The sequence below is a fragment of the Vombatus ursinus genome, unplaced genomic scaffold (assembly GCF_900497805.2).
Source record: "Vombatus ursinus unplaced genomic scaffold, bare-nosed wombat genome assembly UNPS02014816.1, whole genome shotgun sequence".
Taxonomy (NCBI): domain Eukaryota; kingdom Metazoa; phylum Chordata; class Mammalia; order Diprotodontia; family Vombatidae; genus Vombatus; species Vombatus ursinus.
In genome coordinates this window covers 23,676,625-23,820,803 of record NW_020954594.1, presented here as the reverse complement: position 1 = coordinate 23,820,803, position 144,179 = coordinate 23,676,625, and the positions used below count along the sequence as shown (strand labels likewise).

The 144,179-nt window shown below is 39.3% G+C and overlaps 1 protein-coding gene and 1 long non-coding RNA gene across 4 annotated transcripts; one reads left to right on the top strand and one right to left on the bottom strand.

The window, feature by feature from the left end:
* Positions 1 to 8,089: 8,089 nt before the first annotated feature.
* Positions 8,090 to 12,158, bottom strand: CXCR4 (C-X-C motif chemokine receptor 4). Its single transcript, XM_027835692.1, has 2 exons — positions 11,971 to 12,158; positions 8,090 to 9,706 (listed from the first exon to the last, which is right to left on the bottom strand). Exons 1-2 carry the CDS (start codon positions 11,998 to 12,000, stop codon positions 8,645 to 8,647), a joined length of 1,092 nt encoding a protein of 363 aa, XP_027691493.1. The 5' UTR covers positions 12,001 to 12,158; the 3' UTR covers positions 8,090 to 8,644.
* A 24,491-nt stretch (positions 12,159 to 36,649) lies between these two features.
* LOC114023008 lies at positions 36,650 to 85,371 on the top strand. Of its 3 annotated transcripts, none has more exons than XR_003566733.1 (5): positions 36,650 to 36,823; positions 75,364 to 75,570; positions 81,312 to 81,439; positions 82,031 to 82,126; positions 85,318 to 85,354. It is a non-coding gene; the product is annotated as an uncharacterized LOC114023008 (long non-coding RNA). The 3 variants fall into 3 exon arrangements; XR_003566734.1 differs by lacking the exon at positions 36,650 to 36,823 and adding an exon at positions 52,637 to 52,701; XR_003566735.1 differs by lacking the exon at positions 82,031 to 82,126 and having other exon boundaries at positions 84,679 to 85,371.
* Positions 85,372 to 144,179: the final 58,808 nt, after the last annotated feature.

Sequence of the window (144,179 nt, the reverse complement as noted above, 5' to 3'; positions counted from 1 at the left end):
CTTCTATTTTGAAAATAGGATCTAAGGTGATAGTATTTTGACACTTAGTGAAATGCACTTTGAGAAATTGTAATAAGAAGTGTGGGAGGTAGGGCAGCTAGGTGATTGAGTGGATAGAGTGCCAGACCTGAAGTAAAAAAAAAAAAACTCATCTTCCTGAGTTCAAATCTGTCCCCAGACACTTAATAGATGTACGACCCTAGGCAAGTCACTTAACATTGTTTGCCTCAGTTTCCTCATCTGTAAAAAGAGGTGGAGAAGGAATCAGCAAACCACTTTAATATCTTTGCCAAGAAAATCCCAAATTTGCACTAGCAAATATTATCCATAAATATATGTGTAGTATATGTCATCTACTACGTATGTATATGAAATGTACATTAAAGTTTATATATCCACGTGTATGCTTTATCAACGCTACTCTATTTCAAGTCCTTTGAAGGCATGTTTTATGTATTCTTGTGTCCTTCCTAGTGACTACATTGTGGATTCAATAAATAGACTTTTTCTTTGACTATATGTTGGATGAATTTGTATTTTCTGCCTGGCACATCATAGGCAAGTCTTTGTTGATTGGTCTAGTGAATTATTTTGTCTATTTTGTGTATCTTACTTGCACTGTGGCTGCCATGGGAAACACAGAAAAATTAGAGGGGATAGCTCCAGCCCAAAGAGCTAAACAATCAGTTAAGAAGTAATACATATAAGCATAAAACAATGAGAAAATAACAAAAAACAACCAGTAAAATAATAATAAATGGTAGTAATAATACCTTATTATAACACTTCAAACTCTTCACAACTTTCATATCTATTATCTAGCATTATTTATAACCTAGTCTTAATTACATGATAGAAAATACAGTTACTATAGGAATTAATGGAAAATAAAGTTGTTATGGGATAAGTAGTCAGAGAGGGCTCTGGAGGAATTAGAACTGGTTGGAAGCGAAATGATGGGCTTAATTCCCTTCTATGAACCTGACAAGATGTTTTCCAGTGGTCCGAAGGGAGAAAAACTGCCTCCTGCCCTTCTCTCTGTATCTTTTGGTCTGGTCCAATTCCCACTGTTATTCAAACTCCTGGTTGTAGCTGTGCTTGAACTGTTGTAAATGGTGGCAGACTGGGAGGGAAGTTTCTCTGCCATTTAGACAAATTTATAACAGACTTCTCTCCATTAAGTGGATAAATTAATGAGACTAGGACTTGGTGTATATTTTAAAAGAAGGTGAAAATAAAAATGAAACAACTGTTCTTGTATTTAGATGGTTTGATTTTTCTTGACTCACAGGTGGGAAGTTAGTTATAGCCCTTACAGATCATCTAGCAAAAACACTATTTGTGGTAATTTGCTGTAACACCTGCCTAGATACTCATAACTTTCCTTTACATTTCTGTGGTTTCTGCCCAGAACTATGTACTCCAATAGTGGAACCAGAGAGCTGACGAGAAGTGACCAGAACTAAAAAAAGTTCTTCAATTCTTTGAAATGTTTACTGTAGACATGAAGAATGTTGCTGTAAGAAAGCACTGGCATTCACCAGATTATAGATGCTGAATAGGCTTGAGAATGGAGGAGTTCAGGCCTTGCTATATTCATGCTTCTTTTGGGAAGAGGAAATTTGTGAACTGAAGCCATGGTTGCATCAATCTGTCAATAAACATTTATTAAATGCTTACTATGTGCCAGGCACTAAACTGCTCGAGATACAAAGAAAGGCAAAAGACAGTCTCTGCCTTCAAGGAGCTCACATTGTAGTGGGAGAAGTCGCTCAATCATGTCAGACTCTCTGTGACCCCATTTGGGATTTTCTTGACAAAAATCCTGTACTGGTTTGCCATTTCCTTCTCCAACTCATTTTACAGATGAGGAAACTGAGGCAAACAGGGTTAAGTGACTTGCCCAGGGTCACATAGTTAGTAAGTGTCTGAAGCTGGGATTTGAACTCAGATCTTCCTGACTCCAGGCCCAGCACTCATGAGTGTGTATACTGAGCTACCTAGCGTCCCTATGGGAGAAGATTAATATATATAAAAAGAAATTTAAAAAGAGGTGGAAATGATTAAGTCAAGGAGTACAGCTCGGTGGGAACTGAAGAGATAGCCACCCTGGACATGCTCCTTAAATGGAGGATGTGGGAGGATCTCCTCCACGTCCACTCTCCACCCTCTCTAATCAGAGGGAGGGAGGGACCCCAGGGGCACAGGGTACTGACTAAGTATGAGTTTCTGGGTGGGGTTGATGTGATCTTGAAGAGGTTCCTAATCTAAACGGTGAATGTATATTCCTTTTGAGTGACGCACAACTGGGACAGAGATGGAAATCTTAATAACAAACGATATATCATCATCATTATTATCATCATTAGCATTATCATCATCATTAGCATTTGAGCCACAGCTTTCCAGCAAGTGGTAGAGAGGGGAGTAGTATTGAGCTATGAATTAAAGTTGTGAATAAATGTATGAAATATTTCATGTGGATGATTCTTTTACAGTTAAAAAACCCCCAGACTGAACCTGAAACAGGGGTTCTAGAGGGGTCTGTGAACTTTAAAGAAACAAAAAACTATTTCAACACTCAACATATATAGAATAACAAAGGAAGCTTGTGCTGTGACTGCCAATATTCTATATATTTTTATTTTATGCATTTAAAAACATTATTCTGAGGAGTCCATAGGTTTCACTAGACTACCAAAGTGAGTCCATGACACAAAAATATTAAGAACCCCTGACTGAAAGGAACCTGGGCCATAGTAGGGTGGAGGTGTTTGCTGCAGTTAGGATAACTTCCTAACAACTTTACCAAACAGAGCAAATTTTCTACTTCTTCTACCTAACTTAGGTGATGAGAATACAATTTCTCATTTCATGGAGCACCCTACAACTTCATTACTACATATGAAATGTCCACCATTTCTACCTTGGACTATAGTAAAACTGCGATAAATCAGAATGTTTAAGAAATAGATGCTTCTTGTGAAGTGAATGTTGTGAGCAGAGAGCCAGGTATAAGAGAAGCAATGAGGTATAAGCTGAGACAGCATTAAATCTGGAGTTAGAAGACCTGGCCTCTCATTACGGCTCTAGTATTTACTACCCAGGTGACCATGGCAAAGTTAGTTAACGTCTCTGACTCTTGATTTTCTCTTTAGTGAAACGAGGACAATAATAACTTGCTCTGCCTATCTTCCCAGGGTTGTTTTCAGGATCAAATGAGATAATGGATGTAAAATGCCTTGCAAACCTTAAAGTGCTCCCTATATAATGCCAACTCTTGATCATATTTTTCCACCACTCAGGTTGAAAATCTTTCTACAATGCCTGAGTTTACTTTCTTGTCTTAGGAATTAATATGTTATGAATGTATGACAATTGAATCTTATAACTTAGGATCTTTTGGGGGTGCAGGGTTCCTTGTTCTGAGCATTGATGATCACTGTAGACAGCTAGAGATGGAGATAGGAAAAGTAGGAAGTTGAAGTGAGTATGCAGGAACTGCAGAACATGAATCATAGAATTATAAGAGCAAATTTGGTTTCCAAAGGAGAGAACACAGAGAGATAAGAGGGACAAGGACAGAATATGCCAACAGTAAAAGACAAGAAGAAGAATAAAGAACCAACAAAGGACATGGAAAGGAAAAGAGGAGACCCAGGAAATAGCAGTGAAATGGAAATGAAGTGGGGGTATAGAGGAGGTCCAGAGACAATAGTCCAATCTGTACACTGCTCTCCCTTTGCTCAATATGTGTATAGTGCCTAGTGTTCTGACTAAACTCTCACATATTTCAATGTGATATATTTTTCCTTTAACATGGGGAGTTCTTAACCTGGGGTCCATTCAAAAATACTTTGATAACTGTATTTCAATATAATTGGTTTCTTTTGTAATTCTGTATATTCTATTTTATGCATTTAAAGAAATGATTCTGATAAGCGGTCCATAGTTTTTCCCAGACTACCCAAGGGGTCCCTGACACAAAAAAAGTTAAGAACCTCTGCCTTAAATACTTTTCCCAATGTCAGGTTATGGAAACTCTCTGGTCTGTCCGAAAGCTTTGGTTTTCAGTCTTAGGATTTCCAGCAGATTTTAATGTTGGAAGCAATGGGACTGACTTTAATTAATTCAGGACAGCTCAAGACATTTTCTGACTGAACAATAACTGGTAGCTAATCATTCCCTTTCTAAAAGAAAACAACAACAATAACAAAAAAAACCCCATTACACACACACAGACATACACAATACAACCAAACAAAAGCCTGAAGAAAATGGGAAGTGATCCAAATTGAGTCATGACTGATGGTGAGGATTAAGTGAGTAAACATCAATGTCTTTAGAGACAGCCTAGGCTTTGTGGAAAACTTTAGAATTTTCAGCTGTTTCAGAATTTTCATAGTGCTTCTAGCATTTCATCTTCTTTTGTTCTTTTTTTCCCCATTTGTTGTTTGTTCACAACATGTTAGTTCACAAGCATTTACTGAGTGTCTACTGTGTGGTGGCTCTGTGTTAGGGCTGTCAAGGGACGTACGAAAAAATGAAGGACAGGGTCCCTGTCCTCAGGGGGTTTATAGTTGGTTGAGGGAGACAGAACACGAACACATGGAAAGACCCGAGCATCCCTAGAAAGTTATGCCTCGGTAAATGCCAAATGCTACAGAGGAAATTGAAGTTATGAATAGTAATAAAATAATAACAGCAACAATAAGGATAGGGCTAGGGGAATAAATTTGTGAGCTCACTAGAACAGAGAAGTCCTGGGTGAGGAAGTTTCCTCCTCCACTATCTTAGAGAATTGTCTGGCATCCTGAGTAGTTAAGAGTCTGGAAAAGTAGGTCGTAATCAGGTTGTGAAACCAGTCAGTCAGAAGACAAGCATTTATTAAGGGCTTACTAAGTGCCAGGCCCTGTGAAGGGCTTTAAATACTAAAAATAGGAGTCTGTATTTGATCCTAGAGGTAATAGACAGTCATGGGAGTTTGTTGAGCAGAGGAGTGACATTGTCAATTCTGTGCTTTAAGGAATATCACTTTTGTTAGCCATTCGGAGGATGGATTGGAGAGGAGAAAGATTTGAGGCCAGGAAACCAATTAGGAAGTTATTACAACCCTCTAGCTTTTATATAGCCACTATATAGACATGGCAATGTTTGGAAGGACAGTGATGAGTTGGAATGATAATAATAATGAAGGTGTGGTGGCTGTAGGAACAAGGAGAGAAATGAGAAACGTAGAGGTGGATATCAAGACTTGCCAAATAATTAAGACATACGGAGTGAAGGAGAGAACATTTTAAGATCCTTTACAACTTACCTCCACCTCCTTTTGATTCTTTGCAAATTCTGTACTGTTCTGTTTCCAACCTAACCCTGACTCTGTGACAGAAACGCATTCCTTTTCTTTCCTCTCCCTTTCTCTATCTCTGAGGCCCAATTCAGATGGCATCTCCTTCATGCAGGAAGTCCTCCCTGATGCCCACAGATAAAAGGCCTCCACTCTCCTCATCTCCAGAATGGTTGGGTCTGCTGTTTGACTTTTGCCTAACCACCAATTTTCTGACATAGTATAACGATTTATGTGTTTCTTATCCCCTATTGACTGTAAACTCCTTGGGTAGACATACTGTTTTTTCCTATCTTGTTATAGCCAAGGCCTTTTCCATAGTAGGCATTTAAGGAACTGTTTGAAATTATTTATCATTTTAATGTTCTTGGTATAAGTAAACTTGGTCACAGTGATTCTTTTGGATATGTTGCAAATTTTTTTAACTAGAACTTTAAAACTTTTGAATCAATATTCATTAATGATTCTGGTCTATAGTTCTTTCTTTGCATTGTCTATTCCTGGTTTAGGTATTAGGACATTTGCCTCATAAAAAGAGTTTTATAGAGCATTTTCCTCAATTTCTGAGACTAATTTATTCATAGGCATATTATTTAAATGCTTCATTGAGTTCACTCATGTTTAACTGGTGTGTAAAAAATTTTCAGCCACTATTAATGTTACCCTAACTCTGTTTCTCCAAAAGTGGAAGTTATTTCATATTCCCTGGGAGAAGGTTGGGATTATTTGCTAGGGCCAAATGAACCCAGCACACAAAGGTGAGGTCCTTGGTAAGGACAATTATCATTTTTTTCTTAGCGTCCCCAGCTCTTTTCACAGTGCCTGACATAAAGCAGGTGCTTAAAGTTTTAGGTGTTCATACTATTTCTTATCTCAGCGCAAAGTTGAAATACTGAGTTACAATATTGTTTTCAGTTTTGTTAACAAGTCATATATGGCAGTGTTCTTGGAAATAGTCTTTTGAACTTGCACTCCTGAAAAAGGAGACTTGTGAAAGGTACACCTGAACTGTTCACGTAGTCACAGAAAAAGGGGGCTGGGACTTCAACATTTTAAAAGAAGTTGATATGTTGTGGAGCAGGCATTTTAATTCATTAGTCTTTTGCAATATAAAAATGTAGAGCATACCCTCTCCCCTCCCAAATCAGTTTATGTAGAGTTCCTGTTGTTAGTACTCACTAGTTAGATGATATATTTATGCCATCTCTAGCAGCAGGCTTAAGATGCAAATATTTAGCTCACATTATACAACTGGAGCTCCATTACTGACCTCCAAGGACCCCATTCATAATGGAATTTAGCTAGACAGGAGGAGAGAAACAATCAGCTACTTCAGTGCATAGCAAATAGGCTATGGATTTCCCTGAATTGTGAGGTTACTAAGACATACCAGGATGTTGGCAGCTTTTATACAGCCACTGTAGAGACATGGCAATGTTTGGAAGGACAGTGATGAGTTGGAATGATAAAGGGGGTCAGGAAGAGACCCAATACTTTTTTCAAAGAAAGACTACACCACCCTTGTCCCAAACTTGAATGAAACACCCATTAAAAGGAGGAGGGTCCCTTTCGATTTGGTTCAGTTGCTTTTTGTTGTGACTCCATAGTGCAGGGAAAAGAATTTGGGGCAGGGGTTTTTAAACAGATAGGAAGGAAAAAAGCATTCCTTTGGAGAACTTCTATTGTCTCAGGCAGAATAAATATTTATAGAAAAGGTTCAAGTGAACCCATTTGTAATCTCTTCCTGAAGAGGTATTTGGGAGATTTAAATGTAAAACTATGCCTAAGTGAATGCTTATCAGATTATTTTTCCCAGGGAAAATCAAGAAACCTAAAGATAAAGTATATATAAAATCTAATTGTATTCTCAAATAAAATTGAATACCACTTTAAATTATCCTAGATTTACACACTATAGTGAGATATACAATGAATTGGATTCCATTCTAATGCTTTCCTTGCAAAGGAGCTATGATTTCCCTTGAACAAATGTGATTTGTTTCACAAAGGAAAGACATTAAATTTTCCCCCCAAAATGGATTATGTCAGAAATAATTATTAATGTTCAAATATTGTCTTAATTATTTCACGGTTCTGAATTTGGAAGGACCTGTCTAGAGCAACCTGCTTCAGCTGTAAAGAGAGGTGATGAGGTGTTTTTTGACTCTTGGAAATCGTATAAATCTCTAAAATAGAAACTGCAGCTGAAATTTGCTCAAGATCCTGGAGGCTTACACAATCTAATGTAATTAAGACACTGTTACATTACACAACTCATCTTGTGCAAAAATTGGAAATATGGGCTCTGCTTTAGCTTACCCTTAGTTTACCTCTTAAGCTCTGACATCACTGTCAAATGTTAAGCTGTTTCACTGACTTTCCTTGGGAGGAAAATGGTAATTTCTAAGGACAAATCATATTAGCTCAAGATAGAAGAAATCATAAAGAAAGCCTTTAGCCAGCTTAAATGCTATGTTATGATTCTAAGCTTAGATACCCTTTTAAAAAGTCAAATTGTACATATCTAGATACAGCGCTAATGATCAGGGCTTTTTCAGAGTCCAAATGTAAGGAAATTTGAAATATTTTGAACTCAATCTCATATTGCCAACACCCCCCCCCCCCCGACTATGGGCTAGAAGGATCATCTTTCAAACACATTGGCTCCAACCTGAAAAGCTTTTAACTAGCATCAGAAAGTCTAAACAAAGTCAACCACAGAGATACAAATGGAACACCAAATAGTTTTCCTTTTCCTTTTATTAACAGCTTAACACAGACTGTATGCTGCAGGATATTAAACTAACCCAATACTGAAAAACCACCATCTAACACTTGACTCAAGGGTTTTGGTTCTAAGTGCCAATGTCTACATCAGAATTACACTAGTGTAAACCATACAATTTCAGAGGAAAACTAGTTGAAACTGGAATGGAAAGATTACTTATGTACAAACAGCTGAGCAGAGTTTTCTAGCTTTAAGTCATTCATCACACACTCTAAGTGTTTAAGTTCACATTTTCTACAGCTACACAGTCAGACAAATATTAACAGTTGCAAACCAAGCATTGGCCACAGGTCCTGCCTAGACACTCATCAACATGGAACATGAACAAATTTATATAAATAAATCAATTAAACATAACAAACATCCCTAAAGAAAAAAAAACAATAAATTCCAACAGTAAATAATAAGCTGTACATTATGGTCAGTCTTTTGTATCTCAAAAAAAGTGTAACTTTAAAAAAAAGTTCTTTTATTATAAAAAAAAACTTTTTAGGTCTTGAAAGATGATGTTAGCTGGAGTGGAAACTTGAGGATTCTGACTCGGTAGAAACAGATGAGTGTCCTCCCCTCTTGCCCTTTGAAAGTATCTTAAGGCTTGAGCCTCTGCTAACTGATGTCAGTGCATTCTGTGCAGAGGTTTTAAATTTGGCACCAAGGAAGGCATAGAGGATTGGATTCAGGCAACAATGAAAAAAGGCCACTGCCTCTGTGATGGAGATCCATTTGTGCACTGCGCTGTCAAAGTCACAGTCCTGCTTGATCACCTCTAGAAGAGCAAAAGTGTCTATACTGATCCCAATGTAATAAGGCAGCCAGCAGGCGAAAAAAGCCAGGATAAGTATGACCGTTGTCTTCAGAGCTTTTCGTTTCTGGTGACCCTTCGAGTGTGACAACTTGGAAATAATAATGCAGTAGCAGGTCAGGATAATTAGGCCAGGCAAAACAAGTCCAACTAAAATATGTTGAAACCGGAAAGAAATCAGCCAGTTGTCATTAGGGTACATCCGGTCACAAAAGTACCTCCCATTAGCTTCACCTGTGTTGGCAAAAATGATATCGGGGATCGTCAGCAGGACAGCAGGAAGCCACACACCTAAATACACCACCTTTTCTGCCAACAGCTTTCTTGGTCTCTGACTGTTGGTTGCATGAACGATTGCCAGGTATCGGTCTAAACTAATAAAAGCCAGAATCAGGACACTTCCATAAAGGTTGACTGTATAAATGACATGCACTGCCTTGCACAGAAAATTTCCAAAGTACCAGCTTGCAGCAGCATCCACGGCCCAAAAAGGAAGAGTGAGAACGAACAGAAGATCAGCTACCGATAGGTGCAACCTGTACTTGTCAGTCATGCTTCTCAGCTTCTTCTGATAACCCATGACAATGATAACCAATCCATTGCCCACAATGCCGGTCAAAAAGATGATGGAGTACACTGTCGGTAGAAAGATGCGGTTGAAATCCTCGTTTTCATGCCGGAAACATGGCTCTTTGCCATCGTAATCACCTGAGCCAAACCCATCTGTACCGTTGTTATCATGAAACTCAATGATGAAGCCTGTAAAGGACTGCAAGGAAACAGAATAAGAAATGTAAATGACAGGAAATTACAAACCCAGTACTTATCTATCACGTTACACGACTCCAGGTCCTTTTTATTTTTTTAAACAAAAGCAATCCAAACTCTCCACCCCCCCCAATAAAAATTCTTCTAGGAAACAACTTTCCTAGTGAAGGGTAGAGTATCCTTACAATACCATTTCTTTAAAATTCCCCATCCCTTTCCTCATCTACAACTCCTAAAACAATGTAATATCTTAGATTTTTCTGTTAACTTCAACATCTGATGGAATTTCTAAGCTGAGCCCACCAAAAGAAACTTCAAGAGACATTCTTTCTTCTAGGCGGGGACAGGTTGGGGTGGGAGGGGGATTCAATCCGTCTTAGCCTGGTCAAAGCATAATAGCAAGAAAAACTGGAGATGAAGAAAGGACAGCTTACCAGCATCAAAGGACCCTGTTCTCTACTGAGGCAACTTTTTTTTTTTTAAAGCACAAACTGTTTTGTCTTTGGAGCCACATATAGTTAGGATAAGGGAATCCGCCAAAACAGTATGCCTGAGGTGTGTCTGGCAGGCATGTAAAACACCTTGCTCGTTAATACCGACCCCCACCCCCCAAGTGTTTATTCCTTCGGGTTATTCTTGTAGTTTGCTGAGCGGATCTTCGCTTCTCTGGGTGGAGAAGGAGCTGCTGTTTGGGTCACGCGTTCTGGACTCTACCTCCTCGCCCCAAGTTTCATTTCCTCCCTCTCACTTGATCCAACATCAACCACGGTCTAATACCAAAGTTTCCCCCTCCCCACTTCCCTCCCATCCACTCACCCTCCGCCCCAGTGCCCCAACACTGGCCGGTCTAATGGGATCTAGAGGGTGGCAGCTGGGACTCGCGCACCGGGAAGCAATCAGCCTGCTGTCCAGTGCGAATATAAACTGTCCACCACCCTCAAGGCACTCTAGTCTCTACACTCCTTCCCTCCCCTCTGGACCGTTCAACATACCCTTCCCCACACGAATAGGTTGGCCAGAGCCCTCAAAGCCCCTTCCACAACCCCGTACCCCTAGCCGACTCGACCTGGGCATGCTGCTGAGCATTTTAGAAAATCTGACTGCTCCACCCTGGTTACCTTTGAATCGCGCGCCATAGTGGAAGGAAGCGAAAACTAGGGGGTGGGGGGGGGATTCAAAAAGCAAGAGGAAACCGCCTACAGTTAAACAGTAGCATTTGAACCAAACCGATTCGTACACTTGCACCCACCACACCCACTCACCATCCCTTTTCCCCTCGATGCCATTTAGCATAAGAGAATAGCGCGCCCTCCCGGGTAAATATCTCCCCAACCTCGCGCGCCTCCTAGTCGAGCTCCGAGAGTTGACCCCGACGCATAGCCTGAAGGCAAAACCACCCACACACTGCCTGGAGACGCCCGACGCCAAAGCAGAGATCCCGGAGCTCCCAAGCTCCTGACCTACCATAACCGCACGGCGTCTGCAAATCCCAATTCTAAAGAAACAGCAATGCTACCCTATACCATAGGCTTTTAAGACTCAGTAAAAGACTTACAGTCTCCAAAGGGAGTTTCTGAATTACTCCAAGTCCAACCCTCCACTCTCTCTGCCAGTCTTCCCCAACAAAGAATCTAGTTCATCTTCAGGCATGGGACTGATCGCTTCATGTGGGATGGAAGGCAGAAGAGAGGGAATAAGTAATGTTAACTTCGCCCCTTCCTTTTCCAGGTTGCACCTGGGAACGATGAACAACTCCGAGTGAGGTGCACACGCACCTACTGGATAGAAAACCGGGCGCATCCTTTATAAAAGTCACCCGGGAGTTCACTTTCTCTCTCTTTCCCTGGTCCGCTAGAGCGGCCGTCTGCCCCAATTCCTGCCTTCTCTTCCTCAGGGCTCCCAGGAACCAGTTCCTTCTCAGGCTCTTCCCACATCTGCACTGAATGCACCTTTTTGTTTGCAAACAACGCGCAAGAAACCAAACCAGTGCATGGTCCTACCCACTTACTCGCGCTCAGCTCAGCAGTCCAAGTCAAATCTCAGGGAAAAAAAGAGATAGCTGCAAGCCCTACTTCTATTTCATCCCACCACCCTTAGAAATAACTACTGCCAGTTGCCCCTTTTAAAGTTGTGAGCCCTGCAAACGGGCATCTTCCAAAAGTTATGCAGTCGGGCAGCTGCGGTCTCTGTCTGCCAAGGGAAAGAGCTTGCTCTAAGAGAATGCATTTGCAACCAGAGAAATAAGGAGATCAAAACTGAACTTACATCCAGATCATCTCCGCTGTTCGAACTCATGCTTGCAGCAGCAAGCAGCAGGCAGCAGGCAGCAAGCAGCAGTAACAGCAGCCTCCGCCCAAACACACTACTTTCCAAATCACTTCACAATCCTCAGCCACAACCAACAAACTCTGAACTTTCTCGGAGAACCGACTTTTATAAATCACGCTCGGAGGCGGAAGGGCGCATGCGTCCTACCCGATGGAGCAGGGAGGGAGAACGGCTTGCTTTGAGTCCTTTGAATAGACGGGGCGGGAGGTGGGGGAGGAGCGGGGAGGGCAAGGGGGGAGACAAGGGGCGGGAGAAGGGTACTGCGGTTAGTCTGGCGGAGTCTGTTAGGGAAGCCCCGGTGCAATGCACGCAATGAACTTCGTCACGTAGTGTTGTTTTTTTGGCGGGGAAGGTGGGGAAAGAACTGAGAAGGAGGAACATAGACTTGGCCCCTATTTAGGTCCTCCTCTGTATGAAAAAGGATTCTCTTAGAATCCCTTTGAACGTAGGATGTTAGAGCTGGAAGGAGCCGTCTTGTCCTACCCTTTATTTCACAAATAAGGTAAACTGGGGACCAGAAGAGACTTGCCTAAGGTCATAGAGCTGGTTTCTCTAGCAGAGCCAGGAGTTTCCAATCTCAGTTCAGGGCAGTTTTCATTACAGCAGGTCAGAATCCTTTGATTTTTTTTTTTTTCTGTAAAGAGGGATTCAGTAAGGGAACATCTATTTGAGATTTTTTCACTTAATGAGTAAAAAGGGAAAGTGGGGCCAGGAGCGAAGGATAAGACTAAATCAAAAATCACGTATTGAACAATTTAAATGCTAAAGGGATGAGAACGAGGGGGCAGAATACAAAACCCGTAAGAGTCAGAGACTTTACTTTCAACGTGTCAGGCAAGTTGAGGGTGAAGTAATTCGAGAAAAATAAATTAATCGCGGCGTATATGTATTCCCTGGTCAATAATCTTAATAAAGTCCAAATTACTTAAGTGCAGAATAGAATGGTACTGTATGAAGAAGGGAGATGAGGTTCAACCAAATTTAGTGCTTCTCTCATAAAAAGAGGGGAAATGGTTATTTCAATCAATCAGTTAATCAGCAAGCATTTATTAAGGTGTTTCTCAAGACAGTGAGAACGCTGGGAGAAGAGTGGAACAGTGGGGTATGGTTTTTGCAAGGGCGATGAACAAGGAAACAAATCTTGTGTTAGCTTGATGAGAAAGGAGCCAGGACAGCCAAGGTTGGGGAGTTGGGGACTCAGTGCACGATTTGGATGCTAGACTAACGAGCTGCAGGTACATACAAGAGAAAGCCAACCTCATCTGCCCTCTTTCTTCTTTCCTCGGCGGCCCCACAGCCTTCTGTCACCAGGATGGGCGTTATATCTGTATAAGGTAGGGGGAGCTGTGCAATCTAAGAAGAGTTGGGAGGCGAGAGCAAGAAAGGACATGCGAAGCTGCAGTAGGTTGGGCATTTTTCTTGACCCCATCCAACCATCGTCTCTGTAGGAATATAGAAACCAAACCAGACCATTCACCCCAACTTTAGAGCCCCTCAGGTGCCCATAGGAAATCTTTTTTTTGTGAAAATAAAAGTTCGCGACTCAGTTTCTTCAGAGGATGGAGATCCGTTTTTCCTGCAAAGTGGAAAATCCACGTCTCATTTCCCTCCCGGTTGGCTGATGAAGGTCCTAGTCCCCCAGTCCCCTTCCCATTTAGCGTTCTTTTGTCCAGCACCCTGAAAACAACTGGAGAGCTCGAATTTAGCAGAATGTCTCAGAGGCTGACATTTTAGGGAGGTTCAGTTTGATAGCGTTAGAAGGGGCAGGTCTGGGGAATGGATGGAGGGGCTACCTTAGGCATCACACAGACATGGGTTCAATTACTGCTTGGATACAGACTAGCTGGATGAGTTGAGCAAGTCACTTAACCTCTAAGTGCCTCCTGGAAATCGCTTAAGAATTATGTTAATTGTTCCACACATGGATTGGGGGGAGGGTTCCCCTACTCGGATAAAATCATAGGTCCAGACAAAAAATAAAGTGAAACACCACCACACCACAGTTCTCTCCTGCTAAATCACCTAAAATCTTTATAAGGAGTCTTCACATCTTTTTTCTCATTTAATCCTTACAGCAGTCCCATGAAGTGGGTAGGGCAGGCATTCTACTCATTTTACAGATGAGGGAAATGACTTAAGGGCACATGGCTTTGTAGTGGCAGAGTTGGGAGAGGAAGTTCTTTTAAGTCCCAGCCCTGTCTTCCTTCTGTGCTAGACCATACCCTACCAGTATTAGGCATATTTCTTACAGTGTCTCTTGTTTTCTTCCTACACAGCTCCTATTTTTTCTTTCTTCCAGGGTCATCACTTGCTCATTTGATCTCAAAACTTCAGTAGAAACAGAAACCCAAAGAAGTGAGATCTTCCCACTAAGCGCTCCCCACTCATATGGGGAAAATAAAGGAAGGGGATGATTTAAAACAACGAATATCTGTTGACTGATTTCACACATGAAGTAGGTCTCCTTTAAGTACAAAAGACAAGAAAATATGGGGGGGGGATAAAGAAAAAGCACTGGACTTGAAAACAGCAGATCTGTCACTTCGGAGGCAGTTAATAAGTGGCAAAAAGTTGGATTTTCCCTTAATAACTCGATATTCAACATAGGATGAGTCACTTCATCTTTTGGGTTTCAAGGTCCTCGTCTATAAAATGTGAGGGCTAGATTAGGTGATTTCTAAAGGTGTCTTTTAGCTTTGCCTTTGAGTCTATGAAGTCCTTTTAGGCAGATGGTAGTATGGACTGATAAGAGGTTAGGCTTTTCCTCTCAACAAACACTGCCAAAAAAGAATATAGGTGCTTTGTTTGGTTGCCTTTTTCTTCCATACTCATCCAGCATTCTCCTTTTTTTTGTCCATACTCAAATTCCAACTCAGGTCACACCTTCTAGAAGAAGCCCTACCTGACTATTCAAGCTCATGGTATTACTCAGTGCCTGACACATAGTGAACACTTAATAAATGCTTTTCTCTATATCTATATGTCTTTCTGTCTGTCTATCTGTCATTGATCAGTTTGGCTTTCTGTCCACTCAAAACATAAGCTTCAGAATTGAAAGAGACCTTAGAATTTATCTCTTCTCTAAAATTTCTAAAGAGCCAACTGTACTACTCATTTGGCATTTGATAATATGCTGCCTTTCAAGAGCTTTTCTATTATAACTTAACTTTTTCTCTGTGTATATCTTATCTCCTCAAAAATTGTAAATTTTTTCAAGGGAGTGGCCAGACATCTCTTACCCAAACCTAATTCATTGCTGAGCAAATGGCAGACATTCAATAAATATTTATTGGGAGAATGAATGACTAGCCTGTGTGGTTCTTGCAACAGATCTAGAGTTAATGCTGCTTTGGCCAGGTTTCTAAATTCTCAAGCTGTGTCTAACTCAGAGAATGGCTGGGTTTTGGTCACAGCATGGAGAGGATGCTTAAAAATTCAGAGACTCGGTGGCAAGCATCCTGCCACCTCCTGTTGCTCCCTCTGCAGCTGGTTGATTTGTGTGTATATGTGTGAGGATGACAGAAAGCTGTACTCCTTTCCAGCACCCCCTCCCCCTCCCTCACCCTAGTATTGTTGGCTTGGAAGTCAGACTTGGGGAAAGTTTTAGGACAGGCTCCCTGGTGGAGTGAAATGTCTGAAGTGAAAGGGATCAAGGGCACAGTATTCCCTCCCCCCTCTCCTGTTCTTTAAAAGAAAAATGGCTGCTTTTGTCCCTCAAAGAAGAAAAGTAAAAACTTCCTTGGTAGGAATAGTGGGTACTCAAAGGGACAAAGTTAATGTTTTTCCAAGTGATAAAAAAGAGAGGCTATTTCCGTAGAAGCATGTAATTCTAGGAGAGGGCTACAAATCTTAAAGAGACAATGCTATCAAATGACAACCATTTCCAAAGGGGTGTGATGGGGTGAAATGTCAACCCCCTCCGCCCCAACAAAATGACTTTGGAAAATAGACCTATGCCCTCTCTTTAGCCAGCCATGTACTGGCTTATGAAAAAAAAAACCCCAAATATCCAGGTCTTATGAGGAGCCCTAAATCTCTGGATCACGTCCTATTGCTAACATGTCTTAGTTTGTTGAAATTACATGAATGTCCAGGCTTTGACACTTACTAGTATCTAGGATTCTAGACAAATTGCAACCTTAATTTCCTCATGAAGTGGGAATAACAATAGCAAACTACTTATCTTGCAATGTTATGTTAGAGAATTTTTCTATGTAATACAGATATGATAATGAAGCAGCTAAGTGGCATAGTGGATAGAGCATCAGAAGTGCAGCCAGGAAGATCTGAGTTCAAGTCTTGCCTCAGACACTTATTAGATAGTCTGACTCTAGCAAAGTCACAGCCTCTCTCATCCTGGTTCCGTCTCTGAAAAAAATGGATATAATAATTATACCTACTTTATTGAGCTGTTGTAAGAAGCAAACCTTAAAACCCTATAAAATTCTGGCTGTTATGTTTTTGAGCCTTATCCAGATTTTGAAAGTAAAACCTATACCAGAAATCAAGGAATCTGCTCCAAAAAGTTCCAACAAAGAGTATAGAGGTGTGTGTGTGTGTGTGTGTGTATGTGTGTTGGGGGTTGGGGGAACTGGATTAGTAAACAACTGTAGTTAATTTAGTGTTCCCTGTTGAGCCACAGTAACAAAGCAAACACTTAATTAACAATATAATCATCATTACTTGACTAATTCCATTGCTAGGAGGATGAATTGCTCTGAAAGTTTGCTCTGCTAATGTGACAGGTGTTCTGGTTTTACCATGTGAAAAGTAGCAATACACAGAGTTGCTATTCCTGTTGTCTAAAATCGGAGTATCTTGCTGGGAGAAGGGCATGACTTTAGGAAATAATCAAGTGAAAAAAACCCTGTTCTCCATGGAAAACGCTTGTCATCGTTTTCCTTATGCCTGTAATTTATTAGCACTGACCTCAGTAAGCTATATAACAAGGACTCTTCGGTGGATACATAGTTGCTTTTTGAAGAGAACAGAGCGTCCCGAGCAGGAACACATTGCGTTAGGTTCGGAAACCCGCTACAGCAAGAGCACAAACAAATATGTTCTGAAATCTGCTCTGGCTTACTAGCCACAGTTCAGCATTATCCTGAGGAACAAAGGAGGATGCTTTCAACCGCCTGCAATCTGCTATGCTGTTGTCCCCTCCCCCTCCCTGCCCCTTTAGGCTGGAGGCTCTGCGGGAGGGCTGGCCGGCAACTAGGAGAGAGGCGATGCCCCTGGGGGTCACTGGCAGGCCCTAGGTACTGGCAGCCTGAAATGGAAGAAAGGAAAAAGAAAAGGGACCATATGTTAGGGCAGTGGCGGAGTGTCAATGACATTTGCCTCCTGTGATGCTCAGGGGCATTCATTGCATACTTTGCCTGTCCCTCGCTGGAGAGAGATTAGTCTTGCAAATGTAGGCTCCAGTAGGGGATGCTTCTAGTCAGTCTCTTACTACTTGTCAGGTCAGTTCTTAGAACCCCGAAGAGGTTTACTGGCCTACCTGCTGCTGTGCTATGTTCCCATCCACCCTCTTGTACTTCCCTAGTTTTCCTTTGCCCTCCCCCCAACTCCCAGTTGTGTCTGTGGATGACTAATGGACTCAGGGTGTTTGTTCCCTTCCCAAAGGAAGGGACCTTCAGCTCTTTACTTTGGACAGAGAATTTACTCAACCAAGGGTTCTTATTCCCTTGAAGCAAGACTTAATCCCTTCTTCACACGAGAAGACACAGGCAACAGATAGTAGTACTAAGGTAGGACTAAAAAGGCATTTCTCTTTCCTTGTACTAGTAGAGGATTGTATGTACTAGGGAATAACAAAGTGTTCCTTAAGTGTGCAAAGAAAGCTTGTCTCATTGGAACAAAGAATCATAGCAGGACATAGATGTAGAGCTTTTAGAGGTGTAAAGTCCTGAAATTAATCAGATCTGTAAGTGAAGGTTATCTAGTCCAACCACCTCAGTTTATAGATGAGGAAACTGAGACCCAGAAAAATTAAGTAACTTTACTAAAGTCAGGAAGGTAGTAAGTATGAGAGCCAGGGTTCAAAACCATATACTCTGACTCTAAATTCAATATTTTTTTCTGCTACACTTAACTGGTTAGGAGCTGTTCCCACCCCAGGTGAAAGTATGGTATCCCCAAAGAGGAGGATTTGGTGACTAAATTGAATCATCTTTTTAGATATGCTTATCCTTTGGGAATTAGATCCTTGAAAAACAAATTTTGGGAGAGTGAAAAACTGGGAAGATGAAGCATCCCTGCCAATTAGGTATGGTAGATAGATGATTGATAGATAGGTAGATAGATACATAGATAGTAAAGGTAAAGAACCGACTAAGTGCCAGACAGACCCTATGTCAAGCATTGCAGATGCGAATACAAGCAAGCGAGACTCTGCCAGCAAGGAGGTTATATTCTATTGGGAATAAATAAAGGGGTGCTAAGAAGTGATGGAGGAGGCATGGGGCAGCATATGCCCTGAAGGGCAAGATAAGGAGACAGGAGGAAGCGGTATGGAGACCTGGTCTGCAGCAAAATAAGGAAAAATATTACCCAATCACAACCCAAAAGCCAATCTGGACCACCTTCTGCTGGGAGAACAATGAGGATAATGGTTAAAGAGCATCACTTTTTGCACTTTAGGGTTTTTCCAAGTGTTTTCCTCACAAACCTGTGAGGTAGATAGTGTAGATACCTTCCCTTCCATTTTGCAGATGAAGAAACTGAGGCAGTGAGAAATTGAGACTTGCTTACATAATTAAGTGCCGCCATCAGGACTCCACCTAAGTATTCCAGACCTCTTCACCCCTCCCCCCAAGTCTAATGCTGATTTCACTACAACTCAGATGCCTTTATTGGATAAACCTAATGCTTTTAGGCATTATGTATAAGCAGGGTTTTAGGAGGCTAGATCGATACTTAGATCAGGCATCTGCTCCCCCAAATGACACAAGTGAAATCAGGCTAAAATTACATATGTGTGTATATGCATGTGTGTATGTGTATATGTGATACACACACATATAGTACTTTTTAAAATCATCATTTTGTTACTGCCTTTTTGATTCACTGTCTAACCACCAGGTCAAAACAGGGCCCAGTTGTCCCCCCTCTTATTTCCCTTCTCCCCTCCCCAAGGTCCTAGAACAATCTTTTAAAATTATTTCATTAAAAATTAATATTGCAGTCAGCAAAGCAACTAAACTTTCATGGTAACTCTTTACACTTGCATTTTTTAAACTTAAACCTTCAAAAACCTTTGTTCACCCTCATTCACTTTCCCTCTTATATGGTCCTAGTTAGTGAGTGCTCCATTCTCCTGGTTCTGCTTTTTTCTCCTTTGTATGATTTCATAATAGTCTTTCCATATATCTCTGTCCCTCTTCGTACATGGCAGGCAGAGTTTCCTGATGGTATTCTGTTGTATGAATGTTCCACAATATATTTAACCATTCCTCTATTGTTGGATATTTTAGGTTGTTTCCAGTTCCTTGCAGTTACATATAATGCTGTTGTGAAAAACTTTAAACAGATTTTAGGGGCTGCAGGATGATGAACTCAGGTTTTTGTACCTTAGCCATGGCCCTGGTTTTGCTCATTTTTATTCTAAACAAGTGAAAATAAAGAGTGTTAAAAGAGGTCATTTAAAAAAATACAAAGGTGGGATGTTTGGGGGTCAGGCTTTGTTTTGAACATCCATTAATTCACCACTATGTTTAAACATGTTTGTAGGGTAATCCCTGGGTTGTGTTTACTGTGGTCTGCTTTGCCAAACAAAGTTCCCATGGTAGACCTGCTTGTCTTTGGCTCAAAGAGCTAGTCCCACTTCCCACTCCAGGGGCCCAAGAACATTAATGGTCCAGTGTCTTCTTCCTTTGTGTTTATGGTTCAGAAATCTACTTCCCTGTGGATAGTTTATTGCTTCTTTGGGGGCAGAGTAGATGACTCCAAAGACACAGTTGGAACAACTTGGTTTAATCCTTTCAATAAACATGTCTCCATTTACACACCCAGGGAGCTGGAGGGTGTTGGTTCTTTGCTGTTTTTTTAAAATCTCTGATGATAAATGGGAGTGCATTCCAACATGCATTTAAATTTTCTTCCCAAATTGATTCAGATCAGGTTCATCAAGACAGAATATAAATAGGATTTTATTCTCTGCCAAGCAAATTATCACTTCAGGCTTAGGATTCTGCCTGTGGGTTTACTTTTCCAAGGGGATTTTTCCTCCTAACTTTAATGCCACCCTGAATGTAGTGGGCTAAAGTTTTTCTTCTTCTTGTCAATTTCCCAGAATAAGGATCCATTCTCCCTTCCCACTCAAACAAAACAAAAACAAAATAAGCCCACAGAAAATCCCCCACTGATAAAAAGCCAAAACAAACCAACCTCAGGACCAAAGTCCTCTCAGGCACATTGAATCTGTTGAGGACATGGCAGGCAGGGTCTTCAATTATACCTCCTTCCAATGACTTGGACCTCTGCTCTTTTTTCCTACTCTGCTCTTCCTCAGTTCTAAGGGCAAGAAGGGATGAGAGACAGTTTTTTTTTCTCCCTGCCTAGCAGTTCACTTTATTGATTGCTGTGGTTCTTCATCGAGGACCAAAAGAATGGAATGGCCTTCAGTATTAGTATTCTGGGAGTGGTGGCAGGCCAGGTTTCCTCTATTCCCATTAACTCCAACATATCAGGTGGTATATTAGCTCAAACCCAGTTTCAGTGGCTACTCATCTTCTGTTTTTTCCTAGTGAAGATAGAGTTGCCTTACTAAATTCTACCAAGAGTAAATGACCCAAGGTTTGTGAAGGGATTGAAGGATCATAAATTGAAAGAAAGAACCTTAGATGTCATCTAGTCAATCATGGACGTAGAGTTGAAAGAGCTCTCAGAGTTCATCTAGCACAAACTGCTCCTTTTATGTATGAGGAAACTAAGGCCCAGTGTGATGTATGAAAAATCCAAGAGGCATAATTTCTGGGTAATTAATACTCAATTTTATTAATTATAGCTAGCAGATAATAAATAAAATGATGGTCATGACATAGAATAGATCAAACCTAGGAAGCCTCTGGTCCAGGATTTATTCTGTTGTATTTACTTTGATAGTATCAGTCCCGAGGGCTAGTAAGCCAGCAGCTATCTGGGGTAAATGAATTCGTGTGATGGTTGCTAATCATGGTTGCTTCTTCCAGTAAAACAAAGACCCTTCTGGGAGAAGACCGAATATTTAAAAAGCCTTTGGAAAAAGGTGTGTCCCTAAGGATAGAAATCAACTCTGATTGGTTAATAATCAAGGAGAGGATGGACATATTAAGGAGGAGGTAGGCAAAAGTCTTCAGCTCCTCTTGTAAAAAACATGACCTAATCATGAGATTCAACTGCCTTCAGCAGTGTGGGCAAAAAAATCCATCTCTACCCAGACCTCTATGGTTGGTTTTCCCCTTCATAAGGTGGGGCACCCTAAATTCTGATGGAAGGTTCCAACGACAGACAGGGGATTATTTCCTAAGGGCAAGACCTTAATTATACTGGATTCTGTTTGTGAGGTCTCCTAATTGGGTGGAATCCCACCCAAGATCGAAAAGCATGTACCCCGAGGATTTGGGCATCATCTATCATCTCATCTATCAGCAATGTCCTTCAGAGACTGGCTGAATAACCTATAGGGGTTTATTTCTGAATAAGGAAAATAGAAAGGAAACATATTAATCTCAATTAATAATTGGTTATTAATATAAGAGAGAACTAATCATTTCTCTTACCAGGATCTTTGAGTGACATGTCCAAATTCATATAGCAAATGGTAGAGTAGAAATTTGAACCTAGGTCCCTTGATTCTATATCGGATACTCTCTGCAGCAGCATGTGGTCTTGAGTCCATGCCACATTGTTGTTTGTCCTTCTCTAAGAGGACTATGACATCAGGAAGGTGATGTTATGACTTGCAAGTGAATTGGATTTAAGTGAAGCAGGGCTGTGCAACATCACCAGCCTCACTCTTCCATGCCATATGAAGATGGGATGAAAAAACTGGGAATTTCAGCTTGGGGGAATAGAAATATGGGGGTGGGGGAAATGATAGTTGTATTTAAGCTATTTGATGGGCTTTTGTATAGAAAAGGGATTGAATTTGTTTTGTTTAGCCCTAGAGGGCAGAACCAAGGAAAAGTGGGTGGAAACTGCGGAGAGGCTAATTTAAGTTGAAATAAGGAAAAACCAAAAGCTTCCTAACAATTAAATCTGTTCAAAAGTAGAATGAGCTGCTTTAGGAGGTGGTGGGTTTCCCCTTTCCCTCCTCCCCTCCCGTCTTTGGAAGTCTTGAAGTGGAGGCTGGCTAATTACTTGTCAAGTGTACTATGGTGGTGTTGGATTAGATTAGATTGCCAATAAGGTTACTTTTAACTCAAAAATCCTGTAATTTTCTGCATCTATGCACGAAGAGGCACCAAATCAAGGGCAAAAACTTTTCATCCCTTTGTATCTAGGTCTCTCCAGCAGCCAGAATGGGTAGTGAGGATGAGTTTTCTTGTTGCTTCTTTCTCCTTCCTTCCTTCCTTCTGACACCTAGGATGCCTCCTTTTCACTCTTCTCACTTCCTTTTTCTCCCAAATTCCCTTACTGCTGGTCCTACTTTCTCCTCCTCTGTTTTCCTTTTCAAGACTGTCCCTTCCCTGGTTCTTTCTCTCCTCTTTGTTGCCCCTCATTCCACTACCTTCTCTTTCAGCCTTATACCTAGGTTGTCACATCTTTCCTTGTTTCATACATAATCAGGAGTACAACTGAGTTCTACAGAAACTGACTTCACATCATGCAACATCAAGATATTATGTGACCAGTACCTCAGACCTTTGGAAAGAAGAAACTTGGGGTTTCTTGCCCAGTAAATATCTAAATATATAGTTGGGCATTGATAAACACTTTTTAAGTTGGGCCAGAATAACACCTCCTATCCTGGCTTCCTGTTAATTACCCTTTGAGACATAACATGGAATAGATCAAACCCAGGAAGCCTCTGGTCCTGGATTTATTCCATTGTAGCGTCAGTCAGATAGCATCAGTCACGAGGGCTAGTAAGCAGCTGTCTGGGGTGAATTAATTCATGTGATGGTTGCTAATCATGGTTGCTTCTTCCCCTTTCCTCAAGTGACCTCTGTATCTCAGAGACTTATATAAAACCAGACTAAATTCCACCCTATTTTTTTTTCTGGAAAGCAAGGATGAGGTGTCAGTGATGCTTTGAGAGAGTTGTTGGTAGCCTGCATGTTTATGATCATTATTGACTCATTGCTAAACATTTAAAGAAACAACCTTCCTCCTCTTGATAGAGAGATGGGAAGCTTCTAGGGCAACCTCATTATGTGGCATGCCTCATCAGAGGGGATTACTTTATGGGTTGTTGTTGCTTCCTTGTTTTCTTTTTTACAAGGCAGCATTCAATTGGGTGGGGAGTGGGTGGTGAAGGTGTGTCCAGAAATGATGTAAAAACAAAAAGCATCAGTAAATTTTTTTTAAACTAACTCAGTAGAGTTGGTACTGTTAAGAGATAGCCTTTGAGAAGTACTATTACCACTACAACCCTCCTGCTCTCCTACATTCCCACTCTTACCCTAATATTTAGCCTTAGTGGGAGCAGTTCTCCATGTGGAGTCCTCTCCTTATTCTTGGAAAGGCCTTCAGCCACAGGCCTTGCTCAAATAAATTTCCCAGGGAACCAGGGATACAGGGGATAGACTACTGGGCCTCGAGTCAGGAAGACACATCTTCCTGAGTTTAAATGTGGCCTCAGACGCTTACTAGCTATGTGACCTTAGGCAAGTCACTTAACCCTGTTTGCCCCAGTTCCTCATCTATAAAATGAGCTGGAGAAAGAAATGGCAAACCATTCCAGTATCTTTGCCAAGAAAATCCCAAATGGGGTCATTCTCAATTTTAGCATGCATTTCCTTTTTTTTTTTTTGGTTCCTACTGTGAATAATTTCATAGGTCCCAGTCCATGACATTAGTGGCTGGTGGAATTCTGGGAAAAGGTCTCTTTCTCTGTGGTTATTCTGAGTCAGGGCCAGATTTTGTGTCTAGCCACAAAAGAAAGTATTTTGAGAGTCATCCTTCCACAAATCATTACTGCATACCTGTCATTTAACTTCACTTTTCCTTAACAGAAACATAGTGAAGATATAATGAGAAAGGAAGTCTATTGTACCTGACCACTATGACTCTCTTCAGGCTTAAAACCTACATAGCAGTATCCAGCAGCCTTATGACCTCCCATAAAGAATGAAAGTTTTGGGGTTCTGAAACAGCACAGGCCAATTAAAGATTCCTCCACCCATGAGCTCTAGACTGAGTTCATGTGTCAGTTTACGATTCCAAACTCACTCAACCAGTTAGACAACTGGCCTGTCTTTGGTGATATACTTTGTCCACTTAGCTCTTGTGTTGTTAGAAGTCTAGGAAGGGTTATTGATTGAGGGGGGCCAGAGGCAACAAATAGTACATAGAGCAAAAGCAGAGTTAAAACTCAGGAATCTCTACAAAGCCTGAGAGATGGCTATTTAGAGGTAAAACTCAGTATTCAGACTGCAACAGTTCATTTTCATGGAAGTAACAGTGTGTTTGGGCTGCCTCAATTTGGCACACTCAGTTGTTCCAAGGCACATGCATGTTTTCATGCCTAGTCATGTATAGCCAGCCTCACCCTGCAGTTTCTTCTAAGTAGGAGAACTCTCAATGCCATGGCCCTCATTGTTTTCCATGATGGGATATATGATAACCCAAGGAATGGTGAGGAGAGAAATGTAACTATTACATACCATGAAAATATTTCCCAGAACTGTAACGTAGAACAATCCCACCCAACGTTCACTTTACACCCATAGCTCACAAAAGACTTTCTTTTTTATTATATCTTCACTATGTGTCGGTTAAGGAAAAGTGAAGTTAAAGGACAGGTATGTAATAATGATTTGTGGGAGGATGACTTTCAAAATGATTTCTTTTTTTTCTGAATTCTCCTCCTCAGCCTAGAATATAAGAATTTCCACATTGAACCATATGAATAGTCCATTCAGACTAGTATGCTGGACAGTGGCAAAAAGGGCTGTTCTGTGGAAAGGAATAGTTGTCCTTCATGGTGCTAACACCAGCTACTTAGGTATACACAGCGGGATGACCATATTTTCTGAACCAAAATTTTGAAGATATGGCCTGACAAGATGTTCTTTTTTATAAAGTGTCATTAAATCTGTACTCTGTCCAATATATATTGTACTGTTCTCCTAGTATTACCTGAGTGTGATACTGGAGGGAGGTCTGGTCAGGGTCCAAGGCGGAGACCCTTCTTTAGCTTGGGTAGTGATGCCAGCAGGCCAGTCTTGTCTGTAGGAGGCAGGGTCTGTAGTGGTAGCATCTTAATGAAGGAGTAGAAGCAAGCAGTGGGTTTTTTGAAGCAACAAGCTTCATTATCCAGGCAGCTAAGATATAATCAGCAAACAGGCTGGAAGTTCTGGTTAGCAATTCAGTTTTATCAGTATCCAAGAGGTAAAATAGAAAAATGTGTTGTTGGATCAGGACATGAATTCAAGAAACACTGTCCAAATAGAATCTAGTTCATAAAAAGGTATGTTTCCTATAAAGCTGACTTGCTAAATGCAGTGATCTTGCCATATCATTTTAGCCCAGTATTTTAGAGATAAACCTGCTTTTTTCCAAACTTCAGCCATGGGAAGCTCTATACTACTGATGATATTTTTTTTCATGGGAACTGAAAACAGCTATGCTTATGCAGTGGTGGACAAAAGTCAGGACTGTCCCAGAAAATCCCAGATGTGTTGCTTCTGTCAGCAACAGAGGAACCAATACATTTGGACTTTAACATATAAGTTCTGGATTTATGCTAAATGAAGAAGTAGAAATGACTTTTAGGAAGATGAAATTAGGAGGAGTGGATAGACCAGACCCTGTACACACTAAGGAAATTGATATTATAGCCTATACAACTTTGAAAGCATGAAAGAACTGTTTTATCCACTATCTTTGGAAAGGTAATATATCAAGAGAATGGGAAAAAATGGATACTATTTATAACCCCACTTCCTTAAAGCAATTGAGAGAGTATAAATACCTATTTGCCATGTGCCTATTTCTTATTTTTATAATGTTCCCATGAGAATGATCTATAAATGTATTGAGGGCATCCTTGATGAAAATATGAGAAGGGAATAGGTAGGTTTTCACAAATAATTTTCACTAGGGAGACTATATTTTAACCATTACACAATTGACTGAAAGATATAGAGAATCTAAGATTCTACTTTATCATTTGTTGATTACCTTCTCCCCTCCCCACCCAAATTGACTCAGTATAGTAAAATGATGTCTTGAAGGTTCTTCTCTAACAAGGACTGTCTCATGCGTATATTAAGATCATAAGAGATTCCTTAGTTAATGAAACCAGGGAGATAACTTTGTTCAACAATCCTCTGATTATTGTCAGTCATGGGGTATGTTTATGAAAGGTATTCACCACTGGATGGTGAATGGAAAAGGTATGGCCTGTAGACAATGAGTTCCTGCAGACACTCCTGTTTGTGGTTGATATTGTGCTGGTTGCATCAAGTACCAGAACATTATAGGTTCTCCTTAATGACATCCATTTTTTAGACAAATGAAAACTATATTTTGTCCAGACTGAGGCATGTAGTTGGTGGCTAGTCCATTGAGTTGGTATATCAGTACTGATATTTGGGATACCCATTGTAGATGGACAGCGAACTAGTCCTAGAAATGAATAGAAGAAAGAGGACAGGTTCCCAAATGAAATTTCGGGAAATTGGAAGTTCTTTGAACATATTCAGACTGTTTACTAGCACAGTGATTCATCTTTTCAATGCAAATGTTCTCTTGATGTTCTTTGGTTTTATGTCTTAAAAGTTCAGTTAGCAAGCGTTTATTAAGCACTTACTGTGTGCCAGGCACTGTGCTAAGCACCAAAGATAGAAAGAAAGGTAGACAGTCCATGTTCTTAAGGAGCTCACAGTCTAATTAGAGAGACAGCATGTATATCACTATGGACAAACATGATATATTCAGGATAAATTGAAGATAATCAATAGAGAGAAAGGCAGTAGCAATAAGGGCACTAGAACTGGAATACTATAATCTCTAATTAATTAGAGTTGTAGATGACCCAAAGGAAGAAAAGAAGGAAGGAAACAAGCATTTATTAAGCACCTACTATGCGCCAGGCACTGTGTTAAAAGCTTCACAAATATTATCTCATTTGATCCTCACTATAACTATGGGAGGTACGTATCTTTATTATCTCCATTTTGCAATTGAAGAAACTGAGGCAGACAGTAGTTAAGTGACTTAGTGCCCAAAGTCATGCAGCTAGTGTGTAAGGCTGGATTTGAACTTGCATTTTCTTGATAGCCTTTACTATTCTATCTATTGTGCCACAAAGGCCAATGGAGAAACACATGAGGTAAATCAAACTGCGGCATATGTCCAGTGATAACTTTTACTCAAGAATTGGTGTAAGGGTTATCATTGAGGAAATATATGAATGCAAAACGAGGTGGGCCAGTCTCAGGGTTAATGAATAAATAAAAAAAGCATTTATTAAGCACTTATCATGTATCAGGCATTGTGCTAACCATTGGGATACAGATATAAGTAAAGCAATATAGCCTCTGTCCTCAAGAAGCTTACCATCTAATGGAGGAAGACAGCTCATATAGGGAAGTGGTGGCAAGGGTCAGCGGGAACGGTGATTGGAGTCATAGGGTAATTGATTGCTGTGTCCATTCCAGGAAGCACAGCAGCACATATTGAAGGCAATTCTAAGTTCTGTTTGGAATGGTAAGCTAAGTCTGAGGGACAACAGCTGTCGGGAGTAGCATTAGCTAATTAGAGCAAAGAGAGCTGAAACTGTTCAAATACGCTAAGAGATCCTAGGCACCTTTGGAAAAAAAACAAAACAACAAACCAAGTCAGTAAGCTAAATAAGGATATATGTAGGGATTGGTAGCATTACATTGGTGTCCTGGAGAAAGTGTGAGGTATATGTAGGAATCTATTCATCATAGTGCCTATTTCCATCTACCTGTTCCTTCCTCTCTCTCCCTCTCTCTCTCTCTCTCTCTCTGTCTCTCTATATATAATATATATATACATAATGTATATTTGGAGTGGAGGAAGGGAATGTCAAGTTAGATTGAATCATATATAGGTTATTATCTGTAGAGTTTTGTGTATGTATATTTTATCTATTTTCTATATATCTTATGTTTTCTATAGATTTTATTTTATTTGCATATATTTTATTTATGCTAGATTTTTATATATCTATTTTGTATATATTTTATTATCTCTAGATTTTTGTATCAGTACCTGTTACCTAGTAGAACTTATTGATTGCCTGATTAATTGTATTCCCTCTTTGTCCTTTTTTTTCTTTAATACTTATTTTTTTTCCCCTCCAACCCAACATAGCATTCTATTCCCTTGTCCATTTTAGTTGACCCTGTGAGTATCTTCTTCAACTAGATTACTCATTTGGCATTTATCATATGCTGCCCTATATTGTAGTGATTGTTTTTTATGTGTATGTAACACTATGAGATTGACCCTAAAACCCTGCTACACATACAAGCTATTTTGCCAGCTAGGTTGTAAGTTTCAAGGTCATGGACCTTTTTGTATCATTTTTATACTATCCTGCCCACTTTCTCTTTGAATTATACTTGCCAGCTAGTGGTTCCATGTGATTGTTTCTCCTTTTCCGGTCTCAGAATCACTGTTCACCATCCCAAGAGCATGGAATGATTTATACTTTCCTTTTTTCATTTACATCATACTATACACAGCTCATTATTTCTTGCAGGCATCTGATTGTTGATTCATAAGATCAGAATTGAAGAGCCAGAAGATAAATTAGGGTTTATTTAATCTAACTCTGTTGTTTTATGGGTGAGGACACTGTAAATCAAAGACTTTAGATGACTTATCTAAGGTCAAACAATTATTTGGGGCATTTGTTCAATAAACTTTTACTGAGCAGTTATGAAATGAGAGGCACTGCTCTGGGAACTATGTGGAACATAAAGATCTATATGACACATAGGCCTGCCCTCAATATCAACCATTCTACAATTTTCCAATATTCCTCTGGCTTTCATTTTTTTTTATTTTTTAATTTTTTGGGCAGTTGGGGTTAAGTGAATTGCTCGGGGTCACACAGCTAGTAAGTGCCAAGTGTTTGGTCTGAGACTAGATTTGAACTCAGGTCCTCCTGACTTCAGGGCCGGTGCTTTATCCACTGCACCACCTAGCTGTTGCTATCTTCCAGTTTTTTTGGTAACTATTATTTGATTTGTATTGTATTGTTAAGGGGTCCCTTGAACTTGTCCTTTTCAGTTGCCATGCTTTGCAGAAACACTGGACCCAACAGTACCTATTGTACATATAACTAGGTAGTACAGTGGATAGAGTATTGGGCCAGGAATCTGGAAGTCCTGAGTTCAAATGTAGCCTCAGATACTTCCTAGGTTTGTGATTCTGGACTTGTCATTTAACCGCTGTTTGTCTCATTTTCCTCAACTGTAAAATGGGGATAATGATAATACCTTCCCCTCAGTATTGTTGTGAAAATCAATTAAGATGTTATTTGTAACATGCTTTATGCAGTGCCTGGCATGTGGTAGGTACTTAAAAATGCTTTTTCTTATTTCCTTACCCCTTATCCCTTATCTGTCCATTCCCCTTTGAACAGGAAACTAATGGGAGGCTGGAGAGTGGAAAAGTGTATCAAAGAGGGATCACAAGGAAATTGGATTTATTTCCATAGCTGGATAACTAATTGGTGCATTATTTCGTAATTGTGTGATTTTATGACTAGGCCAGCTTGTTGATCAGCTTCAGCTGTAATATGTCCTCTAAATGTGCACAGCACAATGTACAGACAGAGGGATGCTTCTGGACTAATTGATAATACATTGAGTTCTTGAATCCTTTCTTTGGTTCCTTATCTTTTGACATCTGGTTCAAATGCATGACAAAAGGCTTCAGTTAACTCCATTTGGCCTTAATATTCCTCAGAGTCAGTTGAGCTTCTCTCCAGTGTCTCTGTCTTATCAATTTTTTTTCACCTTCAAGAATTTCTCTCCTTCTAGGTTCAGAGTCTTCAGTAGTTGTTTCCCATACTCAAAACACCATCTTCTTTTCTATCCAACAAATCTCTTCCCTGTTGGTATTTAAAGCCCACTCTTCATAAAAACCTTCCACAAGGAAATTTTCTGCCATCTTTTAGAGCTGCAATGAGAAATTAGGACAAGATAGGAAGAATTTTTTTTCTGTGTGAACCATATTCTTTGAGAATTGAGAGGCAGCTTGGTGTAGAGGGAAGAGCACCGGTCTTAAAGAATTCAATGGATGACTTGGTTTCAAATACTGATTCTGACCCCAAAAGACTGTGGGAGTAAGGGCGAGTCATTCCATTTCACTCCTCTGTAAAATGGGGATAATCATGTTAATTAATCATTAATTAATGATCTTGTAAGATTTATTTCACTTTTCTGTGCCTCAGATTCCTCATCTGTAAAATGGGAACAGTAATATTTATATTACTACCTCACAGGGTATGAGGAAAGTGCTTTGTAAACCTTAAAGCACTATATAAATGTGAGTTACTAGCCAAGCCAGTCTTCTCATTGATCCCCTCTCAGACCTTTTCGCATATACCATGCTCATTTTTGCCCCAATGTTTTTACTTATGCTGTTCCCTTTGCTTGGAATGCCCTTTCACCTCCCAGTTGATTAGGAGAAATTCTCAGGAAATTAGATGAGAGGACCCTTGCTTCCTTCCCCTTCCAGGTGTTTCTTACTATAGGTAACAAATAGTTGTTGAAAACTAATGTGTAAATTGAATTTTGTACATCCTATTTTCCTATTGATGTGCATCAGTATTTCAGAGACCTATTTTGATTTCTGATCAGCTCCTAACATTAATCTTTAGATATATGTCCTTCATTAATTCCCAACTGTCTAAGATTAAGATTATATACACAACCCTTTATTATACTCCAAAGTTGTTATTTAAAAGGAACTTTGAATCTTTTTGCAAAGTAACTTATCACTCATTTCTAAGGCATGGATATTAGTTTCTTAATGCTGGCTTGTGGGTTTCTCTCCACCATGGGGTGGAGGGACAGTAGAAGGATATCCTGTTATTGATGTCATTGAGGTTGTTGGGATTGCTGAACAGATATCACTTCTTTATCTAGTATCATCTGTTTTAGAGATAACCATCACAGGTGGTAAAGCTTTAAAGACAAAAAAAAATTTAGAAATGGTTTCACAAGATCTATCCTCAATTTCTCCTGGGTCAGATTTGAACCAGATACTACTGGGTAGAAATAACAATCACAGACTATGAGAGTTAGATGGGACCCCAGTTGCCATCAAGTCTGACCCATACACAAAAGAAGTCCCGCTATAACCTATGCTATGTAATTCCTCTTCCAAAGTCCATTGGTATAAGACTTTCTCCTTATTGGTGGAGATAAAGGCTCTACCCCTGCATGAGGGGCAAGGTGGAGTTGGTGAGAGGCAAGAGCTTCAGTGTTCAGCCAGTCCCCATTTGGGGATCTCTTCAAGAGGGAATTCCCTTAGGGATTCTTCAAGGGAAAGTCTTCTTTCGAATGTAGGTAGTGTGGAGTCAGCTTCCAGCTTCAAGAGAGATAATGAAAGAGGCCAACTGCACGTCAGGTTTCTGATGGTGAAGACTCTGGGAAGACGTCAGAGAAGCTGGCAGTCTTCATCATGTTCACATATCTAGCCTGCTGCTCTAGAGACTCTGGGGAGTTTCCCTTTAGGTAAGATCCAGGACATTCTTCTCTCTTGGTTGAGCTGAGTTGTTTTGCTCCCAACAGGAGAGCTCCTTCACCTTTTATTGTCTGGTATATATTCTCCTATCTATACCTTCTATAATTTCTGTTTTGCTATGATTTGGATAAATGGGCTTCTTTGCTATTTATTGTCTATGTGTGTTCATTATGGAATTAGTATTTGATGGTAAAGGAGTCAAGCCTTGGATATTGGGCTTGGGGCCCCCTTCCTCCAAGGAATGGCAAAATGATTAAAAGTTAGCTCAAATTCAGTCATATCCCCTTGAGGAACAATAATTAAGGGAGCAGATAATTCTAGTTTGGTACCCAACTTCCCTCTGAGGAGAGCAGAGTGGTGGCTTTCAGCTCCAACCTTGTGCTTCTTCTCCTGGCAGGAATGAGCTTTTCCCTTGGAGAAAGGTGAAGGAAAAATTGTCCAGAGATACCTATTCTGCCTCCTTTCAAGCCACACACTCAAAGATAGCTCCATTACAAGTTACTTCTAGTCCCCAGTTCCAAGCAGCCAAAAGCTACCCATTGAGGTTGTGAAAATTCAGATCCTCTAACTCCAGATATGATTCTTTCCATTATACCATTTATGGACATCAGAGATACAACTGATTTGAATTTTAAAAGGAGTCTTTTGAAGATAGAAGAGCCTTCAAGACTCAAAAGAATGAGACTGTAATAGTGAAATAGCATCCATGCATCCATCTATTTCTCTATCCTTATGTCTATCTTTATTATCCATCTATGCTCTATCTCTTATCTATTTATCCATTCATATCTATCTATTTATCGTCCACCTATGACATTTCTTATCTTTCTATCTATCCATCCTTATCTATCTATTCCTATCTATCCATCCACCCTTCCTATCTATCCATCTATCTTCCATCTATGATCTATCTCTTGTCTGTTTATCCATCTATTCTCATCTGTCTTGTGTATCCATCCATCCATCCATCCTCATCTACATCTATCTGTCTGTTTGTCTGTCTATCTATCTATCTTTACTTGGTGTAATAAAAAGATCTAGTTTCAGAATTGACTTCAGACACATCGGCTATGTGACCCAGTTATTTAGTCTCTCTCACTTTCCATTTCCTCACATGTAAAACAAGGGTGTAACAATATTTTGTAGGGTTATTGTGAGTATTAAATAGATAATGTGTGTGAAAACTTTTGCAAACCCAACGTCAGTTATGATTCTTACATGGTTAGTTACATAGTATATGTGATTTAAGGGGGGTCCTGGGAGGATATTCTGCCCCTAGGCTAACCCCTTTATATGACCAGATGATCCTATTCCATCTCATCTTCTCCAGCAGATTACCTTCCTATTATTCCCATTCTCACTTATCTTAAATCTCTCCCTATTTACCGGCCCTTTCCTACTTTCTACAAACATGCCCGTGTCTTCCCAGTCCTAATGAACTCCCACCTGATCCTTCCATCCGTACCAGCTATGGTCCCATATTTCTTCTTCCTTTTACAGCTAAACTTGAGAAAGCTGTCTACAATCATTGTTTCCACTTTCTTTTCTCTCATTCTCCTCTTAACTCTTTACCTCATCATTCAAACTGCTCTCACTGATGTTATCAATGGTCTCTTAATTGCCATATCTAATGGCCTTTTTCCAGTCTTCATCCTTCTTGATTTCTCTCCAGCCTTTGACATTGTTGATCCTCCTTTTCTCCTTTATACTCTTTCTCCCCCTAGATTTTTGTGACTCTACTCCCTCCTGGTTCTCATCCTACCTGTCTGATCACCCCTTCATGGTTTCCTTTGCTGGATCTTCCTCTGGATCACAAATGCTAGCAATAGGTGTCCACCAGAGCTCTGTCCTGGTCCTTCTCCCATTTTCTTGATTATCTTATCAGTTCCTATGGATTCGATTATTATCTCTATTTACTCTATTATCTCAGATTTACTTATCTAACCCTAACCTCTGTCCTATCCTCTGGTCTTCTAGCTCTAGCTACCTCTTGGATATTTCAAATTGGTTGTGTCATAGACTCCTTAAGCTCAGTATATCTAATCACTCAGACTGACAATTCTTCATTCTTTTCACTGCACCCCCCCCATATAAAATTTGTTGCCAAGGCCTGATGATTTTATCTTTGTGACATCTCTTATTTATTTCTACTTCTCTCTGGCAGTGACACCACTCTGATGTGGGCCCTTTTCACTTCATGCCTAGACTATTGCAATAGGCTTTGGGGTTGGTTTCCTTACTTCAAGCACCATCCCACTCCAGTCCATCCTTTACTCAGCTGTCAAATCAATCTCTCTTAAGCACAGACTGGACCAATCAACTTTTCTAATTTCTCCTTCAATTCCGTAAACTCCAGTGCTTCCCAATTACTTACAGGATAAATACAAAATCTTTCAGCATTTAAAGCCCTTCACAATCTGGTCCCCTCCTATCTTTGCAGTCTTCTTCTATATTAATTCTTCCTCAATATATATTGCAATCCAGTGACACTGGCCTCTTTGCTGTTTGTCGTACAAGACAATCCATCTCCCAACTCTGGACATTTTCATTGGCTGTCCCTCATGCCTGGAATTCTCTTCTTCATCCTTATCTTTCTTTTTTATCTTGAATGCTTAGCAGAGTGCCTGGCACATAGTAGGTACATAAATACTTACTCACTGATTGGTTCCAAATGCCTAGCACAGTGCTTTGCACATAGTATGTTTTTAATACATTTTAAAATGAATGAATGATTCTATAACAATGTTTATATTGTACTTTTGTTTCTGGCAGTAGTTAATAATTTTCTGAGACTCTTTTTCTTTGGTGGCTTACCCCACATCAGTGCTATTCTCACATTCTTTTGGGTATCAGGAAGCTGATAGAGTTAGTTAGGACATGGACTAAAAAAGTTTAAAACTCACTGGGTTGGAGAAGGACCTCTATAGGGACTTAAGAATCAGGAAAATGGGCCTGGTTAATTGTTTCTCTTTTAATCCTAGCTTTACTGGATTTATTTGTGCAAAAATTTTATGATTTTATGTAATCAAAATCTTTGTAGCAAGTTTCCCTGATATAGGTCTCATTTCCAAGATATATCAGGTATTGATTAAAATTTTTTAAGGATAAAAGCCATTCCTCAATTGATTAATGGTAGTATATGTGTGGGCAGTTCTCAGGAGGAAAAACCTAAGCTATCTACAGCCATATAAAAAAAATGATCGAACTCACTAATAATTAGGGAAATGCAAATTAAAACATTTCTAAGTTTCTACTTTACACCCATGAGATTGTTGAATGTAACAAAAAGAAAATGACAAATGTTGGAAGTGTAGTAGGAAAATAGGCACATTAGTAGACTCACTGTTGGTAAATTTGTGAATAGGTACAACCATTAGGGCAGCTAGGAGACTCAGTGGAAAGAACACCAACCCTGGAGTCAAGAGATTTGAGTTCAAATCTGGTCCCAGATACCTACTGTGTCACTCTGGGCAAGTCTCTTAACCCTGTTTGCCTCAGTTTCCTCATCTGTAAAAAAATGAGCTGGCGAAGGAAATGGCAAACCACTCCAGCATCTTTGCCCAGAAAATTCCAAATGGGGTCTTGAAGAATTGGACATTACTCAACAGCTATTTTGGAAAGCAATTTGGAATTAGACACAAAAAGTTACCCTTTAACCCAGCTGTTTCATTGTTTGTCCTACAATGAGGTGGTACGGCATATAGAGTACTAGAAATGGAGTCAGCAAGTGCTAAATTCAGACATTTACTAGCTGTATGACTCTGAGCAAGATACTTAACCTCTGTATGCCTCAGTTTCCTTATCTGTAAAATGCAGAGTATTTAAAGCAACTACAAATCAGGATTGTGAGGATAAAATGTGAAAATATTTGTAAAGTGGGTATAAACCTTAAAGAGCTATATAAATGCTAGTTACTGTTATTATTATTAATATAATTCCCTAAAGAGATCAAAGAAGTAGAGAAGGGTCCTATAGGTACAAAATATTTATAGCAGCTTTTTCCATGGTGGTAAAAAATAATTAGAAACTGAGAGGATGTCTATCAATTGGTGAGTGGCTGAACATACTTTGGTAAAATAATGTAATGGAATATTATTATGCTGTAAGAAATGAGAAAATAGATGTTTTCAGAGGGACATGGAAAGACTTATGTGAACTAATGCAGAGTGAAGTGAGCAGAACCTGAAGAATAATTTATACTATAACATCAGTATTATAAAAATGAACAATTCTGAAGACTTGAATAAACTGATGAAAAATTCAATGAGTAGAACCAGGAGGACAATTTAAATAATAACAGCATTGTAAAGACAAACAACTTTGAAAACTGTAAAAACTGATCAACACAATGAGTATCCATCATTCCAGAGGACCATGCTGTGAGAGGTGATAGATTCGTGGTTCAGAATGAGACATGTATTTTTTGGACATGGACAATGAGGGAATTCATTATGCTTTACTATAACATATTTGTTACAAAGCATTTTGTTTTTCTTTTCAATATTGTAGGGTTGAGGGAGAGAATTTAGATTTCTGTTAATAAAAAAAATTTAGTAATGACAAAAAAGAAAGTGAGCCTAGGAGAACCTATGTTTTCTAACTTTATTAATATTGTACAACATCCAGTCCCCTTTTTAAGCTGAGAGAGGAGTGATATAAAGAAAGAAGGGGGTGGGGAGAGGAGGAAGGAGAGAGTGACACTGGTTCTTGCCCAGAAGCAGCTGTAGGTGTGAGTCAGAGATGTTTCCCCGTGCTCAATTTTGCTAGCTAGCTCTGTGCAGGGCAGGAGTGACAGGCATATTGAGAATGTAGGTTCTACCTTGGGCATCATCTCTACTGCATTGAAGAGGGCTGCATTTGGAGTTGGAAAACTTGGATTCCGATCACTGGAGCTGCTGCTGGATGTTGGGTAAATCACTTAATCTCTCTGGGCGTCAGTTCCCTCATCTGTAAAGTAAGATGGTTGTGCTGGAGGATTTCTAAGGCCTGCTGTTGCTCTAAATCTGTGACTCCATGATCCCATGAACTGTAGATTCTTAGAGCTCATGCACTCTAATATCCTGTTCCATGAAGGGTGACTGGTGATCATCCAGTCTCAGCCTGAACATAACCAGTAGTAGGAAGTTCCTTACTAAACAAGGTTAGAGATATACTAGTAGCTCGCTTTATAGAGTGTTTTCATCCAGGGGTGTGTTCATTCCAGCTCCAATGGCTCCCAAAAGCCAATTGTTAAATTTTCATTGTAGCATTTACACCTTGGAAATCAGGGCTTAATTCATTGTTTTGTTGGTTTTCTAGATTTAAGAAAATGATGTAGAAATGTTAATAATGAAGATTAAACTTAAAATACATTGTACATTGTGTACATGATGCATACATTATTTTTCCTTGAGCGCCAGTTTTTAAACATTTACCAACACACACTTGATTTTGTCTATGAGTTAAATAATGTCATTCTAAGTGAAGGAGAATGGATGAGAAAGCACTGTTTCAAGAGATAGCTATTCTGAAACAGCTCTATCCCCATCTAGTCTAGTAGATGGGAGGGATTAGAATCATCAATAATATTTAGTGTCTTTCCTTTTTTACATTTTAAAAAAGCAGATAGATGCCTGTTTTACACATCAATGAATCACGATCCAGGGAAATGAAACCATTTCTCCCAAGCCTTGCAGTGAATCCTTGACAAAGTTTCTATTGAAATTCCAAAGTCTTGAGTCCCTTAGCCTATTACAATCCACTGAGATGATACTTTGGCAAAGAAAGAGGTAACAAGGAAGCTCAGTAGATAGAGCCCTGGAATTGGTATCAGGAAGACCTGAATTCAAATCTGGATTCAGACACTTAGTATGTGATCCTGGGTAAGTCACTTAACAGTCTGCCTCAGTTTCCTTATCTGTAAAATGGGGGTAATAATAGCACCCATCTCCCAGGGTTGTTGTGAAGATCAAATGAGATATTATTTGCAAAGTGCTTATCACAGTTCCTGGCACATACTAAGTGCTATAGAAATGTTAGGTATTACTATTATTAGGGAGAGTGCTGCTTTTTTTTTTTAAGTTCCATTATTGTTATGTCTTCATCTAGTCTGAGATTGGTAGATGAGAACTGAAATCATCATCAATTCCAGAAAACATTTATTGAGTATCCACCCACAAAACAAGCCACCATCCTACATTCCTGGGGCTGTAACAAGGTATAAAACATCTGGCCTATATACAGTTGGCATCACACATAGAAAGATGCTAAGAAGCAACAAATGCTTCATGCCAAAGGAAATGACTCAGGCTGCTGGTGATGAGATTCTGTAGAATTGCCCTTAATAGTAACAAGAACCAGGAGGGTGATTACATAGATTTATCTGTCTCTTCTTTGTTCTTTTTTAATTATTCAACAAACATCTGACTCCCTACTATATAGTAAGGCACTTTGCTTGCTGGGTGCCATGGGCAATGCAAAGATAAAAAAGACATGATCCTAACCCTCAAGAGGTTCACAGGGACGTTTGAATGGACTAACCACTTTGTAGTTTTGATCGTGGTGGGGAAAGGAAAGGGATTTGGAGTTTAGAGAAGAATGCCACACCTCACCTCTTCCTAAGTACAGGGATATAAGTCCAGGAGAGCCAGGTGACTGAACTCCTGGGCAAAATGGTAGCAATAATCTAAGTCCCTCTTTTTCTGACAAAAGGGGTGGTTGCAATTTCTTGCCCCCAGGGTATTTGTATGGGGCTGTTTAAGGGGGTGTTGTCCCTGGGTCAGCTCTGCGGCAGATGGTCCCTTGTGGTTCTCTGGTATTGCCCAGGAGTTCAAGGTAACTCAAAGGGTGGCTCCAGAAATCATGGTCCATAATGACCCACTGAAGGAGGAGGAGGCCTGCACAGCCAGGCAAGCTGGCATTTAAACTGGGACTTGATCTTTTGAACATCAATACCATCTTCTTTCTTCCAGCCCTCAGTCCCAAAGACAATATAACTCTCTAACTGCTATTACCTTGCAGTGACCAAAAGAATGTTAACTTTCTTCTTTAGATATCAGATTCTCTTAGCTTGGGAAAACAAAAACAAAAATTCACCAAGTTTTAGATGTATTTCATGGTAAAATTCCAGCAATAGCTCAAAGTTGCCCTTGCCTCTCAAAATTTAGGAGGAATTTACCCCATTAATGCTTTCAAGCCTTTGTATTCCTAATACTTCCTTAAGTTTCCATCTCATTGCAGTTGTTCAAACTCACATTCAATTTTAGCAGTGTTCCTCAGCACCCAGTTTCTGACAGGATGTAGTATCTGTTACCTTAAATGGAATCCAAACGTTCTAATTTCATCCCACTCTTCCTAGTAATTCCCCTTTATCCCAATCCCTTTTCCATGCTAAATAATTTTGTTTTATCCTTTATTTAACCACTTTGTGAGGAGTTCTAGGTTATCAAAAACGGATCCCTCCCCCTGTTGCAGTAGCTTTTCTCAGAAACCCTTTCCTTTTGTTGATACCAGTCAAGTGCCCAAAATAAAATCTGATACTCTCGGTTTAGTAAAGTCATCCAGATAGGCAGAGGCAGAATGATCTCTCAAAATAGAATTATTCACTTTACCTGTCATATCTGCACACAAAACACGTAGCAAATCTGTGAAATGAAATGAGTTAATGGAATTTTTTTCTAATTTTATTTTGGTGAATTTATTGTTGATTATATGTTGGTATGCATGTTGAGAGAAGAATAGTGTTTCTGTCCCTTAACCTCCTCCTGCCTCCCCTGCTTTCCTTTCCACAGCTGTCTAGTTTGCATTTTCCTCAGGTAAAACTTGCTTTGTCTTCTCAGGTGATGTGGTTTTTAAAAAAATAATAACATTTTATTTTTTCCCAATTACATGTAAAAACAAATTTTAACCTTCATTTTTAAAGTTCCAAATTTTTTCCCACCCTTCCTCCATCACTCCCATCATTGAGAAGGCAAGCAATTTGATAAAAGTTATACATGTGCAATCACAAAAAATATTGCCATATTAGTCATGTTATGAAAGAAAACAGATAAAAAAACAAGAAAAATAAAGAAAGTAAACAAACAGCATGCTTTGATCTGCATTCAGATTCTATCAGTTTTTTTCTCTGGAGGAGGATAACGTTTTTCATCCTAAGTCCTTCAGAATTGTCTTGGATCTTTGAATTGCTGAGAATTGCTAAGTCATTCACAGTTGATCCTTGTACAATATTGCTGTTACTATGTACAATGTTCTCTTGGTTCTTCTTGCTATACTTTGTATCAGTTCATGTAAGTGTTTCCAGGTTTTTCTGAAACCATCCTGCTCATCATTTCTTATAGCACAATAGTATTCTATCACAATCATATCACAACTTGTTTAGCCATTCCCTAATTGATGGGCATCCCCTCAATTTCCAATTCTTTGATACCACTAAAAGAGCTGCTATAAATATTTTTGTACATATAGGACCTTTTCTTTTGAGATACAGACCTTGTAGTGATATTGCTGGGTCAAAGGGTTTAATTTAATAGCCCTTTGGGCATAGTTCCAAATTGTTCTCCAGAATGGCTAGATCAATTCACTAACTTTACTAACAGTTTATTAGTGTCCCAATTTTCCCACATCCCCTCCAACATTTGTCATTTTACTTTTCTGTCATATTAGCCAATCCGATAGATCTGAGGTGGTAACTCAGAGTTGTTTTAATTTGATTTCTCTAATTAATACTGATTTAGAGCATTTTTATATGACTACAGATAGCTTTGATTTCTTTGCCTGAAAATTGCCTTTTCATATCCTTTGACCCTTTATCAATTGGCAAATGACTCATATTCTTATATATTTGATTCAATTCTCTATATATTTGAGAGATGAGGCGTTGATCAGAGAAACTTGCCATAAAATTTTTCCCCCTCAGTTTTCTACTTTCCTTCTAAACTTGGCTGCATTGGTTTTGTTTGTGCAAAAACTTTTTAATTTAATGTAATCAAAATTATCCATTTTGCATTTCATAATGTTCACTATCTCTTGTATGGTAATAAATTCTCCCCTTTGCATAGATCTGGCAAGTAAACTATTCCTTGCTTCCCTAATTTGCTTATGGTATCACTCTTTATGACTAAATCATGTTCCTATCTTGACCTTATCTTGGTATGTGGTGTGAGGTATTGGTCTATATCTGGTTTCTGCCAAACTGCTTTCTGGTTTTCCCTGCAGCTTTTGTCAAATAGTGAGTAATTGTCCCAAACCTCTGGATCTTTGTGTTTATCAAACACTGTATAACTCTGGTCATTTCTTACTGTGTCTTGTGTACTTAATCTATTCCACTCATCCAACACTCTATTTCATATCCAGTACCAGATAGTTTTGATGATTACTGCTTTATAATATAATTTGAGATCTGATCCGGCTAGGCCATCTTCCTTTACATTTTTCCCCCATTAATTCCCTTGATATCCTTGACTTTTTGTTCTTCCAGATGAATTTTGTTACTATTTTTTCTAGCTCTATAAAATAATTTTTTGGTAATTTGACTGGTATGGAACTGAGTAAGTATGTTAATTTAGGTAGAATTGTCATTTTTATTATGTTGGCTTGGCCTGCCCATTAACAATTAATATTTTTCTGTTTGTTTAGATCTGACTTTATTTGTGTCAAAAATGTTTTGTAATTGTGTTCATATAGTTCCTGGGTTTGTCTTGGCAGGTAGGCTCCGAAGTATTTTATATTGTCTATAATTATTTTAAATTGAATTTTTCTTTCTATCTTTTGCTGCTGGACTTTGTTGGTAATATATAGAAATGCTGATGATTTGTGGGGGTTTATGTTATATCCTACAACTTTACTAAAGTTGTTAATTATTTCAACTAGTTTTTTAGTTGATTCTCTGGAATTTTCCAAGTATTCCATCAAATCATGTGCAAAGAGTAATAGTTTTGTTTCTTCATTGCCTATTCTAATTCTTTCAATATCTTTTTCTTATCTTATTGCTATAGCTAGCATTTTTAGTATGACATTGAATAATAGAAGTGATGATGGGCATCTTTGTTTCACCCTGATCTTATTGGGAAGGCTTCTAGCTTATCCCCATTATAGATAATCCTTGTTGTTGATTTTAGATAAATACTATTTATCACCTTGCTGACAAAGGTGCATATCATCAAAGTTATGATTTTTCTAGAAGCAATGTATGGCTGTGAGAATTCGATTATAAGGAAATTGATGCTTTTGAATTATGATGCTGGAGAAGACTTTTGAGAGTATTTTAGACATCAAAGAGATAAAATGAGTCAAAGATTATAATTCAGACTATTCATTGGAAGGTCATACTGAAGCTGAAGCTTGAATACTTTGGCCACATAAGGAAAACACAGGACTTAGTGGAAAAGACCCTGATGTTGAGAAAGATTGAAGGCAAAAAGAAAAGGGTAGAGGATGAGATGGATAGATAGTATCCTGGAAACACCGAACATAAACTTATACAGACTTTAAGAAATAGTGGAGGGCAAAAGGACCTGGCCTGTTGTGGTCCATGGGGTCACAAAGAGTTGGAGATGACCAAACAACAATAACTTACCAATTCAAAAGAAAGCTCCATTTAGTCTTATACTTTCTGCATTATGGAGATAATCATATGATTTTTGTTGGTTTTGTTATTGATATGGTCAATTATGCTGATTTTTTCCCTAATATTGAATCAGCCCTGCATTCTTAGTATAAATTCTGCCTGCTTACAGTGTATGATCTTTGTGATATATTTTTGTAATCTCCTTGCTAGTATTTTATTTAAAAATTTTGCATCAATAATTCCTTAGGGAAATTGGTCTACAATTTTCTTTCTCTGTTTTTGCTCTTCCTGGTTTAGGTATCAATACTATATTTGTGTCATAAAAGGAATTTGGTAGGATTTCTTCTTTGCCTATTTTTCCCAAATAGTTTATGTAGTATTGGAATTAATTGTTCTTTAAACATTTGGTAGAATTCATTTGTGAATCCATCTGGTCCTGTGGATTTTTTCTTAGGGAGCTCATTGATAGCTTGTTCAATTTCTTTTTCTAAAATAGGGCTATTTTAGTAGTTTACTTCCTCTACTGTTAATCTGGGCAGTTTCTCAGGTGTTGTGAAAGAGAATTGATACTTGAAGGCTGTGATTTAAAAAAAAAATTGATGTATCAAAGGAAATCTTGTTTCTAAAATTTAGGAAGTCTCTCCTAAGAAGCAAATTAGAAAAAAAATTAGTTGACTTGAGACTGTGTGCTATCTTTTTTTCTGCTCAGACTTTTAATTGTTTAAATTTCAGATTCTAGTTCTTTTTTGTTTAAAGGACAATAATTCTGCCTTTTTCTAGGTGACATCCTTCTCTTAACTTCCAGAGCCTACTCTCCTCCCACCCTCTGATCTGGATTCATTCATTCATTCATTCATACATACATACATACATACATTCATTTATTTATTCAGTAAACATTTACAAGTGCCTGTTGTGTGGAAAGAACTGTTCTAGGTGTTGGGTAGGACATGAAGTTTAGCTAAGACATGGTTCCTGTCCTCATGGAGCTTATAGTTTAATGGTAGAATATGACACAAATGTAAATAATTATAATACTTAAGAAGCTAAAAAGAATTCCTTTTAATTAATTCCTTCCTTATAAACCAAAGGAAGGCTTATAAACCCTATGGAAGCCTAATGCCTATATGTCATGAATACTTTCTTCAAGAAGAGAGTGATGGGTGCAGGATATGTGAACATCAAATAATAACATAAAAAAAGAAGTTGATTCCATTCTACCAGGCCAGAAACAACTAGATGATGATAGAGGAATTTCCAAATCAGCCACCTCTGTAGTCACACTATTGAATTATTAGAGCAAAGATAAAAATCAGTAAAAAAAATTAGAATGTAGAATAAAAATGAGATGCTATGATATACAATTGAGAAAATTCATACTTGGCTTACTTAAACAGATTGATGAAAAAAATGGGGGAAAAAAGGTAAAACAGCAGACATCAATGTAAACTATCATTATTTTTTTTTAAATTTTTAAAAATATATTCATTTATTTTTAGTTTTCGGCATTCACTTCCACAAGATTTTGGGTTCCAGATTTCCTCCTCATCTCCCCCCCACCACCTGAAGACTGCACATTCTGATTACTCCTTCCCCCAATCTGCCCTCCCTTCTATCATCCCCCCCTTCTCTTATCCCTTTCTCCTTCTATTTTCCTGTAGGGTAAGAGACTATCGTTGTTTTTAAAGAAAATGTAACCAATATAAATCAGTGGCCTCAATGATCTCCTTGCTAACTGGTAAGATATAGAATATAAACTGATACAATATAAAAATATAGAGGAGAATGTTAGAAGCTTATGAACAATATCGTTTTATAAAATAACAAGGAAATGCTGGATAGCTTAAAGTCACAGAATTCCAGATTCTGAACAACTGAAGTTGTGAATTGTGGAGTGATGTGTGGCATTTCCAAGTAATCGACGGTATATTGATAATGAAGCATAACACAAGAGAAAACAGCATAAAGGATATAAGAATAGAGATGTATGACCAGAAAAAAGAATTAGGCCAACCATGCAGTAAGAGAGAGTTGGTATACATGATATAACTGGCCTTGAACTTAGGAAGGTCTAGAGTCTTATCTCTGACATCTACTGGCTACGTGACTGTGGGTAAGTCACTCAAACACACAGTGGCCTAGGCAACTCTCTGGGGTTATAAGTTATGGAGAATGTGTCAAGCTGCACTTACGGGAGGACATGATCAAGAATTGGGCAGGACATGTAGGCATGGATGGGTCATAATCTGTACCACTAGAGACAGTGCCCATTCTGGTAAGATCACAGTTCTGCCAAGGCCAGCGTCACAGAGGGTCACAGTGGCGGTACCTACTGCTTTGAAAAAGGAGTAACATACACTAGCAATGACCTTGGATCCCAGAATTTAAATACTACATTACTTCATTATATTTCAGTACTATACTACTTCATTCCAGTCTGAGTTACCTTTACCCTAAGCAAGGCCCCTCTTCCTCTTAAGTGCAACTCTCTATTCTCTATTAAGGAGCCCCTCTTCCCCCCAAATTATTTCAAATCTTCTTTTGGGCATAATCCCTTGAAAGTTCCATGTTTATCTATTAGGATTTTGCCCTAACCTAGGTAACCTTAAGGATATTTTAATATCCATTCAATTCAATTAAAAATATTAATTAATTATGTACAAATTATATTGCCACTGAGGGAGATAATAATATTTATAAAAGATATGATCCCTTCCCCCATGGAATTTAGAGTCTAGAAGGAAAATGAGATATGTACATACACACACACACACATGATTGTATACATGTCCATTCATATATATAATGGATATATATGAATGCATACATACCCATCCACACATATATATATTTATATGTAAAATTCATTGTAATTTTAAAAAATTCTCAGTGAATTAGAGAGCTTCTATATGAGAGAGAAAGATCATTACCAACTAGGGAGATAAGAGGACTCCTGAAGGAGACATCATTTCAGTTGGAATTTAAAGGATGGGTAGGAATCCAACTAAGAATGCAAATGGCATGTGAACTAGGCTTAAATAAATATTTCAAAATAACATCAGTTTAGAGCTGGAAGGGAATTTAGGGGTGATCTGGTCTAAGACCTTCATTTTACAGATGAGAAAACAGGTTTGCTGAATGTTAGTTGAATAAGTAGATGGAAACCCATATAACATCAGCTGCTATGATAGCTGGAGATTCAGAAACAATTCCCTTTTCTTCTGTTGCCCTTTCCTGCCTCCTCCCTCTTTTTTCTCTATTAAATTCCTTCCCATCTTTTAAAGCCCAACTCAAAGGCTAGTTCCTTCAGAATCTTCTCTCATCTTCTTAGTCTTAGGAATGATCTTTCTCTTTTTGGAACTCATACAGCACTTTATTTATGTTCCTTTTATTCATGCGTTATGTATCATAGTTATTTCTGGCTAGGTCACATCCCACTGTAAGCCTGTGGCTATGTCATCTACCATTATAAACCTGCTGTGGTGGCAGGCCCTTCGGTGCCTTGTCTAAACTTTGTATTTCTCTGAGGGTCTGGCATCATGCTCTCTGCAAGTAGTAGGCATACAATGTCTGTTGAGTTGAATGAGAAAATCATCTTAAATTTGAACTCTAGCTGCTCTGTTTTCTTCTATCCATGACTAGCCTACCCCATGACTAGCGGGGCTCCCACCAAACCAGAAAGAGTGAAATAATCTTCTAAGGGAGGGTTGTGAGGACTGATCAATCTCTTTACTCTGAAATCATAAACACCATTGGTGGTACCCTCACCGTGGCAAGTGGGTAGGCAGAATACAAGTTAACAAAACAGACAGCGTTCAGTCTAGAGTTCAGACACCATCACATAGGGTTGATTGAGGTGCTAAAAACATCTTGCGTTCCACCTCAGTACAGAACAAGATGTACTAGTCAAATTTGGCTACTTTTTTTTTCTTTTTCAAATTTTTCAAAACAGGAAGATAGTTTGGTACAACTGAAGGCGCTGATAACCGAGGTTCTTCTAGAATGATCTTTTTGGATGCCGTCCAAGAAAGCTACCTTCACTAGGGGATGCTAATCACTCCGTTCTCTCTTTCTCTCTCTCTCTTTTTCTTACCCTGTGCTTCTGGTAGCTGTTTGCAAGGCTGGCACAGGGCCATTTGAAACCACAGTGGGGTGTTAGGTAATCATGTTCTCATTAAAATGCTGTTCTGTGGTTTTTATTTTTCAACGGTTTCTTTGCAGCTTGGAAACAACACATGATATATTTTTGAAGCAAAGGAAGAATTTAATGTATAGGCAAAAGGGCGGGAAGCTGGAATGACTGAGAGATTTGCTTTTTGAGGTTTCAGAAAAAGAAACAGCCACCTGCATCTTTGGAAAGAAAGGCTGACTATTAGTACAGCTGTCTATGGTAGTTCAGATTCTGATGCCATTTAATTGAAACTGAAGAAAGGGGGAAATGTTCAGGAAATCTTCTAAGGGAGAAAAGTCCAAAGGATTATGTACGGTATTGTTTTTTACCTAGGGATGGCTGTGGAAGGAAATTATGGTATTTAGTACCTCACTCAGGCAAAATTCTCACTGTCACTGGGAATTTTGCCACTAGGGGAATAAAATTAAGGGTTGTCATCTGATTAACCCAGGAATAAGATGAGAGTCACCAAAAAAATTGGCACATGCATTGATCAGCTTAGAATCACTGATTCTTAACTTAGCATCAGGGTTAGTGTTTTTTTCAACCCTGAACATACTAGATTTTTTTGGGGGGGGGAAGAATTAGGTCCATTCTAGCACAAGAACACGAAATTGCAATTTATCTATATGTCTAGCAGGAATCCTTAAGTATTATTTTGACGTGCAAATTCTATAATGGTGATCCTGGGTGAATTGGATTAGAAAGAGTACCAATCTTCTTGACTGTGTTTGCTTTGACCCCATTTATAGACTCAGTGAAAATGAAACTTTTGTCTTTCTTTTCTTCCTTCCTGATGATGTAGTCCAACTCATTTTACAGTTGAAGAAACTGAAGCTCAGTGATTTATCCAGGGAATATAGGTAGTAAATTAGAGGAGGTGGGATTTGGTCCAGGCTTTCTAACCCCAAATCCAGTGTTCTTTGCACGGTACAAGCTTATGCCTTGGGCCATCTGTGCCCAATCAGTGATCCTTGCTGGAAGACAGAAGTTTCCTTGAGTTAAACTAACTGGAAATAGAAAATTCTGTTCTGCATTTAGTATGGCTCAGGTAAGTAATTCTTCAAGTTCCTACTACCTACATACCACTCCAGTCCGCCTCCTACCATACTAATTTCCTCATCCTGATTTGCCAGTCTTTACACTTCATTTGCAAGAAAGACCCTTCTGTCTATGAAATAGACATCGTGCCCTTTGAACCCTGACTCTATTCTTGTAAGACATATTTGAATTGTACTTCCACTAGTCTTTCTATCTCCTCACTTTAACTGAAACTTGGCTTTCCTTCTTATATCATTCAAAATCCTTTTCCATTAGTGGCCACTTCCTTTTCCATTGCCCCCAATCCACAGTACCAGAAGAAGGGGTTATTATACTCTTGTTCTTTACCATTACTTCCAGATTATTTTCCCATCAAATCTCTCAAAAACCATCCCTTTTTCAAAGTCCACAAATGTCGTTTGTATTCTCTTCAGTCTTATTGCCATCATTTATTGACACCCCCCCCCCCCCCCCTCGTTCTATCACTTTTAAAAATTGCTTTAGACCATGGACTATAGTCTTTACATCCATTCTGTCGGCTTTCCTCATCCCTAGGGACTTTAATATTTGTGTCAGTCGTTCTGACCATAAAATTCCTAAGTTCTTTAACCATAATGACCTCCTTTACCCTAATTAGCCACACATTTGCATGGTCATACTTTTGAATTCCATCTCCAAGACCCTGAACTTTGAATTTCTGATTTCCCACCACAACCTCTCCTGTTCCTTTACTTGGTCATCTGAAACTGTTCTTTACTCTCCTTATGACCTTTCATTCCTTGCACCTTTCCCATTTTATGGTCATTCATCAAATTCATGTCCAAAATTGAACTTTCTGCCTCAAACCTATTGTTTCATCAGACTTCCCCATTTCTGTTGAGGTCATAACCATCCTTCCAGTCACTCAATTCCCAACTTTGGAGTCAACCTTGACTCTTCCCTCTCTCATCCCCCACCCCAGTCCAATCACTTCATTCATTCAATTCATTCAGCAAACATTGATTAATTTTCTGCCATGTACCAGATGCTAAACTGGACCCTGGTGATATAAAGATAGAAATGAAATTGTCTCTGCCTCAGTGAACTTCTACTCTATTGCGAGGAAGCAATGTGTATGCATACAAATAAATGTAAAGTAATTTTTAGGGATGATAATTGAAATAGTACTTAAACTATGATTTCATTGAGAGAGGGAGCACTCAGATGAGTGTTGTTTAGAACATAAGCTCCTTGAGGGCAGGTACTATCTTTTTCCTCATTTTGTTTCCCTAGCATTTAGCACAGGGCTTGGTACATAGTAGGTATTTAAGAAATGTTAATTGGTTGATTGATTGATTAGGAAAGTCCTTCTATCACTGCAGGTTGACCCTTTTTTATGAATTTTCATCTTTGAGGATTGCCTGGGACCTTGAGAGGTTAAGCCACCTGCCATGGATAGGAGCCATCAGAGGTAGGACTTTAACCCAGGACTTTTCTGGATTAGAGGTCAGCTCTCTAATTTACCTCACTGACTCTCAGATGATGATGGGCTTTAAAAATTACAAACAATAGAAAAAAAATCTATCAGAAAGATCATAGATTTGTAGCTAAAAGAGACCTTAAAAACCATCCCCTCATTTTATAGATGAAAAAACTTGGGTGCAGAATAGTTAAGAGAGTTATTTACCCCATTTCAGGTACCTAGGAAGTGCCACTGTTGGGATTTGGACTCCAGTCTTCAAATTCCACATGTATAGCCTCTTTGCACTAGACAGTGCTATATCCCATGTTTAAAAAATGTCTAGGTTTTTAAATTTTTTTTTAAGTCAGTAAATAACACTGAGCTGAGGTGACTAGGGTTAAATAACAACTAAAAAAAATCCAACCTAATAGGTTAATAAGCCAACCAAAATCTCTTGTGGTTTTAGGATTAATAGTAAATCCAGAAATTGAGTAAAATTTTAAAGTTGCTCCAAATTTGGAGACTTCTTAGTGAGAGAATAGCATTTTTCCAGTTCAGCACACTGTTACATGAAATTCTCCAAAGCTCTTTTATTCAGGCTTGTGAAGGAAAACTCGAATGGCCTGAACTGATTTAAGGTTAAGAGATTCTCATAATTTCAATATTAAAGCAGGTAAAACTCAGTGGTTTGTTTTGCTTGTTTCACTTTGAGTTTCTAGGTGGAGCCTGAGGGTTCGATAAACCCAAACACTAAGAGTGAAACGTGGGAGTGTGAACCCATATCAAATCAAACAGAGATTTCTATGAACAAAAGTTTTTGGAATGAAGAATATTTGGGTTAAGGTTATATATTATCACTTTATCAGAAAATAATTCCTATTAGCTCTATGGAAGTTTTCAGTAGGTGTTCTGTACTTAATTTTAAAAGAATATTTATGTATACATATATATACATGTATATATGTAAAATATTTATCTTCAAGTGATTGATATTTGAAATGAGACAACCTAAAGGGGAGGTGGAGTTAATTGTGCTGTGCAAAGAGAGCTGTATTTGCAGTGAGAAGTCCCAAGTTTGGGTCCCTCTGTTGCTTACTACTGATGTGCCTTTGGGAAAATCATATCTCTTTGGGCCTCGGTTTTCCTAATCTATAAAATGAGGGAGTAAAAATGAACCTCTATGGGCTCTTCCAGCTCTATATTTATTAAATTTCCTAGTGTACTATAGCTATAAATACCTAAGACGACCTTTAAAAGTGAGGTGCCTAGCAGCACTGTATTTTATCAAAGCTTGAAACACCCCATGCTTAGGTTTTAAGTACCAAAGGGCTACCAGCTTCCTGACCAATAATGACTCTCCTGAGAGGTAACCTGATGTAACTGAGAGATGTCCAACTTCTGCAGAGAACCAGACTAAAGAAAGGAATTGGGAAATATTTAACAAAATAAATAAAAATACAACATAGAGAATGTTGATTTGTGGCTTTTCTAAGTCAATATGAGGCTACTGGGATCCATTTTCTACTTGAGTTTAATCCTACTAATACTAATCCTTCCTAACTCAGAGTTAGGGAGCCTGGGTTCAAATGTGTGCTGTGGGACACCAATCATCTAACTTCTCAGTTCCTTGGAAAACTAACTCTTTAAGAGTGGTAGAGTAGGTGCCGATCTTCCTTAGTAGGGGTAGTTCCCTCATGAGGAGTTCCTTATATGAATTTACATTGTAAGTTACATTGATCCAAGTTTTTTAAAAAATGACTCTCACAAATTGTGTAGTGGAGACCACTGGACCCTGTTGTTCCTAAAACCTGGCTCTCTTGTTGACTTTGGCACAGCAGTCCATAGCACTTTACCATGGTAAAGTTTGGTAAGCCATGGCAAATATACTTGGTCTTCCCAACTACCATGGGAAATTGCTAAGGGCCACTATGAAGACCCCTATGTTACAGACAAGGAAACAGAAGCTCAGGGAGATTGCAACTGCCCAAGGTCACTAGACTAGGAAGTGGCTGAGCAAGGATTTGCACCCAGGATATTTGATTCAAGTCCAGGATGCTGTCTACCACATCTTGGTTCTAGAGTATATTATGAATGCTTCATTTAACAACACAACAACAACAACTGGAATTTATATAGCACTTGAAGGTTTGTAAAGCTCTTTATATATATTACCTCATTTTATCCTCACAATGACCCAGGGAGTTAGGTAGTGTTTTTATCTCCATTTTACAGATGAGGAAACTGAGGCTGACAGAGGTTACATAGCTTGCCTAGGATGAGATAGCTGGTAAGTGTCTGAGGCTGAGTTTGAACTCAGGCCTTCCTGACTCTAGAATTCTATCTGATGTACCACCTAGATAGCTTGATTATACTGTGCTTAATTTGTTCTTTCTTGGGGCTGAACTGAAAATCCCAGCCATCTTGAATAAAAAAGAACAAAACTTTCTCCCTTCCTCTCCTAACAGAACAGGTCTTCTGTCCAAGGTTGCATGTCTGGGTATGAGCTATTACTGAGTTTATAATAGCGTCTGTGTTTACCTACTGGACTAATCCACTACTTGTATCATTGCTGTGATTTGTACAGCACCATTGGGTACCTTGAGTTTGAAAGGTGCTATATAAAACCAAATTCACTGTAGCGTAGCTTGTTTATCAGTTGTTAAGGTTTAGCTGAGGAGGGATCAAAATCAATGATAGAATGGTTTGCTGAGGTAGTTGCTAACAAGGTGATATTGTAGAAGAACCTTGAGAAAATTTACACATGCTCAAAATATTAGTCTTGGGTGTGATGGATAGAGGAGTATGTTTGAATTCAATCTCCCTGTTCTTTGCTAAAGTCCCCAAAGGCTGTTTCCCTTTGAAATTTAAGAAGGATCCTTTCTCTGGACTTGTTGAGAAACTCATGCAGCCAGTAACTATGATCATTCTTTGAGGGGAGATGATGTTAAAACCAAAACAAAACTGGGGAGTAGATCTTTTATTTTCTTTTCCTTTTTATGGTGATTCTGAGCTGAATCTTGGATTAGATTCAATGACTCAGTCAAAGGTTTGGGGGTTTCACACTTGGGGAAGGAAAGGGTTGTACAAATATCCCAAGTCCATAAGTCTCCTTAATAGTATTAAGATTGAACAGTTTACAATCCATGAAGGGGCAGATGGATAGGGAGCCCTATGAGTGCTTTACTGGCGTATTGCCTGCTCTCTGGATGAAAGCATGTGAAAATTTTCTTGGGGTTGGTAATAAAATTATATGAAAGGATCAGGTAGGCTTACATTTAGTATACTGTAAACCATGGCTTAGAATGCCTTTCTACACACAAGCAGATGGATTTCTACTCGTAAAAACAGCTCTCTCCACATGTGAAAGAACGCAACCAAAATGAAACAGGAGGAGAAACTAAGAAGTGAGGTGGGGGGCAGGGGAGGAGGGGAGAAAAGGAAGCACCGGGTGTTTCAAAATGTTACCACACGCTTACAAAAGGAGCATGTCAGGCAGTAAGAAATTCTTTTAGTTGGTATGCAAGAACAGGCCATGTCACTGAAGAGATTATCTTTCTAAACATCACCAACAAGGAAAGACAGGTGGAAGTAAGTCTACTTACCTAGACTCTGAATTTTAATTCAAGGTCTACCACTGGGTTTCTAGTGTTGAGCTATAATCTATCTGCTTCTGATTATCCAGCTGTAAGTGGCACTAATTACAATCTGCCTTCCTCTAAGATATATTATGAAGCTGTTTGCAAAATCCTTTCTAGGCAAAATGTTCCAAATGCTATTAATTCTGGAAAAAGTCAGTGTCAGCTTAGATGGTATGCTTCCAAATGCTAGCCAGCCTGGTCAGTAATCTCCAGGGATGGCTAAATTGTGCAGCTAGCTTTTTAGGGAATGTGTATGAAGAAACATTTAGGGACTGTTGAAAATACTGTAACATGAGGCAATAAATGGAGCTTAAAAATCATCACAGGTGAAACGACAGTGAAACTATTATCAAGCAAACAAAAGAGAAAATGATCTGGGCTAAGTATTTGGGAAGCGTGATAAGACTGACAAAATGAACTGAGGACGGTTGCTGGGCACCTTTCTGCCACCACAATGCAAAGTTGGGGTTGGTGGAAGGAGGAGGGAGGAACAGTTTCTCCTTCATAAGCCATGGTCTTGAGAGCGGAGTTTTGCCTTTAGTAGGAAAGAGGAGAGGAACACGCACTGCACGCATTGGTAGTTAGAAGACTTAAATTTGTATCCGAGGTCAATCACTTTCTAGTGCTTATGATTGCAGACAGGTTATTTAACCTCAATGGCCTTCACTTTCCTCATCTTCAAAATAGAACCTTTCTTTACTTGTCCTACCTATTCTTATGGAGTTTCTGTGAGGATGTCAGAGGATTTCTTCTTTCTTTTTATTAAGTCATCTAGCTAGATGCTGGAATCACAAAGACAGAGAGCTTTCAAGGAGCTTACCTTCTGTCTATGTAAGCTACAATGTCCTCTCTCAAAGTTTAGACCACTGTCTTCCATGTCATGTCTCTCATCATCCAGTTCTTCTCATATCCCTGCCTTTCTCACTCTCAGCTTCTCTGTTTCTTCCTGCTTTGATCTAGAACTTCCAGAGACAGTTTCTGTCTTCTAAGCAAGTAGCTGGATTGGTCATTAAATCACAGATCTGTTATAGTTTAGCATTAAGCATTTACATTTCCTGAATGCAATTTGTTTTACAAAGACTACTGAACAATCACTTTTTTTTTTAAAGAATAGAATATTTTTGTTATGGTTGCAGTACTGGACTCACTAAAACACACAATGAGTTGCACTGAATTAGAGATTAGTAGGGTTTAGCTGGGTTGTCATCCTACCATTTACTTTTAGGGCTAAAATCCATTTTCTTTACTTTTTAAACAGTGCTAAAGCTTCCCAGCCAGTACTTTCTCAGCTTTTTTCCTTCTTTCCCTTCTTATTCCTCCCCTTTGTACTCTTCATCTCTTCCTCTTTGGGTTTTTGACAGGCAGCTAGGTGCTGCAGTGGATAGAATGCTGGAAGTCAGGAAGACTTGAGTTCAAATCTAGCCTCAGATGCTTACTAGCTGTGTGACTCTGGGCAAGTCACTTAGCTCTGTTTGCCTCAGTTTCTTCATCTGTCAAATGGGCTGGAGAAGACAATAGCAAACCACTCCACTCTCATTGCTAAGAAAACCCTAAATGGGGTCTTGAAGAGTCAGATACAATTGAAACGACTCAACAATTAGAAATCTGGTTTCTTTCCTCTCTTAATAGGAATTGGGCTAGAGGTGATCAGGGTTGGCGATGGGGAGGGAGGTGAGCTTTCAGGGTAGTTTATAGATTTACAGTTAGAGACTATTCTCCCCACTTTTCTTTCTTTTTAATTTATTTATTTTAGTTTTCAACATGTGCTTCCACAAGATTTTGAGTTCCAAATGTTCACCCCATCTCGCCCCTCCCCACTATCCAAGATGGTATGCATTCTGAATACCCCTTCCTCTAGTCTGCCTTCCCTTCTATCTCTCCCCCCTTCTCTTATCCCCTTCCCCTTCTATTTTCCTGTAGGGCAGGATAGATTTCTGTACCCCATTTCCTGTATTTCTTATTTCCCAGTTGCATTTGAAAACATTTTTTAAACATATGTATTCTCCCCACTTTTCAAATGAGAAAACTGATGCCAAAATATATAAAGTACCTGACGTGGAATCACATAGTTGAAGGGGAGTGAATGGTTTGGGAGGGGTTGCTAACCAAACCATAATAGTTCCTTTCCCCCTGTTACTTTAAGCACTGATTAGTAGAGTGTGGAAGCTGGAGAGAAGGAAGGGCTTTAAATATCCCCAAGATCCCCTTCAGGTATAAAATTCCGTATATGATCTTGTGTTAGCCACTGTCCTGTCCTGAAGGGACTGGTGATACTAAGCCATTCAGTTGGAAGTTATCTGGGATGCTGTCAGTCAATAAGCAAATGAGAGAATATTTATAAGCTACTGGACACATTCAATTGCTTTTCAGTTGTGTCCAAATCTTTGTGACCCCATTTGGGATTTTTTTGGCACAGATACTGGAGTGGTTTGCCATTTCCTTTTCCAGCTCATTTTACAGATGAGGAAACTGAGGCAAACAGCATTAAGTGTCGTGCCCAGGGTCACACAGCTAGTAAGTGTCTGAGGCCAGATTTAAACTCAGGAAAATGAGTTTATTAACCACTGTGCCACCTAGATGTCCTGTTGGACATAAATAAGGATTTAATAAAAGACTGTTCCTTTCCCTCTCTAAACATTTAAAAGGCTGCTCTTTGCCAGGCACTGTGCTAAGCACTGGGAATACAACAGAAACAACAACAACAACAACAACAACAACAGTACAGGGAAAAGACAGTCCCTGCTGTCAAGGAGCTGTTCTTTCCTGTCCTCCCCAACAATCTTCAGAAACCATCTTTGATGCCCTTACTCATCTCACACAGTTCTTCCATGTTAATTCTGAATCCTCTTAGACCTCATGAACATAGTTTGAATTCTATTAATTTGCACCTTATTAGGGACTCTTTAAGAATACGAGGTTAGTTTATTGAGTATGTGAAGCTGGACACAAAGGAAAGAATTATGGCATTGAAGTCAGGGGACCTAGGTTCAAATCTCAGGTTTGGGATCACCTCCGTCAGTCACTGAAGTGCTGACCCTCAGTTTTCTTTTCTGTAAAACGGAGATGATAATAGCTGCCTTGCTTATTTCATGGCAATGTTGTGAAGCTGAACTAATTTGTGTGAACATTCTTCAAAAGCAATAAAGTGCTGTGAAAATGTAAGGTATTTTTGCCGTTATTATTAGTTTACCATGTAAATTCTTAAAGACAGGGACTGAATTTTCTGTTTCCTCTGTAGTGTTTATCACAATCCTAGGTACAAAGAGGGTTATCTTGTACAGAGTGAGGACCCAGTTCATATTGAGGAAGTGAAGATTGAAAACCTTGCCAGGTGGCCAAAAGGAAGGGTGAAGACAGGATGTAGCCAGGGGGTGAAAAGGAGCAGGCAAAGAAAAGTGAGGCTCTGTGTAGTATAGTAGAGAGAAAGAGGGGCTTAGAATCAGTGGGGATCTGGGTTTGCATTATACCTTTAACACTTGCTAACTGTGTTGCCTTAGGCAAACCCCTTAAATCTCTGTGCCTCAGTTTCCTCATCTATAAAATGGGAATAATTGTTATTTGAATCAAACTAGAGAATACATGTAAAATGCTTTATAAACTTTTGTGCTATATAAATACCAGTTATTATTATTATGGTGGGTGCACAGAGAAAATGGAGGTCTTTGGGTTAGTTAGTGTTGTTGTTCAGTCATTTATAATCATGTCTGACTTTGATCCCATTTGGGGTTTTCTTGGCAAAGAGACTAGAGTGATATGTTATTTTCTTTTCCAGCTCATTTTATAGATGACGAAACTGAAGCAAACAGGGTTAAGTGACTTGCCCAGGGTCACATAGCTAGTAAATGTCTGGGGTCAGATTTGAACTCCAGGACTGGCATTCTATCCAGGGCCACCTAGCTAGCATGGCATAATAGAAAGAATGCTGGATTTGGGGCTAGAAGATCAGGTTTTGAATTCTTACTGCAGCTTAACTACCTAACATCCTAAGAATCTAGTGCAGGTGTAAGAACTTGAGGCCACATGTAGCCCTCTAGGTCCTCAAGTGCAGCCCTTTGACCAAATTCAAACTTCACTTTGGATTTAGTCAGAGGGCTGCACTTGAGGACCTAGAGGGCCACATGTGGTCTTGAGATTGACAGTTCCCAACTCCTGATTGAGTGAAAGCTAAAAAGGAAGGGCCTGATCAGGAGATTTGGAATAGATAAGCACAAAATTACATTTCAGAGTGTGGTAAGCTGTGGAGTCTGACTTTGCTATTCAGCTTTGTGTGCAGAGGGAACCCACCAATCTTCCTTTTTTTCCCCTCTCAAGCAATTAACAAATATTTCTTGAGGGTAGACTGTGTGCCAGGACCCCTCTAGATCCAAGGGTGTGCAAAGAAGTGATAAGATATAGAATCTGTGCTCAGAGGAGTTAGGTTTACAGAGATGAAGATCTATGAAAAGATAGCTAATATAAACACAAAGCTGTAAGTGATAAACATCTAATGAGCGGTAGGACTAACCTGTTACAGGAGGAAAGAGGAAAGAGGAAGAAAATTGCGGGTTTTATAGTAGGATAAAGTTTAATGGAGGTGATGGGACTTTGATAGATGCGTTTCAGACCAGAGGGATGAGTGAAGAGGCAAGGATAGGTGAGAGCACAGTCCTGTACACAAAGTAAGTGCTTCCTAGATGGTTGCTGAATTGAATTGAAAGGGAAGACATACTCTATGATCAAGAGCATTAAACTCAAATAGAAAAGGATCCCCACTGGCCATGTGTTGATTTAGAAAACTACAAATTAACATTATCTATACTGCATAAAATGTATTGTATTTTTATTTATTTTGTTAAACATTTCTCAATTTTTTGTATTTTAATTTGGTACTGTGGCAGCTTATAGCCCCCAGGCAGAGTTTGACACCTCTGTTCTAGGGCACATTTCCATTTAATGACCACTCATCAAGTGCCTATGAAAGACTATACTTTGGCAAAGTGGAAGAAACAAGAGATTCAGAATTAGAGCATCCAGGTTCACAACCCACCTCTGTCTGTTACCACTTGAGAGACCTTGGACAAGTCAGTTTGACAATGAGTAGACTGGGTTAGATGGGCCTGTGAGGTCCCTTACCACTCCAAGTTTATGATCCCAGATTCTACTCCATGCAAAGCATTGTGCTAGGCCAGCAGGGATATGAAAACAAAATGAAAAATAATTTCCAGCCTCAAAAAGCTTACATTCTACTAGTGTTGGTTTCAGGGCAATACAACATTTACAAAGGATAAATAAGTATAAGATAATTTGAAAAGGTGGAGAGAGCACTAAATAAAATGGACAGCAGATAGACCAATTGTCTGGAGCAGAGGCTTCAAATGGGGAAGTAATGAGAGGGTGTAACCAGAAGACTTGGGTTCACATTCTAGCTTTGCTACTTAACTACCCCTGTGATCAAAGGCAAGTTTCCAGGCTTCCATTTCTTCGTATTTTAAAATGGGGAGTTGGATTTAGGTTTCTTCCATCCTCAAACCTTTTATGCCAATCTTGTGACTAGTTTGGAAAAGGTTAGTCTGTAGTCTTATCCCATAATGTCATTTTTGAACACCTGAAGTACTTAGAAAAATCTGTCCTCCCCTACTCTCCCCTCCTCCACAATCAATTAATCAACCAATGAATATTTATTCAATCTTTTTATGAAACTTCATATTAAAAGGTGTACATTTGATGCTAAGAGCACCCGGTCTTCTTGGTTCTGCCAAATCTTTATTGTCCTTGCTTCTCTGATTGCTTTCCTCTGCTCTTCCAGTCTCTCCTTTCTTGGACTGACTATTCCTGTTCTAGCAGGCTCCCACCACCTTATTCCACTCTAATTGGTCCCTAGTCGTCCCCATTTCAATAGATTCTCTTTTACTGTGATTAGCCAATTGCTATGCTGGCCCAAAGAGGTGTTGTAACTTCTGAAGTATGGTGCCAACATCCTATGCCCAAAGAATTATAGTTCCAACTTAACTTTGGTATATCTAAATAATAATAATGGTATAAAAGCTAATAGGTTGTAAGCTTCAGTGACTGGGAGGATAGTGGTATCTTTGAAAGAAACAGGGAACAGATTTCACATATATAATGGGTATCATATTGCTTGCCTTCTCAGTGGGTAGGGGAAGAGCTGGAGGGAGAGAGAGAATTTGGAACTTGAAATTTAAAAAAAGTTAAAAATCAATAAATAATGAATTTTTAAAAAGTAATAACAAACACGAATTCTGTTTCTGGGAGCCAAGATGGTGGAGTAAGAAGTAAGTCAATCTTACCCTCCCTTATTGACCTCTGAAAGGGCAGAAAATATTGACCCAGGAAAAACCCTGAGCCAGCAAAAAGACAGGGCTCTGCAGTCTTGTAGCCCAGGAAGCTTGGGGGATTAATGGGAAAAGCCCTTCTCACTCTGGGGTTGGGGAAGCAGTACAGGACAGGAGGTGTCCCGGTAAACCCCACCTCAGCATACCAGTAGGAGATCCTGAGACCCAGGTTGGTGAAGCAGGCAAGTGCCAACACCAGGGACCACCCTCCCAGAGCCTCGATACAGGCAGGGGAACCGGTAGACACCAGCTTGGAAAACCACCATGGGCAACGACGTTCTCCAGCAGCCAAATCACCCAGTGCCTCCACACAACTCTGGGAAGCACAACTCCAGGAGGCAAAACTCCAGGCTGACACACATTTACCAGCAGTGAAACATCCCTGTGCAAGGCCTGGGTGAGCAGGAAAAGAAGCATGAATAAGTGTCCCCTTCGCTCCAGTAGCAGAGCTCACCTTTTTTTTTTTTTTTTTTTTAAGTCTGGAAATATGTAAACACTATGCACAAAAAGCAGAAATGGACAATGACCGTAAATTCTTATTGTGGAGAAAGAGAAGATCAAGGCACAAATTCAGAAGAGGACAACATTGTCAATATACCCACATCTGAAACCTTGAAGGGGAATATGAATTAGTCTCAAGCCCAAAAAGTCTTTTTGGAAGAGTTCAAGAAGGATTTTAAAAGTCAAATAAGAGAGGTAGAAGAAAAATTGGGAAAAGAAATGATAGGTATGCAAAAGAGAGTCAATAGCTGGGAAAAGGAAGGACAAAAATTAACTGTAGAAAACAAGTCCTTAAAAAGTAGAATTGGCCACATGGAAAAGGAGGTACAAAATCTAATAGAAGAAAACAACTCCTTAAAAATTAGAATGGGGCAAGTGGAAATTAATGACTTTATGAGAGAGCAAGAATCAGTCAAACAGAAACAAAAGAATGAAAAAATAGAAGAAAACATAAAACACCTCATTGGTAAAACAACTGACCTGGAAAATAGATCCAGGAGAGATAATTTAAAAATTACTAGTCTACCTGAAAACTATGATGAAAAAAAGAGCCTGGACAACATCCTACAGGAAATCATCAAAGAAGACTGCCCTGGGATCCTAGAACCAGAGGGTAAATTAGCATCGAAAGAATCCACTGATCACTTTCTAAAGAGATCCCAAGTTGAGTCAAGGAATATTGTAGCCAAATTGTAAAATTACCAGATGAAAGAGAAAATACTAGGGGCAGCCAGAAGGAAACAATTTAAATATCATGGAACAACAGTCAGGATCACAAAGGACCTTGCATCTTCTAAATTAAAAGATCAGAGGGCATGGAATACAATATTCTGTAAGGCAAAGGAGCTTGGATTACAACCAAGCGAAACTGAGTATTCTCTTTCAGGGGAGGAGATGGACATTCAATGAAATAGGGGACTTCCAAACATTCCTGATGAAAAGACCAGAACTCAATAGAATATTTGATCTGCAAAAAGTAATAACAGATAGGGACCACAGACAAAAGATACTGACCAAAAGGGAGACTTAACAATGAAATCTTAAATAATGAGTAGATCAAAGAACAAATAATAGAAAAAATTATTAACTATGTAAAAAGAAAATGATAATGATGAAACAGCATACAAAAATTTCTGTAGCTAAAGCAGTCCTTGGGGGAAATATCATATCCTTAATCATACATTAATGAATGTGAATATACATTTAAAAAAAGTTAGAGGATCAACAAATCTAAAGTAAGCGCAAAAGAGGAGGTATTAAAAATGAGAGGGAAAGTAGATAAATTAAAAACAAAAAAATCCCCATAGAAATGATAAATAAAACTAAAAGCTGGCTTTTTGAAAAGACTAATAAAATTGATAAACTTTATCTAATCTATCAAGAAGAAAGCAGAAAATCAAATCAATAAAATAGCAAATGAGCAAGCTGAAATCCCAGCAAAACCAGAAGAAACAAAAGAATAATCAGAACATATCATGCATAGTTACATGCTAACAAAACTGAGAACACAAAAGAATTAAAGGAATACCTTCAAAAATATAAAATTTCCCAACTATCATAGAATTCTTAAATAACCCAATCACAGAAAAGGAAATAGATCTAGCTGTAAAAGTAGGAAAAAACCCTTGGACCTGATAGATTCACAGGAGAATTCTGTCAGACTTTTAAAGAGCAGTTAGTACCTGTACTTCAAAAAATATTCTAAAAATCAAAGAAGATAGAACCCTATGAGAATCCTTTTATAGACAAATATAATCCTAATACCGAAATCAGGAAAAGATAAAACACGGACAGAAAATTATAGGCCAATATCATTAGTGAATTTTGACTCAAAATTTTTAAACAAAATCCTATCAAAGATATTACAAAGATTAAAAAATACAACACTTTTATGTTAAAACTCCTGCAAAGTATAGGCCTACTGGGACTTTAAAAAAAAATCATAAAAAACATCTATCTAAAACTGAAAGCAGGCATCTTATGTAATGGGGATATACTAGGACCTTTTCCCGTAAATACAGGAGTGAAGCAAAGATGCTCACTCTCCCCATTGTTATTTAATAAAGTTTTTGAAATAGCAATAAGACAAGAGAAGAGAATTAGGAATAAAGATAGATAAAAAGGAGATAATATTATCACTGTTTGCTGATGTTATGATAGTTTACTTGGAAAACCCCACAGGGAATTAGCAAAGATAGTAATTGAAACAATAGTGTCAGCAAAGTTTCAGGCTACAAAATAAGTCCTCAAAAATCGGGACAGCTAGGTGGTACAGTGGATAAAGCACTGGCCCTGGAGTCAGGAGGACCTGAGTTCAAATCCAGCCTCAGACGCTTGACACTTACTAGCTGTGTGACCCTGGGCAAGTCACTTAACCCAATTGCCTAGCCAAAAAAAAAAAAAATCCTCAGAAAGCAATAGCATTTCTATATAATGATAACAAAACCCAAGAAGCACTAAATAGAAAGGGTCATCCCATTCTAAATAACTACAAAATGCATAAAATATCTGAGAATCAACCTCCCAAAGTACACAAAAGACTTGTAGAAATTCATTTACAAAGTGCTCCTTAAAGAATTAAAGAATAATCTAAATAGCTGGAGGAATAATCATGGTTCATGGCTAGGCCATACCAATATAATAAAAATGACAATTATTTAAATTCTTTACCTATAAAATTATCAAGAACATATTTCAGAGAACTTGATAAAATAATAAGAAACTTTATTTGGAAAAAACAAAAGGAAAATAATGAAAAGAAGTAAAGGTAAAGGGAGAATAGTACTTTCAGACCTCAAGCTACGTTATACAGTAGCAGTCATCAAAACGATATTAGTTAAAAAATAGAGAGATCAGTGGAATAGACTAGACAAGAGTGATTCATAAATAACAGAACTCAATAATCTAGTGTTTGATAAAGTAGAAAATTTGTTACTTAAGGAGAAAATACTTTTTTGATAAAAAAAACACTGCTGGGGCAGCTGGAAAGCAGTATGGCAGAAATTAGGCTCAGATCAACATCTTACACCACACTCTATAATACATTTTCAGTGGATACAGGACCTTAATATTAAAGATAATAGTATAAAAAAATTAGAAAAAAAACCAGATCATGTTCTTTTCACAGCTATGGGTAAGAAATATATTCTTAATCAAATAAGAGATAAAGGCAATTATAAAAGATAAAAGAGATCACTTTGATTTCTTAAAACTGAAAAGGTTTTGTACAGAAAACAATAATGTATCTAGGATAAGAAGGTTGAGAATGAGAAAAAAATCTTTATATCACATGTCTCTAATGAGTGTTTGATGTCCAAGATATATAAATAATTAATACATACATATAACTAATAACCATTCTTCCATTGATAAATGGTCAAAAGATATGAACAGTTCTCAAAAGAAGAACTACATCTGAAGTTTTTATTTATGATTTATGATGAAAAATGCTATCCATCTCCAGAGAAAGAACTGATGGAGTCTGCATGCAAATAGAAGAATTTTTTTTTTACTTTCTTATTTTCTTGTTTTTTATCTTTTTTTTCTTCTTGGTTTGTGTTTTCTTTCACAATATGACTAATATGAAATATGTTTTGCATAACTGTACATGTATAACCTATGTTAAATTTCTTACCTTCTCAATGAGGGGAGAGAAAAGGAGGAGGAGGAAGGGAGGGAGGGAATTTGGAAGTCAAAATTTTTAAAAAATGAATGTTAAAAGTTATTTTTATATGCAATTGGGAAATATAAAATATTAAATAAAAATTTTAGAAAAGAACTGAAGTTTTCATATTCATATGGAAAAATGCTCCAAATCATTAATAAGAGAAATGCAAATCAAAACAAGTCTGAGGTTTCACCTCATACCCTACAATTTGGTAAAAATTGGCAACAGTTATTTGTCAACAATCAATATTGGAGGGGTTGTGAAAAAATAGGCCTACTAATACATTGTTGTGGAGCTGTGAAACAGTATAAACATTTTGGAAAATAATTTGGAATTATTCAAATAAACTAACCAAAATGTCCATATCCTTTGAACCAGAGACTCCATTAGTGGGAGGGAAGGAAACCATCAATAAGAAAAAAGTCCCCATATACTCCAAAGTAATAACTAAGAATTGAAAACAAAGTAGATGTCCATAAATTGGGGAATGTCTAAACAAATTGTGGTACATGAATGTAATGGAATACTACTACACTCTAAGAAATGAAGCATATGATGAATACAGAGAAGCCTGAAAAAATCTATATGAACTGATTCAGAGTGGAATAAGGAGAGCCAAGAAAACAAGATACACAGTAACTATAACAATGTAAATAGAAAGAACAACCTCAAAAAAAATTAAAAGTAAATGTAACGAAATTATAAAGATCAAATGGGACTTGAATGAAGAGGTATGAGAAGATAGCTCTAACATACAACTTGGTAGAGGTGAGAGGTCCAGAGGTGTTAGACACTGTACATATTTTCAGATTTTTTTCACTATTAATTAGTTAAACTGACTTTTTTTTCCTAAAAAATTTGTCATGCGGGATGGCTCTGAGGGAGGTAGAGGAGGAGAGACACATGGGTTACCGTGGTGATATAAGAAACAGAAAATATCAATAAAATTATTTTTAAAAAAAAGTAATTAGGAAAGTTCAGAAGAAGAAGATAATGAGTTTAGTTTTGGATGTGTTGAATCAAGGTATCTATGGGAAATCCAGTTTGAGATATCCAACAGGCAGTGAGAGACATAAGACTGAAACTCAGCAAAGAGGTTAGGGCTGGATAAGTAATTTTGAGAGTCATCTGCATAAAGATGATAATTGAATCCATGAGAGCTAATGAGATTCCCGAGTGAAATAGTAGAGAGAAAGAGAAAAGAAGAAAGCCCAGGACAAAGCCCTGGAAGACACCCACCATTTTGCAGACATAATCTGGATCTGGAGAAGGAAATGGTAAACCACTCCAGTATCTTTGCCAAGAAAACCCAAAATGGGGTCATGAAGAGTCAGACATGATTGAAACAACTGAACAACAATAACAACAACAAAGGAGGCTGAATAGGAACATTCAGATAAGTAAAGAGAACCAGGAGAAAGTAATGTCATGAAAACCTGGAGAGGAGGGGGAATCAAGGAGAAGAAGGTTATCAACTGTATTGAAGGCTACAGAGAGGTCAAGAAGGATGAGGATTGAGAAAAGGCCATTACATTTGGCAATTAAGAGGTCATTAGTAACTTTGGAGAGAGCAGTTTCAGTTGAATAATGAGGTCTAAAGCCATACTGTAGAGAGTTAAGAGAGTGAGAGGAAAAGTTTTGAAAGCCTTCTAAAAGAGTTTAGCCACAAAAGAGAGGTGAGTTTTAGGAGGACAGCTAGCAGAGATGGATGGATGAAGTGAGGGTTTTTTGGGGATGGGCGTGGACATGTCTATAGGCAATAGAGAAGCAGCTGGTAGACAAGGAGAGATTAAAAATAAGTGAGAGAGTGGAGAGTATAGAGGAGGCAACATGCTGAAGAAGATAAATGGAATAGGATCCTTTATATAGGTAGAGGAGTTTGTTTTGGCAAAGAGAAAGACCATTACTTCATATGAAATAGGGGTGAAGTAAGAGACAGTGGCAGAAGGCATCTGAGTGATAGGAGCTGAGGAGGAGGAGAAAAGGAGTTCTCAGAGAATGACCTCATTTCAACTGAGATGGTAGGTGGAGGAGGAGCCACGGGAGGTCTGAGGAGGAATGAATAGGTTTGAAAGAGCTTCCATAGTACGGGATAGTAAGTGTATTATTAGGGAGGTGATAAAGGATTGGCTTGTAGCAATGTGGGCCCTGTTGAGATTATATAAAGATAAATTTGTAGGGAATCCAGTCACTACAATTTCTAGCTTTGTTCAGGAGCAAATGAACACTTAGCATAGTGCCTGGCACCAAGTAGATGCTTGCTTATTAAATAATTGAATGAAGGTGAAATCACTTGTCCAAGGTTACTCAGGTATTACAGCTAGGTTTTCTGACTCTGAATCTAGTGCTTTTATCACTGTACTACAGTAATCCTGCCTCTGCCACTTACTACCTGTAAGTATTGTTCCCTACCTGTAAAACAAGGGGGTTGGACCAGGTGAAGTCCCTTCTGGCTGTCAGTCTTATGAATAGAAGAATGAATGAATGAATGAAAAATAATGTATTAAGCCTTATGGTACACCAAGCTAGTAGTGTGTGAAGTGCTAGAGATGCAAATATAGAAGTGAAGAGTCAGTCCCTGACCTCAAGGAACTTTAATTTTTAATTGATTTTTACTTACACTTGTTTTTACATTTCTTATACTCTGCCATATGCTTTCTCTCCACCACCCCCTCCCCCGAGCCATAGCTTACCTGTCTTTCTGTCTGTCTATCTATCTGTCTGTCTATCTATCTATCTATCTATCTATCTATCTATCTATCTATCTATCTATCTATCTATCTATCCATCTATCATGGACAATGCTTTTGTGCTTTCCCAGTCACCAATGAAGTGAAGCAGGGTTATGTACTTGCTCTGATGCTTTTTTAGGATGATCTTTTCTGTGATGTTGTCAGATGCTTTCAATAAGGATGAAAATGGCATTAAAGTCTGCTACTGAACTGACAGTAAATTATTTAACTTGAAAAGGCTACAAGTCAAAACTAAAGTGGAGAGTTGGTACGTGACTTTTGGTTTGCTGATGATTGTGCACTCAATGAAGCCTATGAGGCTGAGATGCAGTAAAGTATGGAATGATTTTCTGATGCTTGTGCTAATTTTGGCTTGACAGTTAATCTAAGAAACAGAGGTTCTTCACCAGTCAATCCCACATCATTCATATGTGAAACCATCGGTTACAGCAAATGGAGAAATTTTGAATGCTGTGAATAAGTTCACTTACCTTGGCAGCATAGTTTCCAGTGTTGTACACATAGATGAGAGGTTGAAAAACGTTTTGCCAGAGCTAGCTTAGTGTTTGGGAGGTTCCAAAAGAAAGTATGGAAGAGAAGAGGTCTACAGAGCCATTGTGCAGACTTCACTCTTATATGCCTGTGAAACCTGAACAGTATACTAGCACCATGCCATGAAATCACTCCCATTTGAATTGTCTTAGGAAGATTCTGAAGATCACCTGTCAAGAAAAGGTACTGGACACTGAGATCTTTTCTCAAGCCAAACTGCCAAGCATTCAAACTCTACTGCAGAGAGTGCAACTCTGATAGGCTGGCCACATTGTTTGAATGCCAAATGTAAGTTTGTCTAAAAGACTATTTTACAGAGAACTCACACAAGGTAGGTGCTCACGTGGTGGTGGGAAAAATCGATTCAATGACACTCTCAAGGTCTCTCTGGAGAACTTTGGAATTAATTGTGAGACATGGGAGACACTGGCATAGGACTGCCCAGCATCGTGTGCCCACATCAAAGAAGGTGCTGCGCTTTCTGAGCAAAGCAGAATTGCAGTAGCTCAAAAGAAACGTGAGATTTGTAAATTTAAAGGCATCTCGACCCCAAATGTTCATTTAGGCTATTTGTTTCCTATCTGTGGTAGAGCCTTCTTGGAATCCAAATTGGATTCTGTCAAAGGACTTCACTTGAGGACCTAGAGGGCCACATGTGGCCTCGAGGCCACAGGTTCCCCACCTTGGATCCTATTACTTATTATATTCAAGAGGTTTATCATATTGTCATTGTTATCTAGGACACCTAATTGTCTTCTTAGCCTATGACAGCTCAGAACTCCTGAATTCAAGAGATCTGCCAGCTTCAACACTACGCTAACAGAGATTATAAGCAAGATCAGAACCATCTCTTATAACAAAGAATTTTTAAAAAGAGAAAGAAAGTGAAAAAATTCACCAAAACTAATTAATGCAACAAAAAGAAAAGCAATATGTATGTCATATAAAATATTTCATACCTACAATCTCCCACTTTTGCTAAGGATCAGGGGAGGTATATTCTTACATCTTTTCTTTGAGGCCATATTTGGTCTTTATAATTTCACAGCTTCCAGTTATGATTGTTTTGTGGTTGTTCTTTCAATTTACATTGCCATAATTATCATGTATATTGTTTTCCTGACTCTGCTTGCTCCACTTTGCATCAGTTCAGATAAATCTTCCATGCTTCTCTTTATTCATCATGTTTATTGTTTTTGTTTTGTTTTGTTTTGTTTTTACAGCACAATAGTGGTAAATAGGGACAATACATACAGCCTAGTGGTGGCCAGAGGGGAGCATTTTGGTTTGGAAAGTCAAAGGGAGTGGTGTAAAGACATATGGGAGTAGACTAACATACCCTTTCCAGTAGCAATAGTAGTCTTGATTTGGACTATGATTCTGGAACTAGAAAGGGAAGGGAGTAGGTAAGGAGAAGGTACCTGCCTTGTGGTGGCAGCAAGGAGGCTGGTGGGAAGTAAAGTGAAGTATGGCTGGAGCCCCCTAGAAATAGTGAGTCCCAAGGGGGGGACTCACTAATCAGGACAAAAGGACCCGAGGAAGGGAATTATGGAGCTGAAAGAGTTAAGTTTTCAAAGGCATGGACTGTACCTCCATAGCACTGCATCTGGCAAGAAGATGTCCAGGGAGTCTAGTGGCTACAAGTGAAATGGCTACTCATGGTCAATTTGTGGTAAATTTAAGCCACCCACAGTCTAATATTGCTATAAAAATATATTGTAGAAATAGGACTTTACTGATTTATAATGTTATAAGAGAGACAGGACAATAACATCTTTTAAGCGGTACATATCATATCACGGTTTTGCAATATGTAGTTATTGTGTTCTGGGGAAACCAAATTTAACTTTTGGTATATCTGAATAAGAATGATGATAATAATAGCTAATTTTTATGTAGTGCTTTCTATTTATAACATGCTGCATATACATTATCTCCTCACAGTTGCACTGTGCTGTCAATTGGGCAGCTAAGTGGCACAGAGGATAGAGTGCTGAGCCTGAAGTCAAGAAGACTAATCTTCCTGAGTTCAAATCTGGATTCAAACACTTACTAGCTGTGTGACCCCGGGCAAGTCATTTAACTCTATTTGCTTCACTTTCCTCATGAATTAAATATAATAATCAAATTAATTAACATTTATAATAAATATAAAATAATAAATGTAAATAAGTTGGGGCAGGAAATGGCAAACCACTCCACTATCTTTGCCAAGAAAACCCCAAATGGGGTAACAAAAAATCAGATACAACTGAAACAACTCAACAAAAATTATTCAGAAATCAAGGTTCAGAGGAGGCAAGGGACTTGTCCAAGGTTAAATAACCAGTGGATGACAGCATGTGAGATTATTATAGGGTTCTATTGCATTTGGCTTTTACCAGACAGACTTTTTCTGGGGGGCTCACACAAAACTTGTCACTTTGCCCATTTTAGAGATGGAGAAATAGAGGTACCACGTTGTATGGTCCTTGGCAGAACATCTGAGACCTCCAAAGTTATATCTAGATTCAGATACTTTCCTTCCTCCTTCCCCAAAGCAACACTGTGGAACACTTACAAATGTTCCATTTAGTGTTACAGATCATAGATTTTAATAAATTGGCTTGACTTCTTTGCACACATTGCTGATTTTGTGATGATGAGCAAGAACAAATGGGAGGCTATCTTTTATCTGGGTTTCAGGAAAGTGATTGATGCTACATCACACCTAGATTTACTATTAGCATGTTAACAGAGGGGAGACACTATTATAGTTGGCTGAAAAATGATACAATAGTGGGAAATCGCGTACATCCTGAAATGGAAATAGGTAAAGAAGTGGAAAGGAGTACAAATATGATTAGGATTAATGAGCTCAGTTTTCTGCCCTATGGTTTGGAGAATAAGGGAGGCATCTTTAATGATCAAGGAGAATTCTTCCCCTTCCCCCTTTCTACACAGTGGTGCTACCTACTCAATGAATAGCCCTGATTAAAGGCCTTGAGTTGGGGGTGGGGTAGCGGGATGAGGAGGGGGTGGAGACGAGGGAAGGACCTGAGTACCCTTCCTGACATACCAAACAGACTGTTGCAGCCCCAGGAAACTCATGACAGGTTTCTAAGCCTCTGTATCAGGGTTGAAATTTATGAGGCATTATGTTACAGTGGCGGGAAAGAATGCTGAATTTGGAATCAGAGGTCTTGGGTTTGAATCCCAGATCTGCTGCTTTACTAACTGTATCCCCTTGGGCAATTCACTACCCTTAGAAACTAGACCTTAGTTTCTCAGCTGTAAAATGAGGGGGTTTGACTTTGGCTTCCAAGGTAACTTGAAGCTCTAATCACATGAAAAAATTACAAAATAGACACCACAGAGATATAGGGTAGGGTGCAGGGGTGGGGAACCTGTGGCCTCGAGGCCACATGTGGTCCTCTGGATCCTCAAGTTCCGCCCTTTGACAGAATCCAAATGTCACAGAACAAATCACCTTAATAAAAAGATTCGTTCTGTCAAATTTAGACTCAGTCAAAAGGCTGTACCCAAGGTCACACATGGCCTCGAGGCCATAGGTTCCCCACCATAGGATTAGGGAGCAAAAGATCCGAAATATGGTAAAGAGCTTCCTTGCCTTTTCAGACATCAGAAGAAAAATTGAACTTTTTTCTTCTATATAATAAGTCCTGAGGAGATTACTATCCTAAATTCGTTATGATTAACACCAAAATAGGTCAGCTAGGTGGCAAAGTGAGTAGAGTGCCTAGGCTAGAGTCAGGAAGACCTGATGTCAAATCCAGCCTCAGACATTTACTGGCTGTATGACTCTGGACATAGCCGTAAGTCACTTAATCACATAGTAAGTCACTTAACCTCTGTTTACCTCAGTTTCTTCATCTGTAAAAATGGAGATATAATTGTGCCTATCTCCCATTGTTGCTGTGAAGATCAAATGAAAAGTGCTTAGCACAATGCCTGGCACATAATAAGTGCTAAATATATAATAGTTATTGTTGTTATGATTATTGTTATTGTTATTATCTAATAGAGATACCCAGCCCTACCCTCTACTCCTCTGGTCCTTTCGTATCAGTCTGGAGAGAGATTTTGAAAACAGCAAGAGGCAAAAACCCTTTTTGTTGTAGAAAGAACAGTAAAGAGTCAGGAGACCTGAGTTTGAATTCTGTTGTCAGTGTTTACACTGACTAGTTACGTGACTGTAGGTAAGCCTCTCTGTCTTGCTGGTGCCCAAGTTTCCTTATTTGCAGTCTCTGCCTAATGTAATTGTTGTAAGGAAAACATTTTGTAAGCCTTAATGAGTTAAATAAATGCACGTTATTAATATGGTGTCAGAGGGAATGGAATTCAAAACTGACTTCTTACTCTGTGGTCACCCTTGCTAGAGGTGCTTGCATAATGTCTGCCATCGGGAGACTGGTAGCATCTCAGACTCCAGGGATTGTAAGGGAAGGAGGAGGAGGAAAAGAAGGGAGTACGCCAAAATCCTCCTGCTACTTAATATGGTGAAGATAGTTCTGAAAGCCTAACGTTGTACTTCTTATAATATTAGGATGAAGAAAGACATGGTAGAGATTTGGGAAAATAAAACAGGGAGGAATATCGGGTTGTCCAACCTAGGAAGAAAGATTATATGTGCACTCATATGTGCAGGGAAAATCAGTCTCCATGAAACACTCCCAGACTAGCAGAGGGATGCTAGGGAAGGAATAAATGGATACCAACAAACTGTTCCACATAGGCTGAGGTTTAGGAGGGGGATGCGGCACTTGTAGGGCACAGTGACTTCACACAGAGGGTACAAGGAAGAGAAACAAACTGTCCAAATCAGCAATTAAGCAAAGCAGTTCATTAGCTCGAGAGTGAATGGGACACATTTGAGAGAGAAAGATAGGAGAAAAAAAGAACTGAACCTCCCACAGACTTAAAAAAATTATTGATGCTTTTTGTTTTTTTTTACATCTTAGTCATTTTGGAATATAACCCCATGCTCAGCATTCAGTGCTCCATCATTGTAACAAAGAAAAATCCTTATGTAAAACCAACAGGTATAATAACTTGTCAGATAGTGTATACAACATTCTGTATTAATGGTCTTCCATTTTTTTGCTCAGAAGAACACGCTATCTTTCATTTTCTTTTCTACAGGACCAAACTAGTCGTTACCATTACTTGGAGGTTAGCTTCCCTTTTTTTGGAAGGGTGTTCTTATCATTTCCATTATTATAGTCATTGTCTTTATATGTGAAATATGTGTCTAAGATACACATATTCACATGAGTTTCTAAATGTATGGATATGGCTCTTGGGTGGCATGGATAGGTATCTCTGGAATTTAGACCATTCCTTTGGAAGACGGAATATAATTTCCACCTTGAAGATAGCAGAGAAGGGCTTTGTTTGTTCTCTTGCCCCTTTCCTTATCTATTTCCCCTCAAATTTCTCCCTCTCTGGAGGCAAAATGGAAATCAGGGACATGTTGAAAGAATCTAGCTTCTCCTACAGGTCTTCAGCTTTCCAAAGTCTTTCTATGTATCACTCTCAAAAAGTCCCTGAAATCACACATATGTCTCTCTCCCAAGAAGCTTTGGCACTAACTCTACTGCTCCATAATGATGACTTAGTATTATTTCCACTAATCAGGAGTTATATCTCCTTCAAAATGCAGCTTAATGCAAAATGTGCCAGGTTTTGTTGGAAGCTCAGGTGATGTACATTGCTCTCCTGATTCCACATAATTTACTTTCCACCAAAGGGCAGCATGGTCTTATGGGAAGATTTGGAATCAGAGAACCTGGACCCAAATTCTCTCTCTGCTTTTCATTATTTTTTGGACCCTTTCTTGGCCCCTGTTTCCAGTATAAAAGGAGAAGTTTGGTCAAGGAGACTTCTGAGGTCCTTTCTAGCTATAAATCTATGGTGCAGTTCACATAAGTCTTCTAAAAATTTAAACTACTTTACTGGTTTTTAAAATTCATACAACACTAAGAATAAGCCACAATCCTGTTTGTAGCCAGAGAGAGAGAGAGAACTTTAAGGCTTCTGAGATCATATATAAAACACCTGACATAATACACACCAATTTATTTCTGTTACCTACATTGAAAAAAATTAGCTTCCTCTCCCAAAAGATTCATTGAAAAATGTTTGTTTGGGTTTTTTCATATATTTTCTGGAATACTAGTTGGCTTTATTTAAAAAAAAATTAAACGCACAAAGATCACTGAATTCTCAAGAATAATTAAATGAAATTATTTCTATAATTTTAAAACTTTGCTCCTTGGCTTAGCTTTCCAATTTAGTACCAGGTGGAAAATAACTGTATGGGGAGCTTCTATTTTATCTGTAGCAATCCCTATGTCCTTGGTTATCCTGTTTCCTTGGGTTATACTGGATGGCCTCTGAGGTCTCTCGTACCTCTTGATCTATGATCCTAAGAGCCTATGAAATTATATGTCATCCCATGTTCCTCTAAATTCCTCCCATTTGTCATTTCTTACTGCACAGTAATCTTCAATTACATTCATGTAACACAGTTATTAATTCAGCCATTCTCTAGTTCATGGGTCCTCTGTTTGTGGGCACAGAAAGCTCGCACAGGTCTTTAAGATGAACTGTGTGAGATATATGAGGCTTGTTCTTGTTGGACTGACATGGAGGAGCCTAAATGGACCATATGGCGTTCTCTGGCCCATAAAAACCCCATAAGTGAGGAAGTAATTTATTGCTACAAACCAAGGTCCACAGGACATAATGAAGAAAGGAGGGTAGCCAAGCGTCCTGTCCCTTCATTGTTTTATGGAATAAGGGAATGAAAAAAGGCCCAACAGGGAAAGAACGTGCCAAGGTTATAGCTTCTAATAATTAAAGATTGTTGATTCAGGAGAAGGATGGATCTCTGAAGTCTTCCTGTTACTTAACTACAAGTCTAGTTCACAGACTTAAAAAAAAAAATTTTTTTTTTCATAGTTCCTGAACTTGTGGCAGAGAAAGCGAGGAACGTAAAAAGGAAAAAGGGGTCGTGAACTTGTAATGCACGGCTGGGGATTTACACAGACAGTTTGAAGAGGGGCCATTTTATAAATGGCAAATTATTCTGCAAGTGGGGAAAGGAGCCAAGAGGTTTTAATGAATTGGAGCCTTAAAGAAGACTAAAGCTTCCTCCAAACACTTCAAATTAAGAAACATCAAAACAATGGAGGCTGATGATCTTTTCACAAGGAGCATAAATGCTGGTGGTGGTTTTTTGGGGCCTTAGGCTTGATGCCTGCTTTAACAATGTCCTACACACACACCATGGCTCCCAGGGCAAGATCCCACTGGAAGAGAGCTTTGAAAGGGCATGGCTACAAGTCAAGCAGGCCTTTTTTTTTTTTTTTTTTAAATAGCCCCAGGCCTCACACCAGCAAAGAATTCAGGAGTCCTGAAGTGTCTAAGCTATCTGTCTGTACCTCCTCCCCTATCTGAAGATATTATCTCTGATGGCTTGTGGCAGGAACAATGATTGCTCAAACACCTTACTGGGGCTTTGCTTGCCCCAGGTCTGTGAGCCTAGATAGAAAATGTGTAGTTTACAGAAAGAAGTGCGGACAAGCAGGACAGCTTTGAAAGCCATGGACTGAACTTAGCATATATGTAAAAAGAAAAGCAAGCGGTATGAATAGAGATCTGTAATTTTATGTACAAACCTTTTTTTTCTTTTCAGTGATGTGTAGTGGAAAAACGTCCATTTTATTTGGTGTTTGTTAGGCTGAGAAATTGTTTTTTTAAAGTGTAACATCAAATGCTGAATTTCCCCTTAGCTTGATTTTAAATCCCATCTGTGCATCATAGAAAATATGAGAGAATAATGAGCTTGTGTTGAGACCTGGGATTTGAATACTGCCTCTAACACTAGTTGTTTGATCCTGGGCAAGTCAGTTTTTTCATCTGTGAAATGAGAATATAATACTACCACCTATTCCACAAGGTTGTTGTAAGAATCAAATGAGATAAGATGGGTAATGTACTTGGCAAAACTTGAAGGTGTATATAAATACAATGATTATTATTACCTGTGTGACCTGGGGAAATCACTTGGTCACTTTCCAAGTAACATAATTTAGACTAATTGAGACTTTCCCTTCCTGTTGTCTTTAGGGTCTGTGTGAAAAACAGGTTCTATCCTTTTGTATGCATGTGGCCATGGTGGGGAGAGGCATACAGGGAATTTTACAAAATGACTCTACAAATGTATTTTAATTAGTTCCTTCTAAATATATTTCTCACTCAGGCCAAATTCCTGGGGAATTCTCATGGTCAAGAATTACCCTTTTCTTAAACCCTGTGACACTTTGGATCTCAGGCTGTAGGGAAAACTTGTAGTCAGTTGAACAATTTATGTTTGAGAATAAGCTCTGTGTGTGTGTGTGTGTGTGTGTGTGTGTGTGTGTGTGTACACAAGGTCCGTATCTTCAAGGCTGGGTTGTATTAGATGAACTCTGAGGTAATTTCCAACAATTTGTTGTTTAGTCCTTTCAGTCATGTCTGACTCTTTGTGACCCCATTTGGGGTTTTCTTGGCAGAGATAATGGAGAGGTTTGCTATTTCCTTCTTCAGCTCATTTTACAGATGAGGAACTGAGGCAAAATAGGGTTAAGTGGCTTGCCCAGGGTCACACAGCTAGTAAGTGTCTGAGGCTATATTTGAACATAGGAAGATCAGTCTTCTGACTCCAGGCCTGGTGTTCTAGCTGCCCCTTTTCAACAATAAGATTCTATGATTTTATGACAAGCCTTTTCACCACTGTCTAGTCTCCAGCACTTTGAACCATATACTTCTCTCATCTTTTGCAGAATCTTGCCTAAGAATCTTTTCAGCTCCCAAGAGCTGAATGAAGAGAGAAAGAAAGAAAGAGAAAGAAAGAAAAAGAAAATGAAGGAAGGAAAAAAAGAATTGCCATCTCTTTTGCAGAGAATATCTACTAGATTGAAATTCTTTCTGTTGGCAGAAAATATATCCAAGAAGATTCAGAGAAGGTTCCGGCGTGTATGGAATGGAGAGTAAGATAAATTGGAAGATGAGTAAATCATTTCCCCCTCTCTAAACCTCAGTTTCCTCATCTCTCAAATGAGGAGGTTGGACTACTAGATGCCCTCTAAGATCTGAGTTTAAACTCCTTTGTGTGGTGGAGTAGAAAGCACTGGATTTGGAGGTAGAAGCCCTGGGTTCCAGCCCCTCCTTCACCCTTTACTACCTGTGTGACCTTGGGTAAATCCCTTCTTTACTTTTCTGGCCTTCTGTTTTCTTATCTGCAAAACTGTTATACTGGACCAGATGACTCCTCAGGTCCTCTCCAGGTCTAAATCTAACATTTTTTGATAAGACTTGGTCTTTGCTCTCCAAATTCTTAAAGTTAATTACCTTTTTTCTTTCCCCCTTTGTTATCTCACAATGGTAGGTGGATCTAGGGACAAAGGACCAAACTCACTCAGAAGCTAGGGGTTTAGGTCTTAGTTCTTTGGTTCTGTCATCCTAATACAGCACACAGACTGCACCAAGAAAGATATGGAGCTCAGGGTTTATCTGAGGAGGATTTCTAGGTTAAGTGAGAGGCTAGCCTGTAGGAATGGCTGTCTGAAGAGGCAAAGGAAACAAATCCCTAAGAGTAGATAGGCATTGGTGGTGCAGTGGATAAGAGTTCTGGGTGTGAAGTCAGGATGACCTGAATATGTACAAGTTGTGTGATACTGAGCAAGTCACTTAACCCTTGTTTGCCTCAGTTTCCTCATCTATAAAATGGGGATAATAAGAGCACCTATGGCTCAGGGTTGTTGTGAGGATCAAATGAGGTAATAGTTGTGCTAAATAAATATTATTAATATTAAAAAAAACTTTTCCTGCCTCAAAATATGGTCCCTTACCCCCATCTCATGATGGTCAAAATTTCACTTGTAGTGATTGTTTTGGGTTAAGGCACTGAAGAACCCAGTTAAAAAGCATCTCTATTTTCTGGCAAGGCAAAGTGGCTTAATGGCTAGCGACTGGTCAGAGTCAGGAACACCTGGATTCCAATGCTGCTTCTGATACGGACCCACAGAGGTTCCCAAACTTATTTGGCCTACGGGATGGTAGGCCTTTTAAAAAAATTACTCAGCACCCCCCTGGAAATCTACTTTCTTTAAACCTTTAACTTTTTTTTTTTGAATTTGTGTTATTTCAAAAAAATACCACCTCTCCTGGGTCATTCCAGTGTCCTCCAAGGGGTGGTAAATCGATGGACTAGTACCCCAGACATCTCGCTAAGACTGCAAGTTTTAGACCAGATGCTGATCTGCATGGGCAGAAGGAATTCTTCACCAGGAGCTCCCTATCCCTGGAAAATCACAAGTCTAGGCCAAAAAAAAAAATGTGTCATTTTTTTCTCAGCAACATTTTAGCATAAATTATATTACTGACTAGATCTGTGATAGTTTGACAGTAAAAGGATAAAGAACAATAGGGGAAAGAAATAAGCTTTTATTAAATGCACATTATGTGCCAGGCACCATGCTGAGTGCTATCTCACTTAAGCTTCACAACAGCCCTAGAAAGGAGGTGCCATTTTACAATTCAGAAAACTGAGGCAGATAAGTTAGGTGACCCTAAGCAGTTAGGAAGTGTCTGAGGTTGGAATTGAACTCAGGCCTTCTCATATCCAGGGCCAGGACTCTCTCCTTGTTACACTTCTTGGCTGTCTGGAGTTGGAGGCCAGGACATGTGAAGGCTTGTTCAGATAAAGGAGACACGTACATGTTTTGAAGGCAGGAGAAGAAGGAGTAGAAAAACTGAGAATTCTGGAAAAGAAAGGTAATTTGAGGAAATATTAAGAGGGAGACTTGGGATATAAACTAATCTTTTCCAATTTAGTGGCCACTGTTGTGTTTTCCGGATTTTCTGACATACTGAGTACAACGCTTTTAACAGCATCATCTTGTGGGATTTTAAATTGCTCAGTTGGAATTTTGTCATCTTCACCAGCCCTATTGTTAGCAGTGCTTCCTAAGGGCCACTTGACTTCATTTTAGAAGCCAGGATGTTTGGCTCTAAATAGGTAACCGCACCATCATGGTTATCAGTGATGTTAAGATCTTTCTTGTATAGCTCTTCTGTATATTCTTGACACATTGTCTTAATTTCTTCTACTTGTAAGTACCTACTGTTTTAGTCTTCCAGTATCATATCTTTTATTATTTTAATATCGTCCGTGAAATTTCCTTGGCAAAGATACTGGAGTGGTCAGCCGTTTCCTTCTCCGGTGTCTTACCTTTTGTCAGAACCCTCCACTATGACCTTGACATCTTGGATCATAACTTTATATGGCATAGTGCATATTTTCATTGAACTATGCAGTCCCCTTCACCATGACAAGTATATGTATAGATATATAAACATTTTATATATATAAAATTATACATTTAGTATATATGTATAATCTATATTATATATGTATGTGTATACACACATATAATTCAATCAGCACTCTAACTACTCTTTCTGGAGGTAGTACCCATGTTTCATGATGAGTCCTTTGGAATTGTGGTCACACATATGATATCTAAGGCATCTTCCAATTCTAAATTTTATTATTGTGGCATACAAAAAGTTCCAGAGACATAGTTTCTGGGTAGCAAATCATTTTATTAATTATGCTAGTGGATAATTAATAAAAGGGGTCAGTGGCATTCTTGAATGCCAAAGACCCCTCATGGAATCCACTCAGTGCTTATATGCCCTTGGAAGAGTGGATGTTTCTGAGGGTGGCAATCAACTCTGATTAGTTAACAATTAATGAGAAGAATGAATATTATAATGAGAGGTGGACCTCTCCTAATGAGGGGCTAGGAGAGTGACTGATCACTCTTCTCTCAGTCCACCCCCAGCCTCAGGCATTCTAGACAAAGGATCTCCCCTCCACACCCTGAGTAAAACACAATGGGCTTCCTCCTTGGTTGAGGTCAGAACAAGATTGAAGAGAAAGTTAATCCAGTCTCATCATTATCAGCAATGTCTTTGGATGCTGACTTGACCCAGTAGAAAATAAGGAGATAGGAAGGGAAAAAACCCTGGATCTCCCCAATAATTGGTTACTTAAATTTGTTATTTAATAATAATTTCTCTCATTATCCTATGATTTCTAAGTTTTCTTTCAACTTTAAATTCTGTTTTGTGGTAGAGAGCATTGAAGGTAGGGGTTTGGGATTGATATAACAGCCATTTACATGAGCGTCAAATAAGTCAGGAAGATGAGGGCATTGGTGAGCTTTTTGTTAAATGGCTGGTAATAGGATCTAGTCTAGTTTGGACTTCAAGTGGAGTCAGAAGGGGCTAATGGACCTAGTGAATTAGGAGGGTTCAACAATAAGAGGTTCTTCACGTGACTGGAAAAACTTAGGTCAGTGGATGTTACCTAGTTGAGTCTTTTGTTTTGTCTTTTAAGAAAGGGAAAACAGGTTTGCTTATTGTAGTTTACAATTAGCAATAAGCTTAGTGTTATGAAAAGGAGGTTAAAAACATTCACATGTTTTGTAATACATTTGTTCTAGAAACAACGAGCAGCCACCTTCCTCTTTGGATAAAGTAGAAAGAAGCTCCATTTCAAGGTCTTGGGAGTGAGCTGCAAAATGTATATTTTGCTGTTGCTAAATTTAACCGTGATTTAACTCCATAGCATAGGAGCTCACTCCTGGCCTTAAGGTTGCTGAATAGGAACAGTTTAGAGAAAGTGAAATGAAGACTTTTGCTAATTTACTAGTTGGGAAATAGAAGCATCACAGACATAACCTCAGGTAAACTGTAGAGTAGCTATTATTTCAGAAGGTATATTTACAGGGATCTACCTTGCAAGCCAGAGACAATCTGTGAGGGAGTAAAACAAAGGCAGGATTATTTGGTGGTTTGGGGTGATTTGGCCAAATGGGTGAGGAATATCTGGAGTTTAGGACTACTCAGCTCATAGCAAATTTTGAGGGCACTGAGTGCTTGGTAGTTGGTAATAGGAGAGGAGAGGAGAGAGGAAAGAAGGACAAAAGGGCTCCAGAAGAGAATAGAGGAGTGCCAAGACAAAGTTGACCATTTCTGTTAAGTAGTACTTCTGGGTGCTCTTCCTTGATCTTCTGAAAATATTTGGCTGGCTGTCCTTGATGTTTTTGGGGGGCAGCTGGATGGCACAATGGAGAAAGTGCCCGACCTAGAGTCAGAAAGACTCTAGTTCCTGAGTTCAAATCTGGCCTCAGACACTTGCTAGCTGTGTGACCTTGGGCAAGTCACTTAACTCTGCCTCAGTTTCGTCATCTGTAAAATGAGCTGGAGAAGGAAATGGCAAATCGCTCTAGTATTTTTGCCAAAAAAACCCCAAATGGGGTCATGAAGGTAATGACTGAACAACAATAACAACTTGATGTTTGCTTAGCTGCTCCCAATTCTTGTCAGACAAATCAAACACATTAACTCAAAGGGTTGGAAGGTTTGCTGAGGCATCATTCATTGAATAAACATTTGTTAAGTGGCCATTGTATGCAGGTGATATGGATTGATAACTGCTGGTTTCTTCTCAGTAGAAACATTTTTTTCCTACTCCTTTGACATTTTCCAACTTTGAAATGTTTTGTGGACACATGCACTTTTTTTTATCTGTAGGTTCCCTTAGGTCCACTTCTCTTGATAAAATCTTACCACTTCCTCACATAGTACACTGAGTACTGAGGTGGGACAGTTCAAATGGGTAATTTTGCTCATCACTGTTCCTTTTTATGTTTATTCATGCTTCTTCCAGGCTTCTGTAATGCTCTGGGGATGCTCTTGCTTAGCTGAATCTCACAGATATTCTTTTTTAGGTTCAATGCTCTCAATTTTTTCCCCACTATTTTGGAAGACAATGTTGGTTGTAACATGTCCATTATTATACCCTGTAATCTTTGTAAAAAATGAGTGTGGTAAAACTGGTGTTGACTTCGGCTGTGCTTAGAAGGGAGATTGAGTGTTTGCTGGCTGAAGTAGTTTCTGGGCTCCTTTTTCCTCCTCATTGTGGTGACTGTTTTGCATTGGTTATATTTTTCAAAGTAATGATAATAATTAGAATTTATGTTTTTACTTTTGTCTTTTTTCCATTTTGTGGTTCTGGTAGCTTTTAGAAAATAGTCGTTAGAGCCACTGTATTACATTTAATGTCTTCTTATCTTTATCCTTTCTTTTAACTGGATATTGATTTTGATCTTTGCCAGTTGAATATCTGATTGCACGTAGATAGTTAGTTCTGAAATAATTCCTGTATTTGGTAAACAGTCATTTCCTGTCTGTTAAAATATAATCAATTTCTTTCTTTTTTGAGGGTGGTAGTGATATATTTCTGTGCTTGTCACATCTGTCACATTCTAACTTTCTTATTGAGGAAAATATGTGCTGGTTAATATATGGGTTGAGGTTTCTGAATAGTATATAAGCCTTTGGCCTGTTTCACTTCTCAATCTTAAACCATATTTTTCAACATAGTTTTCACAGTTCTCCTTTGTACCCTTTGTGAATTCATATACTATCAAGGGTCTTGCCAAGTTCTTTGTGGATTTTAAAAATTTCTTCATCTTCTGAAATGTGTTGATTCATGACCCACAACTATCTTTATTGTAAGGTGTTTGTTGTGAGCATTGCAAGGAGAAATAACCAAGTGTTCCATGAAGTGATGTGTAAGTAATCTATATCTTTCTCCACATATGCGAATTCTGGGGGGTTGTGAGTGACTTCTCCTCCTCTTTCTTGGCTATTTCAGGACTCAGCCCTGGAAATTTTGAATAATTACACACTGCTGCCCCAGGAAGAATCTTGGTGGATTGAGAGACAATGGACAAAGACATCAAGATACTCTTCTGACTGGAGCTAGGGGAAATACTCCTTCAGGTAGGAGACAGGCATGATTAGGTGCTAAGTGGCTGTGGAAAGCCACCCTGGGCCAGTGTGGAATTTGGAATAAAGACCAATTTGTGGGAGGCACTGGGAAGATGCTCTTGACCCTTGAGAGACAGCTTATGTGTGGAGGCCTAGGTCTATAGGAATCATAGCACAAGAGAAGACTTTGGAAATGGAAGCAAAACTATGTTTTGGACTGGGATGTAGAGAGTCAGGATTTCTGGAAATGGAGAACTGGTTATCTGAGAGAGTTGATGAGTACCATTTTCCAGAAGACATGGAGAACTGTGTGAGCTATAGGCTGAGTGAAGCATGATACCAGAAAGGGCCACATTAGAAAGTAGTGACCTAAAACTACTGCTGAGAACCACTAAAGGTAAAAGTGATGCTATGAAGACAGAGGATCTATGGAGACATGAAGGAAGGGGCTATTGTTGGACTCCCCCTGCTGGAGCCCTGCCCAATGTCATACTCCAGCTGCCTAAAACCAACTATCCAGCTGGTGAAGTTCTCTTTCTGTTCCAAAAGTAGATTAACTACTAATTTTTGACTTGTCATAATTATAATTTTATGCTTCAAAAGGCAGAGGAATCAATGAGGAGAACCATTATTCTGGACCTAATTCTCACTCACAAAGAAGAACTAGTTGTTAAAATAGAAATGATGGGAAACTTGGAGGTAAGCAACCACTTAAATTTGTAATAAAGAGGGAGAGACAAGCTGAGTGTAGTCTGAAATGCACTCTAGATTTTGGGAGAGCAAATTTAAAAGTCAGAAAGGACAGGTAGAATCCCCTGGGCTGAAAATTTATAGGGGAAGTTCAGCTCAGGAGGGCTGGGAAATCCTTTGCTTCACTTCTGTTTTCTTTGTCAAAAAGAGTATATAAGGGGTGGGGAACCTGCAGCCTCGAGGCCACATGTGGCCTCGAGGCTGAAGGTTCCCCACCCCGGGAATATACTTTGGCCCAGAAAGAATAGAACAAAAATGGCTTGTAGGGAGTTTAAACCCAGGAGAAGTCATGAAAGAATATCTAGTTGCCCTTGATATAAGTAGGAGAGGACAAATTTCATTCTAGGATACTGAAAATGGAGAATATTATTTCAAGCCAACGTCATGATCATGCGTAATTAAATAATAAGAATAATTGAATAATAAGAGGCATGTTGATACTAGAGAAGAGAAAACATTGTCCTATTTTTTTTTGAAGAGGAAGAGAATCAAAACTATAGCCTCTAGGACAGTGAGCTTGATTTTTATTCCTGGCAAAATTCTAGAATGTATTAGTTAAAGTATGGTTAGTGAACATCTAGAAAAGGAAGCAGTGATTACAAAAAGCCGGCATGACTTAATCAAGAATGAATCCTACAGAATAATCTAATTTCCTTTTTTTGAAAGGACTACTAGAATGGAAGATCAGAGAAATGCTGTATAATTTAACTTAGATTTTATAAAAGCATTTGATAGTCCCTCATATTATTCTTGTAGACAAGACAGAGAAATTTATGGGGCAGACAATAAAAGAGTTAGTTGAATTTTGGACTGATTGAATGGTGGAAACCAAAAGGTTGTCCTTGAATGTCTGATGTCAACTCTAGGAAGATTCCATAAGGTTCTGTGCTTGGCTTTGTATAAGAGTTTTATTAACTGACTTGGTTAAAAACATAAAGATCATGCATATTATATTTGAAGATGATGCATAGCCCTGGGAGCTAGCTAACATATTGGATAGAGTCAGGATCTAAAAAGTGTAAAATACCAGAATGAATCAAATAAAATAAGATGAAATTCAATAGAGACAAATAGAAAGTCTTACCCTTAAGTTAAAAAAAAAACTTTCCAAGTATAAGATGGAGGAAGTATGGTTAGGGAGCAGTTGATCTAAAAAAGATCTTAGGGTTTTAGTGGCTCACAAGCTTAATATAAGTCAATGTGAAATGGTATCCATCAGAGCTAATGCAGTCTTAGCCTGTATTTTGAGAAGTATAATGGCCAGGGGTAAGAAAATGGTAGGGCCAATAAATGCTACCATGATCCATCCACATGTAGAGCCTTGTATTCAACTTTGGGTGCCCCATTTTATGAAGGACATTGTAAGTTGGAATTTGTGCAGAGAAAGGTAACCAAGATGGCGAAAAGCCTTGAGATCATAGCATACAAGGATCAGTTGAAGGAACTAGGGATTATTAGCCTGAAGAAGAGAAGTATTGGAGAGGGCAGATATGAGACTGAAGGGGTTGTTGATGGCTGTTTTTAAGCACAGGACTATCAGATAGATGGATTAGACTTGTTTGTTTGGTGCCCTGAAGGACAAGAGCAATGGGAAAAACCAGGACTTGAACCTAGATCTTTATGACTCTTTCTACCACTCTCATGAGAGTCATACAGGGAGCTCATGACTGTGTGGGAGATTGAGGTGCTTTTTAGTTTATTAAGTGCTATAGACACAGGTAGAAGTTGTAGAGAAGTTGATTTAGCCTTGATGTAAGAAAAAAAAATAAGGGACATAGGATTAGAATGGGTGGCCTTAGAAGGTAATGAGTTTCCCCTCACAAGAGATGTTCAGCCAGAAGCTAGATGACTTTTGGTATGGGATTCTATAGATGGGATCCTTGGTCAGGCATAGATTGGACTAGATGGCCTCCAAATTCCTTTCCAACTCATTGATTCAGTGATTCTCCATCTGTATTTCAGTGGGAATAGAAAGGAAGGGACTGATGAGAGGTTATAGAGGTAACATGTGCCACCTGATTATACATGGGAGGTAAAAGAGAAGGAAAAGTCAAAGACAAATTCACAGTTTTTATTTGTATAACTAGGATGGTTGATGATGGCAGTAGCAACAAAATAGAAAAGTCAGGGGGTGGAGTAGGAGTTTTGTGTATTGGGAGTAACACAGAGTATCCCCAAAGTCTTAATGTAATAGCTTAAATCTGCACTAGAAGTTTTGGGACACTGTATGAAGAATTGAGTGTTGGAAATGTTGATACATCTGGCTAGACATATCAATTAATTTTCATCATCCAGCTAATGCAGAAATGAAAAAACTAGGGAGAGACTGGGCATGGAGACATACATCTGAGAGCCATCTGCATAAAGGTAGACTTCTATTTATTATCAGAAGGCAGAACTAGGAGTGGAAGGGGCAGAAGCAGATTTAGGCTAGATGTACAGATTCTCTTCCTAACAGTTGGAGAACAGGTTGTCTAGGGAAGTGATGGCTTGCCTCTTAGGAGAAGTCTTCAGACAAAGTTTGGGTGACTGCTTGATGGGGATGGAGTTGAGAGAATTATTCAGATACAGATTGGACTAGATGTCTTCCGAGGTCTGTACTAGTTCCTGAGATTCTAGCACCAAAAGCATCGGTACCTTTGGGAGGTAAGATGTTATAGTGGAAAGTGTTTTGGGATTTGGAGTCTTGGGTTTAAATTTTAGCTCTGATTCTTATGAACCCTATGCTGAGTCATTTAACCTCAGAACCCTAGTTTCTTTCTAGTATCCATCCTAGAGCTCACAAGACTCAGATGAAATGGGAAACACCAATTCTATTCCTTCATTTGACATAGAGGCCCACCATACCTTCCCACTTCCCCTGCCACTGCTTCCTAAGGTTTTCTATGCCTTACTATCTATCCTACCTCCACTTACTACAGACACCTAGTATTGTCATATGACCTACCGATTTAACCTAAGGACTCCTGGGCTTTTCCATGTACTCTACAGATGAACTTTGTTTTATATGTTATCTCCCCTAGAATAGGAATTTCCTAAGACCAGGGACTGTCTGATTTTATTCTTATATTCTTGGTACTTAGCTAAGTGTTTGGAACATATTAAGTAAGCTCTTAACAAAGGCATTTTCTACCTATCAGATTTATGGAGAAGAGAAGAATTTATGGCCAAACAAGAGTAGAGAACATTATGAAATGCAAAATGAATGACTTTTATTACATTAAATTGAAAAGCTTTTGCACAAACAAAGCCAATGCAACCAAGATTAGAAGGGAAGCAGAAAGCTGAGAAACAATTTTTATAGCCAGTGCCTCTGATAAAGGCCTCAGTTCTAAAATATATAGAAAACTGAGTTGAATTTATAAGAATACAAGTCATTCCCCTATTAATAAATGGTCAAAAGATTTGAACAGGCAGTTTTCAGAGGAAGAAATTAAAGCTATCTATAGTCATATGAAAAAATGCTCTATATCACTATTGATTAGAGAAATGCAAATTAAAATGACTCTGAGGTACCACATCACACTTATCAGATTGGCTAACATGACAAAACAGGAAAATGATAAATGTTGGAGAAGATATGGGAAAATTGGAACACTAATGCCTTGTTATGAACTGATCCAACCGTTCTGCAGAGCACTTTGGAACTATGCCCAAACGGCTTTAAAACTGTGCATACCCTTTGACCTAACAATACCACTTCTAGGTCTGTACCCCAAAGAAGTCATAAAAATGGGAAAAGGACCCACACGTACAAAAATATTTATAGCAGCTTTTTTTGTGGTGGCCAGGAATTGGAAATTGAGCGAATGCCCATCTATTGCAGAATGGCTTAACAAGTTGTGGTATATGAATGTAATGAAATGTTGTTGTGCTATAAGAAATGATGAACAGGTGGACTTCAGAAAAACCTGGAAAGACTTACATGAACTGATGCTGAGTGAAGTGAGCAAAACCAGGAGAACATTGTATACAGCAACAGCCACACACAGACTGACTTTGATAGACTTAGCTCTTCTCAGCAATACAAGAATCTAAGACAGCTCCAAAAGATTCACTATGGAAAAAGCTATCCACGTCTGGAGAAGGAACTATGGAGTCTGAATGCAGATGGAAGCATGCTATTTGCTCACCTTTTCTTTTGTTGTTTTGTTTTGATTCTTTTTTTCTCATGGTTCCTCCCATTGCTTCTAATTCTTCTTTACATCATGACTAATGGGAAAATATGCTTAATAGGAATGCATAAGTAGAGCTTATATCAGATTGCATGCTATCTTGGGGAGGGAGGTGGGGAAGAAGGGGAAGAAAATTTAAAACTCAAAATCTCATGGAAGTGAATGTTGAAAACTAAAAATAAATAAATAAATAAATAGTTTAAAAAATGCATTTTCACTCATTCATTTCATTCTTAAGCCCTAAAATGGGAATAATAATAATTGCTCTACCATTGTTCTTTGGGGAAAATTTTTTTGTAAAGACTATGAAGTAATTTGTTAATGTGAATTGTTGTTATTATTACTGGGAGGATAGGGATGAAGTTTTGGGTAGAGAAATAATGTAGCTTAAAATCCAGCCAACCAAGTGTGCTACCCACCTCCTGACAGAGAAATAATGAACTAGAGGCGAGAAGGAGACATAAATTTTTAGACACGGCCAACGTGCAGATTTGTTTTGCTGAACTATGCCTATGTGCTACGAGGAAAGATTTCAAAATTGTATGGGGTGGGGTGATCTGGGCTTGAGGGGGGTTGGTGATGCCAAAACAATAAGAAAAGAGAAAAAAGAAGGTCATTGAAGTATTTAAAAACACACAGAAGAGAACAGAAGGACGTTTAGAGGGGAAAGCAGACAAGCTAGACCAACTTTGATACTAATACATTGAATTTATTATAGCCTTAAAAAAAACCAAGCATAATAGAGACTCATTGTTTCATATACAGTCCTCTTTTTCTATTCTTTTTTGTATGTGAAAATGATTGTTGCTGTTTGTAAAGTTCAGACAATTTATTTTTTTAAGGAAAAGAGTAAAAAAGAGTATCAATTATGCTCAGCTATCAAACCCTTACAAATATACAGAGAAAATCAGAATGGTATTGGCAGGGCATAGACAAGCAGGGTAATGTTGCTTATGTTAAATTTAATCCATATTAAAAGGAACTGGCTGTGTATAGATGTCTATTTTCACTGACATGAAAATAGGCCTTTTTGTGGGTAGCTAGGTGAGGCACAGTGATACCAGGCCTGGAGTCAGGAAGATGAGTCTTCCTGAGTCGAAATCCAACCTTAGATACTTACTAGCTGTGTGACCCTGGGTAAGTCTTTTAACCCTGTTTGCCTCAGTTTTCCCGTCTGTAAAATGCGCTAGAGATGGAAATGGCAAATTCCTTCAGTATCTTTGCCAAGAAAACCCCAAATGGGGTCAGGAAGACTAGTATTGAAGAACAAATGGACTTTTTGTATGGAAATATTCAGTTTGTTGATAGTTATCCAGTTCATGAAACAAACCCTGCTCCTTCCCTTCCCCTACCCCCCAGTTATCCTAAGGCCATCCATCTGATCCTGAGGTATGGCCCATCTAATAATCTTAGCTATTAAAAAAAAATATAATTAGCTAGTCTACAGGAACTAGTGGGCTAGTAGGGACTAAATAACTATTTGGCCGTTGCCACTACCAGTAGATTTCATGCTGACAAGCTTAACTAAATCAGTAACTGTAAAGCCAAAGATCACTAATTTTATAATTAGATAGTACATTATTAAATTAAATCCATTTGTACATATGGTTTTTTGATCATCTAGCCAACTAGTGAAAAATATGAATGCCCTTAAATCAGTCAACACCCAATTGTTAAGTCCTTACTATGTGATAGACACTGTCCTGTGTCTTTGGCCTAAAACCTCAGGAGCTAGATTGACTTTAGCAGATGCTTGGAATAAGAAATGGAAGTGGGATCATTCCAGGGATCTTCTATTTGCCTGGGCATAGACCAGTTCACAGCTTGGAAGAACTCTTGAGGAAGATTGGCTTCCAGATGCTTGTCCCAGGGTTTCAGAGACTGCTCGAGGGGGAGACCGAGGTACCCCACAGCTACCCCAGTCATTCCTGTCCCTTTCCTCCAAACACATGGTGTAGTAGCTCTAAGCAGCTTGGTTTTTCAGATCTCTACTGATCTCAGACCAAGTGGGAGGGAGGTTAAATTCTACTCAGAGAGATTTAGGTTAGATATCAGGAAGGACTTGTTGAGGAAGGGGGTTGTGAGAAAAATAGAGCACCATTAGCAAGAGAGATCATTCAGTCTCTGGAGGTTTTTAAGGCCCAAGCATCTATCCGGGTTGGCTTAAAGTACAGTCTTACCCAGAGGGATAGGCTCGATTGACCTCCAGAGAGCTCTTTGAATTTTCTGAGTCATTGTCAGTCTCCTCTCTTCATTATGTATTTGTCAGGAATAATGATCCTTTTTATTGCGTTTTGGACACTAAAATATTTCTTTAGTGATTTATCCCTTGTTGTAATTCAATGTGGTAGTCAAAATGCTTCCCTGGGGTTTCTCTTTAAGTATTTAATGAGAATGAGAGCAGAAAATTGCCAGGAGTCAGCCAAGTGTTGAGGCAGATTGTAAATACCTGTAGGGGAAGCTATTTAAACATTTCCGATAGGAAGGATATTGTAAATTTTACGTGTGAGAGGGCTCAGCATGAAAGCCCAAATTCCATCTTTTCTCTTGACTGCAAGCCTTCTTAGGCAAGGTCATCACAAAAGATCTACTGTTTCTGCGGCATTTACATCACTGTTTTATCTTGTTATTCCTGATACTTTGCCAATCATATTGTGAACTTCTTGAGGGGGATAATAAAAATAAAAAAGCCCACACAGCTTTACCTCCTTGACAGCAAAGAACAAAGAAGAAAAGGCTCTTTCCCAGACACAAGTTCTTTATTTTATCTGTGCGTTTTCACTTGAAGCTCTGCCTTTGACAGATCCCAGGAGTCCAGGAGGAAGGAATGCCGAGTTAATTTTCCCTTCCTGGTCTCAATCTCACATTAAATTATTTCTTTACAGATGACTTTAGAGGCTCTTGCTTCAGTCTAGGCCTCTGTGAGCGTGGGGCCTGGCAGATGGCCCTACCGCATGGGGAGTCAAAAACTTTGGCCAAATGGGGCAGCTTACCTGACTGCTTCTTGTCCAGTCGTGTGTGTGTGTGTGTGTGTGTGTGTGTGTGTGTGTGTGTGTGTGTGTGTAGAGGGTTGGCAAGTGACAGTTTAAGAAGTGACTGTTCACCCTGAACTCCAGGGTGACTTTGCTGCTCACTCATAATCCTGTGAGTAAGACTGTCTATCTTAAATATTTGCTTCCTAGGAAGGTCTAATCCCACTCTGGAAGTACCCTGTTTCAGCTTTAAGTTTTTAGAAGGTCAGTGTTCCTTCACTTGGCCATTCATTCTTTCAGTAAATATTCATTTACCAATTACTATGTGCAAAACTTTGTGCCAGGTACTGTGGGGAATAAAGCAATTCAAAGACACGACTGAGTCTGGGACACCAGAGTTTTGTCCTAGGGCAGGCAAAGTAGAGCAGTGGTGTCAGATTCAAAAACAGGAGTCACTTATCTGTAAATAAGGATTCCTCAGGCCTGCCTATTGACTTAGTTTTAAAATAAAATATTATCTATTTTGGGGGTATTTTGTCCAATATTTCCCAGTTGCATTTTAATCTGTTGCTGCATGAACTGAGTGTGTGAAATACCCTTGAGGCAGAGGGATACTTAAAACATCTGTGCTTCCTCTTCCGCCCACCTAGTCACCATGAAGGGGCTCCTTCTATTCCATGCTTTCTTTCCCCTTTAGCATTATAGAAGCCTTCTCATGTCTGACTAAGGATATTCTCCTATCCTTGGGCTCTACTCCAGGTTTGGCCACCATCCCATCCCAGGTGCAAAAATTGCTTCTTAAGGTTCTGCTAAGATGTGTATGATTTAGTCTCTGTCCTATTGGAACATAGAATTAGGATAGCATTCCCCATGTCTACTTTTTCCTTTCCTATGCGTTCTTTCTCCTTTACTATTTTTTTCACTGTACTGTATATTTCTACCTTAATCAATCAATTAATCAACAACTATTTATTCAGTTCTTACCATATGTTCATGTAGGGCCCCTTCCAATTCTGAGATTCAGTGACTCTGTGAATGGAGTCAGATAAGTTTATTTAAATTGTATATATGCTGACTTCTATAGCATCTTTCTGGGATGGATTACCAAAAGTTCATGAGCAAGGTCAAAATATTCTGCTGGAGGAAGGAAAGTGGCAGCTTATCATCATTTACCTGGTAGAATAAGTGAGGCTGCTAGCAGATGAAAGATTTGCATAGTTCATTTCAGTCAATTTTTCATGTATAGAAAGAAACGCCTTTCCATCTAAAATTTTCCCTATTGGTCCCAAGCCTGGGGATTCTAAAATGAATATATGCACTAAGAAATCTGCTTGCTTTAAACCTTATGAGATATAGCTTTGCAAATTAGAGAACTTTGGAGGGAAGACTTTACTTCCTAGGCAAATATTTGTTTTTCACCTAATGTATTTGTCCATCTGCTTGGTTTCTGGAGAGATAGGCATCTCATAATAGAAAGCTCAATGGAAACTGAAAATCACTCAATCATTCTCCTTGCCTTTATTTAACATTTAATGAGGGAATCACTAGTGTCTGGGCAATCCTGTGGGTGCCATAAGAGATCGTAATAAAAATAATCTAGAATCCACAGCACTTGGTTAGGATGAGAGTGGCGGAGCTGAGGGAGGCTGAAAAGTAGAAGATGAATCAAAGGCTGCAAACCTGGGTGTTTGGATGGGTGGTGGTTCCCTCAACAGAAACAGGGAAGTTCTGAACATGATGAATTTGAGATGCCTATGGGACATCCACAGGCAGTTAGCTGGTGATACGGAAGCTCAGGAAAGACAGATTGGAGAGTCATCTGCCTAGAGATGACAATTTAACCCATGGGTAGATATCACCAAGAGAGAGCTTAGAGCTGGGGTCCCTAACCTTTTTTGTGTGTCATGGATCTCTGGAGAAGTCTACAATCCCCTTCTCATCTCAGAGCCTTTTAAAAAAATTCATAATGGGAGGAAATGCTAAATTTCAGTTAGAGGTTAATGAAAATAAAGATGCAATTTTTTCCCTATCTAGAGTCATGAACCTTCTGAAATCTATCCATAGGCCTGAAGGTTAAGAATCTCTGATTTAGGAAGAAAATTGGAGAAAGCCCAAGACAAAGCCTTAGGTGAGGGGGTATAAGTGATAATCCAGCAAGGAACAGGATCTGTCTGAGAGGCAGGAAGATAATTAAGAGAGATGTGTGCCACAAGAGCAGAGGGAGCAGAACATATAGAGGAGGTTATTAGTTGGTTATTAGTGTCATATGTCACAGGTCAAGAAAGCTTGGACTGAGAGGAGCCAATGACAGCAGTTTTAATTGAAGAGTGGGTTTAAAAGTCTGATTGCAAAGGGTTAAAAAGAGAGGAGGCTATGAAGAAAGGAAGGTAGTGAGTACAGCCTTTTTTTTTTTCCTCTATGAATTTGGTTGTGAAGGGGAAGAGCAATATAGGACAATAGCTTGCAGGCTCAGCAGAGTCAAGTGGAGGCATGTTTGTAGGCAACAGAGAAGTAACCAGTAGATAAAGTCAGACAGAAGCTTAGAGAGAGGGGCAGCTAGGTGGGGCAGTCAGGAAGACTTCCTGAGTTCAAATTTGGCCTCAGACACTTACTAGCTGTGTGACTCTGGGCAGGTTGCTTAACCCTGTTTGCCTCAGTTTCCTTATCTGTAAAATGAGCTGGAGAAGGAAATGGCAAACCACTCCAGTACCTCTGCCAAGTAAACCCCAAATGGGGTCACAGAGAGTTGGACACGACTGAACAATAATGATCAAAGGGAAAATTCCTGGAGGAATGGTAGTGGACCCTAACGGAAGGATTCCCTTGGCAAAGAGGATCATCTTTTCTACTGAGACTGGAGCAGGAAGGAGAGCATGGGGGGTGCTTTTGAGTGTTTTGCTTTGTTTTGTTTTGAGATGTGGGATAGGGGAAAATTTTGTTTTTAAAATATGAGGTAGGGTCTTCCCTGAGAAGAACAAGTGAGAGGCTGATGTCAGTGGCAAAGAAAGAAGAAAAGATTTTGATTAGCTTCTGAAGGAAGTCTCCAAGGGAGTCAATCAGGGAAGAGTGAAATGATTGCTGTGTAGCAGGAAGGGCCTAGTTCAGATTAGATAACACAATTTGTTGTTGACCCAGGCAACAGGGTGGCCCGATTTCCCCCAGAAGGGTTCAGTAGCTTGTGAGTAATAGAAGAATCAGATGATGGTAATAATCCCATGGTTGGGATTTGGAAAGGGATGTGCAGCAATAGAAGGCTGGTTCACTATCTCAGTAAGATTTCAAAGGGAGGAAAGTTAAGTTAGAACGGGGGTGATGGGCTGAAAGCTGGGGTGTACTCTCCGGAGGCTGTGGTGAGGACAAAGAGATGGTTTAGACGGCAGAAGGCCCAAGGAAAGGTGGTATGTGATCTTGGGTACATCACATTTCCTTATCTGTAAAATGACCAGATGACCTCTGAGGTCTCTATGATCTATAATCCTGTATGGTAGTGTGGGAAGGTCATGGCGATAGAAAGGATTTTCAGAGTTTCTCATCATGGAGGTGAAATACTTATGGGCGATGAGATCAAGGCTTATGAGGAGCCCTGTGCTAGCAAATGTTTAACTGGCCACCTGACATACTTTTAAATTTAATCTTAATCATTAACATGTTTTTCATCACTTTCTTAAGCCTAGACAATCAACAAGATTATAAATCAACACTAGATTTGCAGCTTTGCCAATTTTGGAGGTGTAAAATGTTTACACTGACAATCCTGTCTTTGGCTCACCAACTATCTAAGCGTATCCATCTCCTTTTCCAGACTCACGCAGCCTCTGCCTTAGGCCTCCTCATCACTTCTGGCCTAGTGCAATATAACTATTTTAACAACAACAACAGCAACAACAATAGCTAAGATTTATGTAGTGCTTACTATATACCAGGCACTGTGCTAAGTGCTTTACAATTATTATCTCATTAATCCTCACAACAACCCTTCAAAGCAGGTGCTATTACTATCCCCATTTGACAGATGAGGAAACTGAGGCAAAGAGATGCTAAGTGACTTGCCCAGGGTCGCATAGTTAGTAAGTATCTGAGGCTGTATTTTAACTAAGGAAGATCTGAATTAAAATTGGGCAGCTAGGTGGCACAGTGGATAGAGTGCTGGGCCTGGATTCAGGAAGACTATCTTTGTGAGTTTAAATCTAGCCTCGGATACTTACTAGTTGTGTGACCCTGAGCAAGTCACTTAACCCTGTTTGCTCAGTTCCTCATCTGCAAAATGAGAGGGAGAAGGAAATGGCAAACCACTCCACTATCTTTGCCAAGAAAACTCCAAATGGGGTCATGAAGAGTCAGACAGGACTAAAAAAATGGCTGAACAAAAAATGAGTTCAAATTGGTTCCTCAGCTTTTGGTTTCTCTTCTCTTCAATCCATCTTCCTTACATCTTCCTTCCAAATTAATACTTCTAATGCATGAGGTTGACTATGTCACACCCCTGCAAAAGAACCTTCAGGGTATCTTTATTACTTCAAGGAAAAATATAAATTCCTTTCCTTGGCACTTAAAGCTCTTCACAGCTGATGCCAACCTGTCTTTCTAGATTTATTTCTCCCTGGTCCCCTTCACAAATTCTGTGTTCCTGACATGTCCACCTGTTAGCTCTTCTCTGGGCACAATATTTTTTCTTCCACCCCTGTACTTTTGCTCGGGCTGTGCCCCTCACACCCCCTTACTTCACCCCTGTCATCCATTTACCCCTAAGTCTTACCTCTTAGAATCCCTGACTTCCTTTCAGACTCAGCCCAGGTACCATCTCCAGGAGGCCTGTCCTGATCTCTTCCCACCATTGTTAGCAGTCTCTCCTGAATCCTCCAAAATTACTTTGAATTAATTTGCATGCTATTTATATCTATTTGTATAGATTGTTTCTCACCAGTAGAATGAAAACTCTTTGAGGGCAGGGAAAGTTTCCTTTTTTGTGTTGTCTCCCTTAGCTTAGCACAATACTTGGCCCATAGTAGGCATTTTAAAAACACTTGTTAAATTGAATTATTCAATGCAAGCTAAACTTTTTATTAATTATGGTTATATTATCTTGGTCTAATTCAAAGTCTTCTTAAAAAAAAAACTCCTTTTTTTTACCTGAAAAAATTCCTGCCTGACACATAAAATAAATACCACATCGTATTCATAAAGTAGCTTTCAGTGACCAGTAGGTGCTTTCATAAGTATAGTGCCACATTTGGATAAATCATGTACAAGTACAGTAATTTACTAATACAAATTCATAAGTAAAAAAAAATAAGTATAGAGCCAGAGTTTCTCAATGCCTAAGTTTTTTGGGAAAAATAGTAGATATACTTTGGATTTTCAAACAATTTTTTCCAAACAACTTCATTGTATAATAATATGATTAATATATCATAACCACATCCTGCTGTGATATTGCAAAACACTATGGTAACATGAACAAACCAGCCATTTATAACATTGTTTATTCAGAACTGCCCCCTACAATGTTGCTTTTTGTGTTTTCACAATCTTGCATTTTCACTAATCAGTCACAACCCAAAGAGAATTATTTCATTTACTGAAGCAGACCTTTATTAAAGGATTATAAAATACATGCTTCATGAAGGCAGAGCTCTAGTAATGTTCATCTTTTAAATTCATAGATTGCCTAACACAATGCCTTAGATGTAGTGATACTCACTACTGATGCTGAATGAATGAATGACCTGAAAGAGTTAATGCAGTTTTCTGTCTAACATTATCGTTGTCTACTGAAGGTCTTAGGAATAAGCTGGATCAACCTAACTTTTGTTTACACAGCTTCCCTGTGGATTAAGTAATAAAGTCCAAACTCCTTGGTTTGGCTTTCAAGACTATCCACAGTATGGCTCTGGTCTACCTTTCAAGCCTTATCTGGCCCTCTTTCCTTTTGTGAACCCCATGTTCCAGCCAAGTTGGAATCCTCACACTTATCTAAGCTTCCATCATTCTTTCCTCTATCTGTGGCTTCACTCACACCATCCCCCAAGCCTGGAATAGCTAACCCTTCTTTTGTGCCTTTTGGAATTCTTCCCAATTTTTCAGATAAAGCTCAGGTGCCACTGTCTTGATTCACACAGACAGAAATAAATCGTCTCTACTTCTCCCACCATATTACCTTTGATTATAACTGGCCTAGGCATTTATGACATTCATTCAATTCACACACCAATCAACAAGCATTTATTCTGTGCATACTATCTGCCAGGCACTGGGGATATCGATACAAAAGTCATACGGATTGCCCTCAAAGAGTTTAACTTCCATAGGAGGGAAACACGTACACAAATAAGTAAAAAGAAAAACATCAAAAGTAATTTAGGAGGTGGTGGGGTAACTTAATAACTAGAAAGATTCCATGTGTAGTTAAGGCAGCTAAACTGGTAAGAATTGGTCATTTCAAGAGACCAAGAAAAGGAGGGAATTCAGTCCAGGCATAAGGAGAACTTGGGCAGGAGACAGAATGTGGTTTCTGGTGAACACCTAGTAATAACAACAATAATAATATTAGCTAGCATTTCTACAGCGATTTCAGGTTGGCAAAGTACTGTACCTATCTTATCTCACTGGATGCTCGTGATAACACTGTTAAATAGGTTCTATTGTCCGCATTTCATATGAACTTGGAAAGACTGGGAGCTAATGGAGGAAAGAAAGGCCTGGTATGCTATGGTCCATGAGGTCAAGAGTGAAACATGATTGACAGCAATGCCCATTTCACAGATGAGGAGACGAGGCAAATAGAGGTTAACTGACTTGTGTGGGATTCATACAGCTAGTATCTGAGTAGGATTTGAGCTCGGGTCTTCCTGACTCCAAGTCTAGCACTCTCAAGCACTAGGTCACCTACCTGGCTGGAGTGCAGAATGAGGTGAATAAGGTAAAATCATCCTGAAAGCACAGGTAGGAATCTTGCTACTTTATATTATAACATTTGTTCCTATCTCATCTCCCCTACTTGACAGTAATCTCCTTAGGACAGAGGTTAGTCCTGTTCAATCTGGTGCATGTCTATCCCAGCACTTTGCATATAGCAGGAGCTTCAGAAAAATTTATTTGTTGAATTAGGTAGGACATATTCTTATGTCCATTTCACAGATATAGAAACTGAGGTCCAGAAAAACTGGAACTCACCCAAGCTGACAGTCATTAGTGAAGTGGAAACTATGACTAGAATCCAGATGTTCTGACTTATAGTCCATTAATGGAATCTGAAATTCCATGGAATTTGAAATCTTTTTAATCTGAAAGGGTAGCTTAAAGGTAAGAACCCCCAATACCTTCATTTCAGAGCAGGAAAAAAATGAGGCCAGAGAGATTGTGATTTCCCCATGTACCCAATCATTAGTGACCTTTGTTGTTATGCAGTCATGTCTAACTCTTCATGACATTTGGGTTGTCTTGGCAAAGAAACTGGAGTGGTTTGCCATTTCTTTCTCCAGCTCATTTTACAGATGAAGAAACGGAGGCAAACTGGGTTAAGTGACTTGCCTAGGGTCACACAGCTAGTAAGTGTCTGAGGCTGGATGTGAATTCAGGTCTTCTTGACTCCAGGCCCAGCTCTATGTACTTCACCACCTAGCTTCTAAAGCACCAGATAGATGTAAGTGCTATTATTATTCCCATTTTACAGATGAAGAAACTGAAGTAGATAGAGGTTAAGTGACTTTCCTAGGATCATACAGCTAGTAAGTGTTAGAGGCCAGATTTGAACTCTGGTCTTCCTGACTCCAGGTCGGCCACTCTATCCACTGTACCACCTACCCGCCCCCATTCATGACATAGCCACGACTAGAACCTGGGCCTTCATTTCGAGGTTGCTTTTCACAGTATCACTCCAAAGGCATCTTCCTAATTACCATGGGCTTCTGGGCGCCTTTTATTTCTGCAACCAAGCCCCTCTTAATTAGCTCTTCTGTTTCTTGTGAATCCAGAAATACAACTATATTAAAATAAAATGTGCTGAGCCTCCTTAAGGTAAGGAAGTGGCAGTTTTCTTGAATACAATGGTCTTTTTTAGTCAAATGTGATGTTTATCTTATCCTAATATTGACTTTATTGAATGGAACCTGACTTTTCTATTCCTGTGGGGGAGAGAAGTTTTACAGTTAAATGAATTGAGTCTGTTTAAATTGAATATCAACAACTCTTGAGTGAAAACCAGGATCTAGTCAGGGGAAGTTGACCTGAGGCCCAGATAAAATCTGGAATGGATTCTTCTCTATCCAGACTCCTGGGCAGTTTGGCCATGGTTGAATTTACAAAAATATCCTGTGATTCCACCAGAGAACCACACCGTCTATGGGAAGCCGGCACAGAAGCGCCAATGGCTATTGTTACTGGTGGATCCCAACGTCCAGCTCCAGGAGGGTGCCAGACAGACGAGAGCCCTGAGCTATTGTTTATTGCTGGGAGTAAACTCCCTAGTCTCAGGCTCTATGATGGGCCTGGAAGGCATTTCTTGTTTTCTTTGTTGATTGGCCTTAGGTGTGGATAGGAGAGAATTAGCCCTATCTGCTGTTCAGGTGTTTTCCCCCATCTCATCTAAATTTCATCGGTAGCTTTTATTTTTACATCACTTTGAAGTATTGCCCAAAATTGCTATCAGAAATATAACATCTCTAGAGGTGGACGTTGTTGTTGAGTTGCCTCTGATTCTTCCAGACCCTATTTGGAATTTTCTTGGCAAAGATATTGGAGTGGTTTGCCATTTTCTTCTCTAGCTCATTTTATAGAGGAGAACACTGAGGCAAACAGGGTTAAATGAGTTGTCCCGTATCACACAGCTAGTAAATATCTGAGATACATTTGAACTCACATCATCCTGACTCCAGGCCTAGGACTCTATCCACTACACCACCTCGCTGCTCATCTAACTAGGAGTGTATGCCTGGAGGTGAAGCCATGGCTATAAAGTCACCTCTCTTCTGCATCTTTTCACTTCAAACACTGTAAGATTAACCAATAAATTGCCATTAGATACCTGCTTTGTGTCTAAAGAACAGCTAGGTGGCACAGTGGATAGAATCCTGGGCCTGGAGTCAGGAAGACCTGAGTTCAAATCTGTCCTTAGACACTTACTAGCTGTCTAACCTTGGGCAAGTCACTTAACCTTGTTTGCTTCAATTTCCTCTTCTGTAAAATGAGCTGCAGAAGGAAATGGCAAACCACTCCAGTATCTTTGCTAAGAAAACTCCGAATGGTTTCACAAAGAATTGGAAATGACTGAAACGACTGTACAATAACAATAAAATATGTTTTGTGAGAGGAATTTAAAAGTAGTTAAAAACATGTAGATCTCATATGATTTTTTAATTAAATTTTCCTTTTTTCAATTAGCAAAAATCTTCCTCTCTCTCCTACCCTCTTCCTCTACCCCAATGAAAAAGAGAGAAAAACAAAACCCCTGCTACAAATCTGTAATCAAGCAAAACAAATTTCTGCTATAGCTATGTCCAGTGTCCTTGTATTCCTAGACTCTCAAACGTTGCCTGTTCCTATTTTTGTTCATCTCTGCCAATTTGCATGGAGTGAAGTAAAACCTCAGAACTGTTTTAATTTGCATTTTTCTATCTGTTAACGATTTGGAGCAGCACCTTGCTCAGTGCCTGTTACATAGTAGATACAACAAAGTCTTGTTGATTAAAATAGTTGCATGTGATCATTTATAGTTTGCAAATATTTAGAATGCAATTTGTTCCTGTTCTTTGACCACTTAACTATTTAAAGGACAACTCACTATTACATATTTGTATCAATCCTAAGCTTATTTTGGTTATCAGATTTTATTAGTGATGTTTGAAGCAAAGATTTTCACAATCTAGCATTACTCTTCTAATTCTGTCTTAATTGATTTCATTCACGCAAAACCTTTTAAAATTTATGTAGTCGGGGCAGCTAAGTGGTGCAGTGGATAGAGTACAGGACCTGAGTTCAAATGTGGCCTCAAACACTTAACACTTACTAGCTGTGTGACCTTGGACAAGTCACTTAACCCCATTGCCTAGCCCCCCCCCAAATTATATAGTCAAACTCTTCATTGTATCGTTTTTATTGTTGATCTTTTAAAATTTATGGTCTATTCCATTCCTTGCTTGGTTAAAACTTTTTTCCCCAGTTGTCGAATTTATAAAGTGCCCAATATGTGTCAGACACTGTGCTAAGTGCTTTATAAAGGTGGGTGCTATTACTGTTCCCATTTTACAGTTAAGGAAAATGAGGCAAGCAAAAGTTAAGTAACTTGCCAAGGGCCACACAGTAAGTGTCTGAGGCTGTATTTGAACTCAGGTCTGCTTGACTCCAGGCCCAAGATGTGAACCTGTGGGTCCTCTAGCTAATCTTGTTTTTATAATAGTCACCTACTGGCCTCCCTACCACTACTATTCCTAAGTGGCCAGATCTGATCATGACTCTTTCACTCCTCTATTCAAACACCTTCAGTGATTCCCTATTGAGTACTGAGTATATTTCAAATTGCTTTGCCTGGCATTTAAGGCCTTCACAATATATTTCAAAACCACCACTGAACTCAAATCTTACTCTATACCCCTTTACTTCTGTCATCACCAATCTTGCTCCTTCTAGCTATGCATACACAACCCCAATACATGAGAAATCTCTCCACTTTTTCTCCCATTCTTCCCCCTACTAATGTATGCCTTTTGAAACCCATCTAATTTTCAGGACCCCAGTGAAATGCCACCTCCTCCACCAAGTCTGATTCTCCTAATAAATAAAAACAATGCTGTTAGGTTGCAGAATTCAATAATTGCAATGACCAGTTTTGGTTTAGAAAACAAATGATGAAACATGCTTTCCTCTTAGTAGAGAGATCAGGGAACCAATGAGTATGGAATGTTGTATGCATTGTCAGATATAGTAGTTTTTGGGATTTTTTTTTCATAACCATTTTTATTTGTTACAAGAAAAGGGTTCAATGTAGGGGAGTTGTGGAAGAAAATGACTTTTGTAAAAAAAAAAAAAAAGACGGCAATAGAACTTAAAAACACCAAACAAACATATAGAAGGACAGCATGAATAACAAATTGTTATTCTTGATAAAACCAAAAGAATGGGGCAGCTAGGTGGTTCAATAGATAGATCTCCAGCCTTGGAGTTAGGAGGACCCAAGTTCAAATGCGGCCTCAGACACTTGAAATTTCCTAGCTGTGTGACCCTGGGCAAGTCACTTAACCTTGATTGCCTCACCAAAAAAAAAAAAAAAAAGAGAACATCAAAAGAATGAAAGGAAAGCATCTGGCAATTTGAGAATTTATTGGAAGGCTATAGACAAGAATAGCACAGAAGGTGAAAAGGAGTTGTGATTTGTTTTGGTGAAGGGAATATCCATATAATTGAAATGTTGGATCCATTATGTGTCACCTGTCAAGTTATCTTTCTGAATAATAAACTCCTTAAAGGAAGGAACCATATTTTACTAATCTTTGGGTCTATTTCAGGGCCTAGCAAGATGTCTTACACATAGAAGGTAATAGCAATAAATGTTGAATACTAAACAGGCCTCCACCTCTCTGAATCTCTTGCTCAGAGGTTGCTTACTAAGAGGGTTGAAATCTTTAGTTACCCCAGATGTTACCTCAGACCTTACACACTATCATCTTCTTTGAGGAAGAAGAATATATCTTTCAGTGGGGATAAGGAACCCACTTAGGGACAAACCAACTGCCCAGTCATACCAGAGAGGATTTGGAGGTCATATCAGCTTTTTCTTAGCATCTCCTGTGAGCTCCTTGAGAGCAGGGGCTGTTTCACTTACTGCAGTGCCTGGCACATAGTAGGTGCTTACTAAATTCTAGTTGACTTGCTGACTGGGATGGGGAGAAGAGGAGTGGATGCCTTGGAGTCCATTCTCAACTAGGAGTCAATTGCAGACTTATCTGGCTGTTCACAGACAGCACCATCCCAGAGCTGATTTTCCTAAGCATGCCTTTCCCCTGTATAAAAGTAGATGAATTTCAATTAAAATGAGATCATGGCCTATTAAATGACTGCTGGAGTCTGTGAAGGCAGTGAGTCACTTGGGTGCATGTGAATTGCTCACAGCTATTTTTTCGGAACCTGGTCTTCACTCTGTGTTCTTCTAGGAGTGGGTTCAGGAGTAGGCAGCTGAGGCATATCACTGGGAATTTATACGTCCTGGGAGAGTTCCAAGAATAATGCCTTTGCTTCTCTGCCCACAACTCCACAAAACCTTAGCAAAGAGTTCCTTTGCTCTTCCCTTGCTCCAGAGGTAAAAATGAGCAAATATCTAGTTAGTCAGCAAAGCTTATTAAGTATCTACTGTATGCGTAAGTCTGCACTAGAGAGAAAAGAGAGATACCCTCCACCCATCAGTCATGCCCTCCTCACGCAAAAACCAGTCCAAACTGGGAGACAAGATCCTGATCCTTGAGGAGGCATGACATGACCTGAGTAAGGAGCCATGATCCCATTTAGACCACTATCTGGGATTTTGCACAGTTTGAACCTATTGAGATAGGTTTGGGCAATCTCTTCAAAAGAGACTGGGGGAAGCCCAGATGAAGAATTCTGGGAATGTCTTCTGTCTCCTGTAATGGTAAACTCAGTAGGCCTGATTGAAGTCCAAGTTGAAATTCTGCATCTTCTGCAAAGTTGGGAATGTAGAAGGTAACATTGAGTTTAATGAGTAGAGTTTTTCAGAAATTGTCTTTGAATATAACTTCTGCCCTACCAAAGGTCCTCAGAAAATATGGGAAATACAGAAAAAGAGAAGCAGGTTTTGGAGAACTCTGTGTATATGTGTGCATGCTGACTAGATGGCTTGAACTCTGAATTTAATCTCTTCAATCCTTTTTCCTGGATACCCCAAGCATTGCAGAAGTGGGTTTTCTCTTAGATTTAGGTGGAATTTTAGAGCTGGAAGAAATCTTAGGAATTGTTTAATCCAATGGCCTCATTTTATAGACCCAAGGCAACAGAGTGTAGTGGAAATAGCATTGAATCTTAGAGTCAGGTGACTTGAGTCTAAATGCTGACTAAGACATTTATTGACTAGAAAAGCTGCTTCTCTGAATCAATCAACCAACTAACAAGCATTTATTAAGTGTCTAGTTGTGTTAGGCACAGTGCTAGGTACTAGGGATACAAAGGCAAAAGTACTCTCAAGAAGCTTACAGTCTGTTGAGAAGCCAACATTTACGTGATTTGTACAAAATAAATGCAAGGTATTTTGGGAGAATGGATAGAAGGTACTAATAACTGGTGTCAGGAATGACTCATAGGTCAGTTTTCATATCTGTAAAATGGGAATAAGATAATAATACTTGTATGTGCTACCTTGCAGAATTGTGAGGAAGATGTTTTATAAACTTGAAAGTGCTATTTTAACCACAGCTATTATTAGTATGATTAAGATGACATCTACGAAGTCCTGTTTCAATGCCACATTCATTGTGTCATGGAGATCACCTTGGTTTCAATAGAGTCTTGCTTCAATGCCTCAATTCATTTCAGCACTGGAGGTCACCTTGGTTTCTCCAGGACATTGCACAGATCACAAGGTAGAAAGGATTATAGATCTTTTCACATAAGAATTGGCTAACCCAAATTTGGAAAAACTCATCAACAGGGGGGCCATAGAGTGGTGATTATTTTTGTCCATTATGATGTTTAAAGATCATTTAATAAGTTACAGAGGGATTGTTGGTTAAAGAAACATCCACACAGATGAAATTATAGGTCCTTGGAACACTTTAGTAAGATGAAATATGGAGAAGTTAAATGATTGGCTTGAAGTTGCACAGCTATCAAAGCCTGTACTAAGAACTTTATTCTCAAAACTATATTGCACTATAATACACTTTTCTTTTGCCTGAATATCCCTGGTGACTGCACGGATAGAGAGGATAATTAGCACATGCCCAGTGTAGCTTCCCCCCACCCCCAAAGAAGCAGTTGTAGTATAGTAGATAGAGAGCCAACCCTGGAAACAGGAAGACCTGGGTTTGAGTTCTGCCTCTTAACACGTATTTGCTTGTCTGTGTGACTCTGGGCAAGACAATCAATCTCTCACTGTTCTAGTAACTTTCTAGATTATAAATTATAGTGAAGGTGAAGGGAGTGTTTCAGAAATAATTAATCTTGGAATATATCTTCTACTCTACCAGAGGTCCTCAGAGAATAGCTGTGGGTTACAGAGGTAGAGAAGCAGATTCTGGGGAGCTCTCTGTATGTGGGCATATGTGTGTATGTGTGTAACACATTGTGTGTGAGTGACATCTTCCATTGAAGAGCTGCAGTGGAAGAAGTAGTTCCATCATTGGGGAGAGAGTTCCCTATATCGATGAAATCATAGGGCCACTTCCTATCCCTAGGCAGCTTTTTATTCTATTAAATTAATAAATATTTAAAAAAATTTACAACTCACCCAATTTCCATAATAACTTAAGGCAGCTAACTGGTTAAAAGAACACACACACACACACACACACACACACACACACACACACATATGTATATGTAAAAGAACATTTTTTGGCTCGTAATCTGTGGGATCTGGACCCCTAAAGTTGGGCCTCAGTTATTATTGCAAGGGGCTCATGATTCCACACATGCAAACAGAAGTATTATTTTGCTCTTTATTGAACCCCTACAAAAGAATAACTAGCATATCTTTATATAATAACTTTATATAATATATAATATACAATATATAATGTAGTACTTTATATAATAACAATTAATAATAGATAAAATTTATATTGCATCTACTGTGTGCCAGGCACTGTACTAAATGCTTTACAATTATTATCTCGTTTGATTCTCACAAGGACCCTGGGGAGGGTGGTGCCATTATTATCCCCACTTAAAGTTAAGAAAACTTGAGCAAACAGAGGTTAAGTGATTTGCCCAAGGTCACTTAGCTAATAAATATCTGAGGCTGGAGTTAAACTCAGGTCTTCCTGACTCCAGGCCCAGCTCTCTATGCATTGTACCCCCTAGCTGCCCACATTTTATGGAGCATGAATAATGGGTTTTGTTTCTACTGTATGATCGGTGCTACATCTGTTCCTAACAGAGAAACGTTCTTTGAAAGTACTTTTTGCACAAAATTTACAAATGGCTGACTTACACCTACATGTTTGTTCCAAGTACCCAGGATGATTTGATTAAGCCAAGAAATACCCAATGCCTTTCCTCCACAGTACAGATCTGGGAAGGTGGATTTTCTTCATTTGTTGCAATGAAATTTAAAGATCTTAAGCAGCTGAATCTGGAACCAAATGAAATTTTCATTTTTTTAAATCAAACAGCCAGTTTGTCTTATTAAATGATTCTGTATAACAACAACAACAACAATAACAACAAAAACTTTGGTAGACTGAATAGATATCTCACATATATCAATCAATGAGTCAATCAATAGCTAGAAATACCTTTTATCTGCCAGATAAGACACTGGATAGGTATTACTCTTTTTCAAAGCTGTGTAGATGCTGCTGTGATTAAACAAATACAAACTTCATTTAAAAGTGCTACTGAATTTATAGTAGCTTTCTGTCACGTATTTCTCAATCAAATGATAGTAATAGTACAGTAACTATCATGGGAGGGTCCAAGAGATGTTTTGATGTTAAAAAAGGGGTACTAGTGGTTTGTCCTTTGTATATACAAATTCTCTGAGAAGGAGTTGTGCTGGAACCCACATAGGGCCCTCATATGCAAAATAAATGTTTTTCCTCAGTTCACTTCTTCCTGGGTCATATTCTTTCTGTAATTTAAATTCTATTGATTCCTTTTGTTTTTACATTGTTCATTTCCCAGTTTATGCCTCTCCCTGATGAAATCTTCCTTGTAACCAAAAAGCCAAAAACAAAACCCATAACAACAAACAAATCCAACCAATATAGCCAAGTCACCTAACAGCATATGTTAACATTACACACATGTACCCCCGCCATCTTTCTACTGAGAAGAGGAAGGAGTAGTTCATCATTTGTTTTCTGTGACCTACATTATAATTAATCAGAATTTGGCCAGCTGTTAGCCTTGTCTTCATTTATATTATTGTAGTCATTGTATATACCTTTCCTTGTTTCTGATGATATCAATTCATATTTCTTCTCATGTTTCTCTGAGTTCTCTCCTGGGTCATAGTCTTTTTTAAAATTCATTTTTTATTAATACATTTTTAAAAAATCTCCTATATTTCCCAACATACTCATCCACCTCCAGAGAATTATCCCTTATAGCAAAAATTTGAAAAGATTAAAATATAAAGCAGTGTAGCAAAACTAACAAATACATTGAAAAAGCCTGCAGAGTAAAACACCCATAGGTTCCCACCTCTGCAGGGAACGATGGCAAGGTGCCTTCTCATATTTCTTCTTTTGGTCATATTCTTAAAGACTGTGCAAAACAGAGATTTTTAAGATTGTAATCAGAACTTTCAAAGGTAGAAGTATTAAAATTAATAGAGCTAGATAATCTACTGAGAGAGATAAGGAGATATGCTGGGCCTTTAACAAATAGGCCCTGACAGGCAGTGGGGACCTGGAGTCAGGAACACGCATCTTCCTGAGTTCAAATATGGTGACTGTGTGACCCTGGGCAAGTCACTAACCCTGTTTGTCTCAGTTTCCTCATATGTAAAATGAACTGGAAAAGGAAATGCCAAACCACTCCAAAATCCTTCCCAAGAAAACCCAAAATGGAGCCACAAAGAGCCCGATATGACTGAACAACAACAAACCTGACATGTCAAGGTAAAGTTCTCACCAACTTCTAGTTTTCTAAGGATTATAGTTTTCAGAAATATTGCAGAAGCATTCAGATCTATAGGCCGTAGATCTGAGAGCAGCTTATAAGAACAAACTGTACCTTCAACTACCAAGAATTCAGCCATAATCTACTGGGAATGGGGAGAAAGATAGAGAAGTGGGAAAGGTCCAGAGTAATTTTGAACAATGTTAGCAGCGTTGTGACTAGGCACAGCAAATTTCCATGGTACCATGCCACTGTAGGATTTCTAAGATCCTTCTTCAGTCCCTTCTCAAAGTACAGAAAGAACAGGTGACTTCACAGGCCACTGGGAAAATGCCCACTTGTCCTTTGTGCTAATCTGAGGCTGTTGTTGGAAAAACGTACTTATGTTCAGCCTCAGAATCAGTCATTTTTCAGTGGATTTTGTTTTCTCTCTCTCTCTCTCTCTCTCTCTCTCTCTCTCTCTCTCTCTTTTTCTTGTTGTGTTAAGTGACTGTAACACAGTTGATCAGATCATGGGATTGACTGGGCAGCTTTCTGAATTGCTATTCACAGCGGCAGAAACACTGGGCCTATAGTTTCTAGATCTGACGCGTTTGTGTGTGTGTGTATTGTATTTCAATATAGTATCATTGCTTTCCTTTGTAATCCAATGCATTTTATTCCATGCATTTAAAAACATTATTCTGAAGAGTCTATGGGCTTCACTAGATTGCCAAAGCGGTCCATGACACAAAAATGGTGGAGAAACTGCAGGTCAGTAAGATGTTGCCTTTCTTTCACTCAAGAAGAAGTGAGAAAAATAAAAGGATCCACAGTGGTCCTGACAGTAGAATTTAGAAATCCCAGTCTTAAGCAGAAAAAGAATCTTGGAAAAAGGAAGGTTGGGCTAAGTGAACTAAAGTAAGAAGAAAGTGGTTGAGTATTCAGGGAGAAATGGAAATATGGTCACACCACAGCTACATTCTCACTGTAGGTAGTGAGTGGATTTCTGCCCCCAGCGAAGACACTTACACATCAGTGAATGAAAGTCCAACACAAATGTTTTGAAACATTTCCCATGTGAGTGAATAATCTCCAAGTCTATGAAAAAGAATAAACATCCCTCCTCACCCTCTTTCAAATATTTCCTTCCCCACCAGCTTACCCTCTGGTTTTTGTGTTACTAGACTGATTGAGGGGTCTTGTAGAGGCCCGGTTTCTTTGTTTGGCTCTCCCCACAAGTTAATTTTCCCAGGGTCATGCCAGGATCCTTCACTATGGACACAGGATTTTCCTTCAAGATATTTTCCACAACCTACAGAAGCCTTTGGGCTTTCAGGATCCTTATTTAAAGAAATTTGCATTAATAGCTCTTTGGGGCCCCCTCATTTACATGCATATTTAAAGGGCAGAACTTTGGGGGAATGAAATGCAAAATGTGAAAGACTTGCATGGCAGCTCCACACATGCACCCAGGCCTTTGGAAAAGAACATAGTTAACTTTGTTACTTTTATACTTGAAGATATATGCACACATGGATGCTCCAAAAAGCCTCAACTCTTTTATTTTCTCATGACTTTGGGATCATAACAGAAAGCAGTGTTATTGTGTCTTTTTCCTCTTCTTCCCCCACCCCCACCCCCACCCCCACCCCCACCCCCTTCCTTAGACTTGTGGTTTAAAAGCACAGAAAGGAGGGAGGCCTGGGAAATAGAGCATTAATTCAGATTGATTGAGCATATTCTTCCCAGAGGTTCGCGATGTTTTGCAGCTGGTGGTAGACACTATTTTTTTCTAATATTATCTTGTAAACAAAATTCTTGTGTGTTGCTGATTCTGATTATAGATTTGTCAAAACACTACTGGTATTTTATTTATAAATAAAATAAGTATGATATTTGTGTGGTACACTGTTGCTGTATATGTGTATGTGTGTACCTGGGGCATGAATTTCTGTTAATGTTCTAGGGGGTATTTATAGTATGGTAAAAAAAAGTTTAAAATTATTTTTCTTTCTTTATGTCTTCCTTTCTTTTTTTCTTTCTTCCTTCCTTCCTTTTCCCCTCCTTCTCGCCTTCCTTCCCTCCTTTCTTCCCTTTTTCTTTTTTCTATGCTCGCTTTCCTCCTCTCCTGTTCTGTCTCTTCCCTTCCCTTCCCTTCTTTTCCCTTCTCTTCTTTTCTCTTCCCTTATTTTCATCTCCCCATCTTAAACAAGCTGGGAAATGCCCAGTTCCAAGTCTAAAACCTCTAAAGCTCGAGTCCTAAGCACTCTGGCCTCTTAGGGATTCCATGCGGGGCTGGCCACCTGCAATCCTGGCTCCAAGGCCACCATGGCTCAAGCTCCTGGTCCATGAGGATCACCTTCAGCACATGAAACTGAGAAGGACAGACAGCACAGAACAGAGATAAACACCTCCTGGTCCATTTCTCCAAGCTAGGGCAAAAGATGGAGCAGGTTCAATTCGGGGTTTCCACATTCTTGTTGGGTACAGGAGATAGCTGTCAAATAGAATGTGGCTGAAAGATGGCAGAAAAGAGGATGTGGCCCCAAAGGGGCAAATGGCAGCCAACCAAAGGAGACTACTCCCTCCCACATGGCTGGGGACACAACGGGCTCCATATTGGGCAAATTGGGCATGCTCAAAGGCCTCTGAAGGCCATTTCCATGTAGAACTGGGCATGTCCAGGGAATCCTGCATTACATTTGTAATATTGATGTTATAGTATAGTTTTTCTGGTTCTGCTCACTTTACTCTGCCTCAGTTCATACAAGTCTTTCTATGTCTTTTGGAAATCATTTATTTCCTCATTTGTTATATCACAATAGTATTCTGTCATATTCAAATACTACAGTTTGTTCAGGCATCCACAATTAACAGGCATCCTTTTAGTTTCCAGTTTATTTGCCATCACAAAAAGACTTGCTATACGTCTTTTTTGTGTGTTTTTGTACATGTAGAACTTTCTCTTCTTTTTCTATTTCTTTAGGTTATAGGCCTGACAGTGTATATTTAGGTCAAAGAGTATGTACTGTTTAGTAACATTTTGTGTATAATCCTAAATTACTTTCCAGAATGGTTGTCCCCATTCACAGGTCCACCAATAGTGCATCAACGAGCCTGTTTTCCTACAGTCCTTCCAATATTCATCATTTTCCTTTTTTGATATCTTTGCTAATCTGATGGGTATGAAGTCAAACCTCAGAATTTCTTTAATTTGCATGAGAGTCTACAATTCTAGAGCACTGATGGTGAAGCCTGCTGGTCACCTCCAGAGAGAGAAGTAAAGGATTTAAGATGCGGAATGAAACTCTTAAGCATGGACAATGAGAAAATCTATTTTGCTTGACCTTGCTTATTTGTTTAAGGGAAATTGTTTTTCTCTCCATTCCCTCCCCGTCCCCACCCATAGGTTGGGGGGTGGGGTGGGAAGGAGAGAAAATAGATTTCAGTTAATTTAAAAAAAATTTAATTTTAATAACAAAGACAACATTAAGCAATAATAAAACTCAGGTTGTATACAATGGTCAACACAACAGTGCTACCCTGTTAAGGCTAAAGAACTGATCTTCCTTACTTTTAACAAACAGTTGCATGTATTATTAGTTGTAGTTACTCTTTAATATTATTTTGCTTAATTGTTTTCAGGGAGTATGCTTTGTAAATTTATGTTTTTCTGGTATGTCAAATTAAAATTGATTGATAAAAGTAAGATAAATTAAAAATATATTATAATTCATTCATGTCTTATCCTGCGTGATTTTTTTCCCCATGTTCTTCCATAAATCCTCTGTGAAGATTTAACCAATGTCCTGGAAACTTTCTTCTGAGTCTTTTAATATTTTGCAGACACATGGTCTACCTACCCCTTACTCTTGCTTCCTTTTTGCGTCATACATAATGATAATAACTGACATTTACAGAGTCTTTAAATTTTCACAGAGCGTTTCACTTTTATCAGTTCATTTACTCTTCAAATCAACCCATGGAACAGGCGTGTTATTATTTCCATTTCACAGATGAGCAAATTGAGACTCAGCCTGAGTTTGGCCTGGGCTTCATGGCTAGTCAGTATCAGAGGCAAACTATGAACCCAGATCTTATTGACTGTAAACCAAGCATTCTACCCATAATGCCATGTGACTTCTTTTCTTGTATTAATGACTTTTTTTTTAAATGACACTTCTTCATGCAAGCCATCAGTGATAATATTCTTCAACTTCCATATGCCCTCTAAGAGATCTTTGGGTCATCTGAATTTTTCTGAGATTGATTTGCAGCAACATATCAACATTGGGAGAACAGTGATGTTAAAAAGATGGAGTCAGCATCAAGGAGCAATTTGGGATTGTTGATAGCACTATATGATTTCCCAAATTCAGTCCAATCTAGTCTCCTCTGGTTCAGTTTTGGATCTAGCTTGTCATCTGTCTGTAATGCTTATCTAAGATGGACTAAAAATGGGACACCCATCCAATTTCTTCTCATCATCTGGGCAATATGCATTTTTCAGCTACATGCTTTTTCTTTAATAGATTCTTAGACCGATTTAATATGAGTACTGTGGATCTCATTAAAGAGGTCCTGTTGAGTTTTGGATCTCAGAACAAACAATACAATGTTATCTACAGGAAGGAGCATCTGGAGAGCTTTGCTATATAGAGAATCCTACTTCCATTTGGATTATCTACATGACATCCTCCATGAAAGTTTGGAATGTCTTTGGTGAACATAAATTCCCACTGTATACCTTGCATGATAAGTCCTATTCTTTTGTTTCATGATGGCATGGAGGACTCTGGGCTCTTAAAAGCTGATGTAGTGGAGTATAAGCTCTGGAAGGCCCTTCAAGCTAAAAAATAACACTCTTTACTAAAGATTGGCAACAAAACTTAGGTTTGTCATGTGAGGACTAACCTACCTGAGTTAAAAGATGCTCATCATCACGTTGGCCAAAAGGTGATGCATTTTTATGTGCTGCAATTTACAAAGATTGTCTACTAATTATTAGATAAGAGGCATAGTAGATAGAGTGCTGGAAGCTGTGTGACCTTGGATAAGGTATTTAACCTCTCCCAACCTCAGTTTCCTCATTTGTAAAATGGGAATAATAATAGTACCTACCTCACTGAGGATCAAATGAAGTTAACAAACCTTTAAGTGTTAGATATCATCATCATTATTGTTGTTACTAGAGTAATTGTAATCTGCAGTGGTAAAGAGAATACTTTTACTTACAAAATCACAGATCCTCGAAGTATTGAAATATGACCAGTTATGTCTCTGGTTGCCTCTCTCAAAGCATCTTGTATTCATGGAAACACCTTGGAGAAGAGGCTTTTAGTTTCTGCTAGTCTCCCAAAGATGTGTGTTGTTGTTGTTGTTGTTGTTGTTGTTGTTTTGGTAGTCAACAAATAATGACAGAATGGGATATTGTATTCTTTATAATTCCCAGTCAACTATGTATCTCTGAAAATGTGGTCTCCTCTAGAAAGTAATCTCTAAAAGCTTACCTTTCTCATATTTTCATTAAAGATACCCATGACACATGCATGGACTTCTTAAAAATTCTCATAGAATTTTTGTAGAAATGATAAAATGGGTGTATGGATAAGTAATGATATCTTTTTAGTGGACTTTTTTTTTGGCTATTAATACTGTCATCAAACTTTTCCGTTTCTTTCCAATCTTCCATTCAATGAGAGATTTTGAAATTTGATCCCTGGGTGTTTTTAAAATTGTGTTGCCTCCAGCATGGATTTCCTTACTCTATATTTACCTAAAACCAGCTGCTCTTCCTGACTTCATGTCCTTGAGAGCCATTTTCACTTCTTCAAATGGTACTTTGTATAGTGAGATGCTACAGTCTAAATGTCATGATTCCAAACTGTCGTAGATGATGAGATCACTAAAGAAATACCAGGAGATCTGTTCCATGTTATACTTATTTGTTGTTCTCCTTCTAATTTCCCCACCTTGAAGATTTGTGGGGATCAAATGAGATAATTGTAAAAGCTATTAGCACACTGCCTGGCACATAGTAGACACTATATAAAGTCTTATTCCCTTCCCCCCTTCCCTTCATGTATAAATGCCCTTGGGAAACTGGCTTTGTTTGGTCTCACACCAAGATTTCTATAAGCTCTATTACCTTCCACTGCTTTTTGCTGTTTTGGGCAAGGATAATGCTATTTTAGGAGTTGTTGATGTAGTCTTCTGTCCTTCTCAGTGTTTTGCAAATGAGCTTGTAATCTAAACTGGTGTTGCCCTTGGCTACAAAGTCTTTAGGGTTGTCAAGGAAATGAAGAGCTTTATAGTTGAGTCATTTTCTGGGTTCTTCTAATTTCTTTATTGTCAAGGTTGTTTTTGTGTAGATCAAACTTCTATACGAAACAGGGATAGAGTGTTTATTTTTGTCCATTTTCCACTTTCAGTCATTCAAATAGATCGAAATGGAGTTTTTGTAATTGCATGCAGCCTCTTCTTATCCCCCTCATCTTTTCTTCTAATGTGATGTTAATTTTAACCTTTGCTCTAACCAGTTGAAGATATGACTGAATACAGACAGCTGATTCTGAAATGAATCCCACATCGATAATCAGTCATTTCCTGTCTAGTAAGATGTAGTCCATTTTTGTGTGTGCAGTGTTGTTTAGTGATCATCATGATACAGTTCTGAGACTTCTGAATCATCAGTGAGCTTTCATCTTCTCTGCTTCTTAATCTTGAAGCATATTTTCCAACATGTTTTGTTGTTGTTCTACCCTGTGCTGCTTTTGTACTGAAGCCACCAAGTATCAAGGTTTTCATTAACTTAGGTTCGAAGCTCTTGTCAAGGTTTGTGAAATATTCCTCTGCAACCGATGTTTATCCATTAGCTGCTTCTATATTAGTGGTCATCTCTGCTTCATTTACTGTGCATGAATCCTGCAGAGAGATGACTAAATGTCCTGTGAAATAATATTTTTTTTCACTTGAGTGCACGATGAAGCCAATCTTAACTCCTTTATTCACCTCTCTAAGGAGAATCTCCGAGCTATCCTTTCATTTAGCTGCACCATTTTTTAAAATGTCTTCTGGTTTCATATATAGCATAAGTATGTGTGTGGTTCAATTTCTCCAAGAGTATCAATTTATTGTTTAGTGGACAGAAATGTTGGTAGGAAGTCAAAAAATTATATGATTCTTAGCATCCCCTGCTCCCCCTGCCCCAAGTCTCTCTTGTCAAACCACCTGTTTAAATACACAGGATTGAGGACCTTAGAAACCTGAAATATCCAACAGAGAAAGGGAGAGAATGTGAAAAACAAAGGAGTGTGGAGAACAGACCTGAGTTCAAATATGGCCTCAGACATTTACTAGCTGTGTGACCCTGGGCAAGTCACTTAACCTTGTTTGCCTCACTTTACTTATCTGTAAAATGAGTTGGAGAAAGAAATGGCAAATTACTTCAGTATCTTTGCTAGGAAAACCCCCAAATGGGGTCACAAAGAATAGGTCATGACTAACTGACTAAAAAAGAACAGAATAGATCTGCAGGAGTATGCTGGAGCTTGCTGGAAAGGGTTCTTAGCCAATTGTTAAATTTTCAGTATTTCTACCTTCTAAATAGGCAAACATTACAAATCAGGACTTGCTTTATTGTTTTGTTAATTATCTGGACTTAACAAAGTGAGGAGAAAATGTTAACAAGGTAGGTTAAACTTAAAAAAAAAACACATATCCTACACCCAAGGTCTTTTTCTGGAGAGTCAGTTGTTAAACATTTACCATCATACTCCTGCATAGCCTTGTTGAAACAGAACCTTCAGCACATAAGTTCAAGTTATCAGATCATCGATTTTAAGCCAGAGCACAGGATTATAGATTTAGAGTTGGAATGGACCCCAGAGGCCATTTATTTCAACCTCTTCATTTTATAGATAAGAAAATGAATCAGAGATTTTTAAATGATTTACCCATCGTCACACAGAGTCAGAATTCAAACTCAGGTCCTCTGTCTTCAAATTCAAAGTTCCCTCCCTAATTGTGAGTTGTACTGCAAGGCCAGTGCATTATCCGTTAAGCTCCTGTGCTAATAGGCACCCTAAGAAATAGTTATACGGCACATGAAAATATAAGGAAAGGAGACCACATCCTCTCTGTCTTTCCACCAAAGTCACTGGCTGGCTGAGCTATCAATTGGCATCAGATCTCTTGGGGATGGTTCCTCTTGGTTTTTCTCTCATGCTGTTTGAATGCTCAGCCAGCCAGTGATGGGGGATCCAAGGAGCACAGCTGAGTCAACACAAGAAGGTCCAGACCTTTGACTGGAGGATCCCGGGATCTCAGGAGACACTAGAATGCTAAATTCTCAAAATGTTGCTTAGAGTCTTCTTCTCCAGGTGGAAATTGGAATGGAGAGCTAACTTCCAGCTGAGACTTCACTGGGCTTCCCAAATGGAGCAGTATCCAAGAACCACATACAGTCCTACAGTGTTTACTGACCAGCCTTGAGTAGGGTGTAAAATGCTGGACTTTAAGTCAGGAAGACCTGGGCTTGAATCCTGTCTCTTATACTTAAATGAATATGGACAAATCATTTAATTTCTCTGTACCTCAATTTTCCCATCTGTAAAATAGGTACCTATTTTATGAGGTTGTTGTGAAGTCAGAATGAAATAATGTATATAAAATACTTTGTGTATTCCAAAGTGCTATAATGTGTCAATTATTATTAGTTTGGGACTATAACCTGTTGAATATTAAGCCCTCTCAGAGCCATTTTGTATTGTTGTTCAGTTTTTTCAGTGGTGTCTGACTCTTTGTGATCTCATTTGGGGTTTTCTTGGCAAAGATACTGGAGTGGTTTTCTTGTCTAGATCATTTAACAGATGAGAAACTGAGGCAAACAGAGTTAAGTGACTTACCCAAGGTCACACAGCTAGAAAAGTGTCTGAGGTCAGATTTGAACTCAGAAAGATGTGTCTTCCTACCTCCAGGTCTGGCACTCTATCCACTGTACTACCTAGTTGCCCTACATGTACATATATGTATACCTATATGCAAAATTAATACAAGGCAATTTATATGGGTGTGCATGCCCATGCATGTTGGAGGTGCTGGCATCTAAGATCAGGAAAGGTCTCGTGTAGAAGGTAGCCCCTGAGCTGAGCTTTGAAAGACCCGACAAATTCTAAGAGGTGGAGGAGAGGAATGAGTACATTATGGAATGGGAGAGAGCATGTACGAAGCCACAGAGGTAGGAGATGGAGTGTGAGGCACAGAAAAAAAAATCCCCAAACCCAAACCAGTTTGGTAATATTAAACAGTGTATTAAGAAGAGTACACTGGAAAGGTAGGTTGAGTCCAGGCCGTGAAGGATTTTAAATGCTAAACAAAAGAATTCGCATTTGATCCTAAGGCAATAGGGAATCACTCTAGTTTACTGAGAGGAAGAGGAACACAGATAGGCTTCTGCTTTAGGGAAATCATGTAGGCACACAGAAAGAGGAGAGATTGGAGAGGAGAAAGGCGTGCGGCTGAATTTAGGAAAGTATTTGCAGAAATGTAACTGATTCTTACAACTCTCTCCGTAGCCTCAGGCAGATCCCTGAGCCCTTTTGTGGCTCAGTTTTCTCATTTATAAAATGTAGATAAAAAGACTGGTCTGGCCTCACAAGATTGCTGTGAGGATAAAATGAGCACATTAGTGTGTGTATACAACTAGTTAAAGTTAAGGGTGATATCTATAATGTCAAGACATTAGGAGACGCCCTGTTTTCCAGAGCTAAGGCCCAGCAAGCAGGCTGTGCCCTGAGCTTGGCATAACAGCCAATCCTTTGAGTGCAATCCTTTGCACTCACCTTCTGGATGATCTCAGCCACAGCAACATCCCAGAATTATTTCATATAATTATTGTATGGCTTTGACCAGCACCTGGTGTTCTCTGAGCTTGGGCAAGCACCTGCTGTGCTATGAATCAAACTTGTCTTATTGTTGCTGTTAGCTCTCATTGTCTGGGCTGCAGCTCACTGTCCAGCCATTGGTACAAGTATTGAGATTTGGCCACACTAAAGCGGGTCCCCCTAGTAGGGGTGGGGTCCCAGCACATGTGTCTAACTTCCCTCCTTGCTTGCAAGCTGTTTCCCGCACTTTGAAATTAAACTTGTTTGATTGCTGACTCTCCTGTCTTAAGCCTGCTCTGTTCAGCTCTGGTCTTCTACAGGTTAGAGGCCAGTTTAGTCCAGCTGACAATAACAATGTGGAGTAGTAGTCTTGTCACTGTCAAGGGGCATTGATCTTTGCATGGGGCAGCTAGGTAGTGTAGCGGTTTGCACACTGGGCTTGGAATCAGGAAAAGTCATCTTTCTGAGTTCCAATCTGGCCTCCGACACTTACTAGCTCTGTGACCCTGAGTAAGTCATGTAACTATTTTGGCCTCAGTTCCTTTTCTGTAGAATGAGCTGGAGAAGGAAATGGCAGACCCCTTCAGTATCTTTGCCAAGAAAACCCCAAGTGGGGTCACAGGGCGTTGGACGTGACTGAAATTGGGCTTTGCGATTTCATCAGCCCTATACTAGATGGAGTTAAGGACAGAGTGGGATGCCCAGTCAACAGGGATATAGGGGATATATGGCATCAGTTTCATGAAGCTATAGCTTTGTTCTACCAGTCCCTCTCTTAAGATGGTTTAAAAATGTGAAGAATCTAAGTAGTTCTTACTTGCCTGGTAGTTTAGGGGTAAGGAGATTCCCTTCTGCCCCTGTCCCTTCAGGGGCAGTCTAGGGATTTGGCTGGTGAGCAGCTATTCAGGAAGTCTGGAGGGTACAAAGGCAAAAAAAAATCTTTAGCCCTTACCAGGTCTGTCCTTGGGGCAGAAAGGGAGAATAGAGCCCCATTATTTAAAACAGGAATAACCATTCAATTCTCTGGTTTGTCCTTTTTGGCTAAGCCCCTGGAAGAGACCTGGAAACATTATTATAATAACACATCCCTACATGAATTAGCCTGAATTTTATAGGCCCAGAGAAGGCTATGACATATTCGAAGTCACCACATGTAAGAAGGGTGTTCATTTTTATCCTCTCTTATTTATTGACTTCAATGAAGTGAGTTCTCAGTTTCCATCAAAACTGCGTGACATCTCACCATTTCATGTTTGCCTTCCTAGTTGTTCCAGGATAGCGTTAAAAGGAGTTGATTGATTTTGACCAAATTAGATGCACCAGGCAAAAGTGACCCTTACAGTTCAATATTTGGATAAATTAGCCATCTCAAAGTAAAATAGCTCAAAATTTTCAAAAGATCTCCTTAGCTAATGTTTTTAATGGATTTCAATACAATTTGGTAGGTAAGCAGTGGTTATTTCATTAGATGAGACTGATAGTTCACAGATAGATTAACTGAGTTAGTAAAAACAACTAGCTAGACCTCTGTCCTTTTGCTGGAGAGGTGGGGAGCTACAGATGCAGAATGTTGTATTCCCTCTCAACAGAGGACACTGTGTAGGTTGGATTTGCTTGACTGTTTTTCTTTATTACATGGGTGGGGTAGAAGGAAGGTTATGCTAGAGATGCAAATAAGATAATAGATGTAATAGCATTTTATAAACCTTAAAGTGCTATATGAATGGGAGAAAGGGAAGGAAATAGAACTTATAAGTGCCTACTATGTGCCAGACAATGTACTAAATGGCTAACAAATATCATCAACATATTTGATCCTCACAACAACCATGTGAGGTAGATACTGTTATTACTTCCATTTCACAGTTGAGGAAACTGAGGCGGGGAGAAGTTAAGTGACTTCCTTAGGGTCACACAGCTAGTAAATGTCAGAGTCTGAATTTGAACTTGTGACTCCAGTCTCAAAGCTTCATTCACTGATCCACATCACTGCCTATTGAGCTGTGTAGTTCCAGTTATGTGATGACTTTATTCCCTGAGCCTTCTCCTACAACTCCTACTGAGCTCAAGCAACATTTTTAAAGCAAGACAGGGATGTGCTCATAAATGTTCAATAATTGGACTCAGGTTGGAAGGGAATATATGAATATGCTTTTGAGTTTCACATGAATTATTAACACTTTTTAAAATCAAGACAATCAACAAAACAATAAATCAGGCCCTGAGTTTTAGACGTTTTTGAAGTATAAATATTCACACTGAAAATTTTGTTCTCTAAGGCAGAATGGTTAGAGCTGGCTCCCGAATTTTTCTTGTTGAGTTGTTTCAGTCCTGTCCAACTCTTTGTGACCCCGTTGGGGGATTTTCTTGGCAAACATACTGACGTGCTTTGCCATTTCCTTCTCCAGCTCATTTCACAGATGAGGAAACTGAGGAAAAAGGGTTCAGTGACTTGCCCAGGGTAACACGGCTAGTAAATGTCTAAGGCCAGATTTGAACTCGCAAAGATGAGTCTTCCTGATTCCAAACCCATTCTTGGATTCTTCCTTAGGAAGGGACCTCATCAGGACCGGGGAGATTATTTGCCTTTGTACCCTCCAAACTCCCTGAATAGCCTCCTACCAGCTAAATCCCTAGACTGTCTCTGGAGAGGTAAAGGAAATCTACTTACCCCTAAACTACCAGGCAAGTAAGAACCGCTTATTTTACATTTACAATAACTGTGATGTTAAAACAAAAAACATTAATAAAACTTAAAGGATAATAGATGTATCCTGTTTAACTTATCATTCACACTCACTTCTTGTACACTTCCTCTTTCACAGCTCTTGGTACTGGTAGTACCCTAACCTTTTTTTTTTTTTTTTAAATTTGGAAAGTAGGTCTTTCCCCCTTGCGGTGGCTAGATGATTCCACCAATGATCAGCAAAGGAGCTTTGACTTAATCTGTTTCCAGCTTGGGTTGCTTCACCACTCCCGTTGGTCCCCTTTTCCTAGAGGCTCACCATGTAGGTGTGAGACCTCATCTCAGGATTCTGGAGCTCAAGCATAGCCTCGGCTTCCTCAGTCAAAAGCAGGGATTACAGGCATGTGCCACCACGCCTGGCCAACCGCAGCCTCACTTTTTACAGATTGATGCGAGCTATTATTGTTCTGAGTTTGAATGGGAGAAGCTTTGAATGAGGCTAGTTCAGGATGATGCTAAACTAACCCCAGAAGGTCCCTGCTCACTGACAACCTGATAAATGATTTATCTACCAAATAACATCTGCCACTGTCCTCCTCACTCCCTTTAAAGAAATAACCTCAGGCAGAAAGTAGGGCTAATAAAGCTGGACCCCAGATTCAATTCCACCTCAGTTTTTTTAAACACTTTTTTAATTATCAGGGTAGGGCACTGTGGGGCTGGGAGGCCACAGAGAGCGCAGGTGGTACCCTGTGAAGAACAGGAGAGGTTTCCCTTGTATGCTCTCACTGCTTCAAGGAACAGATGGAGTGAGGGGCAGTTGACTACATCAGCATTTCTGCTGAAATATTTAAGGATGCCTGAGAATAGGAAGGGGGCTGATATACCATGGCCTGGTAGTATTTGGAAACTAGCATGTGCTTGGGTATGAAAGACATGGTGTTGAGAAATGGTATTACATTTGGGGAGTCAGTGAATGTTTTAGGGAGAAGCAAGGGAATGCATGCTGGGGAGAGATTGGTTAAACTTGGCATAGATTGAGAGATCGAAGGGACTTTAGAAGTTTTCAAGTCTAACACCTTCACTTATAGATGAGTAAATTGAAGATTATAGAGGTCAAGCACTCACGGTCACACAAATAGCTAAACGTTATTAAATTATTCAAGTTGTATGGAACTTATTCATACAAGAAATAACTTAGTTTTGTTTCTAAGTTGAAGATACAGATAATAAACTACCAGGAAGGTAGGATGAGAATTATTATATGGAAAACCATTAATCTGAGGGAAAAGACATGGTGGAAGAAAATCAAAGGAGAGAGAAACAGAGGCAATGCAGTGGTTTGACCATATTCCAGATCATTTGGAGAAATTGGATGATAAATTTATGATTCAGGCAGAATTATGATTGTGAAATTCAATTATCTAGGCATCTTCCTACTGAAAACAGACCAGCCACTAATTTCTTGTCTTGCCTTTCTGATAGCTTCGTTTTTTTTCAGAAGATGGAGGAAGCAATAAAGGATACTGCTGTTTATCTGAATCTGATTCTTACCAATAGTGAGGAACTGATAGGTGAGGTGAAACTGCTAGGAATCTTTTGGAGATAGTGACCCTGATATCTTTGAGTTCATAATAATTAAGGAAAGAAATATGGGCCGTTGTCTGCTCTTTACTCTAGACTTTAGGGGAACAGGTGTCAAAGGTTTCAGAGACTGAAAAGGTAAAGAATCCCATGGCTTGGGAAGTTGATTCAAAGAGAATGAGAGATTCTCAGGAATGAAACAGTTAATGAAGAAGAAAATGGGATGATGCTTAAAGAGACCTCTGAGTTTGAACAGAATGCTCCTTAATTAATTTAGATTTGAAGCAGCAAGTACGTAAGGACATGTATATATATATATACACATACACATATGTACACACATATATACATATATACATATGTATACACACACACACACACACACATATATACATACATATATATACAAAAGAGTGGCAAAGTCCTGTAAGAATAGTGTCAAGGAAGTTAAAGTTCAGTGTAAACTGAGCCTTGTAGTAAATACTAAGGGAAACACTTTTTACAAGCCTTTTACAAAAAGCAATTTTGAGGAAAGTCAAGGAAGACATAGGACTTTTGCTAGACATGGAAGGAAAGTTGATAACAGAATAATAAGGAGAAGATGGAATTACTCAACTTCTGTTTGCTTTTATTTTCTTTACCAAGAAGAATGGTCTTCAGACTGAGGATAGATTAAACAATGGCTAACAGTTAACTGAAGCCTAAGATAAATGAGGAAAAAGGTGGTAGGAGAGCATCTAACTACTCTTTATGAATTTGTCACTAGGCCTGGATAAATTACTGAAAAACCTTGAGGATGTGCTTGTTTAACTGGGTGATATCTGAATAAAATGAATTTATTTTCAAAAAAAGGAAGAATGGAGATACTTTAAATTATAGGTAGACTAACCTTGATTTTGATTCTTGGCAGAATTAAAGGGATTGTTTGTGAGCATTTTCAAAACGGAGGCAGTAATTATAGTGAACATCATGGATTTATTAAGAACAAGTTATATGTGCCATGAAATGATAATAACCAATCCTGGCCCCAGAGAAGAAATATGAAAATGCACCTCCTTTCCTTTTTTGCACAGATAAGGGACTATGGGTGTGTAATACTGTAAATATAATGTTGGATTTGGATAATTATTGACTAGTTTTGCTGAAATGTTTTTTTTCCTTCTCTTTTGTCTTCTTTGTTATAAAGGATAGATCTTGATGGGGACAATTTGAGAAAGGAAGAGGATGTAAAAACAAAAGATATTTATTTAAATTTAAATGAAAAATAAAATAAACTTTCCCAATATAGAACAAGTCATGCCAAACTAAGGTTATTTCCTTCTTTTGGTAGGATTATTAGACTAATAGATCAGGCGAATGCTATGGACATAGCACATCTGGATTCATTGAGGCAAATGACAGTCCATCATCATTTCGTTATGGACAAGATAAGGAGTTGTGGATTGGATGACAGTTGACTGAGTGGACCCAATGAGTATTGATTAGTTGATCTATGGTTTAACGTGGACAGAGGTCTCAAGTGAAATGTTACCCAGAGCTCTTTTCTTGGTCTAGGGTCTTGTTCTGCTGGGATAATGGATTCATAATTTGGACATAAATTGAACTATATGAGTTCCTTGGTCCCTATCAGCTCCAAGATTTAATAATTTCAGTGTCTCAAAAGGTGAGGGGAGAGAATATATCCAGGAGGAGAGCCTAGTCAACAGTACCAAAAACTCCTGGGATCAAGAAAGATGAGAAGTAAGGTAAGTTCACTTAGCACCTAGCTCGGCACATAGTGGGTGCTTAATGAATGCTTGTTGACTGACTGACTTGAAAAAGAAGTCTTTTTTGACCTTTGAGAAAACAGTCTTAGTAAAGTGATGAAGATGGAAGCCAGAAAGACTAAATGACTACTTCCTGTGTAGATTGATTCTTCTTCAGGCATAATTTGGCTTGGATGGCCTCTAGTTCCTTCTTTTATTAAATTTAATTTAATTTTTAAAAAAATTTATTTATTTTTAGTTTTCAACATTCATTTCCACAAGATTTTGGGTTCCAAATTTTCACCCCATCTTATCCCTCCCCCACTACAAGACGGCATGCATTCTGAATACCCCTTCCTCCAATCTGCCCTCCCTTCTATCTCTCCCCCCCTTCTCTTATCCCCTTCCCCTTCTATTTTCCTGTAGGGCAGGATAGATTTTTGTACCCCATTTCCTGTATTTCTTATTTCCCAGTTGCATGTGAAAACATTTTCTTTAAACATGTGTTTTTAAAACTTTGGATTCCAATCTAGTCCCTTCCAATGCTGAAAATTCTATGAATATGTGATTGTAATGGGTGGTGAAGAAGTGAGAGCTCTGAGTGTAGACTACATTTTCAAGAGTTTTGGTGGTTAGTGGGAAAAAGAGATTGCATAGTAATTTAATAGGGGTAAATGGGTTAAGGGAAAGCCTCTTTTAGAATTGGAGAAAGCTGAGCATGCTTGTAGACATATGGGACTGAACCAGTAAATAGGGGGATTGAAGATGTATGAGAGAAAGAGAGAATGATTGATCTTGGAGCAAGAGCCTGGAGGATGAGGGAAGGAATAATAATGACAACAAACTGAATTTATTTAGTCTTTAAAAGTTTACAAAACACTTCCCTCATATCAATTCTATGAGGTAGGTGGGGGCAAATAGTATTATGCCCGTTTCATAGAGAAGAAAGCTAATGCTTAGAGGAGTTAAATGACTTACCTAGGGTTAGTTTAGGTTGAAGATTAGTAGGTTGGGATTAAGAGAGAGAGAGAGAGAGAGAGAGAGAGAGAGAGAGAGAGAGAGAGAGAGAGAGGCAGAGAAAATGTATACATTTGTTTGATTTTAGGATAGTGACTAGTAAGTCACTGATTGGGCATGGATTCAAGTGAAGTCAGAGTACAGAAGGAGAATAGGCAAGAGACTGGGGACTGGAGGTCACCATGAGGGTGACAAGTAGGTTTGTTATAAACAAGGGAGTACAAAAGAAGGCTAGGAAGGTGCATTTGGAGAGCAGAATTTCAAAGTCCAGGTGGCATAGTTCCATGTGATAGGGAAGTGGAATGAGCATTGGATTTTTTAGTTGGAATTTGTAGTTTCCATTTCTAGAATTGACCCTACCCGTGTGATCTGGGCAGCTCACTTCCCCTTTCTATGTCTTGGTTTATGATTTTAAGAACCTGTGCCAATGCTGCTATTTTGATGAAATAGGATGGAAATGCAGTTTGATGAGTAGGAGGAGGGTGAGAAACTGTGAGGTCAGGGTGTTAAATAAGACGAACAGTTAATAGGAACATCGGCCTTCCTGATGATGATGTCAGTGGATGGGTTAGAGAGAAAGACTAAGTCTAGGTGTTAAGGTTATGGAGGACGTTCGAGTAACTCCTGGGAGTTTGGTAGATTGCAACAAGGAGGAGGAAACTAGGGTGGATCATTTGAAATATTATTTATTTCATGGCTGGTTATCAGGGTGGGCTTCTAGTACTCTGAGGTGAATGACTGAGCTTAAATGATTTGTAAACCCTAAGAGAGGGACTTCAATTGAGTCAATGACTTCCCTTTGTCTCTGTACTTCCCTGAGGAAAGTCATTGGGCCTATGTCAGGTTCTTTTTCAAGTATGGTCTCTATGGAGGGGAGTTGAATCAGGTAAAATAGAGACAAAACTTTTCTGTTTAACAATCCCCATCCAATCCAGTTTCCTAGAGGGAAGTGTGAGAGGGAAAAATCCTTCTAGAACCTGCCTGTTAAGTCTTTATGGGGAACAGGACCCAGCAGAAGCATGAACATATAAATATAAGCAATCATCAAAAACCAATGTATCTAGTGCTTACAAAGCACCTTCCTCACAACAACCCAGCGAGGGAGTATCATTGCTCCCATTTTACACATGAGGAAACTGAGACCCAGAAAGGTATAGCGATTTGTCCAGGGCTATCCCACCAATAAGTATCAGAGCCCAGACTTGAATTCAAGTCTTCTGAGTCAAAACCCTTTCAGTTATAGCATGCTGTCTCTCAGGGTTACAGCTCCATCACAGCTGTTTACATGCGATGGCCAGAGAGGCCTGGCCCTGTCTGAAGATTGTTCCTGCGGGGCCGATGTACATGGAGAGCACACTGTCTCGCTTCAGCAGCAACGTTCAACTACTGGCAACTCTTGTTTAAACAGCCGGGTTGTAACAGCTGGGGCCGGCTCAGTGGAGTGTGAGAGCAGTGGGAAAGCGGCTTCGGTGGATGCTCGAAGGGGCAGGTGCCAGTCTCTGAATGTGCAATCATGCAAATCTGAGCACCCGGCATGACATGAATTGAATGCTTGGGTGTTCAGTTTCAATAAACACAAACGTCTATTGCTAGAGCAACCCAGTCTGTGGTCATCAACTCATCAATTCAAATGAGCATCCCAGGCTATCAGTGAGGGAATTCAAATAGATCTGAGTCCCAGGGAAGCATCTCTCCTGCCCCAGGCCGTCGACACCTGGGGATGTTTTTATCCAGGAAGCATAGAGGAATGACTCTGATGTTGGGGCCTGGAGGAGGTGGAGGGATGGGTGTGGCATGAAACCTCAGATTGTATTTTTTTTTTTCTTTTTGGTCAAGAGGCAGTGAGAGGTGAAATTAGGGTTTCTTCAGTTGGTTACTTTGACAACCCAGTGATCAACTCTTGAGAGTCAATAGAAGAGGGTAATTCCTCTTCCTATCTCCAAATAGTCTGGGACCTTGTGACCTAGAATATTGATGTAATCAGAAGTGAAAGGTCTCTCTGAGCTTTGAAAAGACGTAATAGTTTGGGTGTAGATATATGGGTGGGACAGATCTCTGGGCTCAGATCAAAATAAAAGGCTGAATTTGTGGTGGTCTATCTGAACTGAGGGTACACTGGCTGCAGGAGTGCTTAATCCAGCTGGTAGGAGCAGGCACCACACTACTTTTTTATTCCATTTACTCATATATCATTTTGGCTTAAGTTTGGTTTCTGAAATAGACTTTCTTATTGGAAAGACATTTTTATTGTTATTCTACCACTTCTGATTCTTCACGACCCTTTTTGGGGTTTTCTTGGCAAAGATACTAGAGTGGTTTGCCATTTTCTTTTCATTTTACAAATGAGGAAACTGAGGCAAATAGGATTAAGTGACCTGTCCAGAGTCATACAGTTAATAAATGTCTTCTGAGGCCAGATTTGAACTCAGATCCTCCTGATTCTAAGCTTGGCACTCTATCCATTGTGCCATCTAGCTGCCCTGGAAAGATATATTTCATTATAAACTCCTTATCAAGCTTTCTGATACAAGTCAATTACTCTCTCCACTTAAACCACTCTAGTTAAGATCTTCATCACTTTTAGCCTGTACTATTACAATAGCCAGTCAAAATGGGCTCCCTGCTTCCAGTCTTCTCCATCTTCATTTCATCCTCCAGATGAGCAACCAGATAATCCTAAAGCACAGGTCTGACCTTGTCACTTTTCTGTTCAAGAAGTTGCAGTGGCTCCGCGGTGCCTATGGGACAAAATAAACCTCCTACGCCTGCATTTAAAGCCCTTCACAAAGCTTTTGTTGCTGTTGTTTAGTTGTGTCTGATTCTTCTTGACCCCGTGGACTATAGCATGCCAGTGCTGTCCATGGGGCTTTCTTGGCAAAGATACAGGAGTAGTTTGCTATTTCCTTCTCTAGGGGATTAAGACAAACAGGTTAAGTGACTTGCCCAGGTATCAAAGCTAGTAAGTGTCTGAGGCTAGATTTGAACTCAGATCTTCCTGACTCCAGGTCTATTGCTCTATCCACTGTACCGCCTAGCTGCCCTTTAAAAACCTTTAGCTCTAGCCTATTTTCCAGACCTGTTCAAATGATTCCCACTCATTCCTGCCAAACTGACTTGCTAGCTAGTCTCCATAGTCCAGGGATATTCTATGGCCTAATAGAGCATTAAATTTTCAGTGTGAAATTTACATCTTAGAAATCAACAAATGAATACTTGATTTATTGTTTTGTTGATTGTCTAGGCTTAAGAAAATGATAGAGAAAATGTTAATGATTCAGATTAGATTTAAAAGTGTGTTCTCCATGTATTGGCCCCCTCTCCCGGTCAGTTGTTAAACATTTACCAGCACAACTCTGCCATACACAATATTTGGTCTTCAATGTCTGTCCTTTTACATACCTGGGTCGGGGGGGGGGGCATGCCACTCCTTCCTCACCACTACCTTTTGGCATCCCAAACTCCATTCTGAGCTAAGCTCAAGTGACTTCTCTTGTAGAAGAGCATTTCTGATTGCTGTAGTTGCTAAATTTTCTCTTCATCCTGAAATTACTTTGTATTTATGTTGTGTACTTGTTACAACTCTCCCTAGTAGAATGTAAGCTCCCTAAGGGCAGAAATTGTTTTATCTTTGTATCCCCCAGTGCTTAGCATTGGAAGTTAGGTGATAGAGTGCTGGACCTAGAGTCTGGAAAACCTGAAACAAAATCCAGTCTCAGATACTTAATAGCTGTGTGACCTTGGACCAGTCACTTCATCTCTGCCTCAATTTCCTCAACTGTAAAATGTGACATCTATGTTGAAAGGTTGTTGTGAAGATCAAATGAGATATTTGTGAATACTTAGCAGAGTGCCTGGCACATAGCAGGTGCTTAGTAAACACTGGCTGAATGAACATGAATGAACTAGTTTTCCCAGGGTCTGAGCAGATTAGAGTTTGTAGAGTGGAGGACTCAGAAGATCAAGCATTGGAATCCAGTGAAATGGAGACCTTTTCCCCACCTGATATTTGCATACAATTCTTAAAGGTACGTTTTATAAGGTAGGAGACCAGAGCAGCTATCATGCTAACACCTTCACTAAAAAGGGAGAATTTTCAGAAACGCCAACTGGAAAATATTTTCATTAGAATGTAAGATTTGTGTTCTGTATATATCTACATATAATAGTGTATGAGTAACATTAATGGTCAATATCTGAGGGATCCATTTTTGGGAAGACCAAGGCAGTCAGGCAGTGATACCAGAGATAATTTCTCTGTGGGTAGTTATTCTCTGAAAGCAAGAAAGAGTGAATGAGGAGAAAGGACTTGGATTGTAAGAATCTTCTATTCTTGTCCTATTGACCTTGTACCCCTGGGGAAAAAATTGGTTTGGCATGAGTTTTCATATCAGTTTCAGAATGTTGTTACAGAGGAGATTGAAGAAGAATATGCCACAGTCCAGCGCTCCCGGCTGCAAAGTAGCTTCCTTTGGTTCTTGTAAAGCTTAACCCTGAGATCAGGCCACTGCTGGGAAGTGTTGGAGCGTGGGATTGGGTCAGGGTGAGGGTGGAGAGGGAGTGTGGAAGAGGGCACTATTATAGTTTCTTTTTGAATTGGCTGTGTCCCAAACCACCCAGACACTGACAAACTGGAGGGAGAGAGGATGAAAGGCATGACATCTAAGAGAGATTTCTTTTTAAGAAAGTCCAACCTTAGGAAGTATTTATGAAAACTTTAGGTGAAATTAGGTGAAATGAAATCTAATTTTTGTCCAAGTTTCAAGTGAATCAAGGTCATGTTGAGGAGGCAAATATATTGAATTAGATGGAAAACAGTTATACAGGGCCTTAAAATACCTTAGGAAATGACTTTCTACTGAGTGAATTGAAGTGTGATATGAGAGGAAATTGAAATTTGGTTCTTATCTTCCCAATAACTTTATAGTTGTTTAACCTCTTTGTGTTCATCTATAAGACATTAAATGAGCACCTAAGTGGTACAGTGGATAGAGGTCTGTTGTCAAGGAGGAGTCATTTTCCTTAGTTCAAATCTGGCCTCAGACACTTACTAGCTGTGTGACCCTGGGCAAGTCACTTAACCCTGTGTGCCTTAGTTCCTCATCTAAAATGAGCTGGAGAAGGAAATGGCAAACCACTCTAGTATTTTCTCCAAGAAAATCCCAAATGGGGTCACAAAGAGTCAGACATGGCTGAAACAACTGAACAACAACAATATTAAGGATCCACAGGCCTGAAGTTTAACTGGTTGCTGTTTGCAAACCGCTTTGAGATAAATCATGTCTTGAGTATGTAGAATTGTTTCATAAGAAATCGTCTTTCCTTGCCATACCTTATACAATTAAAGGATGGCATAATCCCAGTGACTATGCTCCCTACAAGATACCAGTGCTCCTCTCCACCTACCCAAATCCCAGAGATTTCATGGTATTTAGAGCTGGAAGGAACCTTAGCGACCAATGAATCCAATATCTTTGTTTTAGAAGAGAGTTAACTGAGGCCCAGAGCTATTGGATAACAGCGTCATAGAGTGGAAAGCCATCTGTCTGTGCTTGGAGTCAGGTGAGACCTGGGTTTGATTTCTCCCTTTAACACTTAACAGCTGTGTGACCGTGGGTGTGGCTGAGATCTCAGGCCCCATCAGACCTCGAGAGACCTGAACGCTATGCCTAGAGCTTGGGAGACCAGGAGAGACTAAAGAACTCAGGCAAAGGTTGAGTGTTTTACCCACCACGGTTTCTGACGCCACAGTGAATACCAAAAGTGCCAGGGACTTGTCTGCCAGGCCTGACACAAGGTTGAGTTAAAGCTCTACGTCAAGATATCCTTCTCAATGTGCCTCATCTCCTGTCGTGTTCTACTGAACTGTAGCACACACACGAATTCAGCCTAGTCCCTGCTCTTTTTGTGGAAGCAAAGAACTGGAAACTGAGGGGGTGCCCACCAACTGGACAGTAACTGGACAAATTATGCTAAATGAATGTAATGGAATTCTACTATGCCATAAAAAATGATGCAAGGTGTGGGTTTGGAGCAGAGGTATGCAGGTAAATGTTTAACTGTCAGCCCTGAAAAAAAAAAAGGTACGTATGACATACTTTTAACTTTAATCCCAATTGTTATTAACATTTTTCCTCCAGTTTCTTAAGTCTAGAAATCAACAAATAGTAAATTAATCCTTGATTTGTAGCATTTGTCTATTTCTGAGGTATAAATGCTTACACTGAAAATTTAATAGTTGGTTGTCCCATTGTAGCTGACCCTAGCATACCCCTGGTATGCTAGGTAAACCTAGGAAGACTTTTATGAACTGATCCAGGGTGAAGTGAATAGAACTGATCCAGGGTGAAGTGAATAGAACTGGAGAAACAGTTTATATAATAACAACATTATAAAGACAAATGGCTTTGAAAGACTTAAGATGATTAATTCAATGATGAAGTAAGGTTCTAGACAACCAATTGTGAAGAATGCTGTCCACCTCCTGAAAGAGAGGTGATGGATTTAAGATGCAGAATGAGATGTAAATTTTTTGTATGTGACCAGTGTGGTGATTTATTTTGCTTAACTGTATATATTTGTTAAAAATAATTCTGTTTTTCTTTTAAATTGGGGATAGGTCTGTGTGGGGAAAGAAAATAAATACTTTTTAATTAAAAATAAATTTAATTTTTAAACTTTTAATTGAAAAATTAAAAAAAACACTTTCTCCATACTTGTCCTACATCCTTGACTTTTTTTCCACCCTTCTTTTCTGTTGCTTTTTACATCCTATCAATCCACGCTTCCCAAAGGTTGAGTGCCAGTGGAGGAACAACCAACAATAGATTAGTAAGTATTTATTAAGTCCTTCCTATGTACCAGGCAGTGTGCTAGGCACTGAGACAAGTGCATTCTTTAAGGGGTTTACATTCTATTAAGATGAAACAATATGTACACAGTAAAGTAAATACAAAACAATTTGTAGAAGTAAAAATAAAATAATTTCTGGAGCAGAGTGGGCGAGAAGGGCACTAGCATTTGGTGAGATCAGAATAGGCCAACTTGAGGAGGCCTTGGAAGAAATTAGGAATTCTATGAAGTAGAGATGAGGAAGGACAGTATTCCTTGGAGGGAGGCCAGCCTATACAAAGGCAGAGGGAAGGGAGATGTAATCTCTCTGGTGTGGGGAGCAGTAAGGAGGACAGTTTGGCTGGAATGTTGAGCTTACGAAGGAGAGAAATGGTTTACTTTGATTTTTTTTTTTACTTTGATTTTTCTAGCTGGTAGCAATTCGAAAAGAATTTACAGTTAATGCAAGAACTTCACAAGTTAATTTTTAAAGTATTTTAAAAAGAATTTCTTTGGTATTTTGTTTCAAAAGATTTCCATTTTAAAAACTGATTACTTTTCCTCCTAAAATTTTTTCTTCAAATCTTGAGGAAGATTTAATTAACATCTCCAGAAATGATTCACTATGGTCTTCGAGAGCTTTCTTCTGATCTAGGTCTAATTAAAGCCAAACAAACAATTTAAAGATAACTGGTATTTAAATTGTCACGAAAAAGATTTATTTTTAAAAATTGTTTTCAGGTGGACAACTGAATTCTGCATTATCTTTATGGTTAGGTTGGAATATTGGATTCACTATTATCTTTGCAAACAAATCAATGCCTTTGAAATTTTTTTGTTCACTTAAACTTTTCACTTCTGTTTACCCTTATATTTTATTAGCATTTATACTGTGTAACGACTAAGGTAATTGAGAGTTGCCATTAAAGCATGAACATCACTTCTTTCTCTTGGTTGGTTACTGTAAAGAGGACACATGGGCAGGTTAGTAGATGTGTATAAACATGGCATGTGATATTTCCCATTCCCATGTTTGGGGAGACCTTCCACTCAAGTAATTCAACATTAAGGCCTATTCATGAGAGGCAGTAGGCATAACAGGAAGAAAGCTGACTTCTAAGTCAGTTGGACCTGGGTTCAAGTCCTACCATGACACATTTGGACCATGGGACTCAGAGTGAGTCATTAAATCTCCTAAAGCCTAAGACGCTAAGGTGGGACAAGATGTCGCTTGCCTTTGTAGAGGGGGTTTCCTGGCCTGAATTCTTTATAATAAGGAAATCACATATTGGACAATTAAAAAAATCTACAAGGAAACAATTTGCTTTGTTCATCAGTTCAGTTTTTAAAATTTATGGGTTTTAAGAAGTTAGGATATTTCATTGAATCCTAAGATGTTGGAGCCAGAAGGGGCCTCAGAGATTGTATAGTTCAAAGATCTTATTTTAAGATGAAGAAACTGAGGGCTAGAAAGGCAAAATGTCTTGCCCAGTGTCATGCAGATAGTAAGTGACAGTGTTTGGACTCAGTTCCCTCTTCCAAGTCTTTTCACTCCAAGTCCTATGCACTTTCTACTAGTAAATATTTTGCTGACCAGTAGGTACTTTCTTCTGACTGTCGTTGGACAATGATTAGGAAGTACTGCTCTGCAAACACCCCACTGTCCCAGGGAGTATGGCATGTACAGGGGGACAACAGTGAGAGTGGCCCGAGAGTTGGATTAGAGCAAGGTCACCCTGTATTCATGTCAGTTGAGCATTTGAGTCTTGGCCTGAGTCTTGGGTTCTTGCTAGATTAACTTTGATTTAATGGCCCCTTGAATAGCCTTTATGAACATACACAGATAGTCCCAGGTTTAATAGTATCAAAGGTTCAAAGGGGAGGGTCAAAACCTTGAATAGATTCCTATGTGAGCTTTAGAGGCAAAGAATAGAATAAAGCTCAGGAAATTGCTCTGAGGAAAAGCTGGTTTAACCACTCCTCAACAATGACTCTTGTTTGAAACCGTGTTACCTAACTCAGGTGCCAACGTTTTGCCCACCACTTTCTAATTCAGCTCACAAGTGGCCAGTTGTTCCTAGGAAGAATGGGATTGCTGAGTGCTGGCATTGGATCAGTGCAGAGGTAGTTCAAAGGCAGACCCCGAGAAGTTGCACTGATTTAACCAGTTACATGCCAGATGATTCTTAACATTGTTTTTTTTTTAAATATACCACACCATGGGAACCTGCCTGGATAGAACAGTGAAAACAGGGTTTGATAGTAATAATGAGCTTATTATAACAGACCTGTGGGCAATGAGGGGGTGGAGGGGAGGGGACCTCAGTCTCTCTCCAAGAAATTGCTAGTGTTTGTATAGTCTGCTATTAATCCTTTTGAGATCACTCATTTCTAAGCAGAATCTCTACCCTATACCTTTGAATAAATGAAAAAGAAATTCATCTGGGTAAAGTGTTAAGAAAAGCTGTTAGGCATAAAAAGATATCCTCAGTTTATTTTAAAGAACACCTCAAAAAACTGAAGTAGAAAAGGGGGTGGGTTCTATTGCTACACTTGCGTATGAAGAACCATTTGGGAAAAACCACTGTAGAAAGCTCATGGGGTTTGGAATTAAATTTTGGTTCAAATCCCTGTCTCTTACCACTTATGGAAACTTGAGTATGTCACTTAACTTGCCTGGGCCTCAATTTCTCCATCTGTATGTCATGAGCATGCTCTGACCCTCTCTTTCAGACCCAGGCTGGCTAAATCTGCTCCTTTTTGTTATACTCCTAGGATTGGGGGATGGCTGGGGGGTTGAGTGTCTCTTCTTTTTCCTGCCATCAGTTTGAGCCCCTATTGGGTTTTTCTTCCATTATTAGATTCTGCATCTTCATTACCCATTTAACATCAGTGAGCTTTTACATTTGAAGATAGAGTATGAACTTTGAAGATAGAGTATGAACAAAATACAAACATTTTCCACAACACCTCTGAGGCATACTCCATATTCTACCTTACACCATCTTGGTCTGTTATGGGCAGGAGGGAGGACTTAGCTCAGTTCCTAGGCAGCATTGGTTTTACCAAGTTCATGGCCCAAAGTGGTATCTCTATGGATGAGTTTTCATCTATGCTTCCCTTAGTTCTGGAGAAGCTCACTCCTTCTCCTCAGGACGTTAGTGCTGTACTGGCTTTAGAACCTCAACTCTAGAATGCCAGGACACTGAGGCGCCCCCTGAACCTTTAGAAACTCACAAGGTTTTGGAGGCTCCATTTTCTTTACTTAGAATGGAAAAGAATAAATGCAGAGGCCAATGACTAAAGCCATTTCATAAGGTCATGTGTCCTTGAAGGGGAGAAGAATCTAGGGCCTTCCTCCTCACAGCATGGTCTCGTACTGTAGGCCATGAGTGAAGGAGTCACTGAGATCCCCAAAAAGTGAGTGAGGCCAAAGAGCAAGTGATTGACAGCCCTTTCTGAATGTTTCCACAGCCAATCAAAGAGCCTCCTCTGTGTGTAGTTAGATGACCAGAGCCACTTTTAGAAAGTCTACCTGCACTCCACAGTCTCTCTTGGGCCTGTACAATTCATGTCATCATGAGTCTTTGGAAGCAAGCTCCCTAACTTTTCCACATGCATCAGCCAAGCAAGCTGATGGGGTCTGCGCAGATGTTATGTGTAAAATTAGGAATTGGATTCTATGACCTTTAAGGTTTTTTTCTGGCTATCTATGAGCCTACAAAACTCTGGAGTTTTGTAGAAGACTTAAGGAACTGAGGAAGCAGAATCCCTAAGTAGCTGAGGATAGAATTCTGACCCAGTCTGATTTCAGCAAAACTTCTGGAGGAAGGGCTTAGGACAATGTATATTTCTTTGATTCAATTCAAATTTACTGAGTGTTTATGATGTTTAGGTGGCACAGTAGATAGAGGGCCAGGCCTGGAGGCAGAAAGACCCCTCTTTGTGAGTTCAAATCTAGCCTCAGACACTTTAAGGTCGGGTGACTCCGGGCAAGTCACTTAACCCTGTTGGCCTCAGTTTCCTCATTTTAAAAATTAATAGAGAAGGAAATGGCAAACCATTCTAGTATCTTTGCCAAAAAAAACCCAAACAAACCCCAAATGGGGTCACAAAGAGTTGGACACAACTGAACAACAAAAAGAAAATATGATGCTTACAGTGGGCTAAGAAAGGGGAAGGAGACAGACATTACTAAGTGTTATAACCCTGTTGTTACAGGGTTGTAACAAAACCTGTTCCCAGGGTTTCTATCAAATGGAAAGAAGTTCTGTTGTTAAGATAACTTTCCCTCTACTGAATGGGTATATATCTTGTTTGATTTGGTTGTTAAGATAACTTTCCCTCTACTGAATGGGTATATATCTTGTCTGATTTGGGGAAACTTTTCACTGAGCTCCTGGGAACTCCAGGTGGATTGTTCTGTTTTTCTTTCAAAGACTGAGCCCCCTGAGACCAAGAGCCTTTCTTTCCTTTTCTATTCCTCCTGCTAGTCCCCTTCCCCATGGTGTCCATCACAGTATGACATACAACCAAATCTCAAGCACATCAAGTATTTAATGATGACGTGTGTGTGTGTGTGTGTGTGTGTGTGTGTGTGTGTGTGTGTGTGTACGAGCGCTGGGGGAGGTACTTGAATCTCCCAGTATGACCTAGATGCTGAATATTAGCTTACAGGTTCACAGTAGCAGGTCCTTGATTGACCTTGCCAGAGACTGAATGCACATTGATTTCTTCCAGGATTTTCCCACACTTCAGATGGGCCCCTTCCTATACCCAGCATTCGATTCTTTAGATCTCTGGCTTTAGTGCCAGTATAGCTTTACTTCCACTTCCTGTCTAAGGAAAAGCTGATTTCTCCTTAGTTTCTCTTGTGGATGGAACGTGCTTTTCTGCTTGAGCCCCAGGGCTACTTTTCTGCTATAAGTTGAAACTAAGTTGTTGGCAGCCACTCATGCCACCAACAATCAATCCATCAATCAACAAGTCCCTATTATGTGCCAGCCACCGTGCTACGTGCTGGGGATGCAAAGACAAAAGTGAGAGAGTCCTGCCCTTTAGTACATCCTAAAGGGGGGATGAGTACATACAAATATGTATATATAATATTTGCAAAAGGAATAGAAAGGATTTTTTGGGAGGGAGAGCACAGGCAGCTGGGGGCATCTGAACTGCAGAATTTGAGAGCTGCCAGAGGCTTTAGCAGCTATCTATTCCAACCCACACAATAAAAGAATCCCCACCATAATGTACCCAACAAATGGTCGTGTCATCTCTGCTAAAAGACTTCATGAGAAGGGGGAAACTTGAGCTGAGTTTTTGAAGAAATTAGGGCTTTCAAGAGGTAGAGGTGAAGATGGAGAACATTATAGGAATGGGGCCCCAACTCTGGAGGGCCACTTGGAATCTCCAGTCACCACAGACTATTCCCAGCCGTCCTCTTCTCACTTATCCAGAGCTGTCCCTTTAACCATACCTTCTTATAGTTAAATAATTCCAGGTCCTTTCTTTAATCAACCATCAGCCATCAAGCACTTACTATGACCCCAGAGGGAATATGGCATTTTATGAGGCTTTTCAAGTTTTCCTCAGGTTGAAGTGAATTCATCAGTTCAGGCAGAAACTGATGAGAAAATGATGCTTAACAAGATTGGACAAGGGGAAATCATTCCCTCCCTTCTATCACTGGTCCTTTCTTTGAAATATTCGATCAACCTCAGACTATGTACACTTTGATGATGCAGAAGGGTCTGGGCTTTAAAAGTTCCTATTTCTGAAGACCAGTAGGGGAAAATAGCAGGAATGGAATGATTGCTACTGTCATTTCAGTGGGAACAGAGAAGTGCAGTAGATTGAGGGATAGAAGAGTACTGGTGGAAATTGTGCACACTTATATACGTTATCCCAAAGGCACTCTATACATTAAGGTTACTGAGCACAACTCTTGTGAGGATGGATGATTCCTTAGCACTTCTGCCCAGAGCTATAACTAAGAATTCTGGAGCATGGGTCAGTTGACCTATGTTGACAGGTGTTGGGTGCAGCCACTCTGGGAGCTGAGGCAGTTTATCTCCCACAGAGCCCATCTTGAGACATGGCTAATTCCTGGAAGTCTCCCCCTCTTCCACTCTCCCTGGGATGATGTGGGGATGAGGAGGGGGGCAGGTAAGGGGTGAAGGGAGAGATGTGGATGAAAGGAAGATAGGCCCCAGGGGAGGGGTGGGAAAACTGGGAGTGGCAGCATTGCAGAGTAAGTAGGAGAGGACCTCAAGTAGTGGAATGATAGCCGGAAGACCCCCAAATATAGTGTCCTGGGACAAAGTCTGATTGCCCTAATCTAGTTGCCATTCTGGGCAGCTAGGTGGCACAGTGGATGAAGTGTTGGGTCTGGAGTCAAGAAGACTAATCTTTCTGAGTTCAAATCCAGACACTTACTGGCTGTGTGACCCTGGGCAAGTCACTTAACCCTGTTTGTCTCAGTTTCCTCATCTGTAAAATGAGCTGGAGAAGGAAATGGCAAACCACTCTTGGATCTTTGCCAGGAAAACCCCAAATGGAATCACAAAGAGTTGGATGTGCCTGAGAAATGACTGCCATTCTGTTTTGCACCTGAGCTATGGTAGCCAGGAGTACTTAAGGAAGTTAATTCCAGGTTGGTATGATGTTTTCAGTGGTTTGAAGACAATGTGTATGAATGGAAGCATGGTGAAGGTCACAGGGGTAGTGAGGACCTGGGCTTCCAAGCCTCTTGGCATGCTCCTTGTGTGTAGCAGGTGATGCTCTCCTGATTACCATCCCTTTGGAAATGGTGTCAAGGGAGTTGTGTCCTGTGGGTTTCTGGTTGGACAGTCCAGCACCTGAACTGGTTTGCTGTAGTTTGGAAGAGGGGCTGTGGTGTGGAAGAGGTGAGGTGGCTAGGGTCAATGGATTTTGCATCCTTAAGAACAATCTTGCTGTAACCACATCTCTGCCTTAAGGGTAGATTTGTATTAGTGCTCATCAGAGCACCAGTACATCAGAGGTTGGGCACTCTGATATCTATGGCTTCGATGATTTCAGCTTAGTCTCTCTCCTTCTGCCAAAAGCAAGATCATAGGATTTTAGATTGAGGGCTGGAAGGGACCTCAGAAGCTATCAGGTTCAACCCCTTCATTTTACAGAGAAGGAAACGGATGCCTGAAAAGGTTCAAGGAACTTGCCTAAGATCATACAGATAGGTAGTGACAGACACAGGATTTGAACTCAACACCTCTTACTCCAAAGTCAGCACTGTACCACACAGGTCTTCTGAATGATACATCCTCTTTACCACCTGTGTTTGAGAGAGGGCTCAGAGAATGATCAGATATTCGCAAAGCTGACAGATGGTTTCTTTGTTTTAAGCTGCTTGTGGTATGAAGAAGAAGGAGGAGGAGGAGGAGAGGAAGAAGAAGAGGGAGGAGAGGAAGAGGAAGTAGGAGGAGAGAAGAAGAAGAAAAAGAAGGAGAAGAGGAAAATGAGAAGAAGAGGAAAAAGGAGAGGAGAGGAAGAAGGAGGAGAGGAGAGTAAGAGGAAGGAGGAGAAGAAGAAGATGATAATGATAATGATGGCAGCACTATGTACAGAACTGTGCCAGCTACTGTGAGAGAAATAAAAGAAATATGAGACCTGGTCTTTATATTATGAGGAGTTTTGTCTTGTTTGGGAAATAAAAATAGCACAGCTCAGTATAATAGAAGGAGTGATAGACTAGAAGTCAGGATACGAGTTTGAATTCTGACTCTTCATTTTCCTAACTGTGTGTTAGACAACATGGTCACTTTATCTCTGTGAGTCTCAGTTTCCTCATCTGTAAAATGGGGTTAATAATATATACCCTACCTACCTTACGTATTCTTCATGAGGTATATACTTTGAAAACCTTAAAGTGATATATAAGTGTAGCTGTTGGTATGTGAAACGATAAACTAAACTGTGAGTTACTGACCATACGTGATTTGTGAGTTCTGAAGAGGTGAAGTGATCAATATGCAATGTAGTGGTCAGGAGAAACTTTATGGAAGAGGTGGTTTGAAAGGATGCTTAAGACTTGGATTCTCATAGGGAAGAATTGAAGGCATTTTAGGCGAAGAGAACAGCACCAAAAAAGGGACAGAGACAGGAGGACCACATGGATGTATGGGGGGAGGGGACTATGAGGAGCTCAGTCTAATGAAAACGGAGTGTGCCTGGTTGGGTTCAGTGAGTGAATTTTCCAAGCCAAAAATCCAGATGAGCAGTTTAGCAAAAGAGTCCTTTTTATGGTATCTAGGTGGAAGTACACTTCCTTTTCTTGAAAATAGAAGTTTCCTGGAAAATCTAGGAAGTATGGTTAACTTACTGTTGGGAAGAAATGGAAAATAAGATAGAGTAGATGAGGTGATGGGGCCCCATTTTATGTGTACCAGAAAGCTAAGCAGAGTGGTTTTGGCTCAGCAGGCGGTGGGAGAGGAGGTGGAGCATGTATTGTGGATTTTCATGAAAGAAAGTGAGTGATATGTTATCCTCAGTGATTTAGTCACTTGTACTCAGAATTTAATTGGTTGAAAAGCATTCTAATGTATGCTAACCACTCTTTTTGTTAACTTCTCAGGCATTGTCATATCCTTTCCCTTCTTCTTAGTGTTTTCTTTAGTGGAGAAGAACCTAATGTCTGGAGCAGAGAGTATCTTTCCAGGTCCTTGAGAATTCACAGATCGTAGATTTGAGGGCTGGAAGAGGCCTTAGAAGCTGTCAAGTTCTACTCTTTCATTTTACAGATGAAGAAACTGAAGTCTGGAGAGGTGAACTGGTCAAGATCACATGGTTTTTAAGTGGAAAAGCCAGGAATCAAACCCAGGACCTTTGACTCTGGATCTAGAATTTCCATCTGATCTTTGGGAATGGGAAGGGGGAGAAAAACCAGTTTTAGAAATGGCCCCCCCCCTTTTTTTTTACTCTGTGATGATTTAAGTGTTGTTCAACTCTGAGATTTTAGTTTGGGGAAATCTTTTGCTGGGGATCTTATGCTCTATTATGGTATTGTTCTATTGTTCCCTTTCAGCCCAAACCTTCCTTTCCTTCTCTCCTTCTGCTGTTTTTAGACAATTTGGAATTTTGTGGTATTGCAGTGGTGAAGATAGAACATGGACAGCCCCTTATTGGCTGTAGGACAATTTTCAAACTCATAAAGATCTTTGTAATTTGGCTCCAACCTTTCTTTCTAGACTGATTTCACCTTACTACCCCTCATACAGTCCATATTCCAACCAAATAGACTTACTTGCTGTATTCTAAATACACAACTCTCCATGTTCCTCCTTTGCCTATGCACAGGTTGTCCTCCATGCCTGGGATGCTTTTCCTCCTCACCTTGGCCTCTTGGAGTCTCAATTTCCTTTTAAGCATCCTTGTAAGGTTCAGCTCAACTGCAATTTTCTACAAGAGACCTGTGCTGAGTTTCCTGAATTGCCAGTGCAACTCTTTCCCACCCTCCACACACCATTATTATTGTTGTTCAGTCTTGTCCAACTCTTCATGTCTCCATTTGAGGCTTTTGTTTTTGTTTTTGTTTTTGTTTTTTTTTGGCAAAGGTATTGGTGTGATTTGTGTGGTTCCCATTTTCCTCTCTAGTGGATTAAGGCAAATAGAGGTTAAGTGACTTGCCCAGGGTCATATAGCTGTTGAGTGTCTGAGCCTGAATTTGAACTCAGGTCTTCCTAACTCCAGGCTCAGCACACTATCCACTACATCACCTAACTGCCCTTCCCCAGCCTCCGCACACAATAACTTAACCTTTATTTTGTATCTTTTTTTGGATAACTTATCTGTGTATATGCCTTTTTCTCCAGTGCAATGCAAACTCCTTTAGGATAGGGAGTGTTTGGTTTCTATCTTTGTCCTTAGCCTACTAACTCAGTGCCTGGCATGTAGTAAGCACTTAATAAATGCTTGTTGAAATGTGAATTGAATATCCTGTAGTAGTGGAGAGTATAATAATAGAGATAATACAATCTGCAGCTCTGCAACATCTTCCTTTTGGAAGCAGGACACAATCTGGACTCCTGAGTAATATGGAAGTTCCCTATACTTGTTTATCACCCAAGATTCCAGTATGTATTCCACTTTACTGGTTCTGTAGGACCACACCTGGCCACGTATAAAAATGTGCTGCTTCTCAAACAGGGCACAAGGTTTCTTTAAAGGGTGATGTAGTCCTAAGCCCTGGAGCACTAGGGCCATATAGGTAAAAAGATCTGGGTTTAGAAGAGTGAGATCTGTTTTTTAGCAGAGTTCCTTGAGGGTAGGTACCATATTTTGTCTTATCTTTGCACTGAAGGCTCAGTGCATTTCACATAATAGATGCTTAATAAATGCTTGTTGGAAATCACACACACACACACATACACACACACACACACACAACCTGTGTGACCTTAGGTAAATCACTTAACTTCTCTTGTCCGCTACTTCCTCATATGTAAACTGAGGAGGTTTAACTAGCTATCTCTAAGGTCCCTTCTAACTCTAGTAGGTAGCTTGGTGGCGTAGTGGGTAGAGCACTGGACCTAGAGTCAGGAAGACCTGAATCAGATCTAGCTTCAGACACTTTCTAGCTGTATGACCTTGGGAAAATCAATTAATTAACCTCTGTTTGCATTATTTTCCTTAACTGTAAAATGAGGGTATAGGACTGCTAAGTGCCACAGTGGATAGAGCACCAGGCCTGGAGTCAAGAAGACTCATCTTCCTGAGTTCAGATTTGGTCTTATTAGCTGTGTGACCCATGGCAAGTCACTTCACGCTGTTTGCTTCAATTTCCTCATCTGTAAAATGAGCTGGAGAAGGAAATGGCGAATTTTTGCCGTTTCAGTATCTTTTCCAAGAAAGCCCCAAATGGGGTCACGAAGAGAAGGGTGTGACTGAAATGATTGAGCAACGACAACAAAAATGAGGATAATAATAGCACCTCCCTCCCAGTTTACTGTCAAGACAAAATGATAGAATATCTGTAAAGCAGGGTGCCTTGCACATAGTAGGCATGTAATAAATACTTGTTCCCTTCCCCCTGGTCTGTGTTTCTTTGAAGATAGTCTGGCAAATGATATGTAGAGTGAATTGGGCAAGAAAGCATAGAGATCCAGGAGACCAGTTAGAGATTTGGTTTCGTTGTTTAGCTGGGGAGAGATGGAAGGATTCAGGGCAAGAGGCTTTAAAAAATTGTAAGAAAAACTGATTGGCTTCTTGGCCATCCTTCAAGGCCAAGCCCAATACTATCTCCTCCATGCAGTTATCAATGACATCCTTTAGCTGGTCTGATTTCATAGCATCTTGTGCTGCTTTGAGGCATTAATCAAATTCCTATGTGTGTGTCATCATCCCTCCAACATCTTAAACTTCTTGAGGGGCTGGGGCCTAGTGCCTTCCACAGATGTATGTTGAATGAATAAATTGACCAATACCCTTGCCCATTTGCAGTGTCAACCACCATCCTGACCAAGAATCCAGATGTGGCCTTACCAGAAAGCAGAGAGGACTGAAGGACCTCTCAAGTCTCTTCTGGCTCTTAGATCCTATGATTGTTTATCATTACACAGATGACCTAATTCTCTGAGGTATCCGATTGGAACAACATTATCCTAGAAGGTTAATGAGTGGGTTAATTATTTTTATTTACAAGTGATGCCCAAACTGAAAATTATAGAGGTGTCCATCTGTAAGAATAGAGGTGATTTTCTCATGGTGAGTTCCCTATAGCAATGAAATCACAAATCAGTTCCAAAAAGACATCATGAGTGTTTTTTGTTGTTTTTGGCATCACAGAAAGCCAGAGTTGGAAGGGACCTTTTTGGAGACAATCTGTTCTAATTCCTAGCTGAAAAAGAATCCCCCTTGGATATACCAAACAAATGGTCCCAAAGGAGAGGATGGAATGGCTAACATGGAGAATCAAACCCAGGACCTTTGGGTTAGTAGTACCCTCCCCTAACAAGCTGAGCTAACTGGCCATAACACAAGAGTCTTGTTATTGTTGTTCTTGCCAATACTATATTACTACTAACAATAGCTGAGGCTTCTATAACACCGGGCTTGACCAGCCTTCTATCTTTTATTCTGTTTTGGAGAGCAATTATCCCCCCAACTGCTAGAATCATTCATTTTCCTATCTTTGGCTGTCATCAGTTCTGCACCTTCTATGGGGGCCACAAGACAACCTAAAAGCCTCAGAGCAAATATAGATTATGCCTATCTGGAGTGTCTCCATTATCTAAGAAACTACTTACTGCTGTCTTAGGACAGAACAAAATAGATAAGCTCGTAAAACAAACCAAAAAGGAATAAAGGAGGGAGGAGAGTGGAGTGAGAGGAGGACTTCCTAATTGTTTTATCGGGATTCAATTCTTTTCAATTCAATGTATATTTCTTGAGGGCTACTCCATGCAAGGGGATGTGCTAGACAAAGGGAATCCAGAGGATGACAGTGCCCTTAAGAAGTAAATAATTTAGTTAGGGGTTGAGTGTTGAGTTAGGAGGCAGGAAATTCATAACCCTTCCTAAATAAACAATACAAAGTAAACTGCAGGGGTATCTTGGAGATTCGAAACCAAGGACTTTGAGGGAAGGAGGCCATGTTTAAGTTCAAAAGGGAAGCAGTTTTCCGTACACATCATCTAGCAGCCCTTTTTGTAGCAGTAATCATCTGAAAACAAAGTAGACTGTCATCCACTGGGGCCAAGGTATGTGAATCACAATGGAATATTGCCGTGTTAGAGACCTACATGACCTAAGGCAGAGTGAGGTATGCAGAGCCAGGAACACAGTGTATATGACAACCACTACCATGTAAACAGGAAAAACAGCTATTAGGAAACAATTAAAAGCGAATATTGCGTAGAGATAGAGAACAGAGTCCCAAAGAAAAGACTTGAGAAGACATCCCTGCTTTGCAGAGGTGGGAAGCAAAGTGGAACATCGAACATATTTTCAGATTTTTATAATTGTGTTGATAAATCTTGCTGTTTTCTCTCTCCTTTTTCTTTTTTTTAATCTTTGTTTTATGGGATGACTCTCTGGGAGAGGGAAAGGACAGGGATACATAGGGAAATTTAGGTCTTGTAAAAACAAAAGATATCAATAAACTTTTATTTAATTTTATTTTATTTAAATGGGAGGTAGTCGAGTGGAATTGTATTTGGGTGGGCAGCTAGGTGGCATAGAGGACCAGGCCTGGAATTAAGAAGACTTGAGTTAAAATGTGTAAACAATTATTATTATTATTAGTAGTAGTAGTGGTAGTAATTATGATTAGGCCTGCGTTTGAATTTCACTTCTTCTACTTACTACCTGTGTACCCTTGGGCAGGTCACTTTACTGCTCTAAATCTCAATTTTCTCTTCTATAGAATAGGGGATTGAACTTGATTTCTCAGAGGTTCTTCCTAAAGCCTATTTTTCAGCTGTTTCAGTTGTGTCTGACCCTTTGTGGCCTAATTAGGGATTTTCTTGGCAATGATGCTGGAGTGGTTTGCTATTTCCTTCTCCAGCTCATTTTACAGATGAGAAAACTGAGGCCAACAAGTTTAGGTGACTTGACTAGGGTCACACAGCCAGTGTCTGAGGCTGAATTTGAACTTAGGTCTTCCTGACTCTAGGCCCTGTGCCCTATGCACTGTGGCGCCACCTAGCTACCCTCTACGATGTTAGATGAGTACATTATTTTAAAAAAATCAATTGAAATCACATTATATAGCACAAAAATGTAGACAATAGTTTATAAATACTAGTTGGAAAATTGGAAAATACTTTCCCAACTTCATTAGAGGTGACAAATTTAATGTCATTATGCTACATAGCGTCTGTGATAGAAGTTGGTAATAACATTTCTGTTTATGTGACACGCACAATGATAGTTAGCATTTCTGTAGCACTTTACACAGATCAGCTCACAACCCTCCGAGGTTGATATTCCTGTATCATCTCCTCCATTTTACAGAGCTAAGGAAACAACCAAAGCTAAACAGCTTGTTAGTGGTTTACCACCAGTAGGGGAAGGGAGGGGGAGTGGGGAGGGAATAAGCATTTATTTTGTACCTGCTATGTGCCAGGCACTGTGCTAAGCACTTTACAAATATTATCTCATTTGATTCTCACAGCCATTTTGGGAAGTATATATTATTATCCCTATTTTACAGTTGAAGAAACTGAGGCAGAGATTTTTTTTTTAGCGACTTGCCCAGTGTCATATAACCCTTGTCTGAGGATGGATATGAGCTCAGGTCTTCACAGCTTTAGGCTCAGCACTCCATCCACTGGGCTGCCACCACCTGCCTCAGCACTAAGTCTTAGGG

Excerpts from the sequence above, each read along its gene's own strand:
- CXCR4 (XM_027835692.1), bottom strand. The coding sequence starts at position 12,000 with ATGAGTTCGAACAGCGGAGATGATCTGGAT. Across the intron at positions 9,707-11,970 it reads ACAGCGGAGATGATCTGGAT|TCCTTTACAGGCTTCATCAT; the intron begins GTAAGTTCAGTT and ends GTTTCCTTGCAG.